The 143,170-nt window shown below is 44.6% G+C and overlaps 3 protein-coding genes and 1 long non-coding RNA gene across 7 annotated transcripts in view; 3 read left to right on the forward strand and 1 right to left on the reverse strand.

Moving 5' to 3' along the window:
- The first annotated feature begins 427 nt into the window (after positions 1 to 427).
- Positions 428 to 86,901, forward strand: PLEKHM3 (pleckstrin homology domain containing M3). 4 transcript variants are annotated; one of them, XM_065670098.1, is made up of 8 exons: positions 428 to 451; positions 10,823 to 11,678; positions 21,552 to 22,487; positions 34,986 to 35,131; positions 39,770 to 39,963; positions 51,700 to 51,763; positions 68,529 to 68,686; positions 80,424 to 86,901. In XM_065670098.1, exons 2-8 carry the CDS (start codon positions 11,075 to 11,077, stop codon positions 80,599 to 80,601), a joined length of 2,280 nt encoding a protein of 759 aa, XP_065526170.1. In that variant the 5' UTR covers positions 428 to 451; positions 10,823 to 11,074; the 3' UTR covers positions 80,602 to 86,901. The 4 variants fall into 4 exon arrangements, with proteins under 4 accessions (XP_065526170.1, XP_065526168.1, XP_065526171.1 ...); XM_065670096.1 differs by lacking the exon at positions 428 to 451 and adding an exon at positions 853 to 947; XM_065670099.1 differs by lacking the exon at positions 428 to 451 and adding an exon at positions 853 to 947 and having other exon boundaries at positions 11,039 to 11,678.
- Positions 86,902 to 100,563: 13,662 nt separating this feature from the next.
- LOC136009810 (uncharacterized) lies at positions 100,564 to 118,286 on the forward strand. Its single transcript, XR_010610663.1, has 3 exons — positions 100,564 to 100,707; positions 116,086 to 116,310; positions 118,123 to 118,286. It is a non-coding gene; the product is annotated as an uncharacterized LOC136009810 (long non-coding RNA).
- On the forward strand, positions 102,975 to 105,291 carry FZD5 (frizzled class receptor 5). The gene has a single exon (XM_065670100.1). It carries the CDS (start codon positions 103,084 to 103,086, stop codon positions 104,806 to 104,808), a length of 1,725 nt encoding a protein of 574 aa, XP_065526172.1. The 5' UTR covers positions 102,975 to 103,083; the 3' UTR covers positions 104,809 to 105,291.
- Positions 110,638 to 143,170, reverse strand: part of CCNYL1 (cyclin Y like 1) — a 32,686-nt gene continuing 153 nt past the window's right edge. The window contains exons 1-10 of the mRNA XM_065670101.1: positions 142,836 to 143,170; positions 131,268 to 131,342; positions 127,543 to 127,577; positions 125,747 to 125,847; positions 124,423 to 124,458; positions 123,685 to 123,736; positions 121,990 to 122,109; positions 119,805 to 119,971; positions 115,265 to 115,427; positions 110,638 to 112,401 (exon numbers count right to left, since the gene is read on the reverse strand). The exon at positions 142,836 to 143,170 is cut by the window's right edge and continues 153 nt beyond it. Coding sequence (XP_065526173.1) covers positions 112,285 to 112,401; positions 115,265 to 115,427; positions 119,805 to 119,971; positions 121,990 to 122,109; positions 123,685 to 123,736; positions 124,423 to 124,458; positions 125,747 to 125,847; positions 127,543 to 127,577; positions 131,268 to 131,342; positions 142,836 to 143,073 — 1,104 coding nt within the window. The 5' untranslated portion in view covers positions 143,074 to 143,170 and the 3' untranslated portion in view covers positions 110,638 to 112,284. The remainder of the gene's footprint in view (positions 112,402 to 115,264; positions 115,428 to 119,804; positions 119,972 to 121,989; positions 122,110 to 123,684; positions 123,737 to 124,422; positions 124,459 to 125,746; positions 125,848 to 127,542; positions 127,578 to 131,267; positions 131,343 to 142,835) is intronic.

The raw sequence follows: 143,170 nt of genomic DNA on the forward strand, positions 1-143,170 counted from the left end.
TGGATGGAAGCTAACCTAACACCTGCCTTTTGTTGTGAATCCTCTGTATGGACTCAGCTCAGCACCATGTTTTCATGCAGTTACATCTGAGCACTGCCCTTGCCTCTGCTGCTCAGCTCAGCACAGTACCACTGGCTGCCCTGGGCTACAGTGAAGCAGCACAGTGCCCGTGATTTTAGATGTGTACAGGCAAAACGCAGAATTGGTTTACGCAAGATGTCCAGGTTCAGGTGCATCCCTAATCCACACGTGGGTATTTCTCCCAGCGAGGTTATTTTTGCGTTGCCAGGCGGGGTGCCATGCCACACACGGCTGAAATCAGATATTTGTTACAGTTGTGTAACTTTGTTCTTTTCTTTGGGTAACAGGTCGTTCCTCAGCTCTTTTTGCTGCCCTGTGGCAATATGAATCCACACACCGCCGTGCTGCTCCCTGCAGCCTTCACGCCTTGGTACGTGTGCTTGCGCTTGGGATGGGTAAAGATCCGTTTAGGAGTTCGTGTTATCCATCTCTCCTGAAATCACAAATCAGCCCTCTACGAATCTCAGCTGCTTTAAGCATGTCAGGTACAGAGTTACCCCTTCTGTATAGACGGGAGAACCTGAAGGTGTTTCCATCATTACTTTTAAGGGGAAGTAGGACCCGGTGCGCTCCTGCGCCCGCGCGGGGTGCCGCCGAGCGGCTCTCCCTCCGCCACCCGCGCCGTCGCCGGGCCGCTGGGGACCGGTCGCCGCTGCGCAGCGCTGCCAGCGGTTCCCCGGGCGCGGCGGGCGGCGGCGGCGGCGGCGGCAGGAACCTTGGTGCCGCGGAGCCGTTTCCCGCGGCGGCCGGGACGGCTTTGCGGCAGGACGCGGCCCGGCAGCGGCGCGGCGGCGAGGAGGGGCCGTGGGCTCAGCGCCGGCAGCCCCTCCAGGGAGCAGAGGCAGAGCGCGGCCCCGGGGCGGCAGGTAAATACGCGCTTTGGTCTGTGGTCGGTGCGCGGCTCCAAGGGTCGGCGAGGGTCCGCAGCCCCCCGCGGCGCGCAGCCGGGCCGCGCTCCCCGCAGCCCCCGCCGCCCTGGCTGCGGGCTGTGTGCGAGGACCCGGGCGCGGCCGTGCTTGCGCTTGTAGCACAAACACGGCTGTAGTCATGTGTCCCTCTGGAAAGGCACCGCTCCCGTGTGCGCAGAAAGGCCCGGGCCGCAGTTTGCCCCCACCCATAGCTGGTCACGATCCCAGCAGGAATTTCGGGGTGCTCCCCATCGGTGGGATCAAACTCCAGTATATGTAGGCACCGTGTGCAGGCGTCCCTCTCTATTCTAATAGCCCAGAGAATGACATAATGCTGTGGCCTTCTTACACTGCGGTAGAATTGCTTCTTTTATGGAACAGGCACACAAAACACAGCTTCTGGAATCAAACAGGCCTGACAAGAGAGTATCTGTTCTGTGGCAATGTGTGCTAGCAGGAGTGTCAGTGAAGATGCTAGGATCGCTGGCATCGCAAGGTAAGCGATAAGTGAAGAAACTCAAGCTTGGGTTTGTGTAAGGAATGATGACTTGCTCCTGATCAGTTTTTGGTTCTGCCCTTACACCCCCAGTCCCACAATGATTTACAGACAGATCTAATTCTAGGCACTGCATAATCCCACCAAGTGACTACAGAAAGTGACATTATGTAAGAATAAGAAAGCTTCTGAATGTTAGCAGGACCTTTTAGCAACAGTAGTTTTCATCTTGCCACTTTCAAGGTTTATGTATCTGAAATTAGTGAATTAAATTTGGAATTAAAATTGAAACACGGCACTACACAGTGGAATGGTGGGTTTTATCAGTCTGCAGTAGCCATGAACATCATTCCTGCAGAACCTCACCAGGCTGAAGTCACCTTATGTGTTAACATTGCAATTTCATCAGATGTTTTGAGGCTTCCACTGGGCTTCTGCTAAGATCTCCTGTCATAAAGTTATAGTTCAGTTTAGAAATCAGCAAGTGTTTGTGCCGAGTAGGACTGTAGCAGTACATGTGGTTACAGCCAGGCTGCAGGGTTGGCTGTTGTGGCAGGGCTGCCAGGACCTGAGGGTTCTGGCTGCTGTGGTAATTTGCCGAACTTCAGCATTATTTGGATCGTTGCTTCCCTTCCTTCCACTGCCCCTCTTACCCTGGAAGCGTGCCAAACCACTGTGGTCCTGGCTGTTTGAAAGACAAGAGGAGGGCTTAGTTTGAGGTTCAAAATGAGTTTGTTATTAAACACTATATTTCCATCAATGGCAGCATTCAACCACTAATAGTTAACGGAAATCCAGGTCTCACTGTGGAAAGGCTTATACTGTTCCAGCTGAGCTCTTTGGGTACCATGGCTAAGAGAGAGGAGTTGGCTACAGTTGCAGATCAGGGCTATTCAGAAAGCTGTGTGCTGGGCAGATTCTGGTGTCAGGTGTATTTTCTTACAGCCATAGCATGATCTCAGAAGGAATATCTCCCGTGTTCTTGTGGGAGATGCTGTGTTTCTTACCCTCCTGGCCTCTGGGGCAATGGCAGCTGTTATTTCTAGCTGTGGAGTTATACTGGGCTATGCTGGAGCCTGGTCATTGCCTTCTGCTTGCTGTGCCTCAGAGAAACTGCCCTGCAGAGCTGACTAAAATTATGTAGTCTGGCGTAGATGGAGTCAGTTATATTGCTATTTATACCAGCTACTGCTTCTTCTAGAAAAGTCCCCAAGTGTCTTCTGAGTCCTAGTTATAAGGAAATAAATGTCTTCATCTGGCAGCCCCCCTTCTGTATGTCCTTCGTTGCTTAAATGCAGCTACCTTGGGGTGCAGCAGGACATTGCTGCACACAACAGCTGAAAGCTCAGCAGCCTGATTTCCAGCAGCCTCTGTAAATGAGTCCTGGAGGAGCAACATCCCCAAGAACTAAATTTGCCTGTTATTTCTGTTCAGAACTCACAGGGGCAAACTAATAATGTCTTAATCTCTGACCTCTTGTCTCCTAGCAGAAGACAAGTTGGTGCATCAGGGCAGAAGTATTAGACTGAATCATGTTGGTTGTTGTTTCTTGAGTGTCCAGTTGAATCATCTTTCCCTTTGTACTGGAGGAGGTTTGTATTGCCCCTCTTGGATACCCTGCTCCCTGACAGTCTCTGTATTCTTTGTGCTCAACTCAGGAGGTACCAGGCTGCTCTGTGGTGTCTGCCTGCCTGGCAGATCAGGCAGGAGTTCTTGTAGTTAAGGACAGCATGTAAAATGCAAGTTACACAACTTTAAACAAACCCGTACACACAAAGCAAACAAACCCAAGCATGGAAGTCACTCACCCTCCCTTAGGTTGTTACTTGGTCTTAACCAAGACCAAACATCTGTGCCTCAGGCCAAATCACTGCACTGGTTCATTCTGTTTGTCCACGTGGATTTTGTGTCTGAAATGTGAGTTTCAGGTGTTTGCATCCACAAGATCTACAGGGCTGGTGCTAGGACTCAGAAGAGCCCCTGTTCCTCTACATGCCTGACTTCCTTCCTTGTGAAGTCAGCCAGCCAGCAGGCAGCATGCACAAGGGGGTAGTCTAGGTTCTGGTGTGATGTGACCTATGAAGGCGCCCACACGCTGACGGGTTTGGCTGGCCTGCAACCTAGGCTGGTATCAGCTAACTCCCCTCTGGTCAGTCTGCTTTGCTTTCTTTTCCTTTCCTTGCCAAGGGTCCTTCATCCTTTCCAAAGTCCCAGTCCAGCTACTGAGATTTCAAATGGTTACTCATCCACGGGAAGTGATGCAGCCCCTCATTAGTGGTGCTGCTCCTCAGCCAAGAGGGATGTGTGTCAGATGGCTGCAAAGCAAAGGAGTCAGTGGTAAAGATATGGGGAGAGCTGTACAGCAGTCAGTCTCCAGAAACATGAAAGCTTTCTGTGGTCAGTATTCCTCCCCTTCTGGGTCCTTCTCATCCTCTGAACCCACTTTGTTCTGGTTCGGCAGGCTGTCGCATACTTTTCAGCTCAGAGTTTCTTGCATTTAATTACTGTTTCCAAAATGCAGTTCAAATTAAAGATAATATATACTATAAGCACTGTTTATTATCCATTACTGCATGCTCATTACTGGATGAGCTGTTCTGTAGCAGTGATGTGTTAGTTCCCCACACAGGGAGCATGCCTGGGGAGCTTGTTTGTTAAAGGCACTGGGTCAGACCAGCAGCTGGGGAAAATCTGTGCTTCACAGAGGGAGACTCATGTATCCTCGCTAAGGGTCTGCTTCCCCTCACAGAATACAGCATTCGTCTTCCTCCCTGGTTTTACCCCTTTCTTCATTTCATGTGTTTCCAGTTAGTTGTTTTGTTTTCTGTAGTATGGAGGAGATTACTGCTGTTTTTTAGCCTGACTGTGGTGAGGCACCAAGTTAATTGCAGCTGTTCCTGCCCTTTGCTTCTCCCTGGATTTAGCAGACAGGTTATGGGAGCTGTTATTCACTGATAAATGTTGACATTCAATTCCATCCTAAGGGCAATGAGACTAGCAAACAGGCGGGCTTGTAACATGGAAATACTTGGGCTTACAGTCATCCTCTCTAGAGCCTGGCCTTACGACTAAACATTCATGACCATAGAGCGTCTTTTTCCAGTTTTTGTGAACTTTTCCTGCATATTGTCAGTGGTTTTGTGCAGGAATATCAGTCAAAGCTATTTATGCGGGATGCTTTAAAATTCGGATCATGTGATAATTTTAAGCAATTACTTTCTTGGCTGTGTTTTGGGGGGAAAAGGCTTTTGAAGAGGGTCTTTAAAAATGTGACCTATAGACAATTTCCAGGCTGTGTTGAACCAGCTATTGACTGTCCTGTGATAATGTCTTTGAACCTGTGATCCCCTGTTCCCTGTGAAAAGCTTCTTGTAGTTATATCTTGTTTCTGAGGCACTGTAAATTTCATCCAGATGTTTTAATGATGAATCTAAAAAGCCTGGGTGCTGTGTTGCTCACTTGGTATACACAGCAGTAAATCACCTGGGGTTTTGGAATCACCTGGGGAGAATGCTTGCCTTGTGCTGAGGGAACGAAACACAGCCAAATAGAAGAAAATTCAGTAGTTTGCACAGGAACAGTGCAGACTTGATGCTTGCTCCCTGCAGCCGTCCCTTATGAAATTCCACATTAGCAGTTGTTTCTCCAAATAGAGTATGAGAGACAAGCAGGAGTGCAGCTTTCAATCATTGCTCAGAAAACTGGCCGCTGTATGCATGGGATTCATAAACACTAGGAATATGGGTGTTCTGGACCAGGACTGCTCTTTGGCTATGTATGGATGGCACACAGTACAGTACTACTCTTCCTGTACAGCTAAGGGAGAGAGGGCTTGGACTGGGAGAGAAACCTAGATGCCATCATGCTTTGAGCAAGCTTCTGGTCAGAGCAAGATGGAAATGTTTGCTTAGTAGGCCTTGCTGTGCTGGAAATAAATACAGCATCTTCCACATAGTTACAGCAGGGGGCTGCTGGAAAGAGGGCACTCCACAATACCTTGCATTTTGCCGCCGCTGAGTTTTTCAACCATGCGATGTATAGAAATGCATAGGCAATGGTAAAGACTGTGTGTGTGACAGTCAGCCATCTGTGCATCCTCATTCTCTCTTCTATCCATTCAGGTGTGCCTACCTGACAAATACAGCTCCACCTCTTAGCTAAGAGGTAATATCTGTGTCTTCAGCTTCATAGCTTTTTTCAGGGATTCTGCACAGCAGAGCCCTGTTTCCAGGGACTGACACTGATTTGAGTGCATCCCATTTAGATTCTGGGCAATACCTGGCTATGTGACCCACAGGGCTATGTCAGAAATCTTTGTAGCAGCAAAACCCATAGGCTGTGATTGTACAGGGTGCCACTGGAAGACGTTTAGGTCACAGGTTGAGGTTGCTCAATCTAAGAGACAGAAAAGCTCATTAGGTACTAGCTGCTCAAGCCCCAGTGGGTTGTATTTAACAAAGCTGTACATCCATCTTTTCTTAAGGGGACCTGTTGTACAGACCAGGCTTGTCACAGCCCATAAACTGGACTGTAGTGGTCCAGGCCTGCAACATAACAGAAATTAAGCTCCCTGAGGCTACTTGAATGTGCTCGGGTCCCAGATTGTTACCTAATTGAAAGCCAGTCTCTTTCAGTTTTCTTGCTGGCACTGGAGTTTCAGCCCAGGGTTGCAGTGCAGCATGAGATAAGCAGAGCTGGTTCCCACAGCAGGTTCTAGGGTGCTGAGAAGGGGATAGCACAAGCTCTCCAGTGGCTGAGGCACCCCTGCTCTCTATTTGCATGCAGGTAACTTGTAAAACTCCTCTTGTGCTCTTGAGATAAAATTTTAGACCCAAATCTTTGCCAGGAATTTGAGCATAAGAGTCATTAGGAATCAATGAGACTTGGGGAACCTTTATTACCTGCCTCTTGCTATCCTTTGCTGGGTGAGAGCTCTTCTCATTTATGCTTTTCCATCTGAACACATTGCTGTCATCTTTGATCGTTCCTTTCTAATTCTCTCTCCAAATACAAGAGAAAAGGGAAAGTTCCTATTTATCTGATGTGTATCACTTGTTGGTTTATGCATCTCTGTTACCTATCTACTGAAGAGGAGGTCTCATGCGCACCAAAACCAGCAAGACTTCTTGTCAAGCTGTGTGATGCCTCCTATTCATCCTTCCTGCTTTCCTCCTGTGCTTCCCAGTGCTTTTAGATCTATCTCACACTAGCCACTTGTGCTATGGAGAGACCCATGTGATAGCTCTGGCCTCTTAGAAAGGTTAAGGGATTGAGTTTTGCCTGCTTCTCCTTTAGCAGGAGGGTGACTTTGCCCTGTTTCCTGCACAGGGTTGAACAGTGGTTCAAGAACTACATCCTCAAAGACTCTTCTGCTTTGTCACATCTAGTTGAAGTTGCCTGTACACCTCAAGAGAAAGAGAGAGGAGAATAACTGGCAGATGGGCAGGATGGTGGCATAAATCCTGTTTCCTTACGAAACCAAACTGAAAGTTGCTTCTTTTGTATAAACTTTTTGTATGAATAGGTGGGCTAAAGATTTCTTCAGTCACTGGTTCTTAAACAGATTCTGGCTCTAGCTTTCTATCCTGAGCTACAATGAGCAGTCCTGAGCATCATGTGTAAGCTGGGGGTACACAGCGAGTGCCTGTAGTGATGGTGTGTATCACCTGCAAGATTGATTTCTACCCTTGCCTTTTCCATGCTTTCTAACTTTCCTCATGCAATGCCAGGTATTTTTCCTGGCCCTTGGGGGTCCAGAAAAGCACATCAGGGAGTTAAATGATCAATTCCATTGTACATTCCCTGGCATTTGTCATCCATGACTTTGCTGTCAGGCTGTGCTGTCGCCTAGGTTAAGTCCTTGTGGCTTCTCTAAGGGAAGCAAACTGAACTTCTGTGTCTCACGTGGCATGACCAGCAGTCCTTGCTCTTTAACTCAGCCATATGAGTAACATGGACACTATAAGCTCATGAGAGTAAAGACTTACTCATGTCGTAAGTGCAGACTAATTATCTGACTGCTGCACAATCACAGACGAACGCTGTATTTGTGCTAAGCAGGCATTAGAAAAACATGTTTTTCAGCTGCTGCAATCCCTGCGTCCAGCAGTTTTTGCTAAGTACAATGCACCATGTTCCTTCACCTTTTTTTCTAGTAAGAGTAGGGGCCTAGATGAACAAACAGGTGACAGCTTCCCATAGCAAATCCCTACTTAAGAGTTGTGTATAGTTTTGGCAGTCTCTAAGAATTTGGGCTGATGCTTCTCTTTTCCTGTCCTATTCACTGGTTTAAGCTGAATGTTTTTGGAAAATTCCAGGTGTTTCCAAGTGACAATACCTAAGGCAAGGTATTTAATAGCAATTTAAAAGGAGTTCATCCTATCCTATTCTTTGACTTTTTTTCCCTGGAATTGATTTCCAGTCCTGGAGGAGATTCCGGTGGAGCTGTTTACTGCCATATCAGAGGTTGCTTTCATTTGGCACCAAATCTGTGCAGAAGCCTGAATTAAATTTTTGTTGTGTGCCACTGTCAGAAAATGCCAAATTGTTTATGGAGGATATATGATTGCAGAATCCCAGCCCCTGTGGGAATTACTGACACAACTCTTTCTTTGATCTAATGAATTTCTTGGCGGTGTAGGAAGGAATTGAGCCCATCTCCATTGAGGTCACCTTTCACACTTGTATTGAGCAGGGCAAACAGACTAGTTTGGAATGTATGAGTGCTGCACTTTGTGAACTGTGTGATGCAGGGGGCTGTCATCTTCTCATGACCTTATGATTCAGCATCTTACTGGATATGAGGTCAGTTAGTTTGACATCACCACGCTTCGCTGCATGACACTGCGTGGATCCAGACTCACAGGATCCAGAGAAACATGCAGCCACATGAAGCCTCCAGCATTTAGAAATAAACCTGTAAGTGTAAATCCCTCCCCCTTCCCCTTGCTTTCCACTTTTTCTAATGATTTAGAATAAAGAACAGGGCAACATTGCATCTGCTGCCACTGAAATTCTTCAGTGGCATGTCACAAGCCCTTCTGAAGTGATTGCTGCTCCAGCCCCTTGAGTGATAGCAAAGCTGTATTCTCTGCCAACCCTTGTGAAACAGCATCTTAGAATGGGCCAGCCTATAGCTTTCACTGTTGGCATAAGATTGTGTTAGTGCTGGTTTTATTTGAGTGAATGCCTGTTGCAGTTTTGCAACTCTAAAATACCAGTTTTGCTGTAAAGACATGTCATAGAAGGATGTAGAATAAGTGGACTGTTTGCATGTCCCTTAGTCTGTTCTAGAGCTACCAAGGTCTAAGGTGCCAGGGATAAGAACACTGTTCTGGGATTACTAGCAAGAATGAGCTTCGAGAGTCAATTCCCTGCTGCATTAAGCTGACAACGCAGGTGTGCTCAGGATGACTGTTTCTCACTGCCATCAGCTGGCACAGTTGCACAGCTTTGCAAAGAGTCTGTTCCCATACTGCTCTGATTTGAAACCACTCCAGATCTGTTTTGTTCAGCCCACTGGTTATGGTTCTGGCTCTGCCTTCGATGTCTTACTTTGTTTACTTTTCAAAGCTGATCCTACTATGAGGCTGGTGAAGTGAATCCTTGCAAAGAGATAAGGGGGGAAAGATCCCACTGTAAAGGCTTGATGTTTCCAGAGTTATGTATGTGATTTTTTATTGCTTTTAAAAGTTACTTGCTTGGACTGTGTTTGTGGACTGAACCGCTGACCTGTTTGTTAGGAGGGAGAATGAGCTGCTGCTTTAGAACCAGACTGTCTCATGGCTGATCACAACTGAAGCAGGGATGGGAGGAAGACAAATTGTGATTGCAGAAGGGGTTGGATTGTGCTATGGGATTCTGTGTCCCTCTTCTTGGGGGAGCTGCTGGCCTCATTTGTCCCTCTGGCTTGCTATAGGAAAGGGTGCCTGTTTAAATGACTTTGCTAATAGAAGTTTGGCAAATAGACTGTTCTGGATTAAAAAGAAGAACCTTAAATAGAAGTATTATCTGTGTTTGATGCTGTTTAATAGATGTTTTTTCCTGCTAAGTGTAAATCTTCATGGGTCCCGGTAGCACTTCAGCAGCCTTCGAAAGCTAATGAGCTGCTAATTATCAGCCCTGCCCAGGCTAATTAGTTCTGTTAAGAGAGGATGAATCTAGGCAGAACTCTGAGCTAATACAGCTTTGCTGCTTCTAGGACTTGAGCTGATGTGCTCAAAACTGGGATGTAGATCTCTGGTTTATAGACTGTTCTGCATGTACAAGCTTTAGGTATTGTGATTTCTTCTAGCAGCCATGGGAGTTGTTTTCCCGCTAGCATGAATGCCCAGTCTCCAGGTGCCAAGAACTTGAACACATTTGACTGATTTCCCCAGTTTAACCATACCTACTGTGCACGTCCCTTGAACCTGGCAGCACTGTGGATGGAGCTTCAGCAGGGAGAGGTTAGAAGGCAGCAGGCTTGGTGTGACAGAAATCAGTTATGAGAGCCCCACCTTACTGCACCACAGGGAATAGAAACCATCCTTCCTCCTCACAGGCGTGAGCTCAGGTGGTTCAATACAGCTCCTCAGTAGTTTCAGCCTTAAACCTCTTTGCCACTCTTATGTTTTGCCCAGTGCGTCAGCAGCTTGGAAGGAAAGATCTGCAGGTTTATGACAGTGCAGGATATGGTATATTCTGTTTTGCTGGTAAGATGCACTGTCTTTCTGGGGCAATGGTTTCACTTAGGTTCCTGACGATATTCTAGAGGGAGAGAGAGGCTCTATGTGTGGTGCTCTGCAGCAGCCTAATAGTATAGATTTATTAGGCAAATACTATAGTTCTGTTTATGCAGACAAGTAGGAAAAGTAGCTACTGTAAAACTCATGTTGGTCTACTGAAATTGGGAGTGCAAGCAATTTGGGAGAAAAAGGCAAACTGTTTGAGGTTGGTTGGCCTATTTTACTAACCCTTCATTACAGAACTTTTTCTTACATCCCCAAGGGAACCTGTTCTAAGCATTCCCCAGGTGGCTGCATTTGTGATGCTAGTCGGTGCTACCTCTCAGTCCAGCTTCCTAAAGCTTGGTTAATAAATGGCATCACTTTGGTTCCCCTATATCTGGTGCCTCAACCTGCTGTCTGCAGGTTCCAGTTCAAGAAGTGATAATACACAGAGTTCACACATAGTAAACAGCAGGAACCCCACAGGGGTTGTTCATACACAATAGTGTTGGTGCCAAATGAAGAAGGAAGTAAAATGAAAGGGACTGTGGCTGAAAGGAGTGATGTGATTAAACGTATTCATCTGGGAAAAGGCCCTTACTGATGTGATGTTTTGCTTTGCTTTACAGGTACTGTCAGTCGCTGAAGCTTATTTCATAGAGGGACAGTAGCCCACTTGATTCAAGTCTTCCATCTGAAGGCAGATTGATTTGGTTCCTTTCTGCTACTAAGGATTGTAGCTGGTGAATGTATTTGCACCACCACCTCTAAGTTAACGGTGTGCCAAGGACAGATGAGAAACAGCTCTTTGTCTGGATATTGATGCGTTATCTATCTTCTTACAGCATCACAACACCTCGTGCCCACTGGCAGCACAGGATATGGAGGCTCTTGAAGTTGATGACATTAGCCCTGCCTTGGAAGTGACTGAAGACTTTTTCAATAGTTTTGATACAAAGCTTGAAAAGATTGTGCAGCCCTCTGAGGTGTACGGCGTGCATGAGGTCCCCGAACTGGTTGGGCATGAGGTATTTGACCAGATCACAGAAAGCAGAAACCTGAGGAATGTCGCCTCCTTAGCCAAAAGTACCCTCATCTGGGATCACTGCAAAAATGGCCTCTTGGAAACCAAAGCTCAGACAGCATTCCCTGCCAAAGACCAGTGTGTGGTGCAGAAGGGAACAGCTGCTGACAGCCTTGCTTGGGCAGGGGAAGGGGAGACCACAGCTTTTAACATCTTCCATATCTGCCAGCGGAGGAGAGACAGGCCTCGCTCGGTGAACGACATCCTGGTGCAGAATGAGGAAGCCTCCACATTCAAACCAGGGCACAACAGATCACGCTCTGATATCAGCCATGTAAACTGGGGAGTGGTCTTCACGGGGACCTCCCTGCAGCAGCCACCTGCGCCCGGTCAGGACAATAACTGCGCTCTGCTCTCTTACCTGGCACTAACCAAGGGAGAGGACATCCAAGGAAACACAGGTTCGTGCTGGTGCTTCATTGTTCCTGTTGATATGAGGACTTTCCTATTTGTTTCTGATATTTATCTTGAAAGAAGAGCTAGGTGTTTAAATAAAACAAGACAGTCCCCTAAAGCAGCCAGCTGTGAGGTAGCTCTGAAGAGGACAACAGTCAGCACAGTTCTGTTGTCTTTGGTGTAGCTCTGTCTGTCTGCCTAAGGATCAGTTTTTAAACCAATCTTCTGTTTTGTGGTTTAAAAACTAAGCCTGGTTTACTAATTTTGTTCAGTTTGACTCAGGAAAAGAGAAAGAAGTTACGTATTTCTGACTTTGTCCTTACCTGATGTTCCCAAACTGAAAAAAACTTTGAATGCTAAAGCTAATGGGAGAATGGCAGATCCAAACAAAGTCAGTTTTCAGTTAGAGTGGCCATTAAAAAGGGGGCATACAAAGCTTTACTGTGAGGCCTGAGACCTCTGCTCTGTTTCTTTAAGAAATGCTGGCTGTTCAGTCCATAAACAATTAACAAAAACTCAAGCATGCAATTTGTGCTTGTCAATATTAAGGCATCTCTGCCAGCTTTGTATGGGCTACAGGAAGGCTCGTTATCAGATGGAGGCAGGCATCTCCAGTGGGCAGTATGAAGCGGTGTTTCAGCAAGCAATACTTCTTCCTTTTCCTTTCTCAAGTGCTGCACTGGAAGAGGTTGTGCTCAGGGCTTTGGAAACACTAACCCAGTATCTCCGTGTCCATGATTTATTTTGTAGATGCCAGAAGTGGGCCAGGCACTTATGGAAAAGAAAAGCAGCCAGTGCCACCAAGATTTTTATAATCTAAATAAAGGCAGGACTTAACAAAGGAATTTATAAATCAAAGCATTGTGAAAGCAAGCGTGTTTGTGTGTATGGTGGAATGACTCCAGTTATGAATAGGTAGCCTTTTGAGTCAGGTTTTCCAGATAAGTCAGCTATTTTGGAGAATGAAAAGCAGGTGCCTCTATAATGTGTAGGTATATGAATGTATATATACCTACACAAACCTGTAAGTTACTGTGTTATATTGTGACAGAGTTGCTTTATCCCAGAGAAGGGTTCTCCTGGTTGACAAAGTATACTTGCTGCTATTTTCGTTCAGGGAGATAGTTGCTTCTTGTAGAGTAGGGTCTCTGTCCTTCCCATGGAAGGGATGCAGAACAGGAACACACCTAGAAGCCTGAAGACAGAGCTCTCAGGTTTTGTCAGCTGTATCCTGGGCATCTCATGGGTTTAACTTAACATGTAACACTTTCATATTCCTTTCGACCCTGGCTCCCACTTCAGCTGGTCCAGTCCACTTGGCTTAGATCAACAGCAATTAATTGATTCCTTAAGCTTAGCTGTGTCCAGGCAGTCCCTATCACAGAGAGTACCCAAGGCGTGCTGCTTTGGTAGTAGCAATGAAGTTCACTTGTACTCTTCCCAGCCCTTCAGCAGGCACTTACACTTTTTAAATGCAGTTGATCCAGTGAAGTTTTTCTTCATACAGAAAAAGTGAACAAACTGTGTTAGAGTGTGATATGCTCTTTATCGTTATGCTTTCATGTTAAAACAGTTCGTAGTTGCAAGTTGTAACTGTGAAGACCTCACATCTGTAAAGTAGTTTTGTGAAGTATAGCAATATCAGCACTCTCAAGAAAAATAGAAATGGACAGGTTTCAGTGAAGGAAGCTCTTGGGTTTAGACTGTCTGCAATAATGTCAGGTACCTTATAGCTCACCTTTTCCATGACTTCTGTATGGTACCAGGAACAAGTTCCATTGCTGTGCTCAGTGCTGCCCAAAGCATAGATCTTTTCAAAAAGGCTTTTTACAGAGTAGGGTCAAGTTCTGTGATCTGAGGTGAACTGAACAAGGGGAAAAAATGGACTAGTAAGAGTGGCTGCAGAACCTCCCCCAGTACTCACCCACAGCCCATCAGCAGTCAGTACCTCTGAAGGGCTCAGCCGCATTTCTTCTATTGCCTTTTGCGAAGGTACAAGGTGTTTGTCAGTGCTTGCTGCGTGCCTTCTAAGAGCCTTTCTGCATGGGATGTTTGAAGGCAGGGGTACCGTCCTTGAGGAAGGAGAACTTCTGTGCTCTGAAAATGCACTCTTTTAACCTGTTTCTGTAAGCTGTTCAGCTGCTATGCAGGTCTTAGAAGGTAGCTGTGGTATTTCTTCCCTCTGTATTTACAAAACAGGCTGCTAATAAAGTTTGCTGCTACTGGGAACTGAGCTGAAAAGAGAAAAGCAAAAGCAAGAAAGTAGGCGTTGCAAGTGTGTGTATCTGGGACTGGTAATCATTCTCCACGAAAGCCTGAAAAATGGGTTTTAAGGTTGGCTAAAAGCTGCGGCAGTGGTTGAAGGGATCACAGTGGCCGCAGCCTGTGGAGGCATCCCTTTCCAGGGCTTTAATGCAGATTAAATGGATGCATAGGAGATACTGAGTGCAACTTCAGCCACTCCCGTCAGTCCTCATTGCAGTAAAGGACTTCCCTCTGGAGCCTGCAGAGGTCTCCCAGTCCTCCGAGGCTGGCCGAGTTGCTGCATAGATTAACTCTTAACAGGTTTTTTTCCTTATCTTCATAGTATATTTATTACTATGAGCTTATCTGTTCCTGCTGCTTGCTTTTTTATAATACAAATAAAATTAAATTGGATCTTTTCCATGTGCTGTGAAAGAAAAGGATCTCAAAAGAAGCTGTGCTGTTTGGGGCAGTATCCGCTTAGGCCTGCTGGCAGAACAGCTAGTGTGCTAGAAATGAGCCCTGTTTGGGCTGCAGAGCAGTGTCAAGCGGGAAGTGGACCTGGCAAAGACGGAAGTTGTAACCAAATTCAAGTCAGGCTTCTGTATTTCTGGGCATGTGGCCTTGCAAACAAAGGGAGAATGCAGCTTCTGTAGTATCCAGCAAAAGCTTGCTTAGATCATTAAAACACAGCGTATGAGCGTGGATGTTTTCATTCAAACACAGCCACTTCTGAGAGTGTGGGTACTATGGTACTTTTCCTGGGTGGCTGTTCTGTCTGCCTACCATGCCCATGTGGGAAACTGTCATTTGTGCTGAGCACCTGCCCAGTGACGCACTGTCCTTGCTGCAGAAGGCTGGCAACTTGTGCCCATCTCTGACAGCAGCTATGGAGGTACTTCACCAGCCCTATTGATTTTGGCAGTATGTTCTGTCAGGAAGCTGAGCCTACAGGATTGTGCAACACTGTGGCAAAACAGACATATCGCAGAAATGTGACTGTCTTAAAACTGGCCAACAGGCCCAAATTCTGCTGTGCCTGATTGAGAGCAGGATTTCACCATCTTCCTTTGGCAGATTGGCTTAACAAAATGTTTTTCCCTTCTTCTCTTCACATCTTTTTTCAACTGGCTGGGACCCTAGCCATTGTCTGGGACACTTTCAGGGTATGATCAGAGTTTGTGCAGGGGATGTTTCAAGAAAGGCTTGGCTCCTCTTCATATAGCTCTGGTACATACCTGTGTGCTTTTATAGAGGTAAGATACCTAAATCTGTATTCATGAGCGACACACCACTGACTCACAGGTTGGGGACCGGCGGTGAGCCTTGCGTTCTGAGGAATCGCTTTACAGTGCTGCTTTCTCTTACTCTGACGACCACACAGGCTTTACGTCAGGGTGTTTGTTTGCCAGCTATCCTCACCTTCAGCTTCAGCAGTGGTGGCTGGTACTAGCCAGGGAGGTCTCTGAAGCCTAATTGCCATTTGTGATTCTGTAAAACACCCCTGTAGCACTGTTCTTTGTGGTGTGTAAGAAGCTACACGATCAGGGCAGGCCAAGGCCATTAATTGTCACTGGGATGGCGGAACGTTATAGGTCTCTGGTGTTATGCAGAAGATAATGGTGCTGAGAGGTAGATGTGTGGAAACACTTCTGCACGTTCCCCTGTGGAGAGCAGGAAGCCTCAAACCACTTGGAAATAATCCCAGAGGTATCAGGCCAGTTGGAGAACTGATGTCCCTGTTCCAACCCCCGCCCCGCCCTGTGGCCAGTTTGTTTTCAGCATTAAAAGGTAGTTAAGGAAAAGGTAACTGTACTACAGAGATTTGCGGCCTATCAAGATTTGAGGAGGCAAAAATGTTATTTAAAATGGAATGCGAGTGGGATGCCCTTCACTGCGGAGGTCTGTAAGTGCCAGGGACTGTCTGCACACCTAGCAAGATATAGTCCCTTCTCTCATGAGTTTAAATACACCACACAGTAAGGATAGGAAGGGTGAGCAGGGACAAAGAGAGGTGAGGCGCTTTGCCCAACATGAAATGAGAGTATGATTTAGACTTCAACTCATCTGCTGGGTGACGCTAACCCCCCTGGCTAAGTCAGGGTTTTCAGCTCTTGTTCCCTGCAGGCTCACTTCTGATTGCTCCTTGGGCTTGGGCATCCTTTGAGCTACATGGGCCATGAGGAGCTGGCAGAGAGCAACAGTGGCAGTGGAGGGGGTCAGACTGGGCAGCTACCTCCTCCAGTGGAGAGAAATGTGACCTGCTCAACTCCCTTGCCTGGGAGGCGGTGGAGGGTGCAGGATGGAGTGCAGAGGGAGGGCCTCACATATAAATACAGTGGGTAAATTCACAGAGCAGGAGGATTAAAGTAAACAGCACTGATGAGTTTGGATGTGAAGCTCTTCTGGCTGGGAGGGTTGTTCTTTATGGATATTTTTGCTCCAAAATTATAACACTCCATAAAGTTAATGAACAGATTTCATCTCCTAGGGAAGTGCTGATCGCTTCCAGTGTTGTTGTGATGACTTTCATAACTGAATTTTCAGGTTAGTTGCTATCATTCTCTAAATGTTGTCAGCCAGCTCTCATACCCTTTCTTCCGACTTTTTAAAGCTGAATTAAGTGAATTTATAAAAATATAAGCAAATCTATCCTCATTTGATATTCTCACTTCTTTTGCAGCTACTGCTGGTAGTAAGTAACTATCTCTTTCAACTCATTATACTTCTGTCTCTGCCAGAGTTGAGTTCTGTTCTGGGCTGGTCCTGCACTTTGACTGAATCCAGCCATCTTTACAGCCCCCTTCGCACAGGCTCTGTGTCAGTATGCACACTATACAAGTGTTCTACTTGCTGCAGAGGAGCAAAAAGGATTGGATGGAGTGGCTGGGCAGCCAGGATCCTATAGACATCAGGAGAGTTTCTCACGTGTTTCTCATACAATGCCACACCTGAAGGGAAAGACTATATAATTTGTTAAGGAATAAATTGTTGAGGTTCTTTATCCATCTGTTTCAGCAGTTCATTCAGTGAGGAGCTTATTTTTGGTAAACAGCAAAGCCAGCCTCACTAGCAATGCATAAATCTAAAATTAAGAGCTTGCAAGTTCAGCATTTTCAAAGAATGTTTTGCTTTCCCTAAGCTTAAGGAAGATAATAGAGTGAATGCCCTTATGGTGGGGAGAGATGCTGTTTCTTTATATAAATTAATGCAAACAGCTACCTGGTTACAAGTCCCACTGCTGTACTGGTCACTTGAAAAGATATGGCATTGGGGGAAGCCAGATCTGGCTAAAATCTGCTGGAAATCTGTGGCTAAATATGAATGCCATTGTTTCGGGACCGAGCGGAATCAGATATACTTGCCTGAAAGAGAAATACCTGCAGAACCGGATGGGCAAATAAGTGGGAAGAAAAGAGTGTGTTTTTACAGTCATTTACAGGACATTGTAGATCTGAGTCACACTGGCTGAGGCACAATTTGCCCCTGATCTAGCAAACCCCATCAAGCCTGTGATTAGCCCAAACCAATTTGAGAGCATTTTAAGTCCCAGAGGTTCTATGTGAAACCTAACTTCTATGGAAATCAAATTGGAGGACCATTGATAAGAACTGTAACATACGCTCATCAATTACTAAGCACTAGAGAATCCAGAGAGGAGTGCCACCTCGAGAGACAAACCCTCAGCCAGTAGGCATCTCTGCTCCTGCTCTTTTCCTAGTTACTTGGTATTACTGCCATCAGAAATGTTTCAGTGTTGGAAAACAGCTCAAGTTCTCCTGCCATACTAATGGGGATGAAAGTACAGTCAGTTTTTCAGGAGCGTGTATCTTCTGGACATGCTGAGGCATTTGGACTCTCTCCTGGGGTGCTGGTTGCACCAGCAACCCCCAGTGTGGAGAGGGGTGGGTGTGTATTCTGTGCAGAGCTCCTGGCTGGGACAAGTGGGCAGTTCTCAAAGGAGAGGAGAAACCCTGAGGAAGGTACTGCCCTGTCCCTGGCTGCTGAGTCTTTCTTTGCTTCCCTCTGCTTTTTTCCCCCTGTTCCCTTGAAATTGTAACTCCAAATGGCTCAGGCGTGGGCCATTTGCTGTGATTATTTCCCTTTTTTCACCTTTCCTCAATTTACTCCCCTGTCTCTGTAGGGAGGAAAAGAGGTGCAGTTTCTGTTTGGAAGGCGGATGGGAGTGATGGTAACATTTGCTCTCTGAGTGGAAAGGTATGATCCGGCACATTGCATGTTGAGGAGATAAAGGAGCAGAGGGTTGTAAAGTGTGTGTATGTGTAGCATATGGATTCAACCTGTCTCTGCCAGCATCTATTGCCCTGACCTAAGCAATACGAGGTATTTGAATTTTAATCAAGTTGGCTTCTGGTTCTGTCCCAGTTAGAGCGAGAGCCAGGGGAGCTGATTCATGGGAGCTTGAAGGGAAGGAGTGGGGCGAAGGAGGGAGAGGGGGCTGCCTCTGTGAAAGGCAGGGAGAGATAACCTTTCTCTAACTCAACAAAAGACAAGCAAACCTGTGTGCAGATGAAGGAGGGGTGGCTGGGGGAAGGTTATGAGTTGTCTTATTATCAAGAAGCTTGAACTGTCATCTGTACTTGATGGAAGCGAGAGAGATTGCAGTTGGAGCCGCAGAAGCACTGCCTCCCTGATTGGATTAATAGAAAAGGAAGATGACTCTAGAATGGCTGCCCATTATCTGCACTACAAAGGGATTAGTGTGGGTTTCAGAGAAATTAATGGCTTTTGAGTTAGCCAGAAATACTAATGAATGTCAGGGCCAGAGATGTACGATGAACAAAATCAGTTCTCTTAGTGTGTGAGCGTACATGTGTATCTATCCATTTGGGCCGTGAAAGTGTGCTTTTTCTCTGCCATTTTGAGCTTTAGATTAGGCTTTCAGTTTTCATATTTAGCTGAAATACTCTTGAGTAGCTTGTTTGTCTTCAAGATGCGGTTACATTGATTTCTTTTCTACCTCTTCAGACCTAGTGCCAAAGTAGCAAATTTTTAACTGCTGTTACGGTTTCAGTCATATATGCAGTAATTTTTTGTGGATGAAGTGTAGGGTGCTTTAAACACAGGGTTAAATGTGGGCTCCATTCTGAGTATGTGGGTGATGTGGGGAAGCTGAGGCGGAGCTGGAAGAATGAAATCTGGGTGCATCCTTTTTGTTAGTGTGGATGGGAAGTAACATCCTTCCCCTATTCTTTAACCTCCATGAGGTTTGCATACTCACATTAAGTGTATCAAGCAATTAATTCTCATGCATGTTCATAAAGTTTAACTGTAGCTTGTCTACTTAATCCTTATAAATCCTTAAAGTTGGTCTTCATTGAAGAGCTAGCCAAAGCTCTTACACTGTTGCGGTTCTGAATCTTCCTCCTGCTCATACATGAAACTCTTGCAACCAACTGCAGCAATGCTTTCAGCCAAGGATGGGAGCATCTCCTTAGACCGTAGGTTACAGCCCAAGTCCTGCTTTCTCACCAGCTGGTATCAGAAGCCAGTACTTCTGATACCAACTGTCCCCCTCATACTGAGTGCGAGTAACTAAGTCCCTCAGATATTCATAATCCCTGACTCTCCTTGTGCCCCTGGGAGTGTAGACAGTCTCCCCTATTAGCCAGCAGTAGTGACAACAGCTTGGCCAGCAGTCCTGGCCATGTTAGCTGGGAAACCCAGCAGAGATGGGGTAGCAGTAACTTCTGTACATGCTCATCTTTGGCTCTTTGTTTTCAAGCTTCATCAAGCCCAGATGCTTCTGTTCTCTTATCTCTGTGAGGGATACACCCTAGGTATACTTGGAGGTGATCATGTCTAAAACTTGTTAAGAGTGTGACCTGTTAATGTGAGTGGTAACTGGTTAAGCTGAGATGCTGAATATATTTTGTGCCTCCAGCTGTCTCCCCTATCTCTCTTTCAAAGGTTGTCAGCCTGAGGGCAGAAACCGTGAGTGAAACAGCTCCTGTATTGCTGCGGTTTGCAACGCTGCTGTGTGTTAAGGTCAATTGATGCTGATTTCGTTTTGACCTAATTGTGCCTGGCAGTGGATGAGGAGCTGTTCCCAGGTGGCTGCCTTGCTCCTGCGTCAGGAATAGCGGTCTCCAAGGGAGATGGACAGCTGGAGGCAGAAACCTCTTCACTTGTATCTGTTAATTCTGGCACTGTTTTTAAGTCAAGACCCATCACAGATACCCTCACTGGAAAGATGAAGTAGAAGTCAAATGGGAGCAAGAATTCTTCCTCAAGGATGTGTGGTTTTGGGGTGCCAAGTGTTAAAGTCGGTGTTAAATAATTGAATGCCACTGAATTTATACTGGGATGAACAGAAAAGGCAGAGAGCTGCATGTCCAGCCCAAGGTGAAAATCCAATGTCTGCATGTGGCTGAAGTGGTGCAAATGAGATTGGAACAAATTTTGTACAGAAACCTTTTTTAAAACTTGGGAAAGCATTAGATAATTCCTTCTAAATCTGTATCACTTTGGTGGCCAGAGTGACTCATGTATGGCTGGTTTTCTGGGGACAAAGAGAATTACTCTCAACTTTATCTTGAGCCAAGGTTTGTGAAAGGGTCTGCGCTGAAGCACCTGCAGTGCTGAGATGCTTAGATGTATGTGTTTGAGACCGGGCAGCCTCTGACTTTTCATTCTTGGTCATATCTGCTGGTCCTAAGCCTGATTCTCATAAATCAGCAAATCTCCTGTCTATTAAACAGAACTGTGCAAAATGTTCTGGTTCTGGATCGTGTTGAAATGTGGTAAGAAACTGACGTTGTTGGGCACAGTTCTGCATTCCCTGTGTCCCGGTAAGTCCAGGCGCAGTGCCTGGGTGCTGTTCCAGCCGGTTGCAGTGGCCAAAAGGCAGGGGTTCCCTGGAACCTGGGGGGAGAACATGGTGGAGCAGATATCTCCCTGCAGCCCCATCCAGGACCCCATACTGGAGAAGGTGGAGATTTCCTGAACTGAGCTATGGCCATGGAGTGCTCATGCAAAAGTAGTTTATCCTGAAGGACTGCAGCCCCTGGAGAGGACCCGCACTGGAACAGGGGAAATGGGTGAGGAGGAAGAAGCAACCAGAGGAACTGACCATGACCCCTCATTCCTCTTCTGCCTGTGCTGCCTGGGAGAGAGGGGAGGTAGAGGTGGTGTTTGTGAAAGCACAAAGTTGAGCCTGGGAAAGAGTGGGGCAGAAGTGGAAGGTGTTATTTTTATTTGCATGTGTTTCTTACTGTTGAAATCTATTCTAGTTGGCAAGAAATTACTTGATAATACTGTACTCTTCTGGACTAGGTTCTGGGTGACTTAGAGAGTTTTGTTGCTCTGTCACTGTTCTCCTCAATAATCTCAGGAAAATTGCTTTGTTTCTCTGTCCCTCTCTTCCCCTGTCCCCTTTTTGTGAAGTATTTTGGTACCTCTGGATAAAATAGTGCCATATTCTTGTTTGCTCAAATGTAGTCAGTGCTTGTGTTGGATAATTATAACCTATTGGGTGAATGCTATTTCTGTGATCCTATCCTCCAGATACATCATGTATGAGTAGGAGAGATGTATAAGCCAGAATGACATAGCAATTTGAAACAACTAATTAAAAAGAATTAATGGTAACATTCTCATTTTGTTTCCTCCAGAACACAAGCCTATGTTCCCAAATATTCTGAAGAAGGGATACTTAGAAATTAGAAGAGGCAGTGACAGCTACTGGCAAACCTGTTACGCTGAGCTCTCCCCGTACAAACTGTACCTGTATTGCTTGGACAGCAGTGGCAACCAGACTCTTCCCAGCGTGTATCCACTCATGCATTTTCAAAGGGTCACTGTTAGTGGTTGCATTGAAACCAAAGTGGTGGATGCTGTCCTGTCAGACAACTCACAGCTACAGCTGAAGGCGGAGTCCTCATGGGAGGCTTTGGACTGGGGACAGAAACTCTGGGAACTGGTGCGTGCTTCTGTGCCTGTTTTCACAAGACCGCAGGAAAAACTGGAGAATGTGCCAAAGCCTGAAAATAACAGTGACCTTTCCAAAACCAATGGATTGTTAGAGAAGCCTATGGAGCTCTTCCTATCCATGAATTTGACTGAAAACACTAAAGAGTACCAAAATATCCTCAAATCAGGGACTCTTTATAGGTTAACTGTCCAGAATAACTGGAAGGCATTTACTTTTGTCTTGAACAGGTCTTATCTCATGGCATTTCAACCGGGTAGGCTGGATGAAGATCCTCTGCTGAGCTACAATGTGGATGTGTGCCTGTCAGTCCAGACAGATACTCAGGATGGCTGTGACTCTTGCTTTCAGGTCATTTTTCCCCAAGATGTCCTCCGCCTGCGGGCAGAGACCCGTCAGAGGGCCCAGGAGTGGATGGAGGCACTGAGAGCAGCAGCCAATGCTACTAGAAGTTTAACTCAGAACCCACAGGTCACGCTTCGGAACAAACCTGGAGATCGCCCCTTTGGGAATGATCTCAGGAAGAGCAAGCGCCAGTCTGTGACCACCAGCTTCCTGAGCATCCTGACCACGCTGTCTCTGGAGAGAGGGCTCACAGTTCAGAGCTTCAAGTGTGCAGGTAAGCATCCAGGCTGCACCACCTGCACCCACTCCCTTCTGCACGGAAAGGAAATCACTTAGAAGAACATGTTTGTGTTTTAGCAGCACACAGCCGATCCCTGCATCTCACTATGGCCATAAATACTTTGGTGTGCTAGGCTTTCTTTGCACATACAGCACTACATGGGCTAGGGCTGCCTAGAGGGTGGCTCAGCTGTTCTCTTGATTCAGGACACTGGAAAGGTGATCCAGAATCAAAGAGAGCTGAATTCTGGATATGATGCAACTTTCCAACTCTGAGCACTTTTGCTTCCTTTCATTAGTACATCTCCAAGTAATTTTTGGACCTTAGTTTCAGATCTGGGCCTTCTGAGGAGACTCTTCAAAGCATTTATGCTTCCCTGAAACACTGTCATTTGGCAACTTGTGTTCCAGCACTGAGGAACATAATATAACAAAATAAGCTAATCTGCTTGATTCTTCCCTTGAGGCAGGGATGAAAACATGACCTTAAGCCTCTGCATCTAATTGAAGATTTCAGTTCATTTGACTGTTGACTCTAGTCTTAGACTAGATCATGATTTTACCCAGTTTGGGAATGAAAAGAAAATAGAGGGGACCCATGTAGGTACATAGTCCTTTTACTTTAGCAAGGGCAACATTGTGGAACAAATTTGGACACTTTGTGCCTAAGCTGTACTCTCTGGCTGGCTTTAGTTACAGTCAGAAGTCCTCAGCTTTATCAGAAACAGCTTTTCTGGAGGGTTTTTCTCTTTTGTTATGGGAGCTATGAGAGTCCCGCCTCTTCCCCACTCTGCTCTGGGATAGGGATCTGATGGGGAGGTCTTCTGTTGCTCTGGAACCAAGCATGGTTCTGGGGGGGTTCCAGGACCTGCTGGCTGGCCTGAATCTCTTCCGCAGGAGACCTGGGCCCCAGAAGTGCTGGGTTGCCCTTGGAACTTGCTGTGGGTGCATCTGGGTTTGTCCTTCTCTAGTAGTCACCCATGGGCAATGTTCCTGGTCACCTCTCCAGTGCATGGCACCCACCTGCCATCATAAAGCATCATGAAGATTGTCCTCACTGCAGTTAGTGATTTGGTCACAACATTTGGACTTCTGCCTGAACTCAGTTCTGTTCTTGGCTACATGTTCTTCGTGTGACTGCACATCATTTTTTTTCTGGGAGTAGTTATGTGGGAAACCACTGCTGACACTGAAGGTGCCTGGGTCCTGTGATAACCCTCGTTACCTGAACACTGTTGGACAATGGTCATGTCTTACTTTTAAGGATAGTTGTGAGAGTGAAAACTGGAGGAAGACTCTGGGAATGGGTCAAATAAATATGCCCAAGAGGGGTCTAGCCCAGCCTGTTACCCAGCTTTACAAAACTCAGGAGGGCAGTGGAATTAACAGCCTCATTTTAAGGGAATGACCCAGACAATGTTAAAACTTTAACCCTGTCTCCTAATTTCTTTTATTAAGCTCAGGAGAGAAAAAAAAAAAAATCATAATTTTGCCTTTTACTGAGGTCCAGGAGAGTTTCAAGTGAGCATCTCCAATGACCTCCTCAAAAACAGGATCAGGCCCTGGGATGGGAGCAGAATTCATGTAGTCAATATGAAAGAGATTTTAATCTTGCATTATGTAGTGTGGGAGCAGACTTTTCTGTGGGAAAGGATGGATTTCCTCTCCCAGACACGGGATGATGATCTGCACACGCTCATGTGTTCCCCACAAAAATAAGCTGCTCTGGCTGTCAGGGTTGCATGGAGTCTTTTCCTGACACACGTGAGGCATTCCCAGTGCTCCTGTGACCTCCTTTTAGGCTGCAAAAGTGAACAAACACTTGTGCAAAGAAATGTGAGTGGTGGGGAGGCTGTGAAGAGCCGACCACTGGGATTCCCTGCACCTGAGGATGGGGATGCACAGCACTTCCTGTGGTTTCGGACCCTTTGCCCTCTGTATGAGACCCTGCAAGCTGGTCTTTGACAGTTGCCTGGAACTTGTAGCTGCTACCACTGTGCAAATAAATGAAGAATTGTAATTACAACTGGGAGAAACTGGGGAAACTCGTCTGGCTCAGAAAAGTTTGTGTGAGGAGCCTTTGGAGGCACACCAACAAGCTGAGACTCTCCTTGTACCTTGCTCCCTGCAGGCAGTTTGCTCTGCTCCCCCTGGCATGGGCTGCTGTTTAACCTAAGGGCCCTGCTGTTGGTAATTACATCTTGCAGGCATTGAGAGCGGTTTTCCCCAGGGCTGCTGGGAGGGGTGAGCTTGGAAAAGGATGAGGAGGGGGGAGGAAGAAAAGTTTTGCTGTGAATTCTTCAGCCATTTAGTGCAAATTCCTGTAATTACCGTCTTTGTGTCCTGTCCCAATGGCACATAATACAGCAGAAGCCTTTCCTAATTGAGACCTTACAGGAGGTACAAATCCCTCCTTTGTTCGGCCTGACAAATTAGTGCCAGAAAGTGGCAAGGTCCGAGTGGGAATCAAAGGCAAGCAACACAAAGATGGAACTTAAGGCTACAGTAATAACCCTCTCTAGTCCTGCAGGGGTGGGAGGGAAGGAAAAGTAATGACCAATGAAAAATGAAGGGTTTTTTTGTTATAAATTCCCTTGACATGACAGCACCTCAGGGCTGCTTTATTTATTTAGGAAAAGTGATTAAATAGTAATACAACAGGGCAGACCATTGTCTCTGGAGCTACCCCCCTTCCTGCAGACCCCTGCTGCCTTGGCTAATTGATTGACAATGAACCTCTGATAAAGAAGGTTGTTGGGAGGACCTGATGGGGACAGTTTTTGTGGGGTTTTTAATTTTATTTTCTCTTTGCAGTCTTTGTGGGGTTCCCCTCCCTGATTTTCTTCCTGTTTGAAATGCCCTCTGCATCCCCCTTTCCTTTTCTCCCTCAGTAAAAGCTTTTCAAGGGGCTGCTCCCAGACAAACAGCTGACACAAGCAGGTAGGGAAGAATGCGAATGTCTGTGCCTCGCTCGTGACAGGTTTATCTTGGAGTCTGACTAGCACTTTTCAACTCGTGATAGAAGCCAGGGCGGTGGTGTCAGATGTAGTCATGGGGCAGGGGGGACAAAGTGTTGATACACCGGAGTCACAAGGGCAGCTTGAAAAAGGTTTTCCTTTGCTCCATCAATGCATACAAACATTTTCCTCACATTTCTGTCTTACTGTGGAAGGCAGGACATTATTTCCCATCATTTCCAAACATTAATGAATAGGCCACTGACTAACAGTGGAGAGGCATGTTTTTTATAAACACTTGCCTTTCCTGCCATTACTTATATTTTTTGCTTTGGAATAGCAATACATTTTGGAACATGAGGTTAACTAGAAACTGCTGGCAGTGGAATGGCAGCTTCCTACGTCCTTTGCATGGTTGTATAATTGCAGGCTCAATCGTGCCCTGTTGCTGGGGTACGGCAGTGTTCCCATGGGAAATGTTTGGGACTTGGAGCAAGAGTGGCATTTGTGAGTATAGATCTGCTCAGTGAGACTTTGGAGGGACCTACCCCTTCTCTTCAAATGGATATGAAATTAAAGTTGGTTGCAAGTCCAAGCTCATAAATACCAGGTTTTCTCATTTGTTCTTTAATACGTAGGAAATGAGACACGCATCATGTTAGGATGAGTTGTTGGGAGAGCAGTGTTGTTATTTTCTGGTCTGAATTTCAGCTGAACTCAAGTGAAACCCACAAACTGCTCGTGTTACAAATTTGGTATGAGATGACTTCCATCAAAACGCGTTTGGCAAGTGCAGCATCTTGCAGGCAGCAGTAGCTGATTGTGAGTGCTCCACTGGCTGGCCTCTCTCCCTTTTGGGCCATCTCTGGGCTCCTTGGGAATGGCAGGTTCCTCGTCTCCTGGAGGAGCACTCCTGGAGAGCTCTGTAAGGAGCAAATGTCCTCAGGTGCCCTTCACTATTCCTGTTCCTTTGGCATGTGCCTTCACATTTCCATAGATGGGGAAGACAAATGGCCTCTGCACTTGCCTCCTGGTTTGTATAGCTCCTGTTCTTTTGATGTCTCTATTCCTTTTCATCTCTTGTTTTTTCTCTCCCTGTCATTTACTGAAATAGTTTTTTTCAGAGAGGTCAGTTGTGTCTGCCAGCAACTCTTGTTGCTTAGACAGCAAGTCCTAATGGATGGGGGGAGTTCCTGCCTTCTGCAAAATGTGCTCTACGCCCAAAACACGTTTGTCTGTATGGCTTTCCTTGCTCCTCTTCTGGGGTGCCTTCTGTCCATTCTTCCCTGCTTTCTCCGTGTCTCCTCACTTGCCAGAAGGATAAATACAGCTATTAGGGCTTCAGTGACTTGGCTGGCTGAGCTGAACACTAGGTGCAGAGAAGCCAGGGTTAGTAAATGGGCTATTTCCTGAGCTTGCAGCCCTGTCAAATTGAGCAGCAGGTGGAAAGCTGTTGGCTTTCAAGGAGTCATTCTGCCTCTAGTGCTGTGATCATGTGCGTAGAGGGGAGCAGTCCAGTTCCACACACTCAGCTCGTGAAGCCTCTGTTCTAGCTCACCCCACAGATCTGAAACTAGCCCCTACTGTGGTAAAAGTGAAGTTCCTTTCATTTTTTTGCCCTCAATGAAAAGAAAGTATTTTCCTAATTGATTAAAAACCCAAGCGCCCCCCAAACCAGGTGCGATGCTGACTTTGTTCAACTTCTCAAAAAGCCATATAGTTGAAACTTCCCAAGTCCAGATAGTTGAAAAGCATGGGTGCTCCTTCTTTGGATTTAGCAAATTCTTTGTGAGCTGTCATCCCGCCCAGTACCTATTTGTAGCATGACACTGGAATAGAAATGCTAGGGGACAAATACTAGCCAACACAGCACAATAATAAAATACCAGAATGCTCTTTGGAAGGTTGTCAGCACACTTGTCCGATTTTTAGTCCCAAATAACAGTTGTTCTCTCCTGTCCAGGGCTCTTAGGGTTGTGCTTTCTAAGTGCTGTATATATTTTGTGCTTGGTTTCATCTCGGTTGATTTCTTTGTTCCAAGACTTCAGCAGCTTTTTGCCTTCCCTGTATTTGGGTCTCTAAAATCCCCTGAGAATGTGTTCTGCACAGTAAAAGTTTCATTGTTTAAGTATCATCACTTTAGACCACAGTCTTCCAGTCTTGCATGTGACTTTCAGGCCCTGTTTCCATTGCCTCAAAAGTAAAGCTTCCACTGCTAGCAGCGGTATTTCTAAACTCTTATTCTTTGCTAGCCAGAGCCAGCTGAGCAGAAAAAACATCATCCGTGTCTAAATTAGTATTTGGAAAATCCACTGTGTCCAAACAAGGTCACTGGTTTGTTGGGAGAAGCAGGGGAAAGGTTTCCAGGCAAGAGTAACTTGAATTTGCGTAGCAAGGAGTACTGATTTTGCAGTGGACCTGCATATTTCAAAACACATTGTTGCTGGTCCACGGTGCTTTGCCATGTGGCAGCTCTTGTTTGGGGAAGGATCAGACGATACCGCGTAGACTCTCTTTTACTTGATTGAGTTGATCAAACCTGTTAGCAGCGATCAGTTACGATCACAAAAGACCTTAATCTTCAGGGGTAAAGTGAATGATCTCTTCAGTCTGGTTTTAAGATGGCTTGACTAGGGGAAATGGCAGTGAAAGCTTTTTCTACACTGATAGAAGTTAGGTCTTCCACCTTCCTGGGATTTGGCTGGCACCTTTGCGGAGTGAGATTTGCACCTTCATAGGATTTGGTTTGGAGCTGACCTGTTGCTCTGATCGCACAAAAGGCTGCTCTGCTCTTTGCTCTGTTCTCTTGCCTACCTTCTCAGTATAAAAATACAAGCATGAGTGAAATCAGCTGTAGGAATGGGAATACCATTATTAATTATGCTCAAATTATCTACTTACTCATAGCTGGCAGTTTCAAGAGCTGGCCCGGAGAGTGCGTTCAGTTCTAATCCCTGACTAAAGAGCTGGTGAATTACTGAATCCCGCCAATAAGTCATTCCATGGGAGCTCCCATTCCCTTCTGTCAGGCAGTGCTTCCCAGTCTCAGCAAAGCACCAGCTATTGCAGAAAACAATCCCTAAAGGGCATGGGGGAAAGAACAGCAAATTAGCTTGAGGTGTATGGTATTCTTTCTCAGTCTTTTTGTCCTGGGAATAGGGAGAAAGGAGTTGAAAGAATACAGTATAACTGTGTGTGATGCATATCTGCATAGCTGTTTTTAATTCCCTTGAAGCAAGTTCTCTGGGGAAAATGGCATCTCAGCCTTTCTCAGCATGTGACACTAAAAGTGAAAGAACCTACAGTCTGGTGAAATTCAAGTGGGGAAATCCAAGCAAATGGAAAGCTAGTTTCCAAAAGTGCAGTTTTGTTGCAGCCATTTGGCACACAGCAGGTATTTTTCAGTCCTGATTCATTGACGAAATGTTGCCATTGACTTGTATAGGCAAAGCGCAAGCTTACACTTTGACATTTATGTTTTTTCAGTGTTACATTTGCAGGCTTAACTAATATTAGTTGTATTGGGAAGGCAGAATTTAACTGTATAACCTGCAGCATGCCGTATGAGATCTTCTATGAGGGGTAAGTGTAGTACAGACACACAGAATGTTGTGTATGATGTATATGTGCTATCACCTGGCTTGTTTCCACCAGTGATTTTTATTTTTCTTGATTGTTCATCTTCTTAGTGAGGGCCACACCTCTGTGTGTTTGGCATGACTGACAACAGGGTGTTGTTTACTTCATTTAACCCTAGCAGGCTAAATATTGGATGTCTACGCTAATCCAGTCTTCACTGTTAGGAAGAAAGCCTGGGTGCCATGGGTATGATTCATCTTGGCTGCCTTGGTGTGATGCTCTGTGGCAGTGTGCCTGTGGGACATCACTAGTAGGATGAGATGGGTCACTCTGGAGTGACCTGTCTCCCCAGCCCAGGCTACAGGCTGTGGCCAGCAAGCCTAGACTAACTTAGCTGAGCTTGCAAGACAAGAAAGGCAGAGCTGTGCATTGTATCTTCATATGGCACTAAGAATGATGGGAAAGCTGTTAATTTAGGGCTTAGTCCTGAGCTCCAGCTAATAGTCAAGGTTTCCATTGTCTCAGAACAGTTTGTCCATCCCTTGGAGTCTATTAAAAAATTAAAGAGTCTAGGAGCAGGGGGCTAGTGAACCCTTCTTTATTTCTGGAGAAACTAATCTAGATTGTAATTAAAGTGGGATTTGTTCTTTGCTGACATAAATAACATGGGATTTATACGTTGCTTAAATGATTATAACTGGGTATAGGGTCAAACCCACAGGGAAAATGTTATGCCATTAATGGGTTAAGATTTTGTTGATTTGGGTCTTTTTTTGTAGTCCGTAAGACTCAAAAAAGTAGGCAAGGTGAGCAAAGTGTCAGGCTTTGCTTAGAGGTGTGTGAGGTTTTTCTTTGTTCAGAAAGAGAATTGCTTTGGAAAAAAGAAATACAGCTGGGAGAAGGACAAACTAATGCAAATTCAAACGTGGGTAGGCATGAAGGAGAACTGGGCTGGATTGTCAGTCTTCCTTGTGAGCTGGATTTTTCCCATGGTGGAGTGAACTGGAATAGATGCACAGAAGCGCAAGGCCCGCAACTGAAGTAATTCTCACCTTCTCTGTGTTTGTGCTGAGCAGCTAGAGCAATGTTGTGTGTGTGATCTAACACTCTGAAAATTTGTTGCTGTGCTCCTTCTGCTTAGTGTGCGTTATGGCTTTATCAAGCTGAAAGCCTTTTGAAGTCTGTGGGTCATTTTTCTTTTCTTCATATTGTATGTTGTTTCTTAAACGAATTAGCTTCTAAGCTAATCTGTCACAGATTTAATTATGGTACACAGTCATGAGGGAGTTGCTTTTTCCTGATACTGAGCAAGGAACTTTATTGAATAAGGAAAGCATTTGTGTATTTAATTCTAGTTTGGTCTGTGTTTTGCTGTAAAGCTGCTCCAGTCTTTTCTTGCTAACAGATTAAAGAAAAAGGTATCTGGATAAAAAAGATACTTGTGTGCGTCTTCCTCAACCATAAGAGTATGGAGCACCCTGAAAGTGGCAGAAATGGGTTTTTCCATACTTTGCAGGAGAGGAATTGTATTCAAGCATCTTGGATTTCTCCTTCACACTATCCTCACTACCACCTTAAGTCAAGAAGAGAGACTCATTATAACTTTTTATCTTCCTGTGCTACTTTCTTCCCGAAGTCTTAGCGCTTGGAAATGAGACTCTTGATGTTGATACTCCTGCTCTGCTCACAAACATGTCGTACAGAGAGATTCATCTGTGCTCAGCAGCACTTTCTTGCTGCTGTTTTTCTAACCCCTATGTTCTTTGCTTGATTCCAGGGCTGTTTTGTTATATTTTCTGTGATTAAAGGTTTTGGATTACTCCTTCCATCTCTTTGCTAACAGTGTACCTACAGCTACACTTCTATCCTCTGTAGCTTGCTCTATAATATCCTTTAGGTAGGGATGATTTGGAATGCTAGTAAATACAACAGTATTTTCCTTCCTCTAGGATCCAGGTTTGCCAAACCTTTGTGTGGCTGTTATCTGGATAATATTTTATGTAGGCTTTAAGAGTAGGTGAGAGAGGCTTGGTCAAAGTCATGCCACATTTTTCCCCCATCCTTTCTCTAGCTATGGGCAAGTGTTTTCTCTGCAAACATTAAATGGCCCCTTGCCCTAGCTTAGTTTAGACTATTTGTTGAGCTGTGTTACTGATCTCTGAGGTGGTCAGCTGCATCTTACTGTCTTGCTGGGAGGGGTGCTCAGAAGTTTAAAGCCAGGAGTCAGTACTAGCTTTGCTTCTGGTAAACATGATGGCAACTTTATGTACCTGAACGTCCAGGTGCAGGATTTCCAAGGGCGTTAAGCCACAAGCTGTTCCTTCCTCCTCTTCTTTCTCTCTCATTTGTGCTCTATTTTTTTCCCATCTTAAAAAAACAAAGTAGCATAAGTGGTCTGTGCCACAGGAATATGTTTGTCGCACTACATCACTTTGAACTGCATAACATCAAAGAAAATCAGTGCTTTGATAACTTGATTTGAAAGGATTGTAGAAATAGCCATCATTATGAATCACAACAGATGGGAATGGAAAAGATGGTGATTTTCAAACAGCAAAGCTTGTAAGGTAAGGGAAAATACAAAGTAGGTGCCAGTGTCACATTCTCATCTAAAGTACCCCAACCTTACAACTGTTGTGTAGCTTTGCAGAATATGATTTACTTGAGGATATGAAGAGGAACGAAAAATACTCTGTGTAAATATGTGTTTCTGAGGAGCAAGGAAACAAAGGTGGGCTCAGAGAAGAGCTGAAATAAGGGAGAAATGCTGCTCCGGTAGGAACTTCTTCCACTTTTTCCTCTTATAAAGCCACCCTTCCTGAAGGGAAGGGAAACCAAGGTTGCTTGCTGAGACCCTTTTCACCCTGGAGACCTTCAGTTCTTATGAGCTGGACATAGGGTGGAGGGGGGAAGCCCCCTCCAGCACTTCTGTGCTTTGGCATTTCTCTCCTGAGCAAACTCCGTGAACTGGAGTGAGTTTCTGGCTCTAGGAGGTTGCAAGAAATCAGGCCTCAAAATCATCACTTCTCAATTGCAAACATTTTAGTTTAAGATGATGGCTGTTCCAATTGGAGTTTAGCGTATTCTTGCCTTCTGTCTATGAGACAGGAGTTAGTGCACAGACTGTCAACTACAAGTTATCATGCTAGCCTGTGCAGTGGGCAGTGCACAGTAGCAGTCAGGTTAAATCAGTGCTATTCATCCTCATCTCAAGATGTGTAAGTGTTGGCTAGTGGGGAATGTTTATGAAGGTTTCAGTGGTGTTGAATTAGGACACTTCAGTCTCATTCAGACACAATTCTGCTACTAGTACTTCCTCAACTGGTCCAGACACATTGATCTAGAAAATACTGGATGTCATTTAGCAGTCTCCGTTTTATTCAGTATGAGGAGGTGGCTATATGTAATGAAAGCTGAAGTTGGAGCCAGTTGAGGTATAAAGATGGATACTTCAGTGCTTTTCAGTGATAGGGAATTCAGAGACAACTACTGAGGGTAAGATGCAGACCCTTCACTTCTTTTAGCAAGGCTGGCACAGAAAAATGTGCTGTACTGAGGTATTGCTAATAAAATACCCTTTCTGAGGGCTTGTTCCCATTTAGCTTGGGAAAAGGGAATGCTCTCTTTCCTAGTTTTCTTCGTCTTGCTCCATGAGGAGAGGATTGGGCATACTTCTCTGTTTTCTTTACAAAGGGGCAAGACTTCCCCCTCTTGCACTTTTAAAAACATGGGCTCCATAGCAACAGTGTGAGTACCTTCTGCAAGTGTCTTCCAGGGCTACTACTGAGGCAAATGTAATGTCAGACAAACAGGACTGGTATTTCATATCTCATAAGGTGTTCAAAACCTTCACATTTATGTGTGAATGCATTTTAAATATTGAAGGAATAGTTCTATATGTACTACAGAGCACCTATGCTAAGCTTACTACCTGGTGTGCCTGACTTCATCCATAACAGCATACTGGAGCAGGACTGCATGGAAACTCTTTTAACTGACTTGTCAAAAAATTGCTTTTTTAACAAAGGCAAGGAACAGGAAAGGAAACATAGGAAAATGCCTATTTTGCACTGAGGGAAGTACGGAGTTGTTGACTCCTAAATTCTAATCCCAAGCTACAGTCATAAGTGATTTTATTTTTGCTAATATTTGCCATACAGAAATTGTATCTACAGTGATAATAGTTTACAGTCATGATGTTTGGGTTTTCTATTCAGTTATGGGCTGGGATCATATTTTTGCATTATCTATGTTACACCACTTGAGGTAGATGTTTATACTTCCACTCTGATCTTATGAGTGGCAAAAGAGGAAACAGTAATATAAGGGTCTCTTTCATCAACTGACTGGTTTAAATATTTTCGTTTTTCAAGAAATTGCGTATCCTCACTTAAAAAGGGGAGAAAGAGAGGCAGGGCATGTCTCACACTGATTCACTTGTGAGTATTGCAGAGAGTTAGTGACTCTGGAGTGTGGAAGAGGAGGAGGAAGTGAACTAATTGTGCTGGTCAGGGTTTTCTAATTATTTTGATTAGAGCAGAGGGGACATGGTAACATCAGCTAGTGGGGAGAAGGAGGAGTTCGATTTATGCCTACAGTAGCTGAGCTGAAATCTCTTCTAAAATAAGGATAACTTCTCCTGGCAAAAAATGATGCCTTCAGTGTGAGAAGTTACATAACTAAACAAATTCAGTTATATGAACAAAAGCAGTCAGTCAGTTAAATTCTGCATTAAAAGCTCTGTTTAACCAATACTTCTGCCATAAAAGTGGTGCACAAGGTCTCTAGGTCTTTGCTGATCAGTATTGCTAACCAGTTCCAGCAGAGTCCTTCTGAGCATATAACACTTGCTGGAATGAGTCTCTGGTGCTAATTGTGTCTGTAGCTGTAAATGTCATACAGGGACACTAATATTTGAGGGAAAAGAGAAATGCCATCATGTGTGCTGTGTTAAAGAGGTGTTAATAACAACCACAGACATCGCATTGTATCTTATCCAAACTCTTTTAGCCTCGCTTCCTGAGCAGGTTGTTTAATGTGACTGTGCTGTCTGTCTTCAGCCCTTCACTCTAATATTATTTGAACCTGTTGGCTTATTTTAGTCACAGCTGAGAGAAAGACAGATGTGTCAAATACATTGAGTTTCTGTGTGGTTTTGTGGTCAGGTGAAGAAGAGCTCTGTATTGTTCTTTCCAACTAAAGCAGCAGCTTTTGAATACATTGTTTTACTCCAGGGACTGCACATGAGAGAGTATGGGAAGAGGCGAGGGATCCAGCTGTGAAAAAAGTATGAGGCAGACTTCAGACCTTGTAAGATACAGGGTAATCCACTTGTAAGTTAAAAATAACCCCAAGCCCTGCAGGAAACTGAGCTGTGTCACTACTGCTAGTCAAGGGCTACTCATTCACAATGTGACTGCTACTCAGAGTTATTACTCATGGCCTGACTCTGGTTTGCTTTGGCTATGCTAATTCTGTGGCCGAACCCTACCTGCCAAATCAGCATCCCTTCTGGCTGTCAGCAGGAGCTGGCTTGTGCTCCTCCAGGCAGCCAGTGCTGGCCCATTCTGTTGGGGGGAAAATGGGAGCTGTCTGGAGCAAGCACACAGTCATTCTGCAATCCGGTGTTCTCTATATAAGCTTCAGGTCATGGTTTTCAGATGGCCATGAATGTTAAATGCCCAGTATCTCAAAGCTGGTCTTCTGCCTTTGTTTCTTGAGAAATACTTAGTATCCTTTTACTGTTCTCTGAACTCTTTGCCATAGATACCCAAGTTAGCGTAGATTTTTTAGTATTTATATATTTATTATACTTATTCTTCTGGTTTTTAGGGAATGAGAAATGACTCATTGGTAAAATAAATAAGATTTAAAAAGGGTCTCATAATTAGTTATCTTGAGTGTATACTCTGGTATGGTGTACAAACCCAGACTTTTACCCCCTCTCTCTTCTCCAGGCTGTCAGCGCTCCATAGGCTTGTCCAATGGGAAAGCCAAGGTGTGCAGCTACAGTGGATGGTATTACTGCAGCACCTGCCATGTGGATGACACGTTCCTCATCCCTGCACGGCTCGTTCATAACTGGGACACTTCCAAATACAAGGTAATCTCCCTGTAGGTTGGCTTGCTAGTGAGTGAACAGAATTATTCTTTAGAGAGAAGCACAGACATTACAACAGATTGAAAGTTGCAGGCCTTAACCGCTAATACTGTTATCTTTGTTCCTTTTACCAGAATGAGCCGCCCTCAACAAGGCAGATGCTTTCACCAGTTTCCTTAGCCGGGCCTAAGGCATTCCTCCACAGGAGCAGCCATGCTTCTCTTTCTTGGTGGCATCTTTTCCATCATTGTTTATCTGGTTGTTCAAGAGACAGGCTTTTTTAGCCCTAATCTTTACACTTGCTGGGACCTTGAAGAGTACCTGTTTCATGAGCGTAAGGGACTATGAATTGGCACAAGGGACTATAAATTGGCACTGCTTGGTGATAGATGCTGAATTATGGAAATGCCTACAGGAAACTGGCATTCCCAAACATGGTGTTTGCATGGCCCGGTATGTCCTGTCTCTTGACATGAACATTTCAAGGGCACTAGAGGGACATTCCTATAGCACTTGTTTGGACCAGACAGATGAAAGCAGCATCAAGGGAAAATCCTATAGCTCACTTGCCACATAAGCAGCTTCTCTGAAACTTCTGTAATCTGCTATTTGCTACTGCCTGGGTGGCTGGTTGCTAGATAGGGGAACTGATTGCATGCCTCAAAGCATTACACCAGCAAACACAGTAGCAGTGTTGTTTTGCTGTCTCAGGGAGCATATGCTGGAACAATAACAGACTCATAACAAATCCAGACCATGCTAGAGCTTCAGACCTAGCAGCCACTGTTGGGAGAGGCTGTTTGATGTTTTGTGTCTGCAAATATTATTATTATGGGCTATTTGAAAAGGAAAAAAATAACCAGTAAATGCCCTATTAGAGGAAAAGCAGCTGTCTTGAAGAAGAAAATTTGTCAGAAAGGGAGATTATTAAAAGGTAGCCAGAGCCTGCCATCAGGAAAATTATAGTCTTCCACTATAAAATGCAAGATTCTTCAGAGTTACAAAGCTCTTATGTGTGGGGACAAAACTCCTTCCCTTTCCTAGAAGATAGGAATAAAATATTTAAGCATTCTTCCTTTGGATGCTTCTACAAAGGACTAAACTTGCTAGCCCATGGTAGTATAGGTAGCCCTGATATAGAGCAAGTGGATGGTAGGGCAAAGACCTCATATCAAGCTGTAATATTGCCAAGAAAATAAACTGTTTTTCTAAACCTGCAGGGTAAAAACTATGCTTTATGCTCTGTCTCCTGTGGTCTTGGTGTAGGCAGCTGAGGCACAAAAGGAGACAGGACTTTCAAGTTTAAGCATTCACTGAAAACTTAATCTACTGTAATCTCACTGTAATGGTGAGAAGTTATCAATTTGCACCTTTTATAGACAGGCAGAACAGCTATGAGGTGGCTTGGGAGCACAAGCAAATTCTGTGCAGATACTTTATCAGTCTCTGTGCCTAAGTGCTCAGAGTTGGATTTAAGAAAGGAACGCTGTCCCTAATGTAGGAAAACACTATAGCCTCCCCAGCTATATGAGCAGAGAACTAAGACAGGGAGGGAAGGTGAAGACAATATCATGTACCACAGTGTCAGTGTGACAACTGAGCTGAGATCACTGGTTGCATCTCCTCAACTCCATCTCATCCATGTATAGCATTAAAATAACAAGTTGTTCTCTTTATTTTTGTGAAATCTTTTGGGTTTTCCCCTTTCTGTTCAGTTCTGCATACATATGCTTTTATTTGTGTCCCTCCGATGCCTCCATGGAATGATGGAGTGCTATTCTGAGGTACGTTCTAAAAGGCAATTTAGTGCTGGCTGCTGCTTTTAACTGTTACAGTGAAACTGCATGATTCCTGATCAGTGTATTAATTAAATGTGCTGATTCGGCAAAGACAGATACACGTCCAACTTCCTTGAGGTGATCTAAGTACTAATAATTGTATTTGTGCTCTCTTTTAAATGAAGATCACTTAATTTGTCAGTATTTCACCTCTCAATTGGCCAGCATGCCGACACAAAGCTGTGCAGCAGCATCCCAAGTGAAGCTAAACAACAGAGCTTCTCCTAAGTACATAGCCCTACCCCTCACAGGTAGTGCAGCAATGCCTGAAAGTGGAGCTTCTCTGGTGGGTGACTTGCTTCTGGCTGAACTCATGGCATAGGCTAGATTGGTTCTGCAGGAAATAAGCACATAGCACCTTTGATGGACAGAACTGGAACAGGGTTTTGGTCTTCAAAAGCTTTGGTGTTTCACACAACCTGAAATGTGCCTGTCAGTCCCCCACATGGCAGCAAAGTGAATGAAGGGTTTGAAAACCTGCACTCCATCCCACTGCCTTTGCAGAGGTTTCTGGGGTCTGTTCTATCTGTCTCCAGCAAAGCAAGCACCAATAGGTACACTAGGACGTATGCTTTTATAGTGATACAATAATTGGGCATGTTTCTCTTTTATGTTTCATGGTCTCCCAGACATCTGAGCAGCAGCAAAACTGTTGCATCAATTAAGTAGATTTTGGAAATGGGGAGGTTCTTGTCTGAGTTTGGCAAGACAGGTCATGAAAAAACAGAAGCGGTAGAATTCTGTAGAGCTGCGATTTCCCATACCTGGGATTTAGCACCTGAAAGCACATGGGTAGGAGAAGAAAAATCCCCTTGACTGTGATAAAAGCTATTTGAAAGGACTTGGCAGTTCGGCATGTTTCTCCTGTCCTAACCAAAGTAGCAGTTCAGTCCCCAGGTTCACTTCTTTTCCTGTCTCCCTACTGTTCTTATATTTGTGTTTTACATGTGTTTGTGTGAGGGGAAAAGAAAAGAGGTGATCTTATGAACACCCTTTCTTCCTTTTACTCAGGCCAACTGTTTTCCCCGTTTTCACATAAAAACCAGTAGGTATTGCAGTTTGGTTCAGGTGGCTTCCAGCAAAATGCCGGACAAACACAGCAGGGAATGAACTCACTGTGCCAGAAGGCTTCAAGGGAGGCTGACTGCTGGTAAATTGAATTCTGAACTGTGAGTTTGCAGGCACTAGAAAAGAAAGGTCTGGAAATGTCAGCATCCATCCTTGTATGACATTTAAAGCTAAAACCTTGTTACATTTTCCATCTTTTCACTCCTTCTGGTTTATGTAATGGGGGTGTCTAGTCTGCCCAGTTATATTGGGGGACTGTAAGTATGCTTGTAGATGTACAAGAATATTGGCTGGTAGCAAGCTGAGTTATTGTGACTGCCTGACCCTTCCCATTATAAGACTACATTTCAGCTTCTTGTAACTTTGCTATGGTTGATTATGTGAGTTAATGTTTTACATGACCTGTGTGCCTGTGTCAGGCATGCAGAGTGAACCGACACATACCTGTCAGACAATGATGCTGGCAAAGTACCATTTTAGGGCCTGGGGAGCCCGTGGAGTTATGCTCTGCTGTATTTAAAATTACACATTGTATTATCTGTGTAGTTATTGGTGGGAAGGTTGGCCTTGGCATTATTTCTTACATTTATATTATGCACTGTGAAAAGGTTACATTTGGGGCTGGCTTTCCCTGTAAGTAGCTAGTGACTCCTGTAGCTAGTAGCTTGTGCTGGTTTTAGAAGTAGTGCAATTTATAAGAATGTCTATTGCTTTTCTCTACTTCCTACCTTACAGCACCAAAATGGAAATAACATCCTAAATCTCAAGGGTCTATGATGTGCCCTTTCTCCTTTTGTTAGCCTAATTCATCCCTCCCTCACTCAGTGTAAACACTGATTTAAAGGTCTGGGAGGGCTAATTGAATTGTGGAACAAATAGTATTTCCATAGCACAGTTTCAAGTGATTTGCAGCTCATTTCAGATAATCCCATCTTCTCTTTTCCAGCTGTGATGAAATACAGAAATAAGGAATGAGAGGGAATTTGGCCTACTCACCTCAGGAACAGGAGTATCTTCTCTAGTGGGAACAAAAGTCCCATTAATTTGTCAAGATTACAGTAGCTCTTTGCAGTTGGAGACAGAACAGAGCACTATCATGAAAAAGGCCTAAGAAAAATTTGCAGATGAAATACTGGGAGTGAGTAATACCAGACATTATTTGTCTGTGTTTAAAAAGACCACAACTCGATAGATATGCTTCTGATTATTTTCTTTTTACATCATTTTATCCCTGCCAGCTGAGTGTGAAACAAATGGGAGCAGTACTTTACACTGGAGTTCTATACTCTGGACTAGTACAATGTGATTGGATTTGCGGTGTGTATGTTTCCTTTTCTAATGTGCTTTGGCACTTACCTCATCACTTTCTTCTTGTCAAAAAGAAAGCAGCAAACAAACAGGAAAATCTTAACAGGGAAGAGACTTGGTAATTAATTTTTAGATTTAAAAAACATCTGGTAAGCCATGTTACCCAGCAGTGAAAGCATGTATGGCTGCAGGTATTGCTGTATATTGGGTAAGTAAGCAGTTATCTCACACACTCAACTTTGATGGGCTTCATGAAGTTTGACTTGGCTATAAGCAGAGACAGTTGGATCTTTCTCAGCTCTGTCTTCATTTGTAATTGGTAACAAAGTAAGTTTTCAGATGCAGAGAATAGCTGATAGATCACAGAGGGGAGGATCTGCTTAAAAAGAGTTGGGAGGAAAGCCTAGCTAACGTCTTTATTTTTCAGGTATCAAAGCAAGCCAAAGAGTTCCTGGAATATGTTTATGAGGAGCCATTGATCGATATCCAGCAGGAAAATCCCATGTTGTACAAGCACGCTGAACCTCTGGCAACTGTTGTTCGCCTGAGACAGCAGCTAAAATCTCTCCGAGCCTATTTGTTTAGCTGCAGAGCAGCAGTGGCTGAAGATCTACGTAGAAGGTAAGAACCACAAGACAATGTACAGCACAACGATGTCGTTTCCTTGTCATGCTGCTTTTCTCCATTGGTTTTTTTTTCCCCTCACAATCTCATTCTGAAGGTGTTACCCATTGAGAAAGCTGTTGTGCTTGTATCTGACTTCCCTGAGCAGCTGGGTTATCTGCTGCCAAAGAAGATGGTTTTATAGGGTCTGAATATCTGAAGTTGTTCTTAGCAACTATTAGCCCAGGGGTCACACATTGTGGTGAGTATCTTTTACTCCTCCTCAGTCTTCCTGGCTGTGAGTGACTATTTCCAGTCAAGTATGATACCTCATGCTCCCTGTCATGGCATCAGAGTGCCAGCTTGGGGAGGCACTGTTGGGACCTTTGAAACACCTTAGAGTATGGCAAAGCATGGGAGAGCCGAGAGTCAACTGCCTGTTCAGCGCTTCTGCCCTCTTCTGTGATATGATCTCACATGAAGGCAGAGGCCAGATGTCATCCACTGGCATGTGACCCAGCATATGATTTATGTGACACCAGAGCAGTTGTGCTCTTGTTCAGCCACTGTCTTGTCCATCCATAACATGGCTGTGCTGAGTGTTTTGTTTACTGGAAAACATGTCACAGCACAGCAGAAAGTGTTTTATATTGAGTTTTCTGTAGTGGAAACAGTAGTTCTATAAAACATGAACTTCATTTTGGAAATGCTGTGTCTTAGTCCATTCGGCTGCTGCTTCATTTTTTCGTAACGAGCTGAAAATTAAACAGTCTTCTGAAAACTATCAATCCACAGTTGTGATCTTGAAAAAAACAAACTGCTTTTGTTGTGGATCTCTGAAAGAGATGAGGAGATGTCTTTGCCCATGCCATATTGTGAGGCAAGTGACACCAGGTGCAGGCAGCTGATCTAATGGTAAATGCATCTATAAGCATTTGTATACTCCAAGTTTGTAAGTAAGACAAGACTGCAAATAGGAAGGCCACTGATTTCAAATTGTGAGCCATGAAAAGGCAAGAAGTATTTTGAGCATGGTGTTTTAGGGATAGGGAACCTGAATTCTCTGGGAGGGAGAGGAGGATGCACTAGTGCCTTTATCCCAGGTAAGGAGTGAAGCGTTCTGCTATTTCATACATAACCTATATCATTGCTTTGATGAACTACCTAGAACAACTAAGAGAAGGATATAGCAGCAGGTTTCTGTAAAGCACTGCTGAGTTCTTGTGCAAGACCCACTGTGTGCTAATATGTGTGTCTTACTGTTTAATTCCTTTTACTTGATAGGGGAGCTTATAGCTTTTAAAAAATAAGAATAGTTGCCCAGGCAGGTTGTGAATGCTCCATCCCTAGAAGTGTTCAAGCCCAGGTTGGACGAAGCCTTGGGTGAGATGGTTTAGTCTGAGGTATCCCTGCCCATGGCAGGGGGGTTGGAACTTGATGATCTTAAGGTCCTTTCCAACCCTAACTATTCTATGATTCTATTATAGAGGTTAGCATTATCTCATAGAGCTCTTTTGCTGTTCAACTATAATAACTTTCCTATGCCATCTTCTTCAACTGCAATAGAAGTAAAAGGAGACTGAGATTTGTGGAGACTGGCGTTCAAAAACAAATGAAAAAAAAGGCAGAAGAGAAATTATTCTTTCTGATTAATGCTGAAGAAAAGAATACCCTGATTAAAATAGACAGGAGGAGGCATGAGACTGAATGGACTTGGGTAAGAGTGAAAGAAGAGAGATCAAAAGAGGCCTCAGCAGAGAAATCAATGGATTAGAAACAAAGAGATGAGGAAAGCCAGGAGAAGGAGGAGACTCAAAGAGGGAAAGGATCTCAGGAAATTAAGAGTTAATGAAGAAGCCAGGACAAAGGGGGAGCTCCAAAACCTACCTCCCAAAAGGAGAGGTGTGTTGAGGAAATGGAGAGAAGAGAGAATGAACAAAAATCAGCAAGAAATGTGTGCATAATGTTTTCTCGGGTGGGGAGGAGAGAGAAAAAAACCTCCCTGTATCAAAATGAAACACCCAGAATGGCAGAAAGGGGAATTGGGAAATACTCCAAATGCTCTCTTTTCTTATCTAAGTGTTCTTTCACACTGTCCAATTAAAACTCTCTGTGGTGGAGAGGAGGACACAACCCAAGAAGTGTTTGGTTTTGTACTAGGGAAACATCTCTGGTTTGGTAGGACTTGTTAGAAGTGCTGCAAAAGCCACTGAAGGAACATATAAAACACATATTTCAGCTGCTCCTTGGTCTGTTGGGCTGCGTTTGGTGCTTAGCTAGTTCCTCAGATCTCCCTTTAGAGGTTTGCAGAGATGAAAAGGAAGAGAAGTTTTCCCAGAAGGAGCTATTGCTTGCCCAGAACAGTCCCAATGGCTTTGCTTTCTGCATCTAGTATGCCAGTGTGCAGCCATTCACTATCAATGTGATGGCTTTATAGAGCCCAGCTGAAAAGTAAATAAAGAAAACAGGTGATTTAAATTTCCCTTTGGCTCATCACATGGGCAAGTTGCAAGAAAAGGAGGAGTTTAAACAATACGGTGAGACAGCACTCCTAAATTTGGTACCTAGTTAGAAATGGAAGGCTGGGGGAGAGAATCCAGTTATCTGTCCAGCTCTAAAAACATTCTTTTTCTGCTTGGTCTTCACCTTAGCGTGTGAATGACTATTAATCACAAGAAAGTGAACACAGCATGTTGAAGACCTGTCAGACCCATATAAACAGACTGAAACAAACTGTTAATATTGCTGTCTAGGGAGAACTAAAAACAGACTGATTAATTATATTGGCACCTTGCTGCCTTTGGGACACTGATAGAGCCTGCCTTATTAGGGAAAAGCAGATCACTCTAAGGTTTCTTTTACTATTTGCTTTATCATCTTCTTTAAATCTATACCTTGCTCTTGAACCCAGATCACAAAATGAAGATGGCAATGAAGTTAAAAACTCTCGGTGTCCTCTGGGAAGACAAAACTGTTTTCAGTGCTTACAAGTCACTTTTTTCTGAAGAATTCCAGATGGCTATAAACTGGGTTAGCTCAGGATCCAGTTGGCTTAAATGTGGAAATGTTATTTATAATGCTTGGTGTGCACAGATAGGTACTTTGGGCACTTTGAAACTTGGCATCTAGTAGAGAACTCAGGGCTGAACCACGTTGTGAACTTTGAAGAAGCAAGTGAGTATATAGAAAGAAGGGAAGGGAAAAAAAAGCAGAAGAAATCCTAAAAGTATCTACAAGGTTCACAATAAAAGTGGTGGTCTTCAGTTATAATGATTTATTCTCACCTATTGCTTCACCAGATTCTAAGCTCTTTTTATATTTGATAGGGAAAAAAATAAGGAACTCGAACTTGGCTGGAAGGAGGAATAAGGCCCTCCACCAGTTGTGTATCAGCAGTATTCCTCTGAGATTAGCCAGCTGAGACTCTGAGCCTGTTGCTGCGCTCCCTGTTTTACGAGGGATGTTGTTATGCCTAGTTTGCTGTGGCTGTCACTTCAGTATTGCAACAGACATAATTTGCCTCAAATGTCTTTACTCAACAAGTTCTTGCTTGTTTTGGTTGCCTTGCTTGTGTGGATGCTGTTCAGGCAGAAACTGCAAGATTGAAACCTTATGCCAACATAGAAATTAGTACAAGTAGAGTTGTACAGATGCCACCGCCATCACCTGCAGATTGTGGGACGATGAATGAATGACACTGGCAAACAAGATAGAGTCAATAAGTTTGATAGCTAAGAAAAAGCAAGAATTAATTAAGTCCATTAAATAATGAGGTAGGTTATTCTGTGAAGCTATGCTGAATGATGCAAGTTTTATTCTGGTTTTGCTTTCTTCCTTTTATCTGTAGACACGAGACAGACTAATAGCATGTCCATGTACCACAGCCTGTTTTCCTCTGTTCTTGTCATGGTTGAAGGCTCTTGAGGTCTTCAACCTCAAAGAATGACTTTTTTTGGGAAGTCTTCAGGCACCCCCACATCTGCAGGGTGGGCTAACCCAGGGCAACCCTCAAGCTTCTCTGGGCACTCTGCTCTCTCAGCTGTACACCTCAACTTGCAGTTCAGATGTTGCTAGCCCAGGTATTTTAGATAGATGGCAGTGACACAAGGTAAATGTTCTACAATACATTCCCGTATACATTAGTGCTCATTGCAATTTTCTGAATGGTAGTGAGAAACCGTATGGGAAAAAATCCCTCTTGTTACTACTCGTCTCTGTCTAATACCGTTTGTCTGTCAGCTTCAGAACACCAATACATCAGTTTCACCCTAGCAAAACTCCAGTGCTGGTTACATTACTTAGCATCTTACAGGACAAGCACAGCTGGGCTTGCTGTTGCAGCAGGAGGTTAAAGGTACACCTCCAGTGCTGCAGACCTGTGCTCCTGACTGAGCCTGCTGGTCTGTCAGCATGATGCGAAACAAGCCCAAATTCAGTTATGCTGAACAATAGAGTCCTGTCACTTCCTACAGTGAGGCCTTACACATATCACTTCTGACACAGGAGTAGATTACTTTCAAAATATTTGTGTGGCAATTTGGGAACCTGTCTAAACACATCACAGAAATCCTGATTGATCTTATGCAATCACTATACCACCAAATACCTCACGTATGTGAAGCTGGAGCTATGTCATCTTTCAGGCTAAGGACAACAGAAGGTCATTAAGTCATGTCCCTGCTGTCAAAGGAAACTCTTTTCTCCATTTTCTTTGCAGCGGGTAGGCCATTTGGAGACTGGAAAATTGCAGAGCAGGAGAACAAAGGCACATCTTGTGAAAGCAGTAGACTGCAAAAAGAAAGTTTGAGCAGGAAAGGAGCAGAAAGGTTTGGTTTTCATAGCACTTAGGGCTCTGAGTTAATGGCAAAGCCAACAGAAGAAGAAAATTTGTTGCATGGGTGATTGGAAAGAGGGCAAGAGAGAAACTCATTCAAAGAGGGTATCTGGGTATCCTGAGAGGATCCAATGTTAAGACCAAACAATACCCCAAAGTGAGGAAAGAGGAGAAAATAAATGCAGAGATGTGTGCATGAGCCATTTGCTGTTTTATATAGATCCTGCCTGTGTGTACTCATTGCAGTAGCTGAAATAAAGCATGCCTGTTCATGGAGCTCTTACATACAAACCGCATCTTCGCTTCATTTATTGTGTTTTCATAAAGCAGTAACTGTGCATGCGGGGTCCTTGCAGGCTGACATCTTAAAAAGCAGAAAGCAGATGGCTAAAACTGTAGAGGGTAGGGTTAGGTTGGACTTTGAGCTTTTGTTTCAACGAGGGGTAACAAACAGAGCTGGAGCAAGAAGATGTGTGCCAGAGCAGCCCGGGGAGGGGCAGTGTGTCTAGAGGAAGGTTAGAAGCACAAGCCAGTGCTCTACCGTGAGAGGCAACCAGCTGAGGAGCATGCCAACAGTATACATAAGTTTTCCAGAGGACTGGATCTTGTAGTTCAGTCTAAGAGCACACCTGCACCTCTTTGTCAAATAGATCAGTAATATCTTTCAGAATGTGGTTTCTATTCACTTTTTGCGACTACATTTAAAAAAGAAGTTCCAGTTAGATGTGGATACCATACTAAGTATGACTTGTGACGGTTTTATCCCTGTGTTTTTATATCAGAAATTCCAGCAGCAAAATTCAAGTGTTCAGAAGTGCCTGACAAAAACAAAAACCATTTTCTTATTCTTCAGTGCAAGTTAACTGGGGATCTAAGGTATTTTGATTTCAAAATGAAACTCTATGCCTCTTATTCTCTGCATCCTTTTAGTAACAGCAGTACTTGATTGCAAACTGGAGTTTGATCTGTAGTAGTTCTTGTCTTTCACAATGTTACTGTAACCTTGCTCAAGCAACCACAGAGGGGAGAGTTAGCATACTGCATTTTAGAGTTGAAAGTTTATATACTGGTTCAGGATTGCTGATGGATGATAAGGGTAACTGTTTAAAGATAGAGATGCTCATGGGGAATTTCATAACAGCATGGAACAATACCTCCCCTGGACATGCTTGCTAATAAATCTAACACTAGTCCACAGTGTGGACTGAAGATGCACAGGAATGTCTGCTCCCAGAATCAGAAGCGTTTTCATACCTCACAAATGTGAAATGATTCACAAATGCTTTTTTGGAATTAGAAAAAATCATCAATCTGGTATAATACCACAAGAATTAAAGAACTAGTGTTTTGTTTTATTACTTTATTCTTACTTTTTGACTTTCAAATCACTGGGTTTCCCAGGGCCCCACTTCCCTAGGTAACTTTTTCTGCTGGGAAGTTAGGGTCCTCCTCTCCCAACATACTTTTGGGAGCTGAGATTTCCAAGGAAATGCAAAATCAGAAGCTGGAAAAAAATTCCTACCTTTTCCCATCACCTCCAGCGCTGTTCTCTGTCTTAAATTAACAGATTCCATGGCAAATGATTTCAAAGGATAAACCTAGCAATAGGTGCTATTTACCATGCCATGTGCCTTTGGGATAACTCGCATATGTTTGGGATAACTGGCAATTCACTGATACCCCCCTATAGTTTTTAAATCATATAGTAACCATGACAAATGTGAGCTCCTCTCGGTGAGGTTACAGTGCATGCAGCCGCAGCTGTGGGTGGTGCATACTGCTAGGACTTCAGAGGTCCTCTTGCTGCTTGTCTAGGAGATAAAAATAATATGGGAGCAGTGGTAATCATCATGTGCCTGCTTGTCAGCTACTTTAGTTTGCAGCGTGGTGCAGTGGCTTAAAAGTAAATTGATGGTGGTGCGAGTTGCAGTGCCAGGGTATGACCCATGCTGGCTGAGGATGTGGACTTGGTACCCAGGGTGCTGTGCCAGCTGTGGGTGTAGCAGCTTCCTGCAGAAGAGGGGTGGAGAGGCTGCTTGAGTGTGGCTGCATGCTAGACTGGTGCATCTGCCTCTCCTGTGAGTCACAGCTCAGTCATACAGTTCTCAACCTGGTCAAACAAGACACTCCTGGCTGGCACATGAAATCCTGGTGTCAGCTTCCCCTCTCCTCCCCCTTCCTGTCCTAGGTTTCAACAGGCTTTTTGGTACAAAGGAGACGTGGTTGTGCCCACCTGCCAGCTAACTTGCTTTCTTTTGATTGCACTGTAGAAAGAAGAGTTCGCTCTGCTTATCACGTTTGTACTTCAGTTATAGTGTCAGGCTTGGGCAGATTAATTGGTTGTAGCTTTAGCAGAGCTGTCAGGGTATTTAACCCATTGAGGAAAAATTACCTAAGCTGATGATAAACAGGCTTCAAATGCAGAGCAATTACTTAGTGCTAACAAAGCACCATGACTACATACTTTGTCCAAATGCAAAAAGCAAAGTCTTATCAGTGGTTCTGTTTGCAGGAGGACACTAACTGATAACCTTTATTTGTGCAAATACTTACCTGACAAGATCAGCCAAAAGGGAAGAGATGAAATTTCTGGTTCTGTCTTGCCTGAAGGTTATGCTTCAGATGACAAAGTATCAAACAAAAAGAATAATAATCACAAAATAGGAATGCCCAATTCTCTCTTTTAGTTGATCTGAAAGTCTCCTACAGTGGGTTTCAGTCCTGCTTCTGTTGATTGGTTTGGTTTCTAGCACATAACAATAAAGCCATTTAGAGACCTTTAACCAGCAGGACTTTGGATTTCATTGTTAACAGGAACTGGCAAAGCTAGAGGGCTGGTTAGCATTGAACTTGGTTTGTTCATTGCAGGCTTAACCCTGATTGGTGGCCAGGGTTTACAGCACAGCAATCTTGTGACTCACAACTCTTCTGTTTTGCATTGATGGTGAAACTGGTCCGGGAGTTTCCAAACTGTGAAAGCTTATGAGGTGCTTTTAGTGGGATGTGCACTTGATACCATTTGCCTCTCAAGGTCACAGGTCACATTCTGAAGCAGCAGAGGTTTGAGTTTTTATTGTGATGAGTCTTAACGTATTGTGCTTGACCTCTGTCTAGCTCACTCCATTTTTGTCTGTGTTAAGATTTGACTGAAAGGACACTTTACTGAATGCTTTCAGTTGACCAACTTCTGAAAAAATCCAGTTAGTTATAGCACATCGATCAAAAGATTTACAAAACTGACATCTTTTATTTTCCTTTCGAATAATTTACCAGAGATTTCCCATTTGGGGTTTGTAAAGGACCTTTATGTCAAAGGAAAAATAGCATGCAAGCACATGCTTTGGTGGTTTTGGTTCAAGGCCTTATATTAACACAAGAATGCTCAAAGCTACATCTCATGCAGAAAGCAAATACTTACTTTCTAGTGAAATGTTGCTAAGTGCATTTGTCTTGGCCTACTCTGTGGTCTCTGACAGATTTTTAGACATGAATGTGATTTTAGGTTGATTTGGATGCCATGTAGTGCTTTGTCTGGATGCTAATGCAACGGCATGGTGTTTGTGTGAGCCCCATCTTGCCTGCTGTGCTTTACTGACTTTGGATTCCTTCAGCCAGTTTCAGTTGCAATTGACAGAGGGATGGAGATGGTAGAGACATTATGTTCCTACTGGGTACATGAGGGGAAGTGTCTGGGTTGAAAAACAAGAGGCTCTGTGTTAGTCTTGTGTGCCCCCTCCCGAAAAAGATTTTATATAAGCCATCACCTCATTGGGCTCAGAGAACCTCTGTGGACAAGCAAGCCACTGGACATCACTCATTTTCTTGCTCACTGGACTACTTGGTCTGTGTGGATTTCCTGTCCCAACTGATTTGCTTGCATTTTACGATGAGTTCTTTTGAAAATGCCTCTTGAGTTGATATTCTGGTGTCTCTTATTTTCTTGTTCCCCACCCACTAAAGACTGACAAAACTGTCAATAAACATTCATTTCTGGGAGGTGTCTTCACAAGTTACGTTCAGGTAGCTGTTGAGTTTCCAAATGGGACTAACAGAAGTTTTCTTGGACGAGATCTTAATTGCAGACGTGCAGCACAGCAAGATGTGGTTTTGGAATAGCTGCTCAGCTCACCACAGGTGTGGTGACCATGCATAATTTGTATTTTAAATAACAGGGACTGAGCTGCCTACTTCTAGGTGATTTCAGTGGTTTCCCACTCCTGAAGCTGTGTACTCTTCACCTTTGGAGAAGTGGGCACTGTATAGGTGCCTGTGTAGGATTGGACCATATAGAAACTGGTCCAGTGGCTTCATAACACATTTTGTGAATGCTGTTGTACATGGAAGCTCTGGCTGCTCAGCTGTTTTTCTGTGGCCCACCACAACCAAATTGGGATTTTGTGAGTCAATAGGACTGCAAATCTGAAGCTGGACCAGCCTTACTTACTGAGGGGTTCTTAATGCCTCAGTTTGCATAGGAATTTCCATTGCACCCCTTTCACGTGAGTGCTGGATATAAGCATGTATAGATGTGTCTTGCATAAGACTGGGAGGGCAGCGCCTACTTCTCTTCCTGGAAATCGATTTGGGAGGAATGTTGGATGCTGGCGCTGCAGAGCTGCTGCTGCAGACTAATGTATCTTGGGGAGGGGTACAGGCACAGGGAGAGGATGACTGTCACCAGGGCCCGTGCTGGCTGAGACCCCCTTGACAAAGGAAGTCCCTTGATCATGAGTTTGCTTTTCATCTGCACACTTTTTATTAGGGGTTAGAACTTGCAGGAAATAAAATGCAATCCTTGAAGGCGGGAGGGGAACGTTATGTTAGTCATCGATATCGGTCGTTGACAGTTTCTGCCTTATGGGCTATTCAGGCTATTTCCTGCAAAAGGAAATCTTTCATTAGCTAATTATTTTCTTTAGCAGTGCTGTAAGGGCATCAGCAAATAATAGCTCCTGGCAATGCTACCGCACCATTTAGTGTCTGCTTGTGTGATCAGAGGAGAATGATGGGAAAATTTTAATGACAAATTCTGTCAGAGCTGAAAAATACTAATGGCTTCAAAATGCTGTTCAGCGCTGACTCCTTAGCAATCATTTTTAATAAATCTCCTATGTGCAAGTGAGAAACCCAAATATCATATGTTACCTGATATCTAGATTGTGACTGTTTTCTAGTGGTCTTTGACACCATGCCAAACGTATTATGAAGGTGTGATGCAGCAGAGCCACTGAAGCACATTCACCTGTAATAGGAGCGATTTTATAGCCTGCAGAACTAAAAAGGGAAAATCCAGTATCCCAGTGAGACTGCAACTGAGAATTAGGTGGGTAGAGCAGATATGCTTGCAGAGTCAGAAGGAGCAAGGGCACAGTCCTGCCCAGAAGAGTGCCATAAGATTGGTGGTGCCCAGTTGTCAGTGCCTTGCTTGCAGGACTCTTCCCCTCCCACCCCAATAAAGCTTAGATTTTTATCAAAAGTACGAAAGGAGTATGAGACTTTGTACCACTCACCTTGACAACAGGGAAAAGTCCTAGTCCCATTAAGACAGCTGTGAAAGCAGCAGTTTAAGATAGTTGTTTAAGACAACTAAGAATAGAATGAACTGAGGTGCTTCCATTATTTCTTAGATTCAGTGTTCTGTCAAAGGTTGCAGTTGGTACTGTTATCCCTGTTGATCTGTGTTTTAGCTAATTATGTTATCACAGATTCTAAAATGTCTTTTTTTAGTTCCTGTGTACTTTCTTAGTAGGCTCGTGGCATGATCATATAGGCCTTTCAAGTATCTGGTTTTTTGGACATGTCCAGTGGTCTTTCTGTTCACTGCCATTCAGTTCTGCCATTACAAACTAGTGTTTGCCAGAGCTCTGTCCATGCATTTAATATTATTACGAATTTTGTTTCTGTATTGCATTAAAACCACATGGTTGTAATGCAGAAACTGAGTTCACAATTTATTCTCTAAGCAGCATGTGGTGTAAAGTAGTTGCACCTCTTGAGATACTCGGTTGCTTTTTTGCAAGAGTGGTGTGATTCTCTGCTCCTGTGCTATATTTGTTCTGACTGGAAAATAAAGCTCCTTGACTGGTTTCTCTGTGTGCGCACACAAAGGTAGACATTTTAGCTAGATGCAATTTTCCTGACATCTTTATGGCAGATCCATAGGTTTTCATAAGCTTTTCTTGCTAATATCCACTTACTTTTCCAAGGTCCATTTTTCTCTGTAATGTTGCTTTAACCCAGTTTTTCATCTTACTGCAAGTCACTTTAATTAGGAAGTCTCTTCTCTGTTCAGGTTTCTGTAATTTAGGTTTACTGAACAGGTCTGTCAATTGATAATCAATGGTCTTGCCTGAAACCTTGCTTTATATAAGGAAAATATGTCTTTCTCAAGTAAGTCATTATGAAGTGCATACCAATATATTTATTTCTGTATGAGAAAAGGAATTTATACCAATCAACTTGATGTTGGAAGAACAGTATCTGCATGGCATTTTTCCCAATATAATTATTTCGGTTACAAAACCATAAATCACAGCTTTCTAGGAGACCATCAATCTTGTACTAAAACCCATAAGAAATACTACAGATATGTAGTTTGGGTTATTTAGTTTTGTTACTGGGTTAGTTGTTTAAAGAAACACATCTGTGCTCAGGGTGAGCTTTTTGTGGCTGCAAATATCGTGGTACATGCTTACCTGACAGTTGGAGAATGACACTGGCACAACATTTGTTCTTGTGGAATTGCTGTGCCCATGAGGAATGCTGTAAAAGTAGCTGGTGCTTACAGGATGACATAATTCCAGTTTTTGACAAGCTTTGTCTCTCTAGCATTATTGTTCTGCAGTCTTTTGGTGAGGAGATGAAATCTTTGAGTTTCATAGTCAAAAAGGTGTGACATACACATTTTTCTCTTTTTCCAGGATTTTTCCTAGAGAGTATCTTCTCCAGCAAATCCACCTTTATTCTCTCGCAGACCTTCAGCAGGTAAGTTTCTTCAACTAGTTCTACCTGTTATACATCAAACCTGTTCTCATCTTCAGTGCTGATTGTACATTCCCCCTCCTAGCTAATCATAGCATAAATAGCTTTACTTCCAAGCCATCTCTGTGATTAATAGTTTAATATAAAATGAGTCAATGAGGCATTGGTTAAGAATGAGAGGCAAAAGCTTAGAAAGTCAGTGTTGAAATGGGGCTGGAAAGAGGCGGTGCAAGAAAACTGTAGTCTGTAAAGGGAACTTTGCTGTGAGGTTTTTCATCTGATCAGTGAAGGCCCATCTAAGGTTCAGCCTACAGGTAACAAGTACGATTTATTTCTTTGTTTGAAAGAATAGTTATTCAGGGATGGATGAGTTTGTACAGTCCCTAGCACAACATGCTTATTTACAAAGTCTGCTAGGCATTACCATGACAGAGGAAAAAAAATAATAATAAAAAAGCCCCAAACCACAAAAACCTCAGCAAGGCTGCTACACAGAGGTAAACCATGCAATGTTACTGTGACAGATGTGGCCACAAAAGAGGTAACGTGCCAGAAAAATGTGTCTTTGCATTGATATTGATTGAACTTAGCGGACATCTTTGCAGTACATCAGCCTAAAGAGCAGAATTTCACTACCTTCCAGATTAAAGAAGAATTTGGCAAAAAAAAGCTGAAAAAAGAGGATAGGGAATATAGGGTGAATGCGCTGCAGTGCTCAGATGCACAATGGGAAAAGCGATGAGGCAAGATGCGATAGCTGACCTGAGCACATCTGTGTTCACACTCTAATGCCATTGCCGGTGATATGTAAACACATTATTTAAAGCTTCTTCCACTGATATTTCCCTTGTTTAGTGGTGCCTTTTCTGCAGGACGACGGATAGCGTAGTCGGTTCTGGATGCTCAGGTGACTCATTTAAGTTGAGGTAGTTGAGATGTCCCTCAGAGCTGGAGACTACAGATCTGCAGGAAACGTGGCTTTTATTGGCTGGCGAAGTCACAGGGTAGAAATGATCCTATACATAAAATAAAAAGGCAGTCATCTGAGCTCTAAAACTGTTTCCACATCTTTTCAGCATGTTCTGCTATCTCATCTTTAATAATCAAGCCGTGAAAAAGCAAGCTACTTAACTCCAGAGCTGCAGTCCCCCTGGTGGGTCTATCTATTAGCCCCCAGTGCTTTGTAATCTGCTTAATCAGTTCCTAACATTGGTAGTAGATATTTTAGAAGCAATCAGCAGTGTATCAAGCACCCTCTGGGAAGGAGGGAGGGTAGAAGTCACAATTCATCCATTGATTTAGCAGTTCCCTTTAGCATGTTTCTTTGTGTTTCTGTTTGCAAGACACCTTCTCTTCCCCTGAGGGCTCCAGCCCCAAACTTATCATATTTAGAGGCAATATAATTTGATTACCATTTCTGCTGGGGTGGGTTAAATTGCATTTACCTTTTAATCTAGCTATATCCTCGTCAGCCTGGAGAGGGTTTTCCGCATTTCAGAGCCTCCAAGTTTGAAATTGGATTGCCTGTTTTTGTTAAAGTGGAACTAGAGTAGAAAAAGGAGGAGTGTCCACTGAGAAAATTAATCCAACAGCCGGAGGAACAGTACTACCCTTACAGCCCCTGACTCCTCCCTGGTTTGCCCCTTACAACTGCTTTCTCCCAGTTGCTCATCATTTTCTACTGACCTGCAGTTTGGGTGTGTTTTTAATCCTAAAAGTTTCCCCTCCTTTTGATTCCTCTGCTGCCTATTTTCTCATATCCATGGACTGCTTCCACACTGTATCCTGCTGTCATGTAGATTGCATGTGTTTGGGGAATTAACTAAAAGGTTTATTAAAGATTAATGGAAAGATAAGGCATGGTGAGTAAATTAGAAAAGCAGAGAGGGGTAATCTGCAGATGTAAGCAACCTTTACCCTGGTTAGTCGCAGCTCAGTTCTGATTTGTTTCCTAGCCAAGTTCTCCGTGGAGATCCTAGAAAACATGGGTCATTCCTTCCCAAGCAGCTGGGATTCAAAAATGTAGTATGAGGGTCTGTTCTTAGGTGCAAAAAAGTTGAAATGTCTTTTTGCCAGTAGCTGAAGCAGCATGTAATACTATTCCAAAATTAAATTCAATCTAAACCTCTTTCCCATCTCAACAGGCCTTCATGCCTAGACCCTGTGGATATGGCAGGTATATACTTGAGCTATCTGATGGTCTGGTGATGGTTGTCACTTGAATCCATTTGGGCAGGGCTCTGCTGGGGGAGACTTTATGAGGTTAAAAGCAGAGTGGAAAAAATTGAAACAAATTTAATTAAATCTTTAACTTTGGGAACTCACCAAATCCTGGTGAGGCAGTGGTTTTGCTAGCACTTTACTCAGTAACAAATGCTTGTAGTGCAGATGTGAGTAGGCTTGACCTTTAACCAGAGAGTCAGTGAGTGAAGGTCTTTATTTGCATGTGCATGTTTATTTAAAGTGAACAAAGCCACATGCATATAGCCCAGCAAGGTCTTACTGCAGACCAGGGCCCCAGGGACAGCATCAAAGTTTACAGCAAGTCTATCTATGGGCATTCCCATGGGGTACATATTCTTAGAATCCCCTTGTTGTCGTTGTTGTGGGAGGTGTTAACAGATGAGATAACTAATTAGGTGCATTCAGATGTAACAAGCAGAATCTCAAAGTGTGACAGCTTGCCTATTCTGCCCCATTGGCTACGCTTGCTTTCCTTTCCAACCCTCCCTGGCATCATCTGCCCAGAGAGAAATCTGCCCTGCATCACCTGTAACACCACTGCATCTCTGTTAGCCAGTTTTTGAAGGCTATTCCAATCAAGTAAAGCTCTAAAGAGGGAGGCTTCCAGTTGTTAGGAAGCAGGTATTCACTCCTGAAATTGCTGGTTTTAGTAGGCACAGTATAGGGCAGCTTCACCCGAAACCTACTAGAGATATGAGCTCTGTTCTCTGCTGACGTGACTAATGGACATGTATCACTGTTTTTGTGCATGTGTGGACACAGTTCATGCAAGCTGACGTTCAAAACTATCCATTCATTTTGTGTGACTGTGGGGCTGCTTTTGTTGAAACTTAACAGTATTCACACTGTTAAGCATTGGTTTGGACAGAAGCTGGCTCAGACAAGACTTTGCATTTCTTAGGAACAGTAAGTCTTGCTACTTCTACTAGATTCCACATAAATTGGAGCTTTTAAAGTAAAAGAAATAGCTGCTGTTCAAAATTCAGGTGCTTAATCCACGCAGAGAGGTAACTAATATCTTGCCTGGTTTTTATGTTAAATAACAAGACATACAAGTGTACAAAGTTTATTGCAGTGATGGTCTTCACTGTAGAAACACTCTATCATGGCAGTTATTTCATCCTGGTTGTACTGGCCCCAGAAGGTATGGTAAAATAAAAAGAATCCATGTCATGTCAAAAATGACTGGATGTCAAGGATGGAAATCATGACCAAGATAGGAGATTTAAGAAGACAATTATTTGAAGATTTGCTTACATGGCAACACTAAGGGAAGAAAAATGAAGTGACAAAATATGGGGATTTAAAATGATGAGTTCAATTACACTGAATCACTGTGTAAATACTGTTATTCAAAATATAAGTGGCTTTCATTTGGTTTATCTCCATTTACTTTGGAAGCAAAGTGAGCTAAATTATATTAAGACTATTTTTATTCTGAATGTGTCTGTCCATGCAGGGATTTAATGTGGTATAATTTATCCATTTTAACATTGTAGATAAACTAATCTGTTAACATTTAATTAAAATATCCATTTACTTCAGATCAACTTCCCTGACTACGTACCTATAGGTGAACCTACAAACAATGTGAAGAACAATGGAGATAAAGGATGAACAGGAGAGCCCTATTCTCACAGTAATATAGCACAAGTCATACAGTGAATATCAGATATGCATAAAAATCCTTAATAGAAATGCATCTTTGCAAAGCACACAGCGAGCAGGAGGAACTTAATGTCACAGTAATATTACTGAGGCCACAAGTTTATCATCTTTGAGAGGATTAAGTATCCATAGTGAGAATGTCCACAGTTACAGTACATAAGATAAAGAGATTATGAGGGTTCAGAATAGACATATTATTTACTGAGGGGATTAGGAAGATGACTTCCCTATTGACAGATGGATCAATGATTTCATCTTCCTCTGACGTAAATAGTACTGATTACAGCATCCAATAGCGTTTTGGACTACGTGAAGAGTTGGTCTAACAGAAGCATTGCCAGCATGAAAATCTTGATGTTTCTGTTCAAGATTTTGTGCAAATAAGTTCCCTAATAAAAATTTGGGGAATAAAAGTGAACTTCAGTGAAACGTTAGTTCCACTTAATTTGAGCTTAGTATATTGTTAGATCAGGATTAGGAAGCATTAGGAAAACAAAGAAATTGTTTGGTCTTGTTCGCATTTCCAGACTTTTAGCCCATGCTCATCACATCTCCTTTTCCAGTGGCAAATTTGAGCCCTCTCTGTATTTTCCTAGACTGAGATGGAGGAGGAGATGGGAAATGCTTTTGTATTTGTAAAACTCAAGGGTTATTTAGACAAGTTGTTTCACAAGTCCCAACAATAGCAAAGACTGCAAGGACATATGGACTTTTGTTTTCTTTACTTTTTTTTCAGAAGTAAAACTTTTGTTCTGATCACTCAGTCCTCATACAATTACTGAGAAATGCTCATCTTAGATTTGTAGCATACAGCCTCATGACTTCCAAGCCCGTCAGTGGTGGTGTCCTTACCAGCAGTTCCTTTTTATTCAAGCATAAAAAGCATGGGATGTGGCTTCTAGCCCACATGCTTGTGCTGGTGAAAGCTAGTATGAGTATGTATATTGCTTAACAAAACTGGGTTTATATACTGGGCTGATATACTTTGGGCTTGCTCTAGTTTTAGAAGTGTTACTGGAATAGACACATGACAAACATCGCCCACCGTACCTGTTAATGGATGTAGCCATACCAGTAAATGCATTAGTGCAAAATTGTTATATCAATGAGAAAGTCTTTTGCTGTCATTTCTTTCATTCAGTGATTCAATATAAGCTGTATCAGCTTAGAGTTTTATTTACCAAAGAGTTTTACCCATGTAGCTGTACCAGCAGATCGTTTTAAGTTCAGGCAAGCCCTTTTTTGCTTGCGGGGTAGGAGGTGGCAAATGAGAAGGAGAATTAGGTTTTTGGCAGGCTTGGCAGTGCTGAGATGGCTGAAGACTTGTCTGTCACAGTTCTCTGTGGGAGTTTACTGTGCTCAACAAGGGCAGCAAAATGCCAGGCATGTCAGTGCCATAGCTGCCACCGTTCAGAGCTCAGCACCATAGTGAAAACACTGATTTACATCCGCAGCCTCCCAACCATGTGTGATGGCGATGCAAGTCCTGCATGCATTACTACCAGTCAGCTGACCACAGGTTGGAAGATGTTGCTCCAGAGTAGAGCTGGTTTAAAACAGCAGTGGGTTTTAACTGGCATGTCAGGTACAGCCCCAGCTCTTAAATATTTGGTAGGAGGTAGGTAGAAACAGATGGCTGTGTGAGGAGGTGAGAGGTGTACACATTGTTAATTTGTATTGGTGGAACAATTCTCATCCTAAGAGCAGGGGCTCTTCCCTGCTCTGCTGCAGAATTTCTCTGATATACAAGACAGACAATTTTTAATGGGAGTAAGGTAAAATGGGTCCCACTTTACTATGTATATGTTTAAAATGAGCATCCTAAGCACAACTAAGTTCAAAAGAGGGAAACCAGCACTTTGGAGGGCTAGTTTGTCTGACTTATATTAAACATGCTGTACAACTTAAATATGTGAAGATTTTGAGGCACTTAGATAATTCTGTACTTGAACTGTGTGAACATGCATCTTGGACCATAAGAACATGATGCTAATAGCCATCTTTATGTCCTTGCTTTACAATCTCTGCCAGTATGACTGTGGTGACTGTATTAGCAGAATATGAAAGTAGTCCTAGGATGGGAAAACCACACACTATACATTTCCATAAATATTGAAAGGTCTGATAGCGAAAGAGCAATTAAACAGCTTGTGTACTTTCCTCAGGCTATGGCTCCTTTATCACTCATTTCTGTCACTCCCTGGAGTTTGCTAGCACTGAGCTGCCTTTCAGCAGAACAGGAAACTTCAGGTTAGCTGATATTCCAGGTGTGTGTATAATTCCCCAAAGTGCTGACAGCTCTGCTTACAATTAGTGGTGATGGCAGCGATCTTACTGGCGTTGCCTTTTCACAGCCGCTCAGCTGGGGAAGGGAGCTGCTGTCATTCAGAAAGGCTCATGGTCAGGTGGAGAGCATGGCAGGGACAGCCAGGCTCATGGGTGAAGAGCTGGCCAGGAGCATTTTGGCAAGTGACAAGTTAATCTGATTTAGGTACATGAAAGTCTTGAAGGCGCAGAGTGTGGAGATGTAGCAAGATTGTTAATAGATATTTTTAATAGCAGAACTGGCTTTTGCCCTGATTGAAATAAAAGTTTTCAACAGGGCTTATTAATACGTCTGTGCTTTTCCATGTGAATATGTAATCTAGGCCTCTAGGGTTTAGTGTGGCTTTTTAGAATGAAGCTGTTTAAAACAACCAGCAGCGGTGCCAGTGGCTCACAGGAGTTTGAGTTGCCATCTTCAGAGATATTTTAATGTTTTCGGCCTTGGAAGAGGCAGTAGCAATATAAGCTGCCCCCTTTCTAGTCCATAGTGCTAACCAGGGTTCTTCTGTTCTTTGGGGCTTTTGCTGTGCAGAAAGAAAGTCCCAGTACTAGAGATCAGGGTTAGCAGCGTGAAAGATTGGCCTCTGATCTCATTGCCGTACTCCACATGGACATATCTCGAAAGAATAACATGTCAGGAAAACCAGTTTCCCAAGGAAACAAAAGAGTGTGTCAGCCCTACCTGCTTGAATAAGAGAAGCAAAGGTTTTTTAGATGTTTTTTTTAAATATACTTTGCATTCACAGAGGGTTTTTTCAGAGTAACCCTAGCCCTTTTCTTGGTGTGTTGCTTTCTTGTTCTAAAGTCCTTCAGAGGACTCCTCCTTAAAATACCCTTATCCAGCCCTGTCTGTGCAAAGCAAAAGTTTCTAGTGCTGTGATATCTGTCATTAAATAACATCTTACTCAGTGGGCATGTAAAGTCAGTTAATAGTTCTGCATGCAATTGCCTGCTTTATCTTAAGGAAAAAAAGACTCCAAAGCATGTATGTACTCTCTGCCTGAATGTGTATTTGCTTGTGTGCGTATTTGGAGTCATGTATGGTTTTAAGCTAAGGAAAGTGCTTTCTGTTCTCTACCAGCCAAATTCCTGGTACTCTTTCAACCTTGTTTGATTAAAGTAGCCTTTAACCTTTACTTGAATACCTGCTTCTTAAAACAACCTATAATTCATCCCTGCAACAAGATTAGGAGAACTTGGGGTGTGACAAAATTGACATGTAGCTGCCTGGAAACCTTGGGGGAAGGAGAATGGAGGAAAGGTGATTGAAAGACAGTGAGTGTGAAGGCAGAAGTGGGGCTGGAGTCATGTTGCAGGGCTGGCTGAGGAGCTGGCACAAGTGATTCCCAGGCATGTTGTTTGTACTGAGGCAGTTCCATCTCTTCCTCACTTGTGTCAGCTTGTACCCAGAGGCCTGCTGAGATTTCAGGCTTTTCTTTCTTTCCATGAGAGGTGCTGGGGAGGGCTTGGAGGGACCTTGTCATCCTCTCTGCCTCCTGCTATAAATTCACTTGGACTGTCACCAGTTTGTTCCTCTCCCCCAACCAATGTAAAACTCCATCCTCACCTTGCCCCCTGCCTATATGTGCTTGTCACAGATTAGCAGTATTTGTTCTTGACCTTGTCTTGTTTTTCGTCGTCTTCCCAGTGCCTGTTATAGTTGTTGGCTAGTTTATGGAATATCAGTTTAAGATCAAATTAAATTGCAGCATGTTGAGTGGTCTGGTTTGAAAGGTCCACAAACAGCTGTCAGTGTGGACTGCCTGGTGCAAAGAAGTCAAAGGGAGCTTGTGATTTCTGTTTATTCAAATTCTCACTCATTTCTGCTTTTGTTTGATTTATTTGGTCATTGGTTTTCTGGGATTTTTTTGTTCTTCACAGTGTTTATTGCCAGGTTTCCTTTCAGGTTGTTCTCTGCCCTGTGGGGAGGGGTGAGTTAGCACAGCACAATGCATGGCTGCGGGATGTTGCTTTGTCTGTGTCAAGGTCAGTGATGGCAAAATGCTATCATGTGTCGAAGCCAGCACCTTGCACTGGTGTCAGCACTGAATGAGTCCCTGGCCTCACCCACTCCTGTCCACCCTGCTGCCACCCTGCTACCACCAGCCAGAGACCTGCAAAAGCTGCAAAGGGAAGAGGACAGAGAGAATGGGGTGGTATCACTGTTGGGAACTGAGATTGGCTGTAGCAACAAAAGATGGGGCTCTCCTGAAGTTACTGCTGTGTTCTTTTTGAATTGGTTTTACAGCGGTGCATAGTCAGTGATTCTGGTGTGCATGCACACATATATTAAGAAATCATTCTTCCCTTAAGTCACTTGCAATTTAAATAAACAAGACAGGCAATCTGAAAGAGATGACTGGGAGTCAAAATGGAGCAAAGCAAGCTGACCGGACCAGTATATTGCACAAAAGATGGGGCAGAGCTGAGATCTGATATCTGCCTCCCTGGGGCTTTTACCTCATGATCATCCTTCCTCCTTCCATTTCCCTTTCCTCTGAACTAAAGATTAATTATGCATTGAAATCATAACAAGAATTCACGGTGTTGAGAATGTGGTGAACGGAAGGGAAAAAATCCTCAAGGAAATTAGCAGTCCATGAGCATTGTCTGTTCCCTAAATATAAATGATGAGGAACTTCCCAGCCAAGGAATATGTTTTCCCTTTCTTTTCTCTGCAGCTTGCATTATCCTTAGCTAAGCATATTGTACCATGCTTGCCTCCAAGTCCATGTTTTCATCACAGAAATCCCAACCCTGCTGAAATCTGTCACAGGGTGGAGATTCTATTTACTCTTTGCGCTTTAATGCCCAATCTCCACGCCTAATGCATGCGAAAAATACCTGCTTGTTCTCCAGTTAGCAAATAAGTAAAGGCAACCATTGTAGCTTTCCTGCACCCTAAACTGCTTTTGCTCTTCCTGGCTTGTGACAGAGATCACCTGTGACAGAGATAAGAACGCATCAAAAATGGTTTCTGAAATAGGTTGTACCATGTAAGGATCAAGGTAGAGTGTGAAACAAAGATTACTGACTGCAGCAGAAGAGCAGGCATTGGGAACAACTTTCCAGCTGTTTTGAGCACTGGAAAGTTGGGGGGATCTCTGGCAAGAAACTTTTACGCAAGTCAGTCATCAGTCGGTTGTGCCACGGGTTGAGGAATAAACTGGAGGTCTCTAGAAATGGTTTTTCTAGCCCTATTTTCTTATGTCATTGGTAGTTCTTTCAGAAGTGCATTTCTCATCTATCCTGAAGGTGAAGAAAGATACTGAGTGTTTAGTCTGAACGTGAAGAAAGGTTATTGAGTGTTTAGTACCCCACAAAGCTTCCACCAGTGGCATTTGGAGGGTAGTGAGCACAGTGACGAATCCAAACCAATCTGTTCAGGACATTTCATTTTCCCGTTCATTCACTCCAGGAAGTGCATTCTGTATGGTACTCTGAAGTCTAGGCAAGCTGGAGCTTACCGCTGAGCTTGTTAGCAGAAGACTTGTTTCAGACTACCTGTTTCTAGAGAGGTAGAAAGAAAACAACCAGGAAGAGGCAGAAACCTTGTCTTTCTAGGATGGTGGAAAGCTGTGCACAATTGTTGACCGCTTCTTCAGATAGCTTCTTTCTGCCAGACATGCTTCTGACACTAATACCAATAATTAAAGTACTTTCTATCCCTTCAATATATATAATTGGCGATGGTGAATGAGCTTCACGTCTACCACCCCTCCTGTTTTCTCAGTGCCTCTTGGCCTTTTCATGTCTCTTCTGCATTGCGTCAGTGCCTCCTGGCAAATTCTGTCTGTGTCTGTCTCTCAGATAGAGCCAAGTGCGCGTCTGGCCTTGAGAAATAAGCATAAATTTTGTCCTGTCAGAAGGAGAGGCCAGGACAACCCAGTTGAGATTTGAACCTGTAGTTCAAGGTGGTTTAGGGATTTCATATCACTTAACCCATCCCCTCCAGGCGTCACTTGTGTCTGACATGTAAATCAGACTGGAGGAATAAGTGGAGCAGATTGCTTGCGCTCCAGAAGGAGGTTACGAGGCAAACCTGTGTCTTTAAAGAGAGTGCCTTCAAATAAATGTTATCAGCAGAGAAATACAACTACCCCTACATAGTAGTTAATGTTACTGCTTCAGTGTTGGCTTATAAACCAGCTTTATCACCTCTCTGACAATAATGATTAACAAGCTGATTTACAAGGGTGGGGTCACACAGCCATTTGGCAGATTTAGCTTGTCTCACAGTGGCAGTGATACAGAACCGGAGTTTTACAGCATTTTCACCACTTCACCTGGAATACTGAGCCCTGGTTGCAGGGCTCTTGAGCAGAGCGGTAGCAACAGGTAGTCACTCCTCTGAGGTTAGAAACAGGGTTTCATCCTGTGCTTCTGGTACATGAGGAATTAGAGGTCCAGATCTGAGGGCTCAGGAGAGCTGGGGACATTTGTAGCTCTCTTCATAATGTTTATTTCCTGATCACTTAGCCGCAGTGAAGTGATGGTGGTTGGTGGTTGTCGCTTGTGCCAGAGTGGCAGAATATCCAGATGTGGGTCGATTTCCGTCTCTCTACTTCACTTTTAGAAGTTGGTAAAAATGCACAGATGGGGTAGGAGATTTGGTGACCCTCACTCAAATTCACAACATAGCTTCCTGCAGGGATGGAATCTGACTCCTTTCCTTTTACTTCTTTAGCTAGCACTGCTGATAGGAGCCCTGCCCTCAAAACAAACACTCACTGCCCTGAGAAATGGCTGAAAACTGTACTGTTTTTTTCTCTCCTGTCCAGAAAGTTCATTATGTTTGATAGATTTCAGTGTTGATTTATGTGGCCATGATGCAAAGGTTGGGTATTTCTGTGGACCTGGTGTAATAGGTGGGCAGAAAGCTGTGGAGGCATTACTTGAAGCAACAACTGACTCATTTTTCCTTCTGTTTCTGCACATTCCTGCCCTAGTACCCCTAAAGCACTTTTAATGCCACCTGTTTGGGAATGACACAGTCTGAGTTTGGAGGGGACTTCCATACTTACCTTGTCTAATCAATGTTAGATTGCTTTTCACTGACATGTCTTGTTCTGTTTTCAAGCAGAAGTTATAAACCATGAGTTTAGGTTACCATCTCTCTGGTTACCATCTCTCTGGGTTAGAACTCTCAACAGGGACAAGAAGTTCTGCCACTTGGGCACTCTTCTAGTTTGTTTTTTCATTAAAACATGTATATTGCAACACTGTGCTCACTGCATTGCTCTCCTGTGGGACTAGTTTGTGCAACCCTCTTTCATGCTGGTAAGTATGTTCTCATACAGGAGTCTGTTGGCTGAAAAGAGAAAACAAAGTGACTTGACTGCTCTCTGCTCTGGGCTGGGGTTCTGGACCTGCCTGTACTGTGCTGTGTGGGAGGAAGAGGTTTAGGAGTGAGGCTAGGGCTGGAGAGTGGGGGCCTTCAGAGGTGAACTTGTATGAGCATTGTGCTCTGTCCATAGAGCTCAGTTAAGGGGTGGAGTCAGGACAGAGTTGCAGCTCAGCATGTGTCAGAGGTGAGGGGACTGTTTCTCCCCCAGTGCAGGGCAGCGCTGTGGGCTCAGAAATGTGTTGTGTAGGTAGGGCACAGTGATACCAATGAGAGTCACCTCGGCAATGTGAGCTGCTGCTTGAAGTTGTTCTGTGGGCAGTGGCCCTGTTACATGCATAATGCCACTGAGTAGGATTTCTCTGCCTGTGGAGGATGCTGTGTGGTCTGTGGCCTTCCCAGTTATTCTCTGGAGACAGCTGGCTGCCCACTTGCTTCCGAAACATCACCTTGGTAGAAGCGAGTACTATGAGTAGTTTGCAGTCTTTGGATAAAAGGATCAGGAAACCTCTGGGGGCCAGCCGCCCTCCTCATGAGTAGTTAAACTTTGACTGATCACACATTGCCCTCATGATCATATTAGTGTGATGTATCCAAAGGGATTTCAACTTGTTCCATAGCCCCTGCTGCCTTTCATCTTCTCTGTCTTCTTGCTGAATCAGGAAAAACATAACCCAGTGCATGTGAATTGTGTCTTCCCTCCGCCCAGGGCTCTCAGTGCTGTTGCCAGCATTGGCTTGAATGCTAAAATTCGGCAGTCCCCTTATTTCCTCCCCACCTCGTACAGAGCATAACTGTTTCTTTGGATTTATACTGCTACCCAAGGAACGGTAGCACAAAGATACACAGAGAAAGTTTAATTTACCTTTATTCATAAGTTGTATGAAAAGCCTCTGTTCTAGAAATCATCTAAAATGATTGTCCCAACACCCCTTTGGGATGTGCTCAGCTACTGCATACCCCTTTAGTTTCTTCCACTGCTGCAGACAAGTGTCTGCCTTTCCCTCTTGCTTCCCAATCCCACTTCAGCTTTCCAGCTCGGGTGCAGGAGGCTGGGCAGTGGGGCAGGTTGCTGCTCCTGGCTTTCCTGGCTTCTCCTTTTGCCTCCCAAGCAGCCCTTGCCCCTGCAGCCGTGCTCTGGTCAGAGGGATGCTCTCTGCAGTGTGGGCAGGGAGCCTGTATGAGATGCTCCTCCAAAACACAGTTTGTCCCACTTAGGGTGGGAGTTACATGGCAGCTGGTGTAAAAAGTAGTGTTTGTTTTGTTGATTTAAATTACAAGTGCTTTGAGGGCAGGGCCTGTCTTTCATGTGTGTACAGGTGGGTGTGTATTTTTATACAAGTCCTAGTGTGACACATGCAGTTAGGAGCCACAGCGTGCAAAGCCATGGCTTTCTGTGCTGCCATAGCTTGGAGAAGTGTTTTTCCATTGCACTCTCCATCAGTTGATGACCAGGACCAATGACTTTTCATCCTTAATTTTGGTCACTGAAACAATTGCTTTCACTACAAAGAATTTGGATTAGAAAACAGACCTTGCTCTTCATGTGAGCTGTAGGTAGAAAAAAATCTGAACTTCGAAAAACTTTAGTTTAAGCCTGATGCTCTTTTTTTTTTTTTTTTAGGCAGGAATATATTTTTAAGCCTTTTCAGCTATCAAGACTGGATTATGTTTCAGGGAGAAGTCAATGCTGGCATTTTTGGTTTCTATTCCTTTGGCATATTCTTAACTTACGTTTTGTGCTAAGTTGTCACATTTCGATGAAATGTGATGGACTTCTGCAGCTTGTAGTGTGTGATTTCACAGTTTCTCTGTTTTGTAAACTTACTTTGTAAACTGAAATGTCCTTAGGACAGTTTCAGGTCAAAGCTTAGGAGTGACTCCAACAGTGTGAACAGGCGTGTGCTGGGTTAGACAGCATTTGGGCTGTGGAGTCTCTGTTACTGGAAGGCTTTAGTAACAGAGCTGTAAAGAATGACATAGACGTTACTGGCTCTGCCAAGATGTCACCTTGAGGTCTTTCACATGTACACCCCCCTGCCATGATTTCCCTGATATCTGTATAACGCATTACATTCATTTAAGACACATTCTTTAATCACTTGTGTTTCCTTTAACTCAAAATCACATTCCAGCATCATCTGGGAGAATGTCCTGGGACTCTGACATCGTGGTTCTGGGATGTCTAAACCGACTGACCCTGGTCCTCTGGCTGTGACAAGAGAGTGCTTAGTCACAGGAATGTTTTTGTCACCTTTGATTACATGTCCTGTGCTCCTTCTCCTAAGCCATGAAACACTCACTGTGGAAGTGTTACCATGAAACTCCTCTTGGAGACAGCAGGTAGAAATCTTCCTTTTTGCTTGCCAGGGTAAATGGATATGAGGATTTTATTATTCTTAGCTACAAACACAAATGAGAGAAGGTGCTGCATGGATAAGTCACATCCTGTGCACAGCCTTGAGGTCTCTGATGAAACAAAATGACACAAAATTTACAGATGCTAAAAATAGTGATAACATCAGTTTGATGTTGCATTTTGTGTTCCTCCTATAATACAGTAAAATGGCCTATAATTCACATTGCAAAATTGGCATGCATGTCTCTTTGAAGATACCATCTTCACTATATGTCTGCAGTGGCCAGAGTTACAAACCAACCCTCTACAGTGCTACAACGAGCCATACAAATAAATAAATCAATAGGAACAAATAACAGCAGCTCCTCAGGGGCAGCTGCCCAATCTCAATCTGTCTTGCTTAGGTTGTGAGCTCTTCATAGGAAACCTTGTACAGACTTAAATTCACCCCTGGTGCTTAAGAAGGTAATATAGTATGTTAGTTTTGTTTATTATATTATTATATATTTATTATCGTGATTTCAATTCAGAGTTTTAGCAAAAGTCCTTGCTGACAGTGATGTTAGTACGGACTCAGAGTTTGTTTGCAGCTCTGTCTTCAGCCTGGCATTTTAAGCTGAGTGCTTGTGGCCTGTCAGAGCTGGTTGCTGTAGCATGAAAATGCTTTGGGAAATATGTTTTTATTAGCTTTGTATGCATACTTCATCTGTTAGTGCTAAACGGGTTTTTGGAGGGTGATTGTCACACTGTCATGGCCTGCGTGGCTTCACTGTTTCTTTCCTCCTGTTTATTGAATACTATTAGCTTCTGTGTATTTCCCCTTCTCCCAACTTGTTTGGCTTTCAGACCCTCTGTAACACTGGAGTCTGCAAGCAGAAAATTTCTTTCTCTAAGATGAAAGACGAAATCCAGCCAAGGGGAGCTAAACTAACTTCTGACTATCTGTTAGAACATTGGGGATACCACTACCTTGAACTATGACTTCGTATTTCGTGCAGCAGCTTCTCTACATTGTTTATATTCTGGTTGAAGGGGATCTTCCTATACCAGGATGCAATAGGAACGTCATTTTTCCTCTAACATGAGCAGATGTCCTGTCTGCAGCACTAGCAGTAACATTGCCACTTCCTGTTGTTGCAGATGTTGTTAGCAGGCTAGAAGTGAAAGCAAAGAGGGGGCACAATTCAGTCCACGCTATTCGATGCCATCAACATCAATGCTGTCTCCTTTTCCATGTGCCCTCTTGGCTATCCTGGAACACAAGTTTATTTCTGTTTTATGTTACACAGGGAAGGAGTCCTTCCAGAATCTGTTGCTGTTCTCTGCCTTGACCTTTGCTTTCTGTAGATTTGTTGACATTGAACCCAAATTACAAGTGGTGTGTTACTACGTTTAGGGAAGGGGTGCCTGAACTGAATCTGGCACATGTTTAAGTGTATATCTCCCCATTCTAAGGCTTTAGGGCATGGCCCCATGCAAGTCTTCAATCAGCAGTTATTGCATTCCCTTTCCTTTTTATAGGAGTTCACTATCAAATCCTGTAACACATTTCTATCACTAATCTCACGGGCAGCTATTCAGACCACAGGAAGCTTAGGAGAGTAGAATATACACTCGGGACCTTATTCCATCTTCATTATTCCCTACACCAGCAGAATTCCTTAAAGTCTCTGGAAGTTTGATGTGAATGGAAAGTATTTTGCCTGAATAGCACCCCTTATTGAGGCATTGTCACCAAGTCACAAATTTCGATGAGTGTTGTGGCTAGCAGTTTAATCTATACTGCATGCAGGTTTTTCACACCAGCACTGGGAGTGCTAATCACTTCTAATGGCCTAGGCAGGATTGTCTGGCACTGAGGGACTTCTCCATTTGAGAGCTGGACACTAAAGGGAAAGAAAACAGTTCCTATTCAAGACTTTATCTGAGAATTTATTCATTTTGGCAGTGACAGGAATATTGTATTTTAATGGTTTTTAGTAGGAAAGACAACATTACCAAAGGAGGAAACACAGGGTTCTGTTCACAGAAAGATAGTTAAAAACTTGTGGTTTGGAGGAAAAGGAACAAAGACAAAACTGTGATCTGTGCATAAAAAAATAACAAGAACTGAAAATCGTAAATGTAAGGCAATATCCATTGCTGTCAGTTAGATGATAAGATGGAAGCCTTTAGCTCTTTATTTACTTTTTTGTGCCTTAGTATATGAATATTATATTTGGTGCCTTAGTATATGAATACTAAGTTCACAGTTCTGATGTCCTTAACATAAAAAGGACATGGAACTGCTGGAACAAGTCCAGAGGAGGGCCACGAGGATGATCAGGGGACTGGAGCACCTCCCGTATGAAGACAGGCTGAGGAAGTTGGGGCTGTTCAGCTTGGAGAAGAGAAGGCTGCGTGGGGACCTAATAGCAGCCTTCCAGTATCTGAAGGGGGCCTACAGGGATGCTGGGGAGGGACTCTTCATTAGGGACTGCAGTGACAGGACAAGGGGTACCGGGTTCGAACTTAAACAGGGGAAGTTTAGATTAGATATAAGGAAGAAATTTTTTACTGTGAGGGTGGTGAGGCACTGGAATGGGTTGCCCAGGGAGGTTTTGAATACTCCACCCCTGGTGGTGTTCAAGGCCAGGTTGGACAGAGCCTTGGGTGACATGGTTTAGTGTGAGGTGTCCCTGCCCATGGCAGGGGCATTGGAACTGGATGATCTTAAGGTCCTTTCCAACCCTAACTATTCTATGATTCTATGAATATGTTGTTGTATTTAAAATGACTACGAATCTTGCATGTTATTGTCAATCAGTATTGTCTTCTCCTCATTTCAGGTTATTGAAGGAAAGCTGGCTCCTTTCTTGGGGAAGGTGATCAAGTTCGCCACCTCTCATGTGTACAGCTGCAGCCTTTGTAGTCAAAAGGGTTTCATCTGTGAGATTTGCAACAATGGAGAAATCCTTTACCCCTTTGAAGACATTTCTACAAGCAGGTACTGTCATGTCAGTCATATATTTGACTCCTGTATGGTATCCTTGCAGATTCTCGGCCTCGTGACCTCTTATTTAAATAACTGGGGACTGGATCCCACTAATGCATGTTTCTTATCAGTTACACTCAATTACTGGTTCAGGGAGGCCAGCATGAGTAGACTTGGCAATAGATACAAAGAGCTATTTCCCAAAACCTTGTGAGTCTCAGAACAACTGTTGGAAAAGGGAAATGATCCCACTAGCATGGCACAGTATGACTTATCCAAAGCTGTTCTGAGTTTGCAAAGTGTCCTAAAAAGCCAAATGGATTTTCTAGATTGATCACAGACATCCTTCTGGTACCTGATGACACCAGGCCCATGATGTACTGGGGTTATCCATTATAAAACATTAACCATCTATTCTGCAGTGTTTTCCCCATGATGTTATGGCTGATTCTCTGCTTTCTGTGTGCAGACTCCTCTGTGCCTCTGTATGTAAGATTTTATTTTTTGTAAGTGGCATTGCTATTCTCAGGTGGCTACAAAATAACTGTAAGTGTATGCCATTCCCAAGGTAAACAAAAGAACCTTTAGTTCGCATTATACGGAGTACTGGATGCCAGATCAGGGACAGGAGTTGAATGGGAAACCTAGAAGCAAAATGCAGGAAAACGGAGCAGTCTTGGCAATGCAACTGTGTACTACTGCTGCGTTGGTAAACACAATTTGCAATTGCAATACAAAAGACAAGACATTTCAAAAATGTCTTGTATTTTGAATAAAGGAGATTTTTTTTCTTAAACTCACTGGAAGGACAGTCAGCCTGACAGCACAGCATTCCTCCATAGATAAGTACTTTTCTGGCTGCTTCAAATACAGTCATTTTAATTTGTTCTCCAAAGTGTTCCATTGAAGGGAAAAAATACTGAAGAGCCACCTCTGGAAACAATCAGGACCAGCCTGTTGAAAGGGCTTCATTAAGAATCTGATTCCCCTGTGTGCACAAAGATGTCAAATTACAAGTAACCAAGCACTGCTCTTTGGGGATTTTCAGCCTGACCTGAATTTCAAAGACTGTTTGCACATTCTTTTTTTTTCCACCCAGACTCTCATTCTAAAAACTGCATTGACAAAGCAGTGGACATAAGCTAAACAAGGTGTGCAGCTGAGCTCTATAACCGGTGTTCAAGAAGGAATGTATCTAGGGTGCATGTTAGTTAAAAAGGCTGGGTTAAAAAGAGACTAAGATGACATAAAACGTAAGATGTCTATTGAGACTGTATAAGGGGCAATTGAAGATATTCCCCAAAGATTGATGAGAACGTGTAAGAGCATTTGGGAAGACAGGGAGACAGGTTTACTTGAAATGTCTGTGCATTTGATTTGTCTGGAGGATTTTTGGACACAGAAACATTGTTGGGTGTATATTGTTCCCCTGCCCTTCAGCTGAGATCAGACAATACCTTGCAATTACAGAGTGTAAACCCTTCTGGAATCAAATAATATTTGTCAGCAGCTCAGTGAAAGCCAAAAGAAGCTGCTCTAGCTCCTGGGTTTATGTGAATTAGAAGCCAGGAAGGACTTTTGTTCTTGCTTCACAAATACGGAGTCATGGTTGATGTCATGCCAAAGACAGCAGTCTTTGTTAATGACTTTAATTAGAGCACTATCGGCACAAAACGTTCTCCAATATTTTTCTTTCTTATTTTGTCAGGGGTCATTCTGCTTACTTGTTTTGTGCTCCTTATCGCTAAACCTTGATTTTATCCCCAGCATTTTCCATTTCCTTTCCTAGTTAGTTTTCTGGTCTCATTAGTACTGGTGTGTGCACATGCACCTCTGTGAAACTAACCAGATTATTTTAGTTCCGTATTTTTTCTCTTTTCCACCTTCAGGCTGGAGGCAAGTAATGCCAGCAGAGGAGTTTGCCTGTTTTACTGTGCAGCTCCATCAGCCATAAAGCAGTGAGGGAGAAGGCCAGATAGAGGGATTTTGTGTTTGTTTCCACGTCTTACAGATAAGAGAGTTTTGAGGGAGGTGTGCAGGCCACTACAGTGACAAGTGTAAGGTGAGGAGGCTAGTCAGAAATAGGTGGATGTACAGTGTATCCTCTGGCAGATGGAATGGCAACTCACAAAAAAGACTTGAAATTATACCTGAAATTTCTGAAGATGTGTTCAGCTTTCCTTGTTAGCTAAGTGTTACACAGAGCTCTGAATAAACAATTAGCTCCAGTTTGTCATTTGGTTGTACTATTTTGAGTCCAAATGTGCAGTGAGAGTTGACTGTGATTTCCTTTCTCCATGCTGGTTTTCTGGATTTGCTGTCTACAGCACAGTATTCGCGTTTTGTACTCGACAGTAGACAGCCAAGTACCCTGGCTGTAGCTGCTGAGTTAAGGAGAGAAGAGCAGCTGAGCTCTGAAGACCATGTTTTTTCCTTCTTGGCTTTCAGTGTTGCTCATTCACTTTTGAGCGTGCTGCTAATTCTACCAGCAAACTGGGCTGTTTGGTTAGAAATACTCAAAAGTGGGTGCATGACAGCTTTTGCAAACTTTACGGCTCTGTTGAATGTTTGAAAAACAAAGTCTGTGTGTGTGTGTGCCTGTGTTGAGCTGGCATTTGTTTCTCTGGCTACCTCCCTGACCTTTCTTGCTCTTTGAAGAGAAGAATGACAGCTGTCAGAGAGGCCTTTTAATTCCAAGGTGGTTCTCAGCTCACTGTTATCTTTCCATCTTCATGGTCTCTCAGGTCAGCTTTGAGGTGGAGAGATTGCTTCTCTCCAAACTCTTCTCAGCAGTTTCTGGAGCAGTCTTCAGTAGGAATTTTTGAAGGATGGGTCTTCTTTAGATAGATGCAGCTGAGAGAAAAGGAGGGCCCCTCTTGAGGGCTGGAGTTTCTCTTTGGTCAGGTTATTTGCTTGAGAGTAATTTTTGTCAGTCCTTGAGCAAACAGAGTGAATACCTGGGTTATGCACTCCTCAGGGTTTGAATGCACATATATTACATACCCTTCTCTCACTAATCAGCATGACACATTCCTTTGTTGGCAAACGGTTCCAAAACAAACACAATCAGTTCACTTAATTAGCGGGTCTGTGGGCTGTGCTTGGCAGGCTCTTTACATCCTGCTCAACAATACAGTGCAACAGTTTGCTGCCTTGAATGTAAGGATGGGCTCACAAAGTCATAAGCTTTCTAATGATATTTCCTTTCTGTGGCTTTTCTTGGGAAGTGGCCATTCTGTACAGCTTAGTGAAAGCTGTGATTCAGTAGTTAAACAATTTCTTTAAAACTGTCCCATCCTTTTGGATTCCTTTTCCAGTCACTTTGATTCCTCTGTCCCCTGATTTCCTCTTTTCTGCTTTACCCGTATTTGTGTAACTGTTCATAAGTGTTCTTTCTAAATTTCATGATTTTGGCATTTTATTTGAGGGCCTTTAAGTCTTGAGAACTATATTTAAAGCCTCCTGAGTTAATTACACATTTCATGGAGCAAATTGCCTGCTAATGTAAACTCTTACAGCTCTGCCTTTGCTGGAGCTCTGGCAACCTAAGCAACCTGAGCATCTGCCTCCTGCTTTATTTCGTGGACAAAATTTGCTCCAGGCTTAAATTTAGCAAATAAACATGGAAGATTAGCCTGTCACTAATTTTATTTTTTACAAGTGTTGTGAAATGAGTTTAAATGCCCCTGGTTATAAATTGTCTTGTTAGCCGTATTCTTGCCCATTTCTTAGCAACCAGGCACTGCCCCTCAAATTGTTCTGATATTGCTCATTCTTCATTACTGTGGTGAAAAGTTATTGTTTCTGTCTCCTAAAATGAAAAAAAAATCGGAAGTGTAAAGAAAATGCCTGTGGAGTGGTACAATTGTCTGTAATATGTGGCTGGATTTGTTTTATAACCTAGAACAATTTTTAACAAGCTTTAAATCTTAAGGAGTACCGAGGAAAAATACCATTGGAATGAGAACAGAATTACTCATTAAAAAGGAGTTTCTGTCCAATTAGATAATCAACTAATTATAGCTATGGTTAAGACTATTGTATATTACCCTGTTAATAAAGTTTTGAGCTTGCCTGACTGTCAGCATCCCAGTGACTGCTTTCACAGGCAATTTGTCGTGTTTTGCTGGTAAAGCTACTTGCTTGGTTAAGAACGATTCAGTCAATTCCTTGCCTTTATGTGGTGACTGTAGATGTATGTGAACCACGGAGAGTTGCTCTTTTGTGTTTGTATTCATTTATCAAGGCTAAACTGTTTTCACTTTGCAAAGTTAATTTGTTCTGCAGATCAGTTAAGACGTGTAGACCTTTTAAGACACAAACCAGAAGACCCAAGTTTAAAATAGACGTGCCACAGAACAGGCTTGACTATATCAACCAGCTTGGATGCCTCTACAATCTTTGGCCACCATCCTGATAAGACGTATGAATGTACTTAACTTTATACATACTGAGAAGTCTTACTAAAGGCTCTGAGGTTGTGCTTAGCTTTATGTGCATGCCAAAGTCTTTGCAAGATTACAGCTCACTCTGTTATGGATGCTGTGTCACTAGACAAAAGCAGCTTTGCGCATTTGGAGAATGGATTTTACGTGGAAAGGCTGAAATATACAGTATAGCGCATTTCCAGGAAATACCTTGGCACAGGTCAAAGGCATCACTCAAAGTACGTACGTAATTTTCCCTCTTGCTTTAATTAGTTTGTTTCATGCTAGTCAGCCTTTTCCCAAGCCCACCTGAGCTGTGCTAGTAGTTCAGTACCTAATTTTTGGAAGAGCTTAGTTTATCGATGTTGATAGTTGGTTCAAAGCACCTTGAAATGAGCTGCTCAGCACTTTCTTTAAAGAAATCTAGGCAGCTAAGTAGATGTTAACTTCTCTTGATAATCTAATTTCACCTCAATCTGTCAAAGCTGGTCAGAATCTTCTGGCACAGATCTGATTTTTGTCTGTGTAGGGTAGAGCAGTAATGTTCTCTAGAATACATAAAAAGAAAGAGATAAAAATACATTCTTTTTCATCAAGCATTGTATTTTAGAAGTGTATTAGCTTTAGAGGTTGGTTTTACCTGTTGCATGTCAGAGTGGTAGTAACTAGAATGTTCACTGTAAAGGCAGATGTTTATTTTGGGTAGGAAGGTCTCTGCAGTGCTGCCTTGTGATCTTACCTGGCCATGGCAGCCATCTCACTTCCAGTTTCTACTTTGCAGCTTTCCTGCTGTGCCTTGTTCCTCATACTAGATTATTTCCAACTTGCCCTTTAATTCTTCCTGCTCCTTCCTCATGCAAATTCCCCTTTGAAGATAGGCTAAGTCTCCCAAATATGGTTCCTGGTAGGCCAGACAACAGCTTTTCAATTGCCTTTTAGCCCACAAAAGCCAAAACTGCCTACTCTAAGTGCTCAGAAATTCTAAGATTGCCTTAAGAATCTTGTTGTTTATGTACTTCATTTTTAAGAATGTTAAGTTCCTTTTTTCCACCTTGGGTGCAGGTAGGCTTGTCGTAATATTACAGCAGAGCCATGAAGGCCAGGTGTCTTTGCCTTTTTCTTTTATTAAAAGCATAAATCCTGATTTAATCACAGGATTTCCAGACTTGAGACTTACAAAGCATGCTGAATAGTAGAATCATCCAGTCAAATTACAATGGCCTCCATTGGTTTGCAGGTCGCGGATCTACCATGTGTAGAGCTTTTCCCCTTTCCAAAGTAACTCAGCTCCGCTGACTAAAGTGTAATCACAGAGTTTCAGATTAAATGCTTTAATACTGATTTTAGTGTCCCTCTACTGATTTCTTGGGAACTGCTTTGTACAGGCCACATTACTTGGTTTGAGGCCTCTGAACTTGGCTTGGAAAGTGCAGTACTGAGGTTGACAGTTTTTAGTTCTCCTGACAGATGCAAGCATGGAAATATACGTACATAAGTGTAGCATAAATCCCTGCAGCCACAGCCAGAGGGGAGCTGAGGACACTCTTCCCTCCTTAATCAGGAGTGATGGAGCTCTGCGAAGAGAGGTCTGGGGGCTGCAGGGTCCCTTTGCTCCTGCTTGACCCTGCTGCAGTGCTCTGGTGCGGTAACTGCCTGTTTAGACAGCTGTCATGGGAGAATAGCTGGTGGTTAAATCAAGCTGTTCTTGGTCTGCCCTGGTCTGTAACAAATTGTTCTGTGAGCACCCAAAATGAAGGCCTGCCCTGCAATTTCTGTGTGTGTAGCAATGGAGGGGTTGGCAGTGAAGCTGCTCCCGCACTGGCAGAGCACCACTAGTTTTATCTCCCTTAGTGAGCTGCCCGCTTTCCCCCTCATTTGTGAGGCTTTAATATCTCTGACCACTCTGCACATCTGTAGGATGCAGCTTACCTTGGCAGTGGGTGCTGGCATGACAGGACGAGGAGCAAGAGATGGCTTAGATGGGGAGGCACCGTTTGGGTTGGTCCTTGAGGCTGTTCCAGAGGTGTGAACCACGGGCACCCTACTTGGTAAGTCCCATCAGTGCAGCCTGTGTCACTGTTACACCCCTTGCTCACTGCCACCTGTAACCAGGTCACCCCACTGCATCACTTCCGCCAGCACACAAGTGGGGCCAGTGGTTGGCAATTGCAGTTATGTCTGCTGTTTCTGTACCCTCTGGGACCAGCCCAAGACCCAGCCATGCTGTTATAAATTAAGAGTGTCTTCAAGCTCTGCTGGCATACTGAGGATAAGCCCTGTCTGATGAGCAGGTATATGAAAAGGAAAACTGCAATTATGCTTTGAATCACTGCTGGCTCCCTGAACACTGAATTGATCATTTAGAGTGAATTTCAGGCGTGTAACTGTTTGGAGGGCTGGGTAAGTGGGCTCTGTTCTGGTTTTGTTTGCCCTTTTTTATTCTCCTTTTCAGAGGTAAAGTTTTCAAAAGCATGTCTGAAGTATTAACAGTTTTTAAGCATGGTATTAAAAATAACCCACCCGTGTCTAGTAAAAACCATCTGTCATACAAGGTATTATCTTAACAAGCTCCTTATAGGGACAAATGAATGTCATACTAGTGCCAACTTTCTTCCATTCATTTACTACATGGGCGTCCCTCCTTAGGCAGGCTCCTTGTGCTGGTTCCTAGGCAACTGTAATAATATTGCTGCACGTGTGTGTCAGGCATTGATTGCCTTTGGGGCTTTTTTTGTGTTGCAGGTGAACACAGGCTAGTCCATTTTCCTTCTCTTTGTGTTCTGCTAAAGTCTCTGAGAGTTGTGAAAGGTGTGTCTGTGATATTCGCAGCTGGGAAAGAAATACTTGCAGACAGGCACATGTGCATAGCGTGGGATGGTGATCATGCTGGAAACCCTAGGCAAGGCTTACTTCAGCTGCTGCGGTGTTTTAATAACCAAGTTACAGGTGGCTTAGTATTTTGGATGCTTGGCAAATGTATAGCATCATCTAAAAACCTTAATGAAAACATAATGAGCAATCCCGTTTTATCTTGGTTTTACTCTGCATGGAGGGGAAGAAAAAACCTGAAAAGTTCTAGTCAGTGGAGGTTCAGCCCTAAATCAGTTACTCAAATTCCTTTCAAGGGATTTCTCACTTGAGCAAATGTGTGCCAGGTCTGACACAGAGGAAGTGGGGTTTTTAAATGTTCTAGAAAGAAGCTGTTCTAATAAACCTTGCCAGTCACAGCACCTTCATCCCAACATGGTCACACTGGCCAATCTGTCAACATATAGGGTTCCTAGGAAGCAAAAAACCCTGTCTTTCAGATGAGGGCCACCAGTTGATCATCCCTGGTTGATTTTGTCTGCTTAATGTAGAAGGTCTTTGAGGCCTCTTTGTGTTAGCCCTGCCTGTTTGTGCACCCGATCTTAGCCATAGGCACCTAAATGATGGTGCAGTGCAGAGGAGAAATACAAGTATAATCAGTTGGTTGTGCAGAATCTAGAATTACTTGAGCCATAAGTCTGTGAAATACATGTGGGAAGCATGAAAATAACTTGGCAGAATTTACAGTTTACCAAATATCGACATGTAAATGTTTCGAATGCCCAGACTTCATGGGTGATACTAATATTGGCATTTCCTCAGCGTACAGGAATAATTTTATGCTTTTAATGTAGAAAGGCTTTTCTTTTGTAGCTGGTAATGATAATAATAAGAGCATTATAGTGCCTGTCTGGCTGTGGAGAGCTTTGCCCTTTCTTTCTTACAGTTTTCAGTGCAATAGAAATTACTTAGAGGATTGAATAATTCTCTACATTTTTGTCACTCTGATGTTCAAACAAGTGAGACATCCTTAAAACATAAAACACCCCCTGTAGTCTCAGTAGAAACTGAGTTGGTCAGGAAGGAGAGAAAAGAGAGAAAACACTGAAATAGAGAGGACGGTATTTCAGTTGCTTTCTTAGAAGATGTAAAATTGTATGAAAGCAACATGCAATGTTCACCAATTCTTCGAATAATATTTCAGAGATGGCAAGATGCTGCTAATGTGCAGTATTTCAGTATCATTCGTTAAAGAAGGAAACATGAAAGGCCTGATCAGCTATGGCCTCATCAGCTGATTTTCAGTGCTGAGTGGAAGTCTCACAAAAGATGCTTTGGCCTCTACCAGAGAAGTCAGGATTCAGAAGTAGTACCTGAACTGTGAATTACCTGTGACAGCAAGAAAGGTTAAGGGAAAGAGAACGTAAGTGTAGTGAAATATTACGTGAGCCCTTCTATAGACTATAAAATGTGCTTTTTCTCCAGAGAAATAAAAGCTTTTTGGAATAGAGAGGTTTTAAAATGACAGTAAGGAAAAGCTGTGAAACTCACACGTGGAGTTAAAATTAATAGTCAGGATTAAATAAAAAGCAACCTGTTTGTAATATTCTAAGAAGGAACATAATTTTGGTGGGATTTTTTGGCATCACTGGAAAATTTCTCACAGTGAGATTAGGAATGGTCAACCAGTTGACATTTCCAGGGTCAGTTAAAACTGACTATATTTGATCTGATGAAAAGCAAAGCTGTAGGTGGCTTGGGGTAGTATAACCCCATCACTTTAAAGGGAGTAACTTAACAGTTTGCACAAAGGCAGAGTGAGATCAGCATTCCTCTCTCCCTGCTCTGGTGACTGAGCTTCTTTAGCAACCAGAGGATACAAGCACACGGTGAAGGCTGACCCAGGTATCCTCTCTACCTGTTCCTATGGAGAGCAAGAGGCAGCTTTGTTCTCCAGCTCAGAGCACTGTTCTTCCAGGCTGTTGTTATCTGCACCCCACGGCTGGGGTTGGGAGTGCATCACCCTTCACTGGAGAAAGCAGAAAATAGGTCTTCAGAGCAGCAGTGATGGTTGGGGGCATTAGAATGGACCAACAGTGGTCATGCTGGCTGTCAGTGCAGTGGACTGTGAGACCCAGGTCTGCCTATTTGGACTGCCTCTGGTAAGTGCCCGGCAGTGTGGGGTCCCGGTCAGAGCTTCAGCTATGGCACCGACTCTGATAAATGACAGTGCAGGCATTTCTTCTCTCTTTTGGTTCTGAGCAATGCGAGCGAAGTTTGTTAATTTTTTCCATGTGCTTATTTCTGAAAAATGAATTAATCATCATTTAGACATCATCGATCTTTGTTTTTAATGCTGATGGCCCTTGATATTCTCTAGTGGGAAGAGTAGGTGTGCTGGCTCCTCTGTCATCCTGCTCCATCCATTTCAGCAGCAATTTCTGATAAGTTTTATCACCTCTATGCATACTGTGGAGAAATATTGAGCGAGGGTAGGGAGTGGCAATGTGAGCACACAAAATTACACTTCTCATCAATCATTACCCTCTAGCAACTTTCAGGGCACTGTAAATTGCTGACTAACAAGGGAAAATTAGCTTGATAAAATCACCATTAGTGTCAGATCAGAATGGTGTGAAGTTTTAAAGACACTGCTGTCCTTTCTATCTTTCCCTCATCCATTAATGTCTGTTCATGGAGATTCCAATCCAGTAAAGCACGTAAGTACATGTTTAATTGTAGGCAGATCAGTAATCCCAAGGAGATCACTGGGATATGAGTCCTAAGCATGTGTTTATGTGCTTCACTGGATCAGTGCCATAACACACACTCTGAGCACAGATATGATAAATATCTCTGTGTGAGCCAGTTTCCCGATTCAAGCTTAGATTTATACTCACTAACTGGATTTAGAAATACGACAATCAAGTTTACTGCGAGAGAGCATAGAAGTTTGTGGATATACAGCATTATACTTAGCCTCTTTAACCTTCCTTTTCTTACTTGTTATTTGGGTTTTATCAGTTTATGCTAGCTAGAAATGTGCCTCTGTAACCTCTGCATAGCCTTCTCAAAGCTCTGCAGATATTGAAATTTAGACCACCTTTGGACCCATGCATAAAACTTAAAGTACAGCCAGGTCAGGAGCCAGGTTTTAAAAGTTACAGGCAAGATGCAGATGCAGCTAGTACAGCCAACAGGTTGCATTAGCTTGTGGATTTGTCTCCGTATTGTCAGACTGCATGCCAAATGCTACAGTTTGCCTTATGGCTTCTCAGCGTTGGGGGTTTTCTTCATAGCCTTGAAGACAAGAACCTTATTTCTAACAGCAACAAAAAAAAGGTCCAACGAAAATAACAAAAATGTCAAAAAAAAAAAAAAAACAACAACAAATCTCAAAGCAAAAAGGCAAAAAACCCATTAAAGATATAACAGCAGGCACTTGGTTTCTTCTGTAGTCATTTGACTACAATAGCTGCAAAAAAGGGAAAGTGCAAGGCACTGCAAGACTTCCTTACAGAATCACCTGGGTGGCCAGAGCCCCTCATTTCTATTTCAAAATCACTCCAAAGTTTGATGTTTTGTTGCTTTGATTATTTGATTATCCAACTGAAATCTAAGACTTTATACCTCTGACACTGTCATCCTTTTATTAATTTTGTTTGCTTACAAAGCTGTAGAGACTTAACTCATCTCTACAGATAGTTATTTGCATTGAAAGGCTGAGAATGTTCAGCTGTTCAGTTGTAGCCCACGCCATGATCACCAGATGTTTCATTGCTCCACTGCTATCTGGAACTGGGGCTTGATCTGTTGTGACATTACGTCCATTGCATCAGAGCACCTCAAGAGTAATCCAGTCATCTTGTTTGAGCAGTTGATTTGTTTGGAGTTATGATATATTTTAGAATGGATTAGCACAGCTTTGAAAGACAGAAGCAATAATTGTGTTGTTCTAGTCTAGTCTTCCACAGGACACAGAGCAGAAGACATTACCCACCTCTGTTTGAGGGGTTTTTTACTTCGTGGAGTGACTTCTGCTCTTGAAGTGGGCTCTACTTTACCCTTTTAAGAACAGCTGACCACTGGAACATCAATGAGGAAAATGTCTTATCTTGACTGTTACAAATGCTGAAATATATCTTGATGGAAATGAATATTGTTACTCTTCATTTACAAACCAAAGCAGCAAACTCGGCTTTCATTAAACAAAAATGTCTATTCTGTGATAGACCTGAATGCTAGTTAATAAGAAGATAAGTATTGGTGCTGGGACAGATTCTCAGCAGTGGCAATAAGTCAGCTTATTCTAGTGGTCCTGAGTAGCTTTACACCAGCAGAGGTGTGGACAAGCCAGTGTTTTTTACAGCTCCACTCTTTTGAAAAGTAGTGCTCTTTGAGCTACCAGAACTGTTTGAGGGAATGTCTGCTGCCCACAATCCATGTGAAGTCCATTGCATGCTCTGGTTGGTCCTATTTTGTCATTCAATGTTGACACTAATTTGTGTTTGCAGGTGTGAAAGCTGTGGTGCTGTCTTCCACTCTGAGTGCAAAGTGAAGGCTGTACCATGCCCCAGGTGTGTGCGTAAGGAATTGCAGAAGAAGCAGAAATCCTTCTGGAGGCGACTGAATATGGATGAAAACTTTGAAGAGTCTTGCAACATGTTTGAGTTATCATATCAGAACACATGAGTTCCTGGAGGCAGTGGCCAGCCTGAAGAGAATCCCTTTCCCAGCTGCCAGCTGAAGCAACTTCTCGGCTTAGCAAGGCAGAAATCTTTTTGCGAAGTATTATCTGACCTTCTTCATCTGTGAATAGCAGCTGCCAAAGTGGCCGTAAAGCCTTGTTGGCTTTGAAATACCAATGGCTAAACTGCATTTTGCATTGAAGTCCAGCCGCTAGCTCTCATATGAAATGTGGTTTACTTGAAATGCTTTAGGTCTAGCTAATGAAGCACCCAACTTTTTCTTTTCCACCTCTGGAGAAGACTTTTCTTGAAGGCAGAAAATACTTGCTGCCACAACCACATTAATTTTATGTTGTTAATTTAGAATTGATGAACCATCTACTTATTTATATGTGTTATTTATTTATTATTAGCCTCGGCAGAGGTTCTGGTGAGGTGTTTCACAGAACCCAGTGGGGCAGGAATGATTTTAAACCCACCTGCTCTTTCTGATATGGACACATGGTTCCATTTTCCCATGTTTCCAGAGAGCTGTTCTTAAAGGATTGGTGCATTTACATGTCACTTCTTGAGGAAAGAATAGTATCTCCCATCAAACCTTTTTTGGGGTGCTTGCAATCATAAGATACCGAATAATTCCTTCAGCTATATTTATATACTTAGAACCAACCCAGTGATCTATTCCATATGCAGATAAGCAGGGGACTTGCTACTTCAGGCTGGGTATATCAGTAAAGCTCTGTCACTGAAGCCCACTGAGTTTTAGGCTGGTTATTCTCCATCTATGTGAGACCATGTGTTCATCTCCAGTAACATGACGTTGGTTCTGACCTCCGGCTAGTCTCACATTTCAAGGCATTTTAAGTGTCCACATTGGTTTTGGTTTTATTTCATGAAGTTTACTTTAAGTGTTTCTCTAACCTGAACTTGTTAGACTCATGGTCAGGAAAGTGGTCCTGCCCACAGTAATCAGAAAATACCTCCAAAATTGTGAAACACTAGTTTGTGGTGTTCATGTGCAACTTGTGTCCTGCATTCTCTGCAAGCTCTAAGGGATTTTATACTTCTGTGGTGACTTCCATGGTGGAGAACAGAGTTCCTTGAGGTACAGTTCTGCTCCACACACCTGTAACACAGGGAAGTATTGAAAGCAGTAAGTTACATGTATTGTAAAAGGGAAATACATGATGGATTTAACTGGGGAGATGTGTCATTACTGACAGTATGTTTGATTCATTGCAGCTTCACCTCCAGTGAGCACTTAGAGATCATCCTCCCTCCAATCCACATTCTTAAAACTTTCTCCAGACTGCGCAATAATATGTGTATTACATACATATGAAAGCATTGACATACACACATCTATATACAGGAAGCAAATATGGTTTCAGGAGAAATAAGCCAGTCATATATGTATTTTTCCTCTCCTCTGATGTAGGGTTGTGAAAATGGGAATACTTTGCTTCCTATATTATCTGCAGGTTGTTGTATTCAGAGCAGAAAGCAGTCTTGATTGTTGAAGCACTTCACTAATTGCTTAAGTATTTTAAATAAAAGAACAGGGTACATCATGCTTACATTAAAAGATAGAATGCTACAATGAGTTGCCTTCTACTGGAGTATATGTGGTTACATTTTCCAGCCTCCAGTCAAAGAAAGTAGGTGAAGCTGAGCTTTCTCAAATTGAGCGCAACTACTATGTATATAGAAGCATGTTTATATCTGTATACATTAGACAACCAGTGCCTTTCTTTTTCTGAAGTCCTCTCAGTAGGATTCTTTAGAAGGAAGTAAGGGTTTTTCCATGTTCTTGGCAAAGTAGTATAGGGATTCAATTATTTAACAAACCTGGTGAATCATGCACCTTTGTCACTAAAATTAATACTCCCCCTACAACAGTGATATCTGTCTCGGCTCACTGTTGCTCATGTGAAATGAGTTGCTTTTGGCTATCATCCTTAAAGATAGAATGTTCCTTGCAAGTCCATTCCCATGTGAAGAATTCCCTGCATGTTCACGAGTGCAAACACTGAGGAAGTATTGTGGAATTAGTCATGCAAACAGGAACTGCAGTGCTACTGGCTGAATAAACAGTGCGCTCCCATGTTTTTCAGTGTATGTCACCACAGCTAGTCCTGTGGCAAAGCCAACAGCTCTGAAACTCCGAATCTGTCAGGTACTATTTTGAATTAGCTCTAGACAGAGTGGTGGGTTATTAAAGAGATAAAGATGGTGCTTTTCATGTCGTCCTGCTCTGGTATCTAAGACACCTTACAGCGCTGGTTCATGTCCAGCTCAGTTTAGAGGTGGCTGCTTGTGTGCATTGTCAGAAACCCTACAGAGTCAAGGAATCAAGGTTCAGACATTGCAAACTACTAGTTACTTTGACAGATGTCCTGATCTCCAAAGCACCAGTTGTGTGGGAGGTTAAATGTTCTAGTTGAATGCTGGCATAACAGCATAGACAGGATTGGAGTTACCCTGGGTTTGTACAGGTGTTACGGAACGGTTTCTTTGCTAATGGAGGTTTACAATAAAAAAGAGTTTGGTGTCAGCAAAAGCACTGGAGTTAGTCTTGGGTCTGGAACCACTGCTGTTGCTAACAGCAAAGAGCAAAAGCGCGTTTTTACAATATGCTGGTGGCAGCCAAAGCTTTATGTAAAAGGATGCTGTATAAGTCAGATTCATTTCTTTAAAATTCAGTGTTGTTGGAAACAAGCCAGTTCCTAAAATGGACACACGTTTATTTCTGCTTTGGAAAAGTAATATAGCTTCTCATGCTAGCTATAGGAGCAGACTGTAATATGGAAGATGCTTTCCTCTCAGGGATGCCTAGCTTCTACCCAATAGAAGTTACTCCATATGAATGCATAAGATAGTCTTCTGTCACAGTTATGTAAGCATAACAAAAGGCTTGATCCTGCCCTCAGAAGGTGCTGATGCTGTAGGAACATGCCCTATTCATTTTTCTGGACTGCAAGGCAAAAGGATTAACTGAAACTACTCTTCATGTTGCTAACTCCCGGAAGACCCAACTCTGAAAGAACAGTTTTCCTGCAAGAACCGTCTGCTAGCAGGAGTCTCAGCCTGGGGTTCCATAGATGGTTTGGGTTTCAGACAGCACTATGCCCTCGTGTGATTGTCTCTGCTATACAACAGTGCTGCATGCTGGTACCCACTGCTAGCTACTCATTCTCTCCCTTCCACAGCCCATAGCCTGCACATGGCTCTGTTCTGCAGACTTCTGGGTGGGCATCAGCTGGAAAAGTCCCTGAGGTCTTTCCAGATTGCACAACTTTCTATTGGAACAGTAGCATTTATTGTGAACCACGTTAAAATATGCTGTTTGTCTCCTTCACAGAGAAGGTGCTTTTCTAGCTGTCAGAGGAGAAACTAATCTGTACATCCAGTTACTGCTTTTGCTTCTACAGAACTTGTAATCAGTGTAGAAATAGCGTGCTTTGCTGCACTGGACTATAGCCTGACCCTCTACAGCTACTTAGAAACTTCTCGTCTCAGCTTGGTTAGTCTGAGATTATTTGAATCTAGGACACTATAGAGATCCTTATTTAAGTCTCTTTTCCTCTAGTGTTCTTTTGATGAGACGAAGGACCTACCTAGTGGATGCAAACCGCAGCTTCTTTGTATATTAGCAGCCTATAAAAAGAGAAATCTTGATCTCTTATGTAGAACTCTTTCTATTGCTTTTTCTTTGGTCTGTCTTAGGTGGTGAAAAATGATGGGTTTGGGATGTGACACAACTGGGATGCGTGTATCCTGGCTGGCACATACCAATATGAGCTCATTGCTGGGAGGATAGGAATTGGCAGTTGTGAGGGTTTCATAGATAAGTGAGAGAAGTTAGTTTTTGGTGAGGAACTTGAGTTTTTACAGTACTCCACAGGCTCTGATGGCCTTTTAGGAGTGAATCCTCAGGGTACCACTGGTGCTCCTCTTGTCAAGTCTTCTCATAATATCAGGATTATGTATATTATAACGGATTGCTGATAACATCCTGAAAGACTTAGAAAAGCAGAGGATATCTGTTTACAGTGAGATGCAGAAGCTGCACAGTTGTATTTTGCTTTTTCCCTGTAGCAACAGAAGCCACTGAGTTTCCTGAGCTTCCCAAGGTCAGGAAAGGCCTGGATTGCAGACGACTGTTGATGTCTATAAAGGAAGTGTAATTGAATAATCATCATCATCTTTGCTGCTCAGTTGCAAGCCAGTCCCCCCTCTCCCTCTGTCCCTGTCTTTGCTCACAGTGCTGAGCCTACAGCTAGACTTTGAGCTCATCGTGTCGCTTTTGAACCAGTCAAGTCTGATCATTCTCTCCTTCCTAACTTGCCTTCCAGTTTTCCTGTCCCAGTAGGAGTGCCTTACAGTACGGTACATTAGTGTCCATCTCCTTGTTTTGAATTTCCTGATTGAATCTGCTGTTTGATTAACATGTACACTTAAACTGAAGCTCTCCTGTGGCTGTGCATGCTGTTTTGCAGGGGCAGATGAGTTCTGCCCTCAGGAAGTGAGTTCTACAGGCTGCATATACCAGCTCTGAAGACACCATGCTGCATGGAAACCCCTCATTTTGATCAATTTGGTGCCTTAAATTTTCAGAAGTGAAAAATGTTGTCAGGAATGCTCTGCTATGAGGCAGCATGTTTGGAGCTGGAGCTCAAAACCCTTCCTTATGGCAGTTTCCATCTCGCTAGGAGTGGTGACCATAAAACTTGTTTACCGTCTATGCTTTGAGAAGGAAATATGTGAAAGGGTGGCATAGAGACAGCGCTGGTTTTTATTACCTGTGTTTTGGAGACTAGCTGGGTTTGTCTTCAGCGGCTGTGCTTATGCAAGACCTTCAGGAGCTGTGCATGTATAATGGCAAGCACCGGGCATTAAAATGCGGACAGGTCACGTTCAATTGTGCTACTCCTGGAACCACTGGCCAGCCCATGCCATGTGGCCAGGGACTCCCATGCGGTGCTCCCTACCTGCATGCACAGCTAGGTCCAGTGCCATGGGAGTGAAGGCATTTCCTCAAGTCTTAATTGTAGTGCAGCCTGGTTCCCTGCGGGCTAACCAGTGAGGGCTTGGTCAGCCTTACCTTAGGGAAGGGTTTAACCTGTTCAGATTTTAGCATGATTTGCTAAAGTATATGGCTAACTTCTGGCATGTGTCAGCCCTGGGCACATGTACATACTGACTGTGATCTTTTAAGTGTGTGTTTGACACCAATAGCAGGAATCGCGTTTGACACCAGTACCAGGAGTCGTATTTGACAGTGGCAGTGCTGTCACTGCATTTTAGCAGTGTAGTGAGGAGACAGCCTGGATGATGACGTGCAAAGTCCTTCTTTACTTGAAAACCCGGGTGTGCACACACTGCCTGGGGTCATATCTTAAAATGCCAAATTCCTTAGGGTGGCCATTAGTCCAGATCACAAAGGTGTCACATGTGGGCAGCATCAGAGGAATGCAGGCCTGGAAAGCTCTCAGCTCTCTAGGACCAAAGTGCGTTAGGCCTCATCTGTGTACACAAGTGTCAGTGGCTTGGTGATTTATTTACATGTGTCTAATTCACGTGTTGAATCAGTATAAATCCTTGAATGCACAGTGTTGTTTTGGTGGGAAAAGGGTTTGTTTTGGTTTTGCTTATGCGCTTGTCTATAAAGTCGATCTTGCTTTAACTGGAGTGTGCTTTCAGACTGATCTTTAATGGCATTGATACCTGTGATACCAGGTTAGTTTATATCAGTCCCTCCTGTACTTGAGCTAAGCAAAAGTGAGAATTCATGACCAAAATGTGTGTTTGAAGGGTTTTAAGTGATAAAAGCAGCTTCCAAACCGTCTTTAGTCCAATCGAGGCAGTTAGAAGCTGGGGGAGCCAGGCGTGAGCAGCTTGAGCACAGTGGCTGATGCTGTCCCTGGCAGCCTGAGCGCCAGCTCACCTGCAGCACTTGCAATGGATTTCAGCATCACTGACAGTGCACCCTGAGCTTTTGGAAAACCATTACATGTGTGTGCTATTTGTTAACTTATTGGCAACATCATTCTGTGTGTTTCATTGTTCTTGTGTTTGCATTGGGTTTTTTTTTACTTTTGACAAGGATTTTTATTTCATTATCTACAACTACTAGGCAGTAGTCTTAATTTATTTTTGATGTGTAATAATGTTCTAATTTAAATTCAGTGAGTCAAATTGCTTGACACTTGAGCAGGGTTTATTTGGGTTCACTTGTGACAAGCATCAGAGCACCAATCCTTCGTGTATAAAGGCAACTCTCAATAAACACTAAGAAAAGTTATTTGTCCTTTTTAATTTGCCTTTTGGTGGGTACTGCATCCCGGGTAGGACAAGCTTTGGAATGCTGATTTCCTTAAAAGTGATAATCTGCTGGTGGAAAGTCTTCCAAATCTAAGCAAATGATGATATTTACTGTTCCTGGTCTGAACCAGGAGGTCTCTGGAAGTACTGTCAATGGCTGCATCAAGCTTTGCAGGTTTGGTTTTCCCAGTTAAATCTCTCCACTCTTTTTTGAAAGCCAAAGATGCCTGGGGTTTTAATGGTGCTGAGCACCAACAGCTGCCAGGGGAACTTAGTGGGTGGAAGCTGTTGTCGTCAGGCACCTTTGGATACAGAGCTCCTAGGAGGCAGGCAGGAGGCATAAGGAGGCAGCTCCTCCCTTTGTGGCTCTCTGTGGACCTCTACCAGAAGGGTCCAAGCCCAGGGGCTTGAGTCCTAAGCAAGGGAGGCATCTCCCAGCTAGACTGAAGGGACCACTGAAGGGCTGGAGGGGCATCACTTTGCCCACATCATAAGGGTTGTCCAGCCACCAGATGTAGGGGCAGGCATGATTCCTGCTCCTTGCAGTGCAGCAGCTGAAGAACTTATGCAGCTCCTTGCAGCTTTGGTGCTTGGAGCTTGGCTTTGGTGACCAAGGATTGCAGTGCTGAGCCATGGTGGAGCTCATGGGCATAAACCCACTGCCTGTGGGCCCCCAGAGAAATCCACACCCAGCCCCATGCTCCTGTGGCCTTCAAAGAGAAGGAATATCCCCTCCCTCACTGACTTTCTGCTCCTCCTCAGAAAGACCAGAAGTCCATCAGGAATGTCAGTCCTCTCTCCTGCAGGAACCTTTGGACTTCATCTCTGTGATGAAATCGGCTACAAGCAAGGAGTTAATATTTGACCAGGACCACAAAAGCTGTACAAGAAAACTGTGGGCAAGACCTTCTCTTCCTCCTTATTTGCTTTACAAGGTGAGCAAATTCCATTATGATGTCTCTTTCACCATTCACTGCCACCTCCCTTCCTCACTTCACCCTGTAAGAGATGGTAGGAAAAGCACCAACACAGAGCAGAGACTGTGGGGTCTAGGGAGCCCTGGGAGGAGTGCTTTGGTTGGTTTTTTTCATGTCCTTCTGCGTCTGTATTTATACAGTTTCTTCTGTCCTCCTTGCCTGTGCCCAGTTGTGCTCTGTTCGAGTGTATGAACCATCACTGCAATAGTTGCTGACAGGACATACTCCAATAGCTGTCATGGGCAACTGGGGGCTGGAGTTTCAAGCAACCTTTCCTTTGATTCCAGTCAGGTACTACAGGGGTGGGATTTTTCTCCCTGTTGTGCAGGGTCGTTACATGAAAGCTGTGCCCTTCTGTGAAGTGTAACTCTGCCAAAATAATCTTACCTTGGCAGCCCTGTTCTTAACTGCTGCATGCACACCCGCACAGCCATGCTTTTTGGGTTGCTCTGTTAACCATCTGTGTTAATTTATCAGCTCCCTTTACCGCAGCAGGCCACAGAAAATACCAGTCAGACTGTGAACTGCAGCTTCCCATCCAGATCTCCTGGGAAGCAGTAGCAAAGGGGGACAGACTGGCACCCACAGGGCATCCATCCACCTTGTTCTCTTCTTGGTTGATGCTGGTGGGACAAGTCAGTGGTTTATAACCACATAAGCTTATGTGCTTGGGACTATTAGATCACAGGCAAATCTTTTAACCAAGGCAGCAAGTCTTTTGGGGTTTGTACTTTCATATTCTCATTGCATGTTAAATGCTTTACAATAGGTTGAGCTGGGAGGGTTGATCATCTCCTGTGGCCAGGTCCTATGACTGATATTATGGTTTGTATCACCTGAGCATGCCAAGTCAAGCTCTCGCTCTTCTCTCAAAGTCAAGGGCAGTTCTTTTGTTAAACTTACCCCTCTAGCTCTTAGACCAGAATTAACAGCATTTAGTTTAATATAGGAAGCTGAGTGGTTTTCTAAAAGGTGGCAGAACTGGAATGCAGCTCTTCTTCAGGGAGTGACAGTGTCCACAAGTCTATGAAGTCCTGAGGACACTGTCGAAATGGTACAAGCTCCTTGTCCAGAACTGTGCTCCAGGCTCAAGGAAACAAGTCCTTTTTTCCTTTCAAATTTTCCATATTGTGTATGGTACAGTCCAGATTACAGTACAGTAATAGATTGACCCAAATGGGCTCCTTCTTTAGTGACGGGGAGGGACCTTCAGATCTGGGGCTTACCGTACCTTTTTCAGTGAAAGGCATGCTGAGGGCAAATGAAAGCATTCTGTATGTGTGTACATAGCACTGGACTGTCTTTTAGAGTTCTTGTTTAACTAAATGCTCTCCAAAATAGAGGTCCCATCTAGAGGCCTGAGTATTACTACTATGAGAAGGTGGTGAAAAGCATCTCAGATAATCAGGTGTCACAAGTAAAACCAGACAAAGTCTCCAAGGCAAGCAGGAGTAAATTCCAACCATTTTAAGCATAGACAAATATAAAACTTGGCATTGTGGCTGTAAACATGTTAAAAAGTCAGTCTGCTCTTTATAGCAAGTGACTTGATTTTCTATAACTGAGTTAGAGGCATTAGCCTCAGATATTAAAAATGAAGTTGTAAGGCTCATCTGGGTAAGCAAGAGAAGGCAGATAAGAGCTTTTGTTAAGGGCTGAACTTTCATTGACTTGGAAGTTCCCAGGTGTTTGTTATGTAGGTACGATATGATGTGCTTAGAGGTGAATAAGAAGGAATTGTTAGTAAAGTTAAGTATTGTTTAAAAATAAGATGGTACAAGTTGAACTGTCAATCACTGGAACAGGTTGCCCAGGGCAGTGATTGAGTCACTATCCCTGGAGGTATTTAAAAGACATGTTGGGCATGGTGCTTAGGGACACAGTTTAGTGATAGACTTGGCAGTATTAGGTCAAGAGTTAGACTCGATGATCTTTTCTAACCTAAATGATTCTGTGATTCTAAGTTACTGAACCTGTAACTGTAATCAGTGTGCATGGAGCACTTCAGTCTGAAGTGCTTTCATAGCACTAAAGATTATAAATTAATCTTATTTTATGACTGACACTGCAGGCCAGTACTTAAAGTGCAATAACTAAATCATGGAACATCATGAGTGTCTCTCCACTGACTTGTGCCTTGCCCTGCAAGTATTCCCACTGATTTCTGAGAGCAAGGTGTACTGATTCTGACAGGAGCAAGGTTAGGGTGGAAGAACTGAGACCCCAGCACATTCTGTCATCAGACATCAGCACGCAATTGCTAGCGACACTGATGGATGTTGTTTGTTGTGTACATACTGCAAAATGTCCTGTTCTAGCTTGGACTCTGCACTTCTGAAGGGCAGTTGCCTCTGATCTAACAGACAGCATGACTGATTCTTTAAGCAGGTACAGGCTCTATTGACTCCAATTAAAACTGTAGTTTGTGAAGAACCAGAGCTGGGCTCTCGGTGTTCAGAGACATGAGCTGTAGCAGTGTATAAAATTGGCAGATTCCTTGTAAAATGCATATACATCTAGCACAGAGTTAACCCTGGCTGATAACAGGTAAAAGAGGGCAAAAGTCTAATAAAATAAGGGTCTCTAGTGTAGGCATTTACACAGTATTGACATTGTTAGCTGTGCTTAGAGATTTATGTCAAGTGTTACTGCGCTGTCATAAAACAATAAAGTACTTCTGTGAAGGGCTTAGGGCAAAGGGGAGGCAGAGAAGTCTCACTATATAAGGCCCTCCTCCAGCACCCGTGGTAATCCATGGGAATGTTTCCATAGCTGTTGGCAGGAGCTGTGTGGAGGCCGGCTAGGGGAGGGCGAGCACAAGCAGCACGTTTGCTATGTTTAGAGCAGGTAACTAGTGGCTTTGACTCAGAGAGGATATTGCCACCACCAAGTTTTAGGAGTCTAACGCAGCTGACAAGTCCACCTTGCAACCAATGGAGAGAGAAGACGGTTCCTACCAGGACCAGAGATGTATCTGACCTGAATTGTCCTCTGGTGTTTCATAGGAATGCTGACAAGGACCCATAAAAGCTAAAATGACATTAAGAAAAATACTGTGGTCAGGGCAGCCAGGAGGTGAAAAGGGCAAGAGTCCAGGGTCCCAGCATTCCTACACAGCGTGCCCTGGACTCCGCGCTCTTTCAGCTCTAGGCTGTTGCAGCTCCACCTCTCACACTGGGCTCGCAGTAGGCTTCTCCTCTTGGCTGCAGGACCAGACTTTGCAGCTGAGCTCAGTGTTTATATGTAGTGGACCAAACTGAAATGCCAGTCCTGATCAGTCAGAGCACCAGGGAGTTTAGATCCAGGCACAGTGCCTGCATGGCCACGGGTCTGCAGCTCCAGTTTGTCCTCCCTGCTCTTCATGAGGTTATGGCAAGATTTCTTCTCCAAACCATATATTGCACTTCCATTAGAGGTGGTTCCTGTGTAGTTGTTCCCTGGTTAGATGCCACTGCATGGGAAGGTGTTTTCTTTTTCCTTTCCAGATGCAGGAAGTAGTTCTTTTCAATCAGTGCATGTAGCACCTGTGTTCTCCAGCACAGCAGTCCCACAGCTGTCCTAGAGCTCTCCCACAAGGGGTGGGAGAGTTACCTGCTTCCTGACCCTACTCTGGACAGTGCTTCTCAAAAATCAGCCCGCTTCAAAACAGAGAATCATCTCCTTTGAGAAGGAACATTTCAGAGCCCTTCATAAACCTGAGTGTGGCCGCCAGGAACCAGAGTTCCTGAGGGAGCTGATATGGGCTGTTCAGAAAACAGTGGGTAGATGTTGAGCGCTTCAGCATCTGACCCCCCATCTCTTAACTGAATTGATTTTTAGCCTAGGCAACTGGATAAACCTTCTATATTTCTTTCTCGGAAACATTGTCTAGGCCATTTCCTGTCCCAGATTTGATCTTAAAAGCTTATGAGTAGAGCTGAAGCCTGTCCCTTACTCGTGAGATATATCAGCCCCCCAAACACCAGGGCTAACTTTGCGTTGGGACAGCTCTGAGAGACCATGGGCTCACTCAAGCTGAATCTCAGTATGAGGCTGGGTTGGTCCCTCCCTCTGTGTCCTGGGAGGCTTCACAGTGGCAATAAAAAGCCTCAGTCTGTGGCACATGTCCCTTTCATTCCTCCCATCCTCAGCTCAGCCGGTGCTGGAGATGTGGCCCAGATGTGTTTCCTTGCTCTCAAGAGCTCTGCAAGCTCCTGCTCTACAGGACAGCCTACCCCAGCAGAGCACTGTCAGGCACCCTGTCCTTGCATCCCACTGTCCTTACACATAGGAAGGGGATTTCAGTTCAGTAAGAGGTGAGCTCTCTCTCACACGTGTACCCAGAGCAGAGTGCTGCAGCACCAGCATCCCTTGGCTTTGTGTGTGATCTTTTCTCGTGAATCTCTCAGTGATGTCCTCATCGCATGGGCTCCTCAGCCTCTGGGATGATGAGGCAGCCTGCGGGATGACGCATTTACTTTACACATCTCCTGCTCTGCATAGCCACCCATTAAAATCACTCGCTTTACCCTTCTACGCTGGAATCTGGGGGGAACATGGAGCAAACTGCTTGGGTCTGGCAGGGACATACAGGAGATGCGGATGAGAGCGTGTTTCTGGCTCCTCACGCTCCTTTTCATTGCCCCTCCTCACTGATTGGAAAAGACCCATGTCCGTCCCCCGCCCCCCCGGCCCCCTCTTCCTCCCCGGCCGAACAATTGTCACCGCCAATTAGTGCATTGTTAGGGCACACAATGGCGCTGTGGCCACTGGAATGGGACGCTTTTGTGCGTCTCCAGTCGGCTGTAGGGGCAGTCAAGATTCATTTAGGGCCTTACACAACATGGACAGAAAATACTATCAGAAAAGCAAAAAGGGGAAAGAAAAAGGGAGGGAGAGAGAGGTAGCGGGGAAGGGAGGGGGCGAAGCCTGCTATTCAGGGGTTAGCCCAGCCGCATGAAAGGCCCAAGAAGCAGTGCCACATTGAAGACGCGCCTTGGAGCACAAAAAGGAACCAGGGCTTAATAGTAATTAGTGGGCAAACTGCAAAGAGCGCCGTGGCTCTCCAGTGAATTGTTCCTGCACTTGCTGCCGCCGCTGCCCCTTCCCCCTTCCCTCCGGATCCGGCCCGAGGGGAGCAGTGCAGGGATGGGAACTGGCAGCCCTCCTGTGCTCAGCACGCTCTCGGGAGGCCTCACTAGCTCTTCTTTGTGGCAGGTAGATTGGGGTTTGTTCCCTAAAGCTCGTAGCCAATTACAGGAGGCACTCTGCAGCCAGGGCGCAGGGGTATGGTTTTGGGATCAGCACTGTGCCTGTGTCAAGGACCTTCACAGCACTTTTTGGAGGCTGGCACAACGCACTGGGCTGTTTGTCCACGGCCTGTCCCTCTTACCCCAGCAGGGCCTTGGAGGGCACTGATGCTGTTCTCTTCTGCTTCAGGCGTTCCCCTCTCTGCTCATAAAATAATCACCTGTACGGGTTTGTAGGATCTATGTAGGGAAAGGCCTGATAGCAGCCCTGCCAACTTAATAGGTGTGAGGAATCTGCTCAGGCTGAAGACCAGTCCTTCCTTCTCCACAGAAGTCTGCACAGTGCAAGCAGCACTTACACTCACTCTTTTCCCCTTGTTTTTGTGCCAGCTCTTAGTCATGCTACGGCCTTCACTGGTATTTCTTAAGGCACATTTTGGCCCAGCACGGCTTGGGTTTGTGTTGGGTAGCTGCATTAGTGTGCAGCTGAGTATGTTTAATCTCTGCTTCTGTAGAGATCAGCTAGTTGCTTTCATCAGTCTCAGCTCATCTCTTGAACTGCTCATACTAGGTTTAGCCAGGAGTTTACGTGCCAAGCAGTTAGCTGTGTCTCAGGAATATGCCAAATTGAAAGATCCATAAGGCAGTGATTCAAGAAAGCACTTCACAGTACACACTGCAAAGTAAAGCACAGACCTTTATTGGCGCTGGGAGCACGTGGGGTTCAAGCCTCCGTACATGTCTCCCAAGCACAGTAAATTTCAGGGGTTTTTATACTTTACATTGTCATCTTGATATAATTTTATCTAAAGCATCCACACATACAATTCAGTAAGTTATATAGCTGTAGTCCTCTTATCCTACTGCACACTTGGTTCTATGTGTCCACTGGCAGTGACGGTCTATTGGTTACCTTTTAGCTTTAGTAGTATTGATCAACTGCTAATACCTGAGAGCTACGTGCTTAGTTCTTTGTTTAAATTGTTATCATATCTTACCATTAGGGATGTCCTTGCTTAGAAGCAATTTACAGAAGCAGATGCAAGCCACCTACAGGCCCAAATTCTAATGCGTTGTGTATCATGCCTCACCAGAAGGGCAGGTTCCCACCCTCAGAGGGGACCCCTGTTGAGCAAGCATTCATGTTTAGGTCCTAAGTCATACTCATGCTAAAAAGTAAAGTTATTTCAGCTAAGGCCTAGTGGTTTGGTCTCATTATGTTGTCAGGGCATCTAAATAAAACCTATGGAAGGATGCTGCATATCCTGGTGAGGAGTTTGTTGGCTCTTCTCAGCTGATGGATGTGTGTTTTGGCTATCCTTGGATACAGGGGTTCTGGAACAGGTGCTGATTCCAAGCAGAGCAGACACAATCCCACAACTTAAACTGGACTCTTGCAGATTCAGCTCAGGATAAACTAGACCAGACACCAACTGATCAAATCTAGTAGTCTGCGCTGGAAACGCTTCCTAACTGCAGCGCATGAAAACGATACACAGAGGTACAGTTTTAGACCACTGTCTCTCTTCTGGTAGAGACTGAAAATACCTTGTCATTGCCTGTGCTAGCTACAGGTACAACACTCTCCTCTCTCTAAGATACCTGAGAAATGTAAGAGATGCAGCTGCTTCTCCAGTACCAGTCTTTTCCCATGACCTGGAAGTAGCAGCCACTCTGTATGTCTATACAAAACGGGTTTGATTGTATTAGAACAGTGAAAATAAGATTCACAACCAAGACTTTTGGTCTGTCCAAAATCCCATCACGGGTTTCACACGAGGCTGAGGACAGCACAGCGGGCATCAAGGACTTGGCTGGCATTGCTGGGACGGCTCCCACAAAGCAAACAGGATCAGGGAGCTCACAGCGTACGTGTCTCACAGATAAGAGCTGGTTGAAGGCACTGTCTCGCAACACAGAACGTGCCTGTCTCTCACCAGCCACCACACGTCCTCTCTCTGCTAATTAGCAGCATCCCTGGCAGAGTCTCAGCTGAAAGGATTACACTGTCTTCTCACCTTGCCCTCTCCCTTCCTCCCCCAAAGAGGGATGTTTAGTCCTGTTGGGATGCAGCCTGGCTGGCACAGGTAAGGACTCAGCCTTCTTCCCCTCTAGACTGCACCTCTACCAGAAAGGGGGTTTGTCTCCAGGACAATCAGCCTGGCCCTGACTGAACGGACGTGCAGCCTCACATCCCTGCAGCGTAGCGCTGGAGGTTGTCAGCCTAATGTGCTCTAGTGGAATGGAAACAGAGGGCAGCGTCTGCAGCAGGAGCCAGAATGGTCTTTTTCCAGCTCAGGACTGGAGGGTTGATTTCCCAGCTCTGTGTGGCCATAAGGGCAAATCATGGGACTTTTCTATCTGCAAAAGCAGGCAGAATTACCTGCTATTTCCTCTGTATTTTATGTTCCTTGGCTGCTCAATGCAGGTGCATTCAGCACCCAGCTCAGTGAGGGGCAAATAACAAGGTGGTGCAGCACAAGCTTGCATGCTAGTTTTTCCGAGCGCACTCAGTGGGTCCTGTCTGTGTCATGACAGTGCAGTGAGGGCTGGGGTCTGGCAGTGTCAGCCTCTGGGAGGCATGGAGAAGGGCTACTCAGCCGTTGTCATGCCATGAGGAAGGAGCTGGCCTGTGTGAACCCCATCTCTGCAGCGGTTGTGCTGCCTTTTTTGTCAGCTTGTTGCTTGCATACCATCAGTTTGATTGTATCAGTCTGGTGAAAAGAGCCTGTAAGAGGACTACACAGCCTCACACCAAAGATTTTGGCACCCCTGTGCTAGCACTTGTGGAAGGATTGAAAATATTTTAGAGCACTTTCTTGCATCACCAAGACATATCCCAAGCAGGGCAACATCGCTGTGCACTTGATGGTGCTGCACATGGCAGTGAAGTACAGGATTTAGAGAATGGGCTCCTTCTTTTGCCCAACAAATCTCTTGATGCGCTCCAATTCTGTGACACTAGTCCCTGCTAAAGCTGTTGCAGTTTAAGATTGAGCTCTGTGGATCACTTGCATGTGTTAATTCTTCACATCTAATACCCGAATGTGAAGGTTTCTAGCAACATCCTTTGACCTGTGTATTTTACCTTATCCCATGACTTGCAGGATGAAGTAATTCAAAACGTGTATAATTCCCGCAAGTGTTAATTACCTTTTCATCTGTTTCTGCCTCTTCTTACTTGTGTTCAATAAATGTTGATTATGCAGGGATTTAAATCCGTATTTCAACATAATGTGGTTCATTTGAGGTGAATGACATGCCTCACTAAGCCTTAGCTCCAGATATTCCTCCAGCCCTATGTCAAGCACTTCAAGGATGTCAAAAGCAGATACGGAGAATCTGAAGTGCCTGGTCTTAGCACGAATACTTGAAAGGTCAGGGAGGGGACATTGTTTCAGCAGATCTCCGGCCTTGATACTTACTGGTTCATGAAAACCTGAAAACACAGCATATGTGTATTGCGTATGGACTTCCTTCTTCTGGGGTGCTACAGATGAGTGTGCATGCGGGATGAAGCTTTCGGATACTGTGTGATTTTTAATTGCCTCTGATCTTGAGTGGGAAATGTGGCATATTGTAAAGGAGTCCAATTCCCAGGGGATAGGTCTGTAACAATTTCTGGAAGTAAAGATCCCTTAAGGTTGCTTCAAGAAGGTCCAGAATCACTGCACTTGGGAAATCTGGATTATAGCATCTTAAAAGGTTAAGACAGACTGGACTTGAACTACTCTGCTCTCGTGAGACCTCACCTGGAGTATTGTGTGCAGTTCTGGTGTCCTCAACATAAAAAGGACATGGAACTGCTGGAACAAGTCCAGAGGAGGGCCACGAGGATGATCAGGGGACTGGAGCACCTCCTGTATGAAGACAGGCTGAGGAAGTTGGGGCTGTTCAGCCTGGAGAAGAGAAGGCTGCGTGGGGACCTCATAGCAGCCTTCCAGTACCTGAAGGGGGCCTATAGGGATGCTGGGGAGGGACTCTTCGTCAGGGAGTGTAGTGACAGGACAAGGGGTAATGGGTTAAAGCTTAAACAGGAGAAGTTTAGATTGGATATAAGGAGGAAATTATTTACTGTGAGGGTGGTGAGGCACTGGAATGGGTTGCCCAGGGAAGTTTTGAATGCTCCATCCCTGGCGCTGTTCAAGGCCAGATTGGACAGAGCCCTGAGTGACATGGTTTAGTGAGTGGCTTCGGTCTGTGGTCAGAATAGGATCATAGAATCATATAACAGTTAGGGTTGGAAAGGACCTTAAGATCATGAAGTTCCAACCCCCCTGCCATGAGCAGGGACAACTTCCACTAGAGCAGGTTGCTCCAAACCTCATTCAAGCTGGCCTTGAACGCTGCCAGGGATGGGGCAGATAAAGTATTGCTACTGTAACAGATATTGATTTAACTGTGGTGTAAAACAAGCAAATAGAAACAAGTTTCCAAAGGTTGTGACCTGAGGCAGGGCAGGGAAAGCGTTGTGGCAGAGCTGAACTGCTTTGAGCCCCAAAGGTGTCTGGTGACAAAGAGGGCAGAAAAAGGACGTACCTATTTAGAGATGGCATTGATCAAAGCAGCGTTGGTCTGAAGATAAAGCAAGCAGTAATTAGTATTTGCTGTTGTTCTTGTTACTGTTGTTGTTATTTCATAGGGGCATTTGATTGCTCCCATGTGTGAGTTGGGGTTTTGTTTTACTCACGTTCAGTGTCGCAGCTGGTGTGAGCCAGCACCAATCTTTGCCAGGCGGTGAAGCCGAGCTCCTTCATGCCTGCTGAGGTACCTGGCCAGAGGCTGGGCTTCTCAAATCTGCACCCGTGTTCAGAAGCCAACGCCTGCCTTTTTGCATGCCAGTCCCCAGGAGGTTGCAAGGGAAGTGGTGATCGTCCCACCTCACGTGCACATAGAGGGTTAGATGGGCCATGGTGGAAGCCATGGCTGTTCAGGTCACTTTTGCTGGACATTCAGATCAGACAGAGCAAAACTTGAGTGGTTCGTGGGAAATGCTCTGCTCTCAGAGCTGGGAAATGGCCTGAGCTGCTCAGACCATGAGAGGGGCAAGCACTGGCCCCATGGTCAAGAAAAAATCTCAGATTTCATGCTGCAAGGTTGCTCATTTGGCAGCTTTCCTGAGAGCTCAATTCACTTACAGCTATAAGCATACAAATGTATGTGCCGTACAATTACCCTGCTTGGGAATCCCAGTCTTGGAGCAAAGTCTTTAAGGCTGGAAAATACTTGGAGTAACTTCTTTGCAATGTATAGAGCAGCAAGCATTTCAGGAACGATCTGACTGTGTATTTAAGCAGTCATTACTGCCTTCTGGGTAAATAACACATGTTTTTAAAATGGTCTCTATACACAATAGCCGCTAACACAATAAATCCTAATTGCTCTGAAGGACCCATTAGGCTCTATCGGGTCAATACATGGCAGAGTTTTGTTGAAAGTCACTCACCCTGTTGTTACATAAGCCACAATTTGAAAGTCCATAAATAAGTATTTGCCCAATGAAGAGTGAGGGCTTTGCCAGGGCCATGCTAATTTATCATGTCAGCTTCACTATGGGGCTGTTTTCTTTTCAAGGGCCCGTGTAAAAAAGAAAAAAAGAAAGAAAAGGAAAAAGAAGCACAACGTGATGTGTTTCAAAACCTGCAGGTCTGAAAAGGGTCAGGCTGCAGTGTGCCCCCCATGAAAATCAAATGTAAAGTTCACTGCCTCCTCCCAGTCTCAGCTTTGGACCCTTCCTCATGCTCAACCACCCCTCCTGTGCCTTTAGACCAGGGCCATGCTCCTGCCTCTGCCTTGTGTGTGCTGTAGTGGTGGCACCTTGGGGCAAGAACACCACTTTGGTGTACCAGCCTCACAGAAAGGGGTCCCAGTGCCCAGGGACACCAACAGAAATAGATTATGTACATTTTGCATGCACTTGTAAGTACAGCTGTTGTTAAGTAATAATTGACGAGTCCAGCAAGAGGAGTTTCAAATGCAGTCACTCTTTCTGATATTACTTCAGGCTTATTTATAGGAACTTCACATTTACAAGCTGCAGCACTTGTGTCAGGCGTTGCTAAAGCCTGTGTTGCTGTTGGAAATTAGGTTTTTTGCATTAATTCACTCAGAAGCTGTCTAGTTCCATGTAGCTTTTTGAATATGACTATAGTTTGGCATGGTTTGGTTTTCCTATAGTAAGGTGAGTAATTACAGAGGTATATATAAAACCAAACAGTATTGGTATAGGTTAGGAATTTCTAGGGAATTTCAACAAGCCATCCAAGGTGAAAAGCATTCAAGTGATTTAAATCTGGATTCCTGTCCACAGCCCACTTTTTAAGTCATTTAGGCACATGAGAAAATGCTTTCCCTTGCTGCTGTTGCTCTTAGGTTGGATTCAGGTGCTAGGATCCCTTTGCAGATGCCATCAATGATTCTTATTCTGCTGTGCTCACAAAGGTCTAAGAGTTGCCCCATCTCCCTACCTTCCAGGTCCCTCCTGCCTGCAGGGCAGCAAGGACTTTGGTCTCTTATTCAGGAGTCCTGCTCCAGGTCCAGTTATGGGAGGTCAGTCTCAGTTCCGAGGTTTGCAGTGCTGGCCTTACAACTCGCAGGTGGGAATGCAGATGCTTGCCACAGGTGGAAATAGAGGCACAGCTGTCTTGGTGCAGCATGCAACCATGTTCTGTGGGTAAGGGTAGTATCAGTCTCCTGTTGTACCAGTCCATGGTGGGGCTGCTGTGCTGGAGCTGGCTGGGGGCTGCACCATAATGCCAGACGTGCTGGTTGTCCATCCCTGCACCCTGGCAGGCGGTAAGGCCTGATACAGGTCTTGTGCTGCTGCAAAACACCCCTGTGGTCCCCAGCACACCTCACTCGAGCAGCTCATTATGAGGGCTCACTGCTAATTTGAGCAGCACCTGAGCTTGCACAGCCTCCAGCGGGGGTGATGGGTATCAGTGCCAGGAGCCCACAGTCACCTGCACTGGGCCCCCACTGCTCCCTTCTCTGGGGCCAGGGCCTGGTCAGCAGTACAAAGAGAACTGGGGTTTGCTGTTCCAAGCAGGAAGTGTCAAGGGCCAGGGGTAGCATCATGGTCCTACAGCAGGAGGGCAGGAGGTTCCTACCCTGCTTTGGTATAGGCAAAGCCAAGAGCAAGATCAACGCGCCCCATCTTTATCCCTGCCCAGAGCCTGGGCTGAAAAGCTCTTTGCAGAAGTCCGGGGAGTTCTCCAGCAGGAGCAAGGGCAATAACTAGTCTTTACAAAGGGTGTCCCCCTGGTCCTTTTCTGAAGTCTGTCAGAAGTCACAGTGTCCTCACACAGGCTGTTTGTGCGGGTGAACAGAGTAGGCTGACAACACAGCAGCGAAAGCACCGAATACAGAAATACTTACCACTTCTTCGCTTTCTGCTTCTACCAGGAATCACTGCCCTGCAGCTGGAAATACCTCAACAGGTGGAACTTACGTCTGTGAGGGCACCTATGTTGTCAGCCTATAGCCTGTGGGTTGGAGTCATGAGCAGGGACTAGCTGGACTTCCGAGCAGACCTGTCTAGTGCGATGGATCTTCATGAACTCCTCCACACATGGATTAAAGGTAAAGCCGTTTCCTAATAATTTGTAGGGTTTTTAATAACAACAGCATGGTTTTAGGGGCACAAAGCAGTTTCTGTTTTGTTGGTTGCATACACCGTGTTTTGTGCAGGTGCAGCTTGTGTCACCAGTCGTGCTGGATGTGCTTCTTAAGCACTGTATTCTCATACTGCACTGTAGAGATTAATAGCAAGCCTATCAACTGTACTTGCACTTACACCATATTCAGTCCTGTTCTGGCTGCTCTGCTGTGTATTCATGAAAACAAAAAGGAAGCAGAAGCACAGAGCAAGCCAACAGATGTCTACCTGGTTTTTAATTGGGTTTTATGTGTCTCCAGTGTAGCCAATATAGCATTATTTACAGCCAGGCTCTAAGAATTAGGTACATCTGGAGGAGTGGTGAAACCTGAACCAGGCTACAAGAGTTGATAGATTAGCTGAAATGAAGAGCACCCCCATTTCCCCTTCTTATCTCCCCCCTTGCCACCTCTATACCTGTTCCTCATTGTGTGTCAAATCAAGCCAAGATACTGCCCAAGGGAATGCTTGAAAAATGAAAAATACCAGCAAAAAAAGAGAGTTTCTGCTCTCCTGGAGCTTCATCAGCATTTTCTAATTGTACAGCAATGATGATAATAAAAAGGCTGCCCTCTGCTTTCAGCTATAATTTAGATAATCAACTGAGAGCCATAATGAAACTGTGATTGCTTTCTGCTGGGCTGCTAGTCCACAGAAACTCGTTGTTGGGGAGAATTAAAAGTTATAGCTCCTGCTACAGGGATATGCCACTGTGCTCCAAAGGAACATGTGACTGGTAATTCTCTTCTCTGCAGTTTTATTACAGGCAAAACTTGCAGCATAAGACAAAGAGGTGTAGGGACTTGAGCCTTTTTTTTTTTTTGCCTTTTTCTTTTAAACAAAACCAAGTTGTTCAGCATCAAGGTCAGCAGTGCCGCATGATATGCACATCTAGGCTGGGTGGACTTGTAGACACACAGGATTTTGGAGGAGGGAATGAGATCTTTGGCCTTAAAATCGCTGGGGACTTTGGTGTGTGGTAGCAGCAGGCAGTGCCCATAGGTGCAAGGGCCACTGGCCACGGGGCAGTAGTCAAGCCAGGTTTTACCTCTGTGTGGAAGGCAGGGGTTAAGTCCTGCTCTGAGTCTTTGCTTTCTGGGCGCTGGGGATATTTGAGGTGTTGGTGTTGTGCAGCACCACGGTTGAATGTGAGCTGTCCCTGCACATGATGCGCTGTGTGTGTGTCCTCACTAGCAAATCCAGTGCTGTATGTGAGTACCGTGGTCTGGCTTGCCCTTCCATCCCCATCTGCTGAGGAGGAGTGGCGAGCTCCTGTGCAAGGGCTTGGGAGCAGCCTTTCTGCTTGCCCAGAAAAGGGGTGCTGCCATAGCGGGCGCAGCCTGCGACTTCCACACCTGGGTTCTGAAGCAGGCGTTCCCCTGCATGCGCTGGATGTGCCGCGGACGCCTCCGAAAACCGGGCTGCGACTTCGGCGTTTGCTCCTGCAGGAGCTCAGCTCCCTCACACGAGGCAGCCGAGCGCGGTCCCCGCGGTCGCCCTGGCAGAAGCCCGCGTGTCCCGGGGCTCCGCGGAGCGCTCTCGGCCCCGGTCGGGGTCCCTCGGAAGCGCCGGGCTCGCCCGCTTGGTTGCTGAAACGCGGCCCGCGCCGGCCGGAGCGCAGGCCTGCGGCAGCGCGGCCGCCCGCCCGCTCCCTGCCGGTGCGCGGCGCGGCAGAGCCGGTTCCCCTCCTGCCCGCGGAGCCTCCGCGTTGCGGGAGGCGGGCGCCGGGCCGCGGGCAGCGGCAGGCGGAGCCAGCGGGAGATGCAGCCGCGACCCTTGTGCCGGGGCTCAAGTACGGCTACCGGAGCAAGGCAAAGGCGCGGCAGGACCCGCGCGGCTCCGCCTGCCCGAGGCTCCCCTTTTGCCCCGTCCCGTTACGGCGGGGGGAGGCCGCTTTCGCGAGGAGGGGGCAGAAGGCTCCGGCACGTAGGGGGTGAAGCGGCCCCGGCCGCTGCCCCCGTCCCGCTCTGCCCTTCACGCCGCCGGGGCCCCGCACGGGCAGGGCGCGGGGGGGAGCTGCGGCCGCTCGGGCAGCGCCGCCGCGGGACGCCGAGCCCCGTGCGGGGCGGGCCCACCGGAGCTCCCGGGGCGGGGCCGGGGCCGGGGGCGTGCCGCGGGGCGGGGCGCGGGCGCGGCGCGGCGCGGGGCCGCCCGGCCGGCCCAGAGCGCAGGTGGCGGCGGCGGCGGCGGTGGAGGCGGTGGAGGTCCCGGTCCCGGTGCTGGTGCCGGTGGGGCCGCGGTCCCGGCGCGGCGGCTGCAGGTGGCCGGGGCATGCGGCTGCGGTAGGAAACGCGGCGGCCATGGGCGGCCGGGGACTGCCGCTGCTGCTGGGGCTGCCGCTGCTGCTGGGGCTGCCGGCGGCGGGGCGCGCCGCCTCCAAGGCGCTGGTGTGCCAGGAGATCACGGTGCCGATGTGCAAGGGCATCGGCTACAACCTCACCTACATGCCCAACCAGTTCAACCACGACACGCAGGACGAGGCCGGGCTGGAGGTGCACCAGTTCTGGCCGCTGGTGGAGATCCAGTGCTCCCCGGACCTGCGCTTCTTCCTCTGCAGCATGTACACCCCCATCTGCCTGCCCGACTACACCAAGCCGCTGCCCCCGTGCCGCTCCGTCTGCGAGCGGGCCAAGGCGGGCTGCTCGCCCATCATGCAGCAGTACGGCTTCGCCTGGCCCGAGAGGATGAGCTGCGACAGCCTGCCGGTGCTGGGGGACACCGAGGTGCTCTGCATGGGCTACAACCGCACGGAAGCCACCACCCTGCCGCCTTTCTTCGGGAAGCCCACGCGCCCGGCCAAGGATGCCACCAAAAACCTGGTTCCTCTTGATGGGCAGCGCCCCTCGGGGCTGGACTGTGGCCGGACGTGCAAGTGCAAAGCGCCTCTGATCCCCATCAACAAGGAGTCCCATCCTCTGTACAACCGTATCAGGACGGGGCAGGTACCCAACTGTGCCATCCCCTGCTACCAGCCCTACTTTACCCAGGATGAGAAGACTTTTGCCACCTTCTGGATCGGTCTCTGGTCCATCCTCTGCTTCCTCTCCACCTCCACCACCGTGGCCACCTTCCTCATTGACATGGAGCGCTTCAAGTACCCCGAGCGCCCCATCATTTTCCTCTCTGCTTGCTACCTCTTCGTCTCTGTGGGCTACATCGTGCGGCTGGTGGCAGGGCATGCCAACGTGGCTTGCAACCCGGAGCACCACCACATCCACTATGAGACCACAGGCCCTGCCCTCTGCACCGTGGTTTTCCTTCTCCTCTACTTCTTTGGCATGGCCAGCTCCATCTGGTGGGTCATCCTGTCCCTCACCTGGTTCCTGGCAGCCGGCATGAAGTGGGGCAACGAGGCCATCGCCAGCTACGCACAGTACTTCCACCTGGCTGCCTGGCTCATCCCCAGCGCCAAATCCATCGCTGTGCTGGCGCTCAGCTCCGTGGATGGTGACCCGGTGGCTGGGGTTTGCTACGTGGGCAACCAGAGCCTGGAGAACCTGCGGGGCTTTGTGCTGGCACCGCTGGTGGTTTATCTCTTCACTGGCAGCCTCTTCCTGCTGGCTGGCTTCGTCTCACTCTTTCGCATCCGCAGCGTGATCAAGCAGGGCGGCACCAAGACTGACAAGCTGGAGAAGCTGATGATCCGCATCGGCATCTTCACCATGCTCTACACCGTGCCCGCCACCATCGTCATCGCCTGCTACATCTATGAGCAGCACAACCGGGAGGCGTGGGAGCAGGCGCAGAACTGCTCCTGCCCGGGGGATCCCCACCGCCCCAAGCCCGACTACGCCGTCTTCATGCTCAAGTACTTCATGTGCCTTGTGGTGGGCATCACCTCCGGTGTCTGGATTTGGTCTGGCAAGACGCTAGAGTCCTGGAGGCGCTTCACAGCCCGCTGCTGCCGGGCCAGGAAGCCCGTGGGCGCCTCGGTGTATGGTGAGGCCAGCCCGGCGCTGGCGGGCAGGACGGTGCTGCCCAGCATGGCCCCCTACCACAAACAGGTCCCGCTGTCCCACGTGTGACCGAGGGAGCCTCGATGACCCCAGCCACAGGGAGGAGAGGGTTACAAAGACCCTGGGCCACAGAAGAGGGGCTGGCAGCTGGGCTACCCTGGCATACTCAGCCCCTGTATGGTAGTGCTGCCTGGGACCAAGTGTGTGTGCCCGCAGGGCACGGAGCAGCCCCAGGCAGGGCAGGGAGAGGTGTTCCCAGCACTGTAGGGGCAGAGGGGCAGGGAAGCCTGGAGCCCGGCATCATGGTGTATGCCTCATTTCGGGTCCCATGTCCTGCCTGGGGTCCGAGGGTGCTGCTGCCTATGGGCCGGTCAGGTGGCAGGTAACCCTTGAGCACTGATTTGTTTCCCACCGGGAGCCCCTGGGCAGGTTTGGTGGTGCTGGGCGAAGGGGAGAGCAGCAGCAGGCAGGGCAGTTGGTGTCCCCAACCCCAGGTGATGCTGGTGCTGGTGCTGGCACCGAGCTGCTCACCAGATCCTGGGGGGGGGGCGGTGAGGGGGGACCGGGGAGAGCTGGTAGTGGGAGCTACCTTCCTGCTGGGCTGCAGCAGAATGGTGCCCCGACAGCCCCCGGAGCCCCGGTACAGCTCCGTGCTGTGGAGGAACAGGACGGAGGGAGCTGTGTGACCAGGGACTTCGCGGGCAGTGGTGGGGCAGGAGGGAGGAGCTGCCACCCAGCCCTCGAGGCGGGCAGGGATGGGGTCTCAACTGCCTGCAGCGCAGGTGGCAACCAGGCAACCCCAAGGTCCCTTCTCCCCCTCGGGCCGCGCATGCCGGCTCTGCCCGGGCAGGGGATGGTGCTGGTGGGGCTCAGCTCATGGCACTGAATCCCAGGTTCAACCAGTGCTCTGCAATGGGCAGCCGGCTCCACCACCCTGCAGCAGCTCCCGGGAGCCCCGAGGGGCTGTGCGGGTGACGAGGAGGCTGTCCCAGCGCTGGGGTCACAGGGAGCCCTCAGCACCGGGAGCAGCCTCCTCCTGAGCCGCCGAGCGCCCGGGAAGCGGCCGATGCTGCTCTGCGCCTCTGCTCTGCAGCGGGGTGAGTTTCTCGCTCCCCACTCGTGCTGTGCAGGTTACGCGGGGCGCGGCAGCCCCAGCACCCTGCCCCTGGCCTGCCCAGCCGAGCGGGTGCTGTGTGCATGGGGGTTCCCAGCCGGGCGGCAGGGCTGGGGAGCCGCTGGGTTTGCCACTTCTTGCAGCCTCAACGCTTGGTGCTGCTTTTTCCGCTGTCGGAGGCAGTGCCGGCTTCGGGAGCAAGCGGTGGGTTGAGGGAAACTCAGCAGAGCACTTGCACTGCCTTCCCTGCAGCTCCGCCGGGTCCGGCAGCAGCAGGGCAGCGGCAGGCACGGAGCCTGGTGCTGAGCGCCGGTGGCAGCAGGGTTTCGACAAGCAGAGCGATGGCAGGGTGGGAGGAACGCTGCTGTCAACTTCACCGAGCACAGCGAGGGCGAGGGGCTCCCGCTGCAGCGCGGGATGGGGCAGGGCTGGTGGGTGGCGGCTGTGCCTGGCTGCAGGCTGTGTGCTCGAGCGCCCGCTTGGTTTGTGTGGGGTTTTCGGGGGGATACGGGTTCTTTTTGCTTTGTTCTGTTCTGTTTTTTTAGGGCGGTTGGTTTCTTTTCGCTCCCCTCTGCCCTCAGTGGTGATGTTGTATGTAACCACCCAGCCGTTACTCAAGTCCTTTCTGCCCTCCTTCAAGCGTGGCACCCTGACCTGGCTGCCTGAGCGCTGGCTTTGCTCCCGCGGCACGGCAAGGACCCGGGGTTGCTCTCCCTTGGGCCACTTCAGACAAGATGGTTTCCACCTCGCTTTAAAGCCAAAGCCGGGGAAGTGGGGGGGTGCTCCAGTGGCACAAGGCACCGTGTGCGTGTCTGGGGCGTTGCGGCCAGAGCAGCCAGCGGTGCAGGGGCAGTGGTGCAGGGGCTGCTCAGCCGCTCAGATCAGCACTCTTGCGGCAGGGCTCGCTCCCTGCAGCGTGTTGCAGTACTTCCCCGTGGACAGGATTGCAGCACGTTGTGTTAGGAACTGTAAATAGCTGTATTATAGCCTGGGTTGTACGTACAGAAGCTGTAGTGACCTTTGATGCGGGTTTGGGGCAGGTGTGTTCTCGGCAGCGAGGCAGGTCAGGCGCAGAGGTGCTGTGGGTAGTCTCGTGTTGTAATCCAGGGCATTAAATGACTCCAACCTGCTCCAATCCACGCCTGGCTGGACTCCTCTCTTTCTATAGTGCCTTTTGTAGATACAGCTAAACACACATCATGCAATACAATGAACAAAACCATGTCAAAGGTGGTGTTGTGTTGTTTTTGTTTTACTTCCAAAGTGCAACTGACTGTAAAGCTCTTTTTTTAAGGTTAAAAAGAAAGCCAGGCTTAGCTACAAACCGTTGCCTATTGAAAAACGCACGAGCGTTTTCAGCTTAGACCTAATGGCAGGTTAATGCAATCAATGTGTGTGCGAGCCTGGCTTCTCAGCAACAAGTGGCAGGAGGGGGAAAGGAGCGGTTGCCTTGTGCCCTGTATGCTGTGGCCAATTCACACACTGGGTTTTGCCTCTTCCGTTCCCGATGCTGTTCCCTGCTGTTTAAATACCTGTACTATATTTTGTGAAAAGCTGAAGAAGTTTTATTCAAAGAGAAGTATGGAGATTAGTTATTTATGAGGACCAAAAGCAAGCGTGTGTGGTTTTCTTTGCTTCTGCTGGGGTACGAATTGCCATAAAAAACTCAACTGTGGGGACACAACAGGGCAGCCTGTGCTGGAGGGCTGTGCAGGGCTGCTGTCACTAGGGACTGGGGGGGCTGGTGAGGCAGATGCACTGCTGCGGGGCAGCAGTAGCGTGTTTGGTGTGCATGGATGCAGTGTGTTGCAGCCTGGGTGAGGAGCCTGTCTCCGAGCCAGGTTTAATCCTCAGGGGCTGCTGTGCTTCCAGCTGGTGCCCGTGGCCTCGCTGACAACCCGTTTCCTTGAGAGGCCAAGGTCACAGCTCGCAGGTAGAAGAGGGTTAACCATCAACTTCTATTGGCGCTCTGCAGTTTGCACAGGATCAGCTCCTGCCCCAAGGAGGTGCCCTTTGATACTCTTCAGACCAAGGAGGTGACAGCTCCCAGCGGAGCAGGATGCTGCCGCCGATGTGAATGTCCGTGTTGCCATCTGCTGTGCGCTCTGCGTTGGGAGTAGCGCTTCAGAAAGGACAGCAAGGGGTTAAGGCTGGCTCTAATGGTGACTAATGGTGCAGGACTCTGCTATCTAGTTAGGTGTGTAGGCACACACCAGGTCCCACTAGATAGGATCGCTTACCTGGAAGCAGCATTCCAGCACCCAGCGATAAACCTGACAGCCGCACAGACTGACTCACCTGATTCCTCAGTGCCGGGTGATCTGTGCCCACTGCTCAAGTAGAGGCAAACCACACGGGCAGGGGCTGATCCTGTCCCATGCAGGGCACCTGTGCTGGGGTGTGTGGGGACATGCACAGTCTCGGGCTGTTGCTGAGGAGCTGTGGACGCTCCTGCTGCCTTGCGATAAACTCCAGCAGCTCGCTGGGGGCTGTGTTATCACCCTCGCCTCCCAGGGAGCTGCCGTGTCCTCAGCTCCTCAGCAAACACCAGTTTGGCAGCACTGCGTCCACTTGAGCCACCTTTCCATAGGAAGCGAAGGGCCATTACTGCAGGCAGCTGATTACAAAGCACCTGTAGGACTCTGCTCCTATGAGCACACTTGGCTGTGCACAGCTGCTGTGTCCTTCCTGTGCTCTCCATGGCCCATTTGGTCAACTTAGGCCATCCTTGAGGCAGTCACTGGCTTCCCTGGGGTTGACCAGTGCAAATGCAGCACAGTTTCAGGCTGGGAAGCATGGAGAATGTTACTGATAGCACTGGGACCATGTGGCTTCTCAAATAGGTTTTAATAGCACAGGGCAAAGCCAAAGTGGTTGTTCCACCTAGAACATGCCTTGTCCACAAAGGCAGCCTGAGACTTTGCAAAGCCTATGACAAATAATGCTGTGTTCAGGCAGGTGAATGCTCTCTCACCAGGCAGTCAGTTGTGGGGTGGTGGTGTTAGTAAGCACACTACAGGCACTTTGGCAGCACTATGTCATTCATTGTATATTGTCAAACAACTTACTGGGTGCAAGTGGAGTTTTCCCAGATAAGGCTATGGAAACTCATTCCTACGTAACGCCGTTGTGCTGTGGGAAACACCAGCACAGGAGGGAGGCAGCAGCCTGTCCGATGCCAAGCACTGACCCCACCAGCACACCCTGCCCCACGCATACCTGCCAACCCCTGTGCAAGCCCTTGGCTCAATTGCTCTTCTGTCCCTTTCTGCTCGCTCAGGTTATGCTTGATGCCTACACTCGTAGCCAGAAGCCCTGGTCTTGACGTTCATTCTGCCCCTGAAGTACCTGTCCTCTTACCTGCCAAACCCACACTGGAGAGGTTCTCATGAAATCCCCTTGGAAACAGCATACACAGTTCCTGTACACAGAGGGAAAGGGCTGCTGAGGGCCGAGGGCATCACGTAGCCCACAGACCCGTCCCTGGGTTCCTGCCCCTGCGGACACATGATGCTTGTGTTAGTCTTGTGGGTGCTCACACGATTCCTGCTGGTCCGTAACGTAGCTGTTGTCCCTGCAAACAGCATTCACTGGTGGATGGGGGGTGCTGCCCTGAACCAAGTGCAGGCAGAGGTCACCTCAACAGATTAAGGATGTTGAATTAAGAGCAACAAGGCACATTGATCCTGTAGCTGGCTGCTCTTCCCTGGGAGCAGAGGTAGGTGCCTATCTCTGCAATTCCAGAATTCTAACTATGACCGTAGGCTTCCTTTTGCCTTTTTGAGAACAGTGCTGCCACCATATAAAAACAGTCAAAGGCAGAGGGCATCTCCCTCCCCCAGTCCACCTCCCAGCAGAACCCCCTAAATGTAATTCCTCCTGAAACACCATCACTGCTCATCCCTGCAAAAGGGAGCCATATGGTTTACTTTTCATTGTTTACCTAAGAAACCCATGAGCTGCGTTTTCCAGGATCTAACTCTTTTGGGAGGGGGAACCAGAGTGTTAAATGGAATTGCTCTTTTCCCTCTCAAGAAGCTGAGGTGTAGTGGAGCCCTGCTTAGTGTCTGCTGAACAGATCACAGTGCTATTGACAACATGCTCTGAGCTATGCTGCAGTACAACTAAAGCCAGGCAAAACTGAGTGCAGCAGTCTCCTGCAGGATATAGTGCAGAAGCAGCTGTCAGCTCGAGCTGTCATTCACCTGCCATCGGATCAGTGGGAATAGCCTCCATCCCACTTGGCAAAAAAAGGTCAGTGACAACCCCAAGCGCCGCTGCGCACCCCACTGCTGCATGGCTGTGGTTGCAGAAGCCATGTGCCAGCCCACAGCAAAGTGCATCATCAGGCTGATCCCACAAAGTTGAAGGTACCTGGTGGTGCAATGGGAAGGAAAGCTCATTAGCAACTAGGTCACTTGCAGCATTCCCATTTAGTGTTCCTCAAGGGAGGAGTTAACATCAAACCACCTCCAGCAAGAATGGCCCTACTTAAAGGCCATTTGAATGCAAAGGAACTGTCAGTGAGTGGTTATTTGAGCAGCTCGAGTCAGGTCTAATTCCGAAGGACACCAAATGAGCTCTGGTGCTGGCTCCCCACGCATTCACAAGTCACAGTCACACAATGAAGGCCAGGGACTGGTCCAGGGAATGGAGGGTCCTTAACTCACACCACTGGGGTTCCTTCTTTCTTCTTTCATACTGGAGAGAAGCTGCCCAGCACCAGCTGCTTGTGAGGGGGACTGAAACCAGACGCTCTACAGAAGACACACTTCACCTTTGACTTTAATTAAAATAGAGTTTATTAGCTTTTCTTTTAATACAAACATGAGAAAGGAAAAACCACCTGAAGATGTAGCGTTATTTTCAAAATTGAACTGTGATCAATACCTGAAGTGCCAAGTTCCATGGATTTGGGAGCCAGGGGCTGGCCTGTTTGCATACCGCAAAAGGCTGTATGCATCGTTTGAACAGCTGAGTGCAGCCAAACCGCTGACCGCACTCCTGCAGCCCCACTCTCAAAGGCAAATGGACTTGCTGCTGTTCAGTGTAAGTAAGTTTCTGGGCCTTGGCTGGAAGAGGAAGTGCACAAAACCCGTGCCAGTCGGAGGGAGATCTGCTCCTAGGACTAACTGCCTAGAATCTATTTGTATCCAAGAAGGGAAGATACTACAAAGACCTGTGACAGGAAGAGTCTAATAATACTTATCCTGTTTAGAGTTCAGTTTCAGAGCCTGAAAGTAAGCTCCATTCCAAAGTCTCAGAAAGAGCAAAACCCAAGCCTCTAGAGCAGCTGCAGAAGATAAAATTCACTTTGGAAACAAAAATAAAAAATAGGGTTTATAGAAAGCTTTTCATAATTCTCAATTGAACACAATATTTTCCACTCATCTACCCGGTCAGCTAGTCCAGGATTCGCAAACTCATCACTGCCTCATTATGAATGTAAATCCCTCCCAGGAAACAAAAACCCAAGGAGAGCCAGATGGATGCACAATATCAGCTTTAGGAACTCCACTGTATATAGCGCAAGAGATCTGCAGTAGAACTCAGAGAAGCAGTGCTGCACACACGCCATTCACCACTGGATTGCTACACTGTTGGGATGGTGACGATGTTTCCAGACCAACTTTCTCATTCAATGCCTCAGAAAAATGTACAGATTGCGCCTCTTCCAGAGCAATACAGGTATTAGAAAATGAGAGAAGCACCATAATTCACAAGAAATGCAGCATGGACCCTATACACTTTAACAATACATAAACCCATATCTCTGCTCCCAGTCAAAACATTCAAAGTCTTTTGACAATCCCTACTGGAGTGAAGTTGTGGGTGCAGAGCTGGAATTCCTTCCTTCTGGGCAGCTTCTTGGTTATGAACAGATCACCAATAATAGCAGCTTTTAGTAGCCAAACCAGGGAAAAACCATCAACACGTGTCTATGCTACTGTTTTCAGCTCCAGAGTGGCTTTATACTCTCAGAGTCCCATGTTTTGTTTCTGTTAACACTGCATCGACCTGAAATACAAATGCAGTGAGACTCTGTACGCCAGGGAGAGGAGGGCAGAACATTGTAACTATAGTCATGTGGTTAATGTTTAAAGTCTAAAATTTAAAACTACTTATTATTAAAAACCTCAAGAGTTCACAGCTATAGGCCTACATAGTAAGCAAACATCTGTGGGGGATAGAAGGGGAGAAGTTTGTTTTTGCACCTCTGGATACATAAGAAGGAGGAGAGAGTTGATCTGACAAAGGTCTTGTCTTTTGCACCAAGTATGCTCCTCAAGCTCTGGGCTCCCTTGGCTAGTTTACCCTCCTCTCCTCCTCTTGCTGGAAGACACCATCACCACTGGTTTGTGTGCATGGAGTGGTGGTATTCCTTCGATTCACATGGATGCTGGTTCATGGTGCTGCACCTTTCTCTCTCCTCAGGAGAGGATGGCATTAGAACGGCGGATACCAACCAAGTTATCAGCACTGAAAGATCGTCTCATAGCAGCTTTTGACAAGTCTTTGTATTTGTCTTCACACAGCCGGGAGATAGCCTGGATACCATGCACAGATACAAAAGGAAAAGTATGCATTAGAAAAGTTTGGTCATTTCGAGGGAGCTTTTACAAGTGCAGTGCCAACAGAGCAGGCACTCTATAGCAGTCACACTACTTTGTTACCTAGAATGACAGTCAGTAAGAACTGCTTTGGAGAGAAAATATTAAAGGGGTCTGTCCCCATGCTAACAGAACCCTATCCATCAGGAAGCAAGACATAAAGAAGGTGAATGGTTTCCATATCCAAGTATCTTCATTCTTTTACCAGTCTCACTATCTAATGGAAAACTTGGATCCATTTCACACTCACAAGTCTGTGAAAGTTATGTTCAAAACTGCACCTAGTAGCTAGGTCTGGCGCATGCAGCAGCACAGACATTTTAACAGTACAATAATGCACACACAGCCGTTTCCGTAAGAGGAAAGGGTGAAACTGAAAAGGTTTCTGCACTCCCTTGGGCACTGTGTCCTTGGCCATTCAGTGCACATGAGCCTACCAAATGAAGCTCTACTCAGGTGTCCCTTTTCCCTTTACCTTCTCTACACCTTGTCCCCTGTCTGCTCTTCCTGGGTTCACTCACATAATCAGGCTCCTGAAGAGGTCTGAGAAGGGAAGGCAGCTCACTGCTCAATGTCACAGCAATAGCCATGGCACTTTGATACAGCTATTAAATACCAGCACATGTGGACAACTTAGTATTTAACCGCTTTTCCACCATTTACTGGCTTGCTTCTGCTCTGCTTACCTAGCCAGTCAAGCAGCCTTTATTCTGGTGCAGCTGTTCTAGCAACAAGCCTCATTATTTAAATCCTAATAACACACGGTTGACCAGAAAACACTGTGTGTCCTCCCCTGCAAGGCCTATTTCTTATAGGAGCCTTCAGGCATTCTCAATGCAAATAAATAAATAAGGATACCTGTAATAACAGGCTGAACCGAATTTCAGGCCTGAACATTTACCTCCATTAATAATTTACCACCTATCACCAGATGAACTTTCAGAGTCCTGCCACCAGCTACAAGCCTACACCTTCCCTTTAAGACAGCACCCATTCAGCGCAGCCCAGTGTTCTGGAAGTTCAAAAGGTGAAAAGCACTCTGAGCATGAATAAACTTCTAAGTGTGGTTTAAAATAATTATTTACATTTATTTCTGCCGACCTTCTGGAGGCACGCATTTGGCTCCAGAGGGGCATTCCTTAAGACACTGGCTGCATGAGCTCCCGGTGCAAGACCAGACAGACTCTCCATCCTGTTTTAATGCTAGGACATCAATCATAAAGCAACCTGTGTTGACATATTTAGCCCCAGTCGCCCATATGGTGTAAATCACTTTTCAATCCCTGGAATACTAATTTACTGCTTCATACAGGCTCCTATCGACTGCTCGTGTGCTTCTACTCAAAAGGCAGAATTCAGAATTTTAGCACATGGTTTAAACATTTAGCACGTTTAGAACTAACCCCCCAAATCTCCTAGATACATGCATTAGTAAATACATTATGGCAAATCACACACTGTACTGAAAATTACTCTGCTTTTAAATCCCAAGCCCCCAAATGCTAGCAAAGAAGAAACGAAACAGGCTCACAATCTGTAAATCATCCACTTATGCCTGGGCACTGAGCAGTTCAGTAAACAATTTCCTGTGGAATATGAACTGCCCTACAACCACATTTACAATTAGTGACAGTGTTAGCTTAAAGTGCAAGTAACACGGGTGAGACAAAGCAGAAGAGTTGCACTGCTTAACTTTAAATAGAGGAATTTGTAGGCATATCATACCTATCATTCCAAAGGACCAGGAGGGATCACACTTATTCCCAAAGTTCAGCCACTTCTGATGAAATAAAACCTGGCACTTGGCAGAATCATTGGGGGTGGACAATGGAACAATGTAAGCCAAGAATACCGTCGCACACCCCTCTTTGAAAGGGGCTATGGTATCAGTGTACACAGGGCCTGCGGTAATGCCTTTGTTGAAAGGTCAACAAAACAACACGCAGAGTCATCAATTAAACCTGGACAGATGAAAGGTTGCACGGATCCAACACGAAATTTTGCCTGGGAACGCAGGTAATTTAGCTATTTCCAAAATGTCTCACACATTTCCAGCAACGAGGAAAACGACTCGGCGAGAGTACAAGACACTTTAAAATGAGCCTTCGTACCAAAGAAGGCTGCGGGGACTCACACAAGGCAGCCTTTCCCATAGAGCAGAAAGCACCAGCAATGTGTATTTACACTCCTCTGGGCATTCTGAAGGACTCCTAAGAAGGGGCTATTCCAAAAGTTTATCTTAAAGCAACATTTCTTTGCAAAGGTGAGGTTCTGAAAGCTGTGGAAAGAAACGTATTATTTCTGCAGCTGTCCCCAGACAAATGGTTTATTAAACCATGAGAGCAGTTAAGAGTGCTCCCTCTAAATCTAAAAGCAGCTGTGCAGTGGGATGCAGTGGGAAACCTTCAGCTGGTAGTATTTAGAAAGGTCTGAGTGTGACTGTCTCTAGGTGCTTGGAATACAGACTGTGGCCAGGGAAGGACAGACAATCCATTACATGTGACACTAATCCTTTCAATCTGAAGTAGCCTAGCTGAGCTACAGTTCCCAAAATAACATCCATTTTACTTTGTGATCTGCTAGACTTCCGTAACCTCTATCCCTCCCTTTCCTCAGAATATTAGCTTAGCCTAGGCATGGTTTTAGAAACGCTAACTGTAGTTATAAAGGGGTTAAATTAGCCTGTAATACACTAATTTAAAAGCTTTTTAGTTTTTCTAACTGCCACTTAACATGATTAGCAACAGATGCTCTTACTACACATACAGAGTCCCCTGCTCAGGCAATCTCAGACCATTACCTCCAGTTTCTGTGCTCTCTCTTTACTGAGAGGCTCCAGCAGAAAGCTCAGGTTATTGTCATCGGCTAGAGAACGAAGATCAAAGTAGTATTTGGCGTAAACACTGGCAGGAACATTGATATTAAACTGCAGTAGCTCCAAGAAGTGTCTTTCCATCTCGTTCCTAGGAGGTGTAAGGGACAGAAGACAAAGGAAAGAAAGATTGTTTTAGCTGGCTGAAAACACTGAAGAGACCTCAAGCTTGGTTTCAAAACCAGCAACTCTGAAACAGCGATCGGGAGCTCTGCCTTATTAGTTTTGAGAGAGCAGTGCTCAAAACAAGGTGCAGCTTTTGAGTCCTGGCACCTCCGGCTCAGAGAGAAAGGTAGAGTGCCCTGTCGTGCACTCGCTCGGCTGACCGGGGAGGTTCATTCTTCGGAGTTCCATTAGTGCAGCTGTACAATTCATGTGCCATTCTCACTCTCGCACGGCCCCACACTATAGTGATCAGATGAAAGGAATGATGTATGCTGTTTATTAGCTCTGAAGAACTTGCAGACATTTTCACCAGGCTGATAACAGGAAGGGGGTTTATTGAAGTAGAGGCGGACTAACAAAAGGAGTAGGCAGATCACCACGGCAACAAATGGATCTATGAAGAGCTGCTGCTATTATCTCACAGAAAAAAGCCTCTTGAAGCAACATGGATTCATCTCCAATAAATAAATAAATAAGCAGCATTAGGTGGGAGAAGGAATTTTCTCCTCAATAGCATTAGGCAGGATAACAAAGTACTATGTCAAAGGGCACTGTCCAGTTTTTACTCACTTGTCTGTTTTCAGTGGGCAAAATATTTGGAGGAAAAGTGGGGAGAGCGCCATGACATGAAAAAGGCTGCTTCAGCTACTGTACCGTGGTTAGCTACATCAGAGGTGTTCCACAGAGGAAAAACCCAACGATTTACACGTTAACCCAAAAGAAACGGGTGGTACCCAAACCAAGCAGTTCAGTTCAACGCTAACTCAACAGAATTTAGCTGTACAGGCCAACTGGGAACACACCAGAAGGTAAGCTGCACAAATTCAATGCCATTCTTGCTTTTAGGGAGCTTTTAGAATAGATGTTTTACCTATCAGAGGAGGGGAGATAAATCAAGGAAATTATAACATTATTATTAAATACAGGTTGTGTCCTGTATTGGCTGGCGGGTCTCGATATGAATAGCAGCTTTGTGCTTGTTTCTAGCATAGTGGACTCGAGTAGCACTGAACCTAGTGCCAAAATTAATTTCCTGTTCATATGGTCATAAGCCTATAGAAATGTAAATCAGATGATGTTTTGATGATCAGCTGATCAGAGCTTGATTTACCCTATGAATAAATGCTCTTCACTGCCCCTTTTGTACTCGCTAGGCTAATACATTTTAATTCTTTAAAAATACAATTCTTCATTGGATTAACAAGTCTATTAACAGTGGTTTAAAACCTGGCAGAGGATAATGCCCATGTGTTTTCTGTGCCTTATTTACAAATACATGTAGCCAAAAGAATGAACGGCGAGTGTCTCCTTACAGGCAATCATAGCAAGATTAGCAGCTGCACGGTTAATTTTTCAGTGATTATGAATTCACCTTCATCAAAGCAAGCAAGTTTTGACAAAGGATGACTTCCAAAATGCTATTTATTTAATTTCCTTTGATTTTTTTCCCCATTAGAAATAAGTAAAATAAAAACAGAGACCCCCCCAAAAAAACCCCAACCCAACCAGAACAAACCCCTCCACCCCATTTCAGTAAAAAAACCCCAACTATGTAAGAAAGGGCTTGGCGTAGAAAAAAGTTAGATGAACACTTTACCTATGTTGAGTAGGAAGAGGCGAAGGCAAATGAACTCATCTGCTGGTTGTGAGGTACAGATCACGTATCCTTTAACAGACTTTAACCCACTAACAGTTTTTTGAGAACAAGGTGCACCAATGGTGCTGCAGAAGAGGTGCCTGGCTTGGACACATTCACACATAGATTTGCAAACTGCGTAAACTAAACCAGATCCAAACCCTTTCAGCAACTCCAGAGGGGTGTTACTCCCATGCTTGGCTTGCAGTGGCTCAACAAGAGTACCCATCAGGTTAGTGAGAATGTTATAGATACACAGAGCCAAGAGGAAGATTCACAGACAGTTCACAAACAAAACTTGCCACCAGTCCTTTACTGCACAGGAATGGTCTGCCCAGGGAGTGATACCAGGTTGAGTCCTGCCAAGCAACCTTTAAGCTGGGAGCTGCTAGTGTTTTGGGTGGACTTTTTTGCAGCATCACCAACCATCTCCAGTGTTAGAAGGAACTCCTTTCACCAATTGTTTCCTCTCAGTAACAGTTGCATTCAGAATGCCTAATGCTCACCATCAAGTGACTAGTTTAAAACATACTGGAAGTACTAAAGCTGACAATTAACTATAGTACTGGCTATTAACTGAAAGCAGACTTACAAACTTAATCTTGCTGAGTATTTTAAGCAGTTTTCCAGTGTTCCAGTTACGGTGATGTTATCCAACCCAGGAGCAGTGGAGTCCGCCAAGCTGCAGCAGTGTGGGGCCTGAGATGGACACCACGTATCCACTGTCAGTAAGGGGTTGTAGAGTTTCTGCCCATACCTAAATTCAAAGGTCTAAATAATTTCAAATGAGATGGGATTACAAAAATCCCATCTTCAAACTGGAGGAAAAAAGATGCCTAAATTCAATCTATTTTCTTTACCACCATCACTGCTTCAAAAATGTAAGTACTGACAATTTCAGGAGACCAGGCATAGGCAATAGAGAATAAACATCCTGCTTGTTACAGATATTTTCAGTGCTATCAATTTGATTTGTCCCAAATAGGGCTAGAAGAGGAGACATCAAAAAGAGCAAGATGTATACTCCCGCACTCCCAGCATCGCTGACCCCACTTCAGCCATCTCAGAGTAATTTGCAGCAACGCTTCAAGTATGTTCCTCAGACAGATGAGCACTCTGAGCCAGGTTGAGTGAAGATGCACATTGTATAAAAACACTAATTATGCTTTCCTGGAAGCAGGGTTGGCACAGCCCTGCATTTGGAGACAAAGAACTCCCAGGCAAGAGGTATGTATAGAACAAGATACTGTATTTGCGGTCTGTGATAGGAAATAACTTGAATAACAGAAAGTGTTTTGATGCCGGTAACTAACTCCCTCATTATTAGAAATGCTGTCCCATGCCCAAAGGGAAGAAAACTGGATACTCCTCCTCCTAGAGAGTCCCAGATAAATAATTACTTACTTACTATATTTTAAACATTAGCTTTAGGCTGACTCCAAGGAAGAGAGCCTGGGGCAAGAAGAGACTCTCTCACACAGGCAACCTTTTGGCACTGTGTGCAAACCTCTGCCACCTTGGACTGCTCCTCTACTAGAACTGGCTGTTACTACATAGGCCTGGACACATGCTCAGTTACAGCACAGCAGCATGATTAAACTCAACCCTACATAAAACATATCATGAAGATTATTAAGGCCAGAAAGCCTGATATTAAGCTAGCCTTCTAGCACTTCTACCACTGAGGTAACAACACAAATAGGGGGAGAAGCTGGCAAATGGAATTAAAACAGTAATACTGACATCTCAAAGCTCTCAGACACAGAACCTTGCAAGAAGGAATTTAACACAAAATCTAATGGCCAAATCCACACTACATAAACATGCCTCCAGCCTGTAGTATGAGCCTGGAGCCACAAGGATGAACATCCTCTGAAACCACAGAAATCGTAGGGCTTAAGGCACCAAGACAAGACAGCAGATTCAAAATTCCTAAAAAGCTGAAATCTACACCTGAGACAGGAATATATAACAAGGATCAGCCTTACATAAACAAGCAGTAGTAAGGCTGAGGATTTTGTTCTCAGCACTGTACGCATGTCCGAGAACTCATCCAAAGAGGATGAGCTGTAGCAGCAGCTGGATGTAACACACGCAATGACAGATCCCAACACAAATGACACCTGCCTGCCAGCGGCAGCAGCTAGGAATTCAGACCTTGAGATATTTAGGTCTTAGCTGGATACAAGAGCAGACACAAGTCATCGCTTACCCTGCAGTTTTTCAAGTTCTACACCAGAAAAGGCAGGGAACAAACTGAGTTCAGTTTGTGTTTTTCTTCCACAAAAGAATGCTGATCAGACCATGAACTGGGCATTTCAGCTACACCAGTGCAGAAAAACCAAACTGGAAACAAGCAGCCAGTCCCATGGTTCATCACTTGGGGAAAGAAGGTACAGAAAACTCACTGCAAAGTTACTCACCCACATCATTAGAAATATTAATACAGATTTGTCTCAAAGTAGGGTTATACGAAGTTTCCTAGGTTAAAAAAGGGAATGAGGCCAGACACCAGATATACATCATGTACCTACATCATAGCACCAAACAGTTTTACTGCATGATCCCCAAAATTGCCATTAAAAAAAACAACCCAAACCACCAAACCAAGCACCCCCAAAACCAAAAATCCCCACCACTGCAGATTAGCCAAACCTTGCAACTTACATGTCCTCAACAGTGATGTCCTTCAATATTTGGCAATAATCCACATTCCACACAGCTTGATCATCCCAGACTTTAGAAGCCAGAAGAATAGCTCCTAGGACTATCCTCTTCCAGTTACTAGGGCATATGTCAATCTCTGCATAGGTTAAAAGCCTTTCCAAATACACCTGTAGAACGGGAGAAAAAAAACCCAAACAAACAACAAACAACCAGTTTTATGTGTGCAATTCGGACCTGGAACTGAGTTCTGGGCAACAAGCATGACAGTCCAATATTACTATTTCATCCAGTTACCATTAAGTATGTCAAAGTAAGTATTAGTGATTTTCATTTTACAATCCAAACTTTTAGGATTTACAGATTCCATTTTTTTATAATAATGTAAGAACTGGACCACCAAGGTATACAATAAAGGTACTGGAGAATAAGTTCTGAGCAAGCAATGAGCACTGTTGTTTCAGGGAGACACTGACAGAGTTCTTTGCATCACCGAGTCATGCAGTCATTGACAAGTTTTCACTAGGGCCTATCTAGGATAGTAAATCACTCAAGATCACACTTGCCTTTCATCACGTTTAAGGTTCAGCACTTGTAGCTTAATAGGAAGTGCTAAAACCCGCACTGTGATCTGTAGTCACGGGACAAAGATGCATTAATTGCTATCTTTCCACAATGAAGGGTGTTATAGTGCTATTCCTCCTTCATTCGGAAAAGAACAGACTTCAATCCTTCACCTACAACAGCGTCACCCTCTGCTTTCATCTACATCACCAACTGCTTAGGTAGATAGTGAAAGATACCCAAGGCTAAAGATATATCTTGGTCTTTTACTTATTCCTCCCATGTAATCTCAGATCAGCCCACAGACATTGAATCAGTCCCATCCTTAAAAGTCTTCCACTATTTCACACCTTCGTAATGAACACCACAGTAATCTGCACTTTCAAATATGGATAGCTGAATTTAGTGTTCTATTCCCTCAACTAAGTCCAGATAAACTAGTGGGTGCAGGTCTAACGGCAGGATCAATCTTTATTACTAGGGTCTTCCCACTTTTTTTCCATCCTCTGCTTGCAGCCTTCAAGTGGACTAAAGGTGTTCCTATAGTAACAGAGCCATCTAGCGGTAAAATCCACTTTGACTCTCTTTGTAAATAGCTGGCTAGATTGCACAGTGTTAGCTATCATCATCTTGTTCTGTTAAGATTGCATCCACGTCTTTGAAAAAGCAAAGATCTCTAAGTACTTTCAGCGTTTCTAACTATTCGGCCCTTCCAATTACTTATTTCCTTATTAAAGACAGTCCTTCAAGCTGAGTTTGCTTAATTTCCATATTGTCTTCTGGTGACAGTTCTGTTCTCCTTTCAGACTGTTTTTCAGAAAGAAGCCACAATGGAGACTGAAGGCTAGTATGCAACATAGTGCAGTTTAAGAGATGTCTAATGCAGCAATTATACAGGTTGTGTTTTTTTCTTTCCCTTCATATACAATATTTGTATACGCATGCATATATTGGTGTGTATATACATAGTCAGTATCTTTCATATCCATCTTGCTTTCTAAAAATCGAACAACAAACTGTAGTGAGATCATTTTCTTACAATTGTTCTTAAGGCCCAAGTACCTCCATGGGGAAAAAAAATTGTAGACTCCTTGGTTGAATAAAAAAAAGGTTTGATAGAAAGGTTGCAATAGTTGAAGACCTTAATAATGAGAACATTTGCCTCCTGGAGTTCTACACTGCTGGTCCTCAACCCCTTCTTAGGCACTCCTACTTGCACTGTTCTGGTTAATATGAACCCAAACTCCTGTTTTCCCTTCCACACAACTGAAATAAAAGATGTCTTTGTGTCTGATCTCATTACAACCTACTGTTTATGGTGTCCCACTGTTCTGCCTGTGTCGAGGTTCTTCAACAAGTTACACATTATGAAACAGTGTGACTGGACAAGTAATTAAACCTTACATATCCACATACAGAAAAGTAAGTTCCTTTTTAATTAACCACTTCTGTGACTACTTAGAAATCTTCTCTACTGAACTCACTTGTACAGTGTCTTCGTTATTAACAAAGTTTCATGAGATACTGTAACAGTTTAAATGGCAGTTTGGCCCAGTTCACTCATTGAGGGGAAGAGCAAAAAAGTCTTCCAAAAGCTCCATTTCAGTAATGAGGCATCTCTTACCAGTGTCACTATTGCACATTCAGCTGTCAGCTGTGCAGCACTGAAAAGCGTCCGAACAAACCGGTAGATGTGCTTGTGATCAGGATCATGCTTGTAGTAGTCATCTGGAACTTCTTCCCGCTGAAAGAAAGTTCTCTCAATTACTGAGAATCTAGCTTACTTAACATTGACTTTAAACAACAGCCACACATACTTGTTTCTTCTCACTGGTAGAAGTAGGAACAGCATGAGCAGGATCCCTCTTGCATAATTCCTGCACTATGACCAGTACAAAAGCTGGAAGTAGGTTTTTCCGGGCTGGAACTGAGGAGGAAAGGACTGGTATTTGCAACTAAGCTCTGTGATGCTGGTAACCTGGGGTTTGTTACTTCTGGTATTAGGGTCAATAGAGCCTGGATTTGGACTCCTTGTGACTGAATCTTTAAGGGTGTTTAAAGATGTCTTCCATGTAATTCACCTTTCTGAAGGAACTGTAGGTACCCAGCCAAAACCCCATTGCTACAGAAACTAACAAACCATTTGTATCTTTCCCCTGGTAAGTATGACATACAGCCCTTACTATATTTCTGTCTGTATATTGCAGTAAGATCGAAGAGACCTTTAAGTGTTTCCTAAAGGACACAAGGATTTTCCTCTATTCATACTCATTAAATGGGAGGTAGACTGTATCACAGGATCAAAAGATGTCAGGTTGGTAAATAAGGAAATGAAATTGTCTGATGAGGTGGAGTTCATCTTAGATTAGATAAACAATTTTCCATGTGAAACAATAGATTCAGGTAGTCAAAACAGTTTGGGATCGGACTTCTCTCTTGAAGCACCACAATCCATACAGGAACTCTTCCACACAGCTCTTCAGAAGTTGACCGTTATTTTCATTGAGTAGAGTTGTATTTATTCAGTGTACAATTCCTAGCACAATGGGTCACATTTAGGGATGCCACTCTAACAAACTTGGAATGACAGCTAAATCTGTGAGATACACCAAGCTGCATTCACTCAGGTAAGTCCCTAAGCAAACTGAATTTTTAAAGCCACTAGAGCTTTGCTAAATTAACTCCAAATGAAAAACAAAGGAAATGGTTCTGCAGGACGGTCATTACAGCTGGTAGTGCTCACACTGGACGCTTTACTCTTAAGCTTGCCTGTGTTATGAGGTTTTGCATCTTAAAGACTGCCTTAAAAGGCGTACCAGTACGAGTTGCATTAGAATTGTACCCGCTTTAACATTTTGCTTTCAGCCTTTTTAAAGACCAAACTCTCAAAGTCTCCTACTTTGCAAGATGCTTCATGGACCATGTTCTCCTGTTTGTGGTAATTTAAAAGGTTAGGCACATTAACCACGTCTTCCTAAATAAATAGGAAAGACTTTTAATTAAAGTAGTGTTGAAGAGGAGAAGAAAGTACTTAGACAAGAAAGCCTGGATACAAAATATGCAAGACTCATCAGGTGCTTGCTTTCTATTTATATTCCAAAGCACAGAAAACCAAATTTACTTTGCAACATTCAGAAAAACCTGCTCATGATCTAGCTGGTATCAACTGTTTGCACTGTGTATTACATACATAGATACAATTTAAGATCTATTTGATTGCGACCTAGTGCCAAGACGTTTTTGACTTACACAATACAAATCCAAGATGTTAAAAACTATGTGTGTTGATACACATTCAAAGGATCAAAAAGTTACTTACTGTGAGAGGATGAGACTTTTCATCAAAAATATCCAATGATCTGTCAGAATCTCTACAAAGCAAAAATCTCTGGTTTAGCAACAGGAGTTACTTGGTAATACTATGCTCCACTACAAAGTATTATTCATTAAAGTGGATAAAGAGATATGCTTCATAGCTCAGCTTTTCCTGTAATATGATATGAAGTTAACTTGTATTTCTGCAAAGCATTTAATGATGAGATCTTAGAGCTGAGTATGTAAGAAGCTAAACAATGAACAGCTTTCCAGGTTCTCAGATTATGCTTGGTACAGTTCTCATTTAAAATGTGAAACTGCCTCAATAATAGCATTTACTTCAAAAAGGCAGCTGTAATTTGGAAGCATACACTGTAACTAGCTATAATGGCAAGGGTTATTTGTGCATGGGACTGAGTGTTCATTCACCCATCAATACTGATCTATACCTCCATATTCAGGAAAAACTAAACAAAGTCCAAACGTCGATTTGTGGTGAATTAAGCGTATTTTCTATGCTCCCCCTGTTTTGTCTTTTAATGTTTCATTCTCAATGCAGTGTTGTGCCACTAGATGGGTGTATTACTGACGCTTCTGTATCAGCTGAAGAGGGGGTACAAAGAGGGAGCAGATACTACATGAAGTGCAAGATTTTTCAACTAGCTGTTACTGAAGTGACCACGACCATATCATCCCTAGCTCAAAAAGAAAGTTGTATTTCAGAGAAAAAAAGTTCACTCACCTGTTCTTTATATGGTAGAATATTGCTAATGTTACACTAAAAAAGGAGAAAGAAGAAAAAAAAAAAAAGACTTAAAGCATATTCTGTGCTCATTATTTCACTGAATGTTCAGAATCCATTACGGATTGGCTTACTCTCACATTCATTCACCTGCCTGAAGGGAAGCTGGCCAAATTAAATTTGCTAGCCAAACTGCTCTTACATTCATAGTACAGATACTTGTGCCACAAAATAAATGTTATGCCACATTTTAAATATACACCTTCATTGCCTGATGAAACGTAAAAGGCAACGTTTATTGGAAATGTGGAGTATTCACAACTAAAATACAATAGAAGTTCTGTTTGGTGTTACATGCATGATTGTAGAGATTCTGCTAATGTTTTAACTCTGCATCCTGGCTGTCTATTTTAGGCACTGCCTAAAAAATAAGGCAAATATAAAGATGATACTATGCCGACATAATCCAAGAAGGAAAGAACAACAGCTCTCGGTCTCTGCTGAGTCATGTAAGGCAACAGATTTCATATTGATGGTTATCTATCATGGCCAAATTTCAGATTCTTTACTGGCAGTGACAACAGGAACACGGCCATCACAGGAATCCATCATAGGCAAGCTCTGATCTGTTACCAGCTGCGAATTACTTTGAAACGGCACAAGCACCATCTTTTAAGCTCTTTCTTCTCTAGAACAGGAGTGACATGCTAAATACCTTTGTTTGAAATAAAATTTTAAAGCTACAAATCAACTCAGACATTTACAAACTTTACTAAACTGTTACAACAGTAAAGCTTTCTGGGCCTGAAGCTACTTTCCTTTCCTTCCCTTCAAGCACAGTAAAATTCTCTTCTTGGTTCTTGGCTGTTATTGTCTATGCACAAAGAACAGACTCTGTGGTACCCAGAACAACAGGGCAAACAGCCATTTCCACTGGAGAACCAAGAAGACTAATCAATTATCAAAATCACATAAAATAACTGATATACAAAGAAAAAGCAGAACGGCTACTAAACCCAGCAACATACCGTTATTCACAACTAGAGGGCAGGCTAATACCACTGGCAAGAAGCACTGCCTGAGATTCTCAAGTGCACAGTGACTACTTTTACATACAACAGTAGGTTAGCTCTGTAACTAAAATAAGCAGTCATCATTAACCAGACCTCTATACCCCTTCCATGAATGACCAACCTGAATAACCAGTGCCATGCTCCTCTCATTCAAGTATGCAACTGGCTTTGGAACAGACAAGACCACCACAAGATCCCAAATAAACCTTGCAATGCTACTCAGCCCCTTCATGATGACAAATGGCTCTTACCACTTTATTGTGCTTCTGAGGTTAGGTTGACTGACGGTGCTGTCATCTATAAATATTGTTGAGCAGGAGCTGTACTTTTTTGTAAGCTGCCCAGGAGAAACCTTAGGAAAAAAGAAAGAGAACAGAAATACATTCAAGGACAGGGGTTTACCTGTGGTTTACCACACTGAATACTGGCCTTACACCTCAAATAGTTACTGCACAGGAGGTCTTTGTAGATGACTGCTCCTGCTAAGCTACTCCATAGCCATCAAGTTCCTGAGGATACCCTTTGTGCAAGATGGGTTTATGAATATCCCTTGTAATATACAACACGATGGTTTTAGGTAAGTAGTCTTCAGAAAAGATAGCTACAGCTAAAGCAGCAAGTCCTTCAATTTTCACAGTTCTCCTCCATGCCGTTCCTGCTGTTCAAGTCTGTCTTCCCTCCCATGATGTACTTTGTTAGATTTCCTTGTGATTCCATCATCATCATCTCCCTGTTTTATATCCTATACCTTTACATCTTCTGGTTATCCAGTATTGTTCCATATAAAGATAGTTTTGCATTTGGGGGTTTGTCTTGTTACATTATAGTTAAAAAAACCCAAATGACCAAACTTTTTTACTCATGTCTTGTTTAGTGTCTGCAACCCAGAAATAAAGTAATACTATGACCCTTACTTTTCACTGTTCAGAGCTAGCATTATGTGCCGTCATCTATCCTAATCCTGTAAATTTTATACTGTAAGCAAGCTTCCTATAGAACACCAAGTCAGGCTTCCCTGAGCATTTTTAGAGAATGCCTTGCGCTAGAGGTAGGACGTCATAACTGGGGGAGGATTTTAATCAAGCAGTTCATGATTTGTTAGTTTTTGCCAGAATCTTTTTAAATCCCTTGTCCAAAACCTTGAAAGTCTTCCAAATGAAGATGCTGGCACCCTTTACCCAGCAATGGCTGCCTGGGAATATTTCTCATTCCAGCTAAAGTTTGCCAGCAAAAACAAAACAATCACATTTCACTGGGTGCTGGCAGACTAAAGCTGGAACTGAAATAGAAAGGAAAGGAATAAAAAATAGAATCCACCTATATAATCATACTACACATAACAGACTTGAAATACCATTATCTTACCAGTAACTTATCAGTAAGCACTTTTGCTAGGCAGTATTTTTTAAGCTTTGCGTTGTTAACTTCCATTTTTAATTTTACTAGTCAATATTTTTTTATGCACTTATTAATGACATTGCACCTTTTTTGTGGGTTGCTTTTCTTTTTTGGTGGGTTTTCTTTTTGCAAAAGAAGTGCCAAAACCAACTAATATTTGCAGAGAAAGCTTAGAGCATGCTCCAGATTTTAAAACTGGTAGATTATCTTTTGTTTATCATGCTGAAGGTGATGTTTGTTCATCATTCTCTCTTCATGCTGGATACATTCCTCACAGTAAGTCCTGCAGTGAAGCTCAAGCCGCAAGTCATTTGAGACTTACCACCTTAGGTGAGAAATTAATCCAGTTTAATTTGCTTTAAGTAGGCAGTTTGACTTGTATTTCTCCTTTACTGTTATGAAATGCTCAAGACTGATACAGCAAAAGAAATGTAGTCCTACTCTTTTGATGTCATTCGTTCTGTGCTCTGTGATACTGTGCCTGATTGTTTCTTACAGACAAAGGTAATTCAGTTTTATCTTGCTGTGGGGAATTTGGAACATGTGTGGGACTATATATGCAGAACTACCACAGCTGTTTCTTGAATTTGTCTTTGTCCCAGTATGCTAACATCACCTATACAGCACACTAAGAATTTGTTTTACTTACATGATTGATGTGGTTACTCTTCCTCTTCTCTCGCACTAGAAAGAGGGAGAAAGAATGTGAACTGAAAGGTTTTTTAAATACAATCCCAGTTTACATTCAATAAAGCCATTCTAGTAACCTAGTCTTCTGAAGTACATGAGGATTAGAAGTTTCAAATTTGACTAGTGTCTGGAAAAGCAGTTTGAGGAGAAAAAAACCTAAGTTTTATCAAGCTAGTTAACTACATGCTACCTCCAACTATCTACGTGTACATGTAAGAACTACTTCTACCCATCCTACTATGGGAAAAATGTCTCGGGTTGGAAGAGATGTGCTGCATCATGAAAAACTGGATGATTTCAGGTAGTTCAAACAGACACTGTTCAACATCCAACAGCAAACACTTCGCAATCAGAAGTAAAAACATCACACACTGAATCTGCCAAAGAGACACAAGAAGGAAGTGAGGTACCCAACATTATATACACGTTATACACATGTATACAAGTGTTTGACACTGTCCCACACGACATCCTTCTCTCTAAATCGGAGAGATATCAATTTGATGGATGGACCACTCGGTGGATAAAGAACTGGCTGGACGGCCGCACACAAAGAGTTGCGGTCAATGGCTCGATGTCCGCTGGAGACCGGTAACGAGTGGTGTCCCTCAGGGATCGGTGTTGGGACCGGTCTTGTTTAACATCTTTGTCGCTGACAGGGACACTGGGATTGAGTGCGCCCTCAGCAAGTTTGCCGATGACACCAAGCTGTGTGGTCCGGTTGATAGGCTGGAGGGAAGGGATGCCATCCAGAGGGACCTTGACACGCTTGTGAGGTGGGCTGATGCCAACCTTATGAAGTTCAAACATGCCAAGTGCAAGGTCCTGCACCTGGGTCGGAGCAATCCCAGGCACAGCTACAGACTGGGCAAAGAAGAGATTCAGAGCGGCCCTGCAGAGAAGGACTTGGGGTTGCTGGTCGAGGAGAAAATGAACATGAGCCGGCAGTGTGCGCTCGCAGCCCAAAAAGCCAACCGTATCCTGGGCTGCATCAAAAGGAGCGTGACCAGCAGGTCGAAGGAGGTGATCCTGCCCCTCTACTCTGCTCTCCTGAGACCTCACCTGGAGTATTGTGTGCAGTTCTGGTGTCCTCAACATAAAAAGGACATGGAACTGCTGGAACAAGTCCAGAGGAGGGCCACGAGGATGATCAGGGGACTGGAGCACCTCCCGTATGAAGACAGGCTGAGGAAGTTGGGGCTGTTCAGCCTGGAGAAGAGAAGGCTGCGTGGAGACCTCATAGCCCCCTTCCAGTATCTGAAGGGGCCTATAGGGATGCTGGGGAGGGACTCTTTGTCAGGGACTGTAGTGACAGGACAAGGGGTAACGGGTTCAAACTTAAACAGGGGAAGTTTAGATTGGATATAAGGAAGAAATTCTTTACTGTAAGGGTGGTGAGACACTGGAATGGGTTGCCCAGGGAGGCTGTGTGTGCTCCATCCCTGGTGGTGTTCAAGGCCAGGTTGGATGAAGCCTTGTGTGGGATGGTTTAGTGTGAGGTGTCCCTGCCCATGGCAGGGGGGTTGGAACTGGATGATCTTGAGGTCCTTTCCAATCCTAACCATTCTGTAACTCTGTGATTCTGTAAGTAGTGTTGTGCTTCTGTGATGGCTACCCAGCTATTGAGGGATCGCTGCCAGGCTAGCGATGTGCCCTTGCAGACACAACGTTCACCATGCTGGCAATAGGGGATGAGGCCGGTGGGCTGGACAAACCCCTTTCCTGGGCACTTATGTCCAGAAACCCCTGAAACAAGAGCCATGGGATGGAACCATGGAAAGGCAGCGGGGACAGCAGACTATTCTATGATTCTATGATTCTATGTTCTCACTCCTCCTATTACACAGCAAAGGGTAAAAACCTATTTCATTCTACAGAAGACACTGGCACAAGCTATGCCTATTCATCATCTAGACACAACCATGTTATCTGGTAATGGTAAACTGTGTCAGCTTTTCAAAAAGACTGTAAGGTGTAACTTCCAGCTGTAACAGCAGAAGTAAAACAGTGCTGTTAAAGGAGAGCTGAAAGTTGCATACATGCAGAAAGCTATACAAATGTGACCAGCCTGGACAGGTGACTGCTCTGAAGTTTTGATCTCAGATCATTACCACTTGTTAGCAGGAGACGTTCTCTTACATACTTATGAAAATTAACTATTGGAACAGGGTATCCAAAATTCTTCTTTTTGTATAAATGAAAACTCATAATCCTGGTAACCCCTCAGTGAGAGGGAACTTACCTATATTAATTCTACTACTTCTATGGAAGGTTAACTAGAGAAGATTCAGTGAAATTTGACAACAAATTGTTCTGCCTGACTTGTTCATAAACATAACCTGTAAAAATCAATTCATCCAACTAACACAAGCTTCAGAGAACAGTTTAATAGATACCATCTCACCTAGCAGACCATTTTTCTACATGAACACAAGTGCACACATTCCAGTGCACTACATCTGAAGAATACTAAATCATGTTTAGAAGCACTACTACCCCCAACAAGGATGTGCATGTAGTTTGAATGTTATTTGCAGTGAGGCTGAAAGGCTGCACTGTAAAGCTGCACTACAACGCTCAACAACTATGTCAACTTGCTAACTGCAACTTAAACAGGGCTCATCGTGTTTGAAATGTACATGTCAGATTCTCTGCCTGTTTGAAGATGGACCTTAGAGGCCTCGTGGAAAGAGGCCTAAAATTTCCTTGATACCACTGCTTCTGGAGAATCATGCTAGTGCTTGTTTCCACTGCTCACGGATTATCTGAGCATTGTGAACTTGATACCACTGACAATTTTACTACTTGCCATAAGACTGAAGAGCAGGACTGCAACTGACAGACCTGTCAAAATGATTCTGTTTTTCTGGGGCAAAGCTATGCCAAGGTGGAAGATGCTCTGCAGCTTTCCACAACACGACCAATCTCAAATGCAGCACTGTCTTAGAAAAACAGCTTAGAAAAACTTCTTCAAGAACCAATTGTAGAAGGACCAGAAGCATTTTAAATAATAATCTTAAACTCTTTTTCAACTGCAACTTCAAAATTTACTATTGTCACAACTGTTTTTTACTTGTGCAGTACAGAAATGCCTCCACTTCTTAACAGCACTTTGGACTATGCAAGCTATAGTGATCAGTTCAACATTTACTTTTATCAAGTAAACAAGAGAACTGCAAAGAAACTGAAAATCCCAACACATCCATGTCATTAAAACCAAGATTCAAGAATAATTCTGCTAACGGGAACTGTTCAAATGGTTTAAAACAACATAGTCAAAAGCAACTAATACCGACCGATGGCTTAGGCTTATTATTCCTTACAGAAAACTGTCCTTTGATTATTTTTATATATATATATATAAATAAATTATATATAATTATATATATATATATAGAATTTAAAGCTTGAAGCTTGAATTACACTGGTGAAGAAAGCCTTGGTCCTTCAGACTGCTAGGATCCAGACTCTGAAATCTCCTGATATTTAAGTGTTCAGAAGAACAAGTGACTGTGAGTGTTGAGTAAAGCAGCCTACAAACATATTGCTGTGTAAACACACAAATTATTAATCCCTATGCCTTGAATGAACTGAAGTAATGTAAGTGTTGGAGCTGTATAATTAAAAGAAACAGTTATTTTGCCAGGTTTTCTCCTGCCTTTTTTTAAATTGGAAAAAGCTTACCATCTGTTTGAGACTTGCTCAGGAAAATTGTGCTTGCTCTGGGATGATCAGATGGATTAGATTCCAAGGCTAAATCTGAAACAGAAAGGACAAAAGAACAGAGAGACCTTTAACAGATGATTACAGCAAGGTTTCCCACCCAGCCCTAAAGTGCTCAAGCACAGTGATGGAGACAAGACCAGAAACACTCAGAATGAACTGTCTCTCTAAAGAGAAACCTTACTTTTGTCATGATAAATAAAAATCTGACATTTCCCCCTCTGAATAAAAAACCCTGTGGGCTCACAGTCCTACTGCCATGAAGCTGTGAAGCATCCCATGGTTTCCATCATAACAAAATCTGTAAAGAAAGACTGCAGAAAACAACATACATCTTCAAAAGTCAGTATGCACCCCTCTATGCTAGCGTGATTGAGTGTGGAGCCTATGCTCAGTAGAGGGCAGAAAGCGAGAACTTTATCAAGAGCATAATTTCAGGGGGAGGGAAAAAGAAGACACTGCTGATCTTTCACTCTGTGCTTTAAGTACCCAACATGGATGGAAACAATCTCTGTGGTCTTATAAAAGAACTTAAAAAGTAACTTCTACAGCACTGATAAATATCAAAACATGGATCTTGCACTATTCTGTTCTTCTGGCTTTTCACGTAAACCCCTGTACAGCTAATATATCACTCTGAAGAACAAAATGATTGCTTTAATCCTTTGCTACAATGACAAAGTACAGTGCTACTGTACACAATGTAATGTCATCACAGGCTACAGTGATGACATTACATGAGGAAATGTTAACTCCCTTAGACTGAGATGGGAGTGAGCACTAAAAAGTTTGTTAATGAAACTGTAAACATCATGATGAAATCTTGAGCTGCATTTTGACAGAAGAAACGGCTGTTCTGAGGAAGTCATGCTATAGACACACTGACTTATTTGAACACATCAACAGAATAATCAAGTCCTGTGACACTGCACATCCTGGAAAGGGCAAATTCACATCCATTTATGTTGAACTACATGATCTTAAGGTCCTTCCCAACCCTAACCATTCTATGATTTGTCGTTCTCATCTTCCTGTGTGTTACTTAAGCCACGCTGGCCATAAAAGCATGCAAGGTCACAAACTTGCACGTATGCCAGTGCTTTTGCCAAACCCTCAAAAATCATCTCAGAATCACCATCAACTTTTAATAATTAAAAAAAATAATCTTAGAGAGGATTTTATGCACTCAACCAACAGAAGCAATTAAATAGTAGCCACAGCATGCACAAACTCTTGGTGCTGGAAGTCTTAACCAAGTGAGTTTTGTGGTACTGCACCTAACACACAGCACAGCCATAGCCCTTGTGCATCAGCAAGTGAACGTAAATGCAAAAGTACGTGTGTCCCCAAGACTTCTCATTTCAGATTCCCACCAGAGTAAAACACTGGTACCCAGACCTCTACGTTTTCCAAGTACTTACGACATCACTGATCTCAGTGCAGCAGTATTGCTCTGACACTGGTCCAGAATGCAGACCATTGTGATTTTGGATCTCTACTGTGTAAGTAAGGTAGCCAATGTCTATTTAGGAACACAAATACTGTTCAACCAGGAATTTCCTCAAAAAGCAGACCACCTCAGGCAGTTTTTAGAAGCTAACTTACAAAACCAGTATTCCTATTTTCAACATAATGTGCTCATCCATTGCACAAAGTGAACAGATTCTTGAATTTAATCACGTAGTTAGAATGTAAGAAGTCCTGGTTTAGAAGCCCAAGAACAGAATCTGCCTCACAGCTAATACCTGAAGTACTACTAATACACATTTGATTCTCTGGAGAGAAAAAAATGAAGAAATCCAGCACACAATGGTTTGCCATAGCGGCACATTTAACCGCTGCTTGCAATGTCTCAACAACATAGAGTAACTGCTGTTTAAAATTTGTCCACAATGTTGACAAGTTTCTCATGCTGATTTAACAAATCACTCTTAAGACACAATACAGAGACCAACTGTAGTTCCTAATGCTAACACTCTATTTAAAACAAATAAAGAAACCCCAACAAACTTTGGCACAGACCAGGCAATCACTAATAATGGCAAATATTAATCAACTTTCTAGATTTGAGAAAGGAGTGATTCAGAAACTGAAGTATTTTGCTCGTCTACCGGATAAGTATCATCAGCAGGCAGAACAAGACTGCAATATGCAGATTTCAAATACAGATGATTATTAGCACATTTATATGCAAACAGAGCAAACAATTCAGGATTTATTTATTTACAGTTCAGCAGCTACTTTGAGAATAACTGGATGTTAGGTTAGAAAGGACCTCAGTTGGTCTCCAGTTCAACCTCTTGCTTAAAATAGGGTCAGCTACAAAGTAGAACTAGGCTGCTGAAGGCTTTACCCCGTTGAGTTTAGTAAGCCTCCAACGAGGGTCCACACAGCCCAGATCACCTTTCCCACCAATGGGTACTAATGCCTACAGAGCTATGGGACTCACTATGGAATGACAGGGAAGAGCAAGTAGGATTGTTATGAGACTTGTGTGATATTCAGGGGAAGCCAGCAAGGAAGATTAGGAAGGAAGAGGCACAGGAGAACAGAGGAAAAAGGACTACTGAATTCAGTAACTCTTAACACAGGACTTCGTGTTCCTCCAAGACACTGCACAGCCCCCAGTACAAAACCCCACAAGTGATCGAGACCAACTGTATGTTTCTTAACCCAGAATCATGTGGCATTAGCAGAAGCAGTACATCTGCTTTTGTCTTGCAAGAAACTGAAGAAAAGAAAGATGCATTTAGCAGAGCACCTCCCTGTAGCTTTCACCTTCTAAGCAGCCAGAGAATTTTAACCACCCTTTCTGCCCTGTTCTCACTGGACAATGCTTTTTTCCAAGTGGTGGAGAAATCAGTTGTATGATTTGCTCTTCCTAAACTGTCAGTGCTGCCCATGGAATACGCAAAAGCAACAGCAATACAGCTGATGAAGGAAGCATAAAGCAAGAGGCAGACAAGAACATGAGAAGACGCAAAATGCAATGGGAAACTCGGCAAAAGAAAACCCAGAGATAAATCTGCCTGCAAAGAATTTGACTCACAACCAAGTGTAACTCCTAATACTTCACTGTTGTAGCACTTACAATCCAAACCCAAGGTATCTAGCCCTGAAAATAATGGTAAGTCTTGATTACGAGCTACGTCAGAAGAAACATGACAGAAAGATCAAGCTACGCATAAAGTCAGCAGAGAAAGAAAGCAGCACGGTATGCCCCAGGATGAACAGAAGTAATGGGAATTAAAACATGAAGAATCAGGAATGAGAGAAGCAACAGGATGATACAAAAAGCAAAAGAAAACAAGACCAAAACATTTTCTTTCCAGAGCCTATCAACTCAGTAGAAGTCAAAACACATTTTCTGTCAGAGACTCAGTGATAGTGAGGCGAGAAAGGAAGATTCCCACCAGAAACTGAGTCTATGGGAGCAGCACAGTAATGTTGCTGTGGTACAATGGCCCCCCTGCTCACTCTGAGAGGTGTGTATTAACATCAGCTTTCCCCCTTATTTCCTTGCATCTCTCAGTACCATGGTACTACCAAGCTTCACGATCAACCCCGTCTCCAGCCAGAGCCTGACGTTACTTCCCTCTCTCACCACTCTGGTTCTCAAGAATGCCTTGCAGCTTGCTTGCCCTTCAGACAATCTCAGCTACCTCTGCTGCTGCTGTGTGCTCCATGCGCTGATGAGAGCACACAGTTCCCCACGGGGCAGATCATATTACTTTGAAAAGCAAACCTATGCTCCTGGCTCAAGATCTTATGTCCTTTCCTCAACACAAGATCTGCATAAAGACTTTACTTTTACTCATCTGTGCAATGTCAGACACGTGTAGGTTTTAGGAATTTATAATGTTAGCTGCTTATCTGCTGTTTTACACATCTCCATGGGTGATTTCTATTAAGAACACATTTTACACACTGCATCATGCTACATATATTGTCTCATTAATAAAGCTGACAAAGACGTCGCTGTTATTAAATAGCAGCCCTTTGACAATCTCACTACTTTAGAACACTAAAATACTGCACTTCTTTAATAGGTTTAGCTCCATCCTCTGCTTTACCAGCCAGCAGTAACGTTTTGATACAGCATATATTTAAAGCATTAAATCATAATATCATCTCTTCCTGTAAACAGAGTTCCCTTGCTCAGTGGGATACTAGCTTTCATTAATGTCTGAGCTTCCCTCATATTTCATTACTTTCCAGTGTGAAAGATGCGAGTTACTTAACACTCCCAATAAAGATTAAAAAAGTAATGAAACAAATGAGACTAACAAATTTGCCAACACATTTCAGAAAATCGGTTACTCCTAACAATACCTTCTTACAAAATCATTTGTCCTTTAAATTGTTATTCTATTTCTATCCCCCCTAAACATCCCCAAAAGTTACAATTCTGGTTTCTGAATTCAACCAGCTGCCTCGAACTCACCACAGAGCCCACCACACAGAGGTTGTTTTCCATTTGCCTTCTCCCGTTATGTCCTCAGCTACACATGGGTTACTCTGCCCTTTAAATGTTCCACTGGCGACTCCTGCCCCAAATTTGGACAGAATGAAAGCACTCTGATCTCCCGATTATTTGTCTTCAACAAAATACATCTCTCTTCCGGTATGGGATGGACTCAGAAGATACAAAACTTGCTCTGTTTTCATACCTAATACAAGCAAATCTGAATACATAAAGGACTGGATCTGTTGCATAACAAAGTGCTTTCAAACACAACCGGTTCTCAGAAAGGAACTCATTTTAAGGGAAAACCTTGGTGAAAACAATCTCAACCAACACTTGCATGTGCACAGGTCCCTTAAAAACGCTCCTAAGTCCCCAGAGGAAATCAAGTCTATTTAAAAAGCAAACAACGAAAACCAACCCACACAGTTGGCCTTTGTTCACAGAAAGGTAGAATTGTTGAGCCTGGAAGAGACCTCTTGCGACTAGCCAAGTCCGACCCCCTGCTCCAGCGGGGTCTGTCCAGAACTGTGCCAGTCAGGTTTTGGACATCTCCACAAACAGAGACTTCACAACCTCCCTGGGCAACCTGTGCCGGTATTTGACCTCCCTCATTGTTAAGTGATTACTTTTAAAGATCCTGACTTCACACAATACACAGAAGAATTTTGTTAAGCCATTTAAAATCTGACAGTTGTTCTTTATGGCACTACTATGATAACAGCGGTACCATTATCAATACTCGGCATGTATCTATGTGCACTGTGATGTTTTAGAAGGCTGCAGAACTTACTTCGGTATACAACAAGCTTTCTTAATTAAGAAGGACTTATTTGTCCTTTTACACCACACTCCTTAGTTGGAGTGCTTCAACAAGAAGCTGACACAATAAGCATTTCAAATTCGCTATTAAAATCAGAAAAACTTAGAAAACAAAAGCGCAGACCATCTGGTTAAATACTGTGGGCTAGCCAGGGTTTCGGTTATCTATTAAGTTATGTGGTTTAAAAAAATCAATACAGGATCCTGCATTTCTTAAAGCGGAAGAGGATCCACACTGCTATCATCGGCCTCCACAGCAAATCCCTCAGTTCAAAGCCCCTGTTGGGGAAACATGATGGAGAAATCTGTTCCACCATACACAATACCTAGTTTCCCTGGGTCTGAAGGAAGCTGAGTACACTTACATGTGTTTCACGATGTACCCACCAGGGTTATAACCACTTCTAGAGGTTTTAGCCAGGCAGAACAGCAGGACGTCAGGAGTGCCCCAAATTTCACAGTGAAAGCAGAACCAGTTAAAAGGGAAGAAAACTAGATGCTCCTGGGATTTTATCTCGGAGCTGGAAGGAAAACAGTAGTTCACAAGGTAGATCTTAGAAGTTACTGATATTTTGCTTGAGATGTGTTTCTTTACTTCATTTAATGTAGGCCCATTCAAAAAGACAATGAGAAAGAATTAGCTACATGCTGTCTGGTTTTTATTCCCCATACAGACCTTAACACGCAACACGATTCACTACCATCAGAAGCTAAAAGTAGAACACCACTGCTCTAATTTTTTAATTGATATGCCAAACCAAAGATTTCTAACTGTACACATGAAAGATCAAACAAGTTTTATAATCCTAGATTCATGCTGATAACTGCAAGTTATCCCCGTAACAACTCACACACTCTTTGCACATAGTGTCTGCAGGTAGCCAGAACAAGGTGCACTGTACTATGTGCTAAGCGTCGTATGCCACCTGATGGGACAGGCACGTGTTTTTTCTCCCCTTCCAATTGCTCATGTTAATGCAAACTTCAAATGAAATTTAGGCTTTTGGGAAAGTAACAGCGCCATCAAGTTTTGTGCCCATTTAGGCAGAAGCTCAGTCACTCTTCGCAGCAGCTTTGTGGAATCCCAGCTTACCTGCAGCTTGTTCTATAAAAGAAAAACAAATATCTGCATAACAAAACATGTCCAACAGTTTTAGAGAAAAGCTTTTCTTGGTCTTTGAAAGAAGCTGGCATTCAGCAGTTTATTATCTGAGTCTGGCTGACATGTTTGGTAACAAGCCAGTGTTACTTTTCTCACTGGAATAAACCCCAACAACCATGTTTGATTACTCCAATGACTCGAGATCCTTGCAGAACTCCACGCAGAAGCAAAGCTGTGCTATACACACACAGCTCATCAAACACTGCAGAGCACTACCTCAACAGCTTACACGAAAATCCCCCTGTCAAGCAGGTAAACCTGATATTTGCATGACCTGCAAGTATGATCTTCAATTTTATCCATCTGGCTTTACAACATATTTAAACAAATAGCACCAAGCTTTTAAAGTTAGCTGCATCCTCATCTGTCCCTTCAAGTCAAAACATCCAGAGTTTTCTTCTGGAAACACTACTTTCTGGTGAGTGAAATAAAAGTGCACATTCAAACTTCAGCTGTAACGAAGAAAAAATAAACAGATGTAGAAATCTCAACATGACCTTGTTGGCAAGGATCTACAGATCCAGCATATGGATTCTTAATGTTAAGTAGGATTTTCCTCCTGCCTCCCAGAATCACTTCTTCCTATATACGTGGAAGAAACATTGTCAGAAACCTCACTTTAATGTGTGATGTGAATTTGGGAGGAGCAGGTTTTTGTGTTTTGCTGGCTCGTGCAAGAGTTCATTCCCCTGTTAGTCAGCTTTTCAGTATGACCTCACCACACTGATCACACTTGAGAGAACAGATACTCCGAGCCACAAAACTGCTGTTGCTTTACAGCTACCCTGACTGGTTGGAGGGAAAAGAGAAAGTGTCCTGAAGAAAGCCTGACAAAGAAAGGATCCTAGAGGTTAATTACATGGAAACCGCTTAATAAAAAAACCTCAGGATGGAAATTAATTCAGTGTCTTAGTTCCATAGGTTTCATCAAAACCCTCACGTTCAACGCTGCTTAATAACTGCAGTATACAGGCAACTTGAAGCTTGCCCCTTTCAGCATGGCACAGCCTCTAGAGACGGGGGCTGGAAAAAGAAAAGAAGGTGCAAAAAGCTTCTTGAAGTTATTCTAGGCACTAGTCTGAGCCTGTTCAGGTAAACCTCACTTATTTCAGTCTCTGTTAACCTTCCTCTTCAAAGCCTCCTTCCACTTGTTTTCCCATCTAACCTCTGTGTGATGACCACATCCCACTCAGCACCTCTCCTGATCCCATTTGCCATTCCCTCTCATTCCTGATTGTCTTTCCCCTTGTTCTCTACCCCCCTGCCCACCCTCTAGTTCTCCAGGTGAAGGTACAGATTCATTTTGTCCCACCAGTTCAGCAGGCCAACAATCTTCCCCTTGGTTCATGTAAATCAGGCAAAGCCCTGCTTAAAATTGTGAACTCAGTAAACAACAGTGGTGGAGGGAGATGTTTTCAAGTACAAGTGAGAAAAGTCTGCCAAGCAAGGCCGTGCTCTAGTTTTATCCAAGGATCAAAGCATTTACTAAAAGTTAAATCTATGTTTAAACACAGGGATAGACAAGAAAGTGTCAACCAAAAGAAGCTCTCCCCCAAACAACCAGGAACAGAGTATCACAGGAAAAAAACAAGGACAAGATTAGCAGACACACACTTCAGGGGGGGAACATGAGAACAACAAAAAAGAACCCACACCAGCAACCAGCACACCCCAAATAGCATGCTAAGATCAAAGAGTTGCCATTTCTAAAACTAGATAGGAAAGCCTTTTGGTCAGTTCAAACTGCTACCGACTGCTGCTTGCCCCCTGGAAGAAGGAACAGTTACTGCACAGCTGACCAGTCAACCATCAGCTTCAGGTTCATTTCAGCTTTTAACATTAGCACTATACATGAACCTACATGGGGAAAAACTATCATTTTCAAAGTTATATTTATTCCCGCTTACATAATACAACTTGGCTTAGCACATTGTACCACAAGTACAGGCTTATTTCTCATTCTGGAAAAGCGTGCATTGACCAGGTTATGGCTCCGGATCTTGAGAACCATAAAATACAAAGTCACCCTTTAAATTCTGTCTTAGCAGTGGATCTGGCAATCCCTTCACATTTGAATTAACTTGTGTTGAAACATTACACTTTCACAGTGTGTTTTATCTCCACTTCACTTACCACCTTTTTTGTCATACATAAATACCACTTCATAACCTCCCCACTTTAAGGTAGTGAGATTTTTCTGGTTTAATTCTGATCTGATACAGACAATACAAGTGGTGCTGACTGGAAAGCAGTGCCTGTTAAGTAGTGTGCTGGAGAAGCTACAGCATAATCCTCATTTAAGAGCGTAGACCTGCAAGGACTACATTCCGCTTGCTAAGAAAAAGCAAGACAAAACATTACAAAACAAAAAGTCCAAGGCTCAGTTGCTAACTTCTGCATTCCTGACTCAACCAAAACACTCAATTTTAGCAAAACAAGTGCAAAAGCATTAAGACTGACTTAAGAACAACAAACAAAGATAAAAATTTAAGGAATGAAGCATCTCCATCGCATTTGAATGCTAGCTTTCTGATATATTTAGCTGTGTTCTTAGAAACTCCCAGAACTGAGCGAGCAGCATTGAACAAAAATAGCCAAGATGATTTTGACTTTTTTTCCCTGTAGCTTTCTCTCTTTTCCCCCTGCCAAAGCACTCAAGAAAAGGCCAGTCAGTAGGTTCCCAGCCCTACATTATGGACAAGACTGGTATTTTAGCTAACTTATGATATTATATACTAGTAAGTTACAGAAGTAATAGTTATCCCTCAAATGAAACTGCTGGACTACTTAACACTAATGCAGGCAGCTTGCACAGTTTGGGTATGCTGACAGCTTTTACATCCCAGAATTACGAGGGATAAGTTTAGCTATCCGGTATATGCAAGGACTGCATTTACAGCTTTATTATTTTCACAGAAGGTCTTAAATTAAACAGATAGCAGTATCACCTAAAACCTCATCACAATATCTGTTTCATAACATTCCATTCCAGGCTTTGCAAATAATGCTTCTTACGTTTTGAAGTTAACTGCTTCCATCCTACTGAAGTAGAGCTTTGTAACATTCAAAAATGAACACAAGAAGAAGTTTTACTCCTAATATTAACCATATGGAATTGGATTTTCATAAAGATATCAAGCTTGGATACTTTCTGCAGCTCTAAATAGTCATCTCAATTGGATAACTGTAGACAAATGGCATCAATCATCTGTAGCAGATCTCCTTCTGAGCCATGCAACAGTGAACCACGTACCACTGTAAAAGCGATCTTTAACATCATCTAAAACACGTACTACTTACGCAGTTCTAATTTTAGGATTACCTCCTGCCTCAAGACTAAAGTTTCCATAGCCACAAAAGTAAAACCTGTGACAGACAGCTACTATCTTCCTCTTGGACTATGCACCATCATTCACGTCTGCAAATTCAAAGTATGAAATACTTCCCTACTTCAAGGCCAGTCCCGAAATCTGGATAAACTCGCAGTTAAGCCTGGTTACTCAACGCTACTGATGTGACCACGTACGAAAGATTCACACAAATACAACCCTTATTCCTGAGCCGATGTATTTAGCTGGGGCATTTTTTCTTGAGGTATCAGAATTTTCAGAGCTCAGCTCCTCCTCCCTTAACAAGCATGGGAGAGCTGAGAGATTTCTGTAACATCTCACAGAAATACAGTTTTATTTCTCCTAGACGGCAAATACAATTTCTCCTACTGCTGTACTGCACAGCTGTCTCAAAGCAGATCCAAAGGGCTGAGCGTTCCGTCTCGTTTCTCTAACAGCTGTACCAGATGGTGCTGCGCAGAGCCTTGCAAGTTTAGTAACTCCATTTCTGAAGGGTTCCTCATTCCTTGGCAGCCAGTTTCTCCCTGATAAGAAAAATCTTTTTCCTAAGTTCAAGATGAGCATGGAGGGCCCATGTATCCTTACTGTATATCTTACATCTTACTTGTACATTAAAGATGTCAGACAGGCTATCTTTTTTCGACTGAATACATTTCATACAGGTGTGGTTATAATTATGAAAACGAATAGCAAGAAACTTGTTAATTAAACCGAGTTTTGAATATCATAAGCTATTACACTGTGCTGTGCGCTTATGGCATCGTGTGCATACATACAGACAGACGGGAGCACCACAAACCTGTTACATGCTGTCCCTGTAACTATCACTGCGGCACAACCCTGCCAGCTCTTCAGAGGCATGTCTCAAAAGGAGATGCGTTACGGAGCAAGTCCGTGTGACACCACTGCTCCAGGTAGAACTGGAAGGAATCTGAACACGGACCTTCCCATGAGCTCAAGGAAAACAAACTGGGAACACCGAGAGCCGCACCACAAGGAATGTCGGTGTAATGAGTCCACAGCTAAAACCGAGCACTCCGCACAGCTAGATTACAAATTACCCACGTCCAGCCACAATGATGTCATATGAACACAATCTCTGTAACTCTTAATGCCCTTACTCCCCACACACCCTCTTCCTTCCTCCTGTTCAACAGAGGCTGGAAACGCAGCAGCTTTTGCTAACTGCCTGAGCGTTACGACTGAGTCACGACCGCACAGTTAAGGAGTAACAAGCAGCCAGACTCCCACCTCAGCCTGGAGCACAAGGGGCTCTGCCATGGCTCTTTCGGGTTCCCCGCGGGCCGGGTGCAACCAGCGGGGCAGCCAGGGACGCGGCACTGCAGCACCGGGCAGGGGGAACCGGCCGCTGCTCCGCCGGGTTACTCGTTCAGCGGCCGCGCCGCGCACTTCGGGCAGAGCCCCCGGACGCGGGGCCGGTTTACACCGCCGGCGGCACTCGGCGGCGCGCCCGCAGGAAACCCCGGCGCTGTCAGCGCGGTGACAGCCGCGGGGAACTTTGCTTGGGGCGCGGCGCGGGCCGGCGGGCGGCAGGGCCGCTCCCCCGCGGGGGGCTCACCGGACCGCACGCTCCCCCCCCCGCCACCGGGACAAAGGGGGCGCGCCCCGGGCCGGGAGCCGCCGCGCCCCAGGGGCACCACGGGGACAGCCGCCGGCGGGGCAGGGATGCAGTGCCCGGCGCTGCCCGCCCGCCGGGCCCCACCGCTCACCATCCGGGAACTCCCGGTCGCTGATGTGCTGGAGGTGGGGGCCTCCGCCGCCGGGATCCGAGTCGCCGGACTCGGCCTCCGCCGATCCCGAGCCGCCGCCGCCGCCCGCCGCCGCCGCCGCCGCCGCCTGGTAGACGTCCGCCCAGCGCTCGGGCCCAGGCGCTGCCCCGCCGCCGCGGGCCCGGCCGAGCTTGGGGCTGGCGTCCGGGGATACGCAGCAGGTGACGGTGTTGCCCATGGAGCTCGGAGCTCCCCCGCCGGGCCCCGGCTGCGCGGCTCCCGGGCTGTGGCGGGGGAGGGGGAGCCGAGGCGCCGGGAGGGCGGAGGTTGGGAGG

The sequence above is a fragment of the Lathamus discolor genome, chromosome 3 (genome assembly GCF_037157495.1).
Source record: "Lathamus discolor isolate bLatDis1 chromosome 3, bLatDis1.hap1, whole genome shotgun sequence".
Taxonomy (NCBI): domain Eukaryota; kingdom Metazoa; phylum Chordata; class Aves; order Psittaciformes; family Psittacidae; genus Lathamus; species Lathamus discolor.

Bases quoted from the DNA above. Each gene is read 5' to 3' on its own strand.
- PLEKHM3 (XM_065670098.1), top strand. From the start codon at position 11,075: ATGGAGGCTCTTGAAGTTGATGACATTAGCCCTGCCTTGGAAGTGACT. The intron at 22,488-34,985 runs GTAAGCATCCAG...TCTCTTCTCCAG, and splicing joins TCAGAGCTTCAAGTGTGCAG to GCTGTCAGCGCTCCATAGGC. The intron at 39,964-51,699 runs GTAAGAACCACA...CTCTTTTTCCAG, and splicing joins GCTGAAGATCTACGTAGAAG to GATTTTTCCTAGAGAGTATC.
- FZD5 (XM_065670100.1), top strand. From the start codon at position 103,084: ATGGGCGGCCGGGGACTGCCGCTGCTGCTGGGGCTGCCGCTGCTGCTG.